The 144,179-nt window shown below is 36.3% G+C and overlaps 1 protein-coding gene across 2 annotated transcripts; it reads right to left on the minus strand.

Annotated features, from left to right (window-relative positions):
* Positions 1–5,266: 5,266 nt before the first annotated feature.
* Positions 5,267–120,863, minus strand: LOC149085143 (transcription factor LBX2-like). Of its 2 annotated transcripts, XM_089232972.1 has the most exons (3): positions 119,449–120,857; positions 109,201–109,264; positions 9,359–9,518 (listed from the first exon to the last, which is right to left on the minus strand). In XM_089232972.1, exons 1-3 carry the CDS (start codon positions 120,068–120,070, stop codon positions 9,485–9,487), a joined length of 720 nt encoding a protein of 239 aa, XP_089089098.1. In that variant the 5' UTR covers positions 120,071–120,857; the 3' UTR covers positions 9,359–9,484. The 2 variants fall into 2 exon arrangements, with proteins under 2 accessions (XP_089089097.1, XP_089089098.1); XM_089232971.1 differs by lacking the exon at positions 109,201–109,264 and having other exon boundaries at positions 5,267–9,518; positions 119,449–120,863.
* Positions 120,864–144,179: the final 23,316 nt, after the last annotated feature.

Raw genomic sequence — 144,179 nt, forward strand, 5'->3', positions numbered from 1 at the left:
GGAAGAGAAACACTTCTTGTAATCTATGAGTGAATATCTGAACTCACTGAAGCCTATTTTTAGGAGAAAATAAAACTGATTGAATATTCGTTTTTATGTAAGCCTACAACTGCATGTAAAACTGAATGAAAAATTGTATCGTTATGGAAAATTCAACCAAATAACGAAAAAAAGAAATGTATATATACAGTATATAATTGTGTAACGAAAAAAACACGACAGTGATATTGGCGGGGAAAATTTCTAGGATATCGCGCCAGAGTGTCGTTGCCGTTGCTATGGATTTTTAATAATGGTAACCAATATTTTTTATAATTTAAAAATTTTAAACAAGTAAACATCGGTTCAAAACGATGTTTTTTCAGTATTTTTTTCAAAATCAGAGAAAAAATTGAAATATTCTATATAAAGGTTCATCTTAAACCTCCGATATATGAGAACTATATTTTGCGGCGAAGGAATACACTCTCTACCTTTCTCTTCACTGCAAAGTTAACCTGAAACAGACTATAGAGGTGAAACGCTAGTGTTTTTTTATGTGCCGACCGTGATTTGATTCACTCAAGTTGCACATTCGTTTAGTGCACCTTGCTTATCTTAAAATATTATCTATCTTATCTAAAATATTTCATTGCATGAAATTTGTAGACATTGATGTGGAAGTTCGACAAGCCACTCGAATGTTATATTGATTATTTGGATTTACACTAAGTTAAACTGTCTCAACTCAACTAAATTTAGTATTCATTAGTTTAAGAGCCAAGCGGTGACCGTGAAGAGAGGGGGGGGGGGAGAATTCCGAATCAATTTCACCCAGGTTCGTCTTTATCACCAAAAATTTACCATTATCAAAATGGAAAGATTCAAGCATAAACAATGAGTCATACAAGTCAAATATTAGATTAGCATGTCATAATTTCTTATAAAATGCATGGAAAGAAAAAACAATATTATAAAACAACGGGGGAATTTAAAAAAGTCAATCACTAGCATGGAATGATAGAGCAGGTGAAGTTACATGGTAAGGAAATTATCAAACTCTTAAAATTAATCCTGAAATTAGGCTAGTATACAAACATTAAAAATTTTAAGGGATATCTCTCAATGAGTAAATATAGATGTGGGAGACGTAGTCAACATGCAATGCAAATTGGACGTGAATTCAAATCAGGTTTCAATTACGGATAGACTAGACCATCAGAAGCGGTGTTGTACGTGACGTGGACATCAGAGGCTGTGGTTTCCGACAGAGGCGGTGTTGCCTAATGAAGTGGACATGAGAGACAGAGACAACCATCTAAGGCGGCGTTGTACGATGAAGTGTACATCAGAGGTGGAGGTGGCCATCAGAGGCGAAGTGGCCGTGGGCCGATTCTGGACCTACCACCCCAAGATTCCTCCATGTTAGTTCGATGTTGGCGGTAGAGGTGAAGAGGTGAAAATGGGGAGAGGAGTTTCTTATTCAGCTTATAGGAGAATACTAGGAGAAGGGGCGGCAGGGGATGCGATAGGTTCTGCAAGACTCGTATGGACTACGTTTCATCGTTCAGTTTTTTTCCAAGTTCTAACTAATTTTTCTGATCCTTTTATTGGTCGCGGCATGGTGAAGTGCCCCCCCCACCCCCTTCAGACCGTTGATTGACAGTCCGGTGGTTTCCCGCGTCTTGCTGGACAGGAAAATTCATGTCGTGACATGTTTCGATGTGTTAGGGCCAAACTTTGAAGTTTTGCGAAATTTTGAATTTGCGCTGAAATTATTAATGTATCGCCTTCAGATTTAAGTTTTGGGTAATAAAAATGTTTTCCCATCTTTTGGTATAACTTATGGCATTGATGAACTGAATTAAGGGGCGAAACACAAAAAAACGGTAGCAAATCTCATAACGATTTTTTCATCCAACTTCAACACAATATATTCATGATTGGTATATGTGATGTACATGCGCAATATTGCGATAGCACTGGGAGTTCTAGCACCCTCTTGACGACTTTTTCCCCTCGTAAGGAAAGAAATGGAGAGCAGGAATTGGTGAAAATTCTTGAAGCGGATTTTTAACCCGCTTTTTCCATTTCCCATGTAAACTGGACTTTAATGTGGGACACAGATTTCGATAGGGAATTTAATGTGTGATATATGTGAGAGGGCGAAACATGTGAATCTATAATAAAAATAACGAAATACTTTTTCTTCAACATTATATATGGCAACAATACACCTCAATATTTCAAATTCTTAACAAATCCTTGCGTATATTCATAGGTTCACAAACTTTAATTTTTTAATTCTCCATAACACAGGCACAACACATAACAGACAGATATAGACGAGCCTTTAGAGAGTGCTTTTTCTGAAGATGGCACCAGTTTGTCGGGAAATTAAAATGTCGCAAGAGAAATATATATATATATATATATATATATATATATATATATATATATATTGGCTAAGGACTAAACAAGGCGTAAGAACTGTTGGTATACCACTTTTTCGTACTTGATAAAAATCCGGTATTTAATCTTTGTTTAACCCATATATGCTCACCCATGACCCGTGGGCCAAATATGGCCCGCGACCTCAAAGCTACATTTGTAAAAAGAACTGAGCGACACATTCCAAGTGGCCTGTGACATATTGCTAGATCGCTTAAGTTGCTCGTGGCATAGATCACTTAAGCGCCACGTAGCAGAATTTCGGATCATTTAAGTGGTCCGCGGCACATTCCTAGATCACTCGCGTGATCCCCAGTACATTTCATTTACAGATCACTTAAATAACCTAGGACAGTGTTTCTCAATCACTGGGCCCAGAAATCGTTCATACCGGGCCGCCGAGTGACTAACCTCCTCCCTCCCATTTCCTTTCAACCATTCATTTTCCATTAGTAGTGTGTTTGTTTTTCGGACCAAGCATAGGCCTTCCCGAAGGATAAAGAGATGATTATACACTGGATTTTCGTTAGGAACTATATATATATAGAAGGTAGTTTATACCTTCAGCTTTGGACGTTATTTGTGTTATTCAGAAGATATAAACTGAACATTAAATTCAGAAATATTTCAAATAGTTTCTTGTCATTGTAAACGTACGAAGAAATCCATGAGAAATTTGTCACGAAAAAATATTAATCAGTGTATTGCATTATTCTTGTCCATATTTACAATACTTTAATTATCCTAATTATTACATTGGGTGTAAGAAACTAATTTATGAGCTATGCTATATATATAACGAGGCAACGGCAACTGACAATCAAAAAATAATGTTTTTTCTATGCGAAGCATACTAAATTTCAAGTCGACAGAGAGAAAAGAGTTATAACGCACTGAATTATGATTTAAGTATCGCGCCTGAATTTAAAAAAGCAATACCTTGGACATGGTAATAATAATAATACATAGTTTGTTACGTTGCTTGCCAATAACACAGCCTAAAAACATCTGCCTGCGGGTGGTAAAAGCACGTGGCTCCAGACAGAGAGAAGGTGGTCCCTGCTGTCTGTCCATCCGTCGGCTTCTGCGTCGCAACCTGTTATTACTTCAAATTGATTTCCCGCAGGTCTGTCAGCTAGAAAGTATTAGCCAGATTGGTTTTTTCGACCGCTTGCTGCTGCTGCTGCTACTACTACTACCCAGCTATTTTGCTTTCGAGGTAGTGTTGCAATAAAGCAGTCGTAGAGACCCAAATTTCGCGCCTTTGGGTGTCAGGAGTGGGTGTGACGAAAGCTGTAGCGATTATGGTTGGTGACGGCCAACTCATTCAACTTGTCGGTTGGCACGTCAGGTGCACAATATTGTAACTGATTATTTTCACTAGACTTCCATTGTCGTTTTTCCTCCCTTGAGTTTCGAAGAAAGACCTCAGAATTCAATTAAGGCAAATGCTTTTCTATCAAACACAATACTCACCTTCACTGCTTGTGTGTGTATGTTTATGTGGACATAACTCTGTACGGGTAAAACGTTAGCCCTTTTTCTATTCCGTTATCAATCGAGTAGTTGGATTATTGACAGCCATTAGAGTATTAATTTTTTTAGGGTTTTTTATGAGAACAGGGTCATAAGCCAGGGGAATCACTAAAATGCATTTTTAATACGTCATTATATGATTCGAGGATCGTGTTAAATACATTGGCATTCTTTATAGTAGAAGTTATCATCGAAAAGAAGACATTTACTTACTTCACTGAGTTTGGGAACTTGAATGCATAAATGGAAATGACAATACGGTGTCATCCTATCGCACACCCTTATTATTACCATTTAAGGAGATCATGTAACCGATAATGTTCAGCAAGCTTTCTTCCGATATCATATAAAAGCTTCAAAAATTAACCATGTTGGATCCAATCGAATGTTTTTCTTGGAAAAACCAGATAGGAAAGCAAAAGGAGTTTGGTTACACACGACTTTCTATTCCTAGACTCACGTTGCTCTTCCGATGATAGCACATTATTAGCCTCCACCCACTTCAGCAGTTGATGTTAAATGACGATTTCCAGAGATTTTGAAATTGAGCTCGTTAAATAAACTTTACGATAGTTTGAGACGGTTTCTTCACTACTCTTTTTTGAAAATCTCAATCGCGTTAGTAAGTTCCCAATCCCGTGGTAAGATGTATTCAGCAACATTACTTCCGTAAATCTCTGACTGGCAGAAACAATTCATTAGCAAATTTCTAGGATAAGTACCATCCAGTCCTGGTGCAAAATCCAAGCTGACAATTCACTCTATTATTTTTATAATCTGATTAATTTTTTTGTTATCAAGATGATGATCCTTGACGTTATCCGTGAGCCAGAGAGGAAGTGACGATTATATACGGTTCCTTCGAACAAGATGTCGCCGTCCGCAAAACAGAGGAAAATTTTTCCTTCAATTCCAACCATTTGTACAAAAAACAATACCACTTGCCCATGCACACTACAGTAAATCCACGTAGACCAAATTGTATTTTTTCTATTCCACATGTACACAAAGATATTTTGTAAAAACACTTCATTATCGTTGGGCCAAGGTTTTTCAATTCAATACCATATGAAATGCCAACAATTACTAATCTGCCTCATTTCAAAAAAAAGCTTAAAGAATATCTTCATTCAATAAATGATATTGAAAAATTTATTTTCACATAGTTCCGTAACTGCAAATCTTATTGGTCCGGATATGAGGAATCTGGATAGTGAAAGTGTAAAATGGGTTGATTATGCAATTTATTGCACTCATTTTAATGAAATAACTATCTCAACACATATTTTACGTTCTACATTTTTTTTAATAGGATCTTTCTGAAATACGATATATTAAGTATCAACAACAATACAGCTCTGAATTGCACAAACACAATGGAATACCATTCCGCGTATCCGCTAACTATATACAATACTAATTACAAAAGAAAATCACAATGACATGCATACAATGAACGTAAGTAACTTCATGCGTGCACGATTGCCACAAACAAATAAACAAAAAAATTAAACAATGTTCAACAAATTCAGTTTCGTTTCACGACTACCTAATTTATGTTAATGCAAAAAAGAACGAATCGCTGTTTGTTTTAGAGACACCCGGAAAAAAAATGTATTTGTGTCTACAGGAATAGGTTAGCCCGGAGCAAGTTGATACAGCGAGATTCATGAGAGTATGCAAATACGCAGAAATACGTCAGTTGAGGGGGATACAGTCACCATAGGTGGTCCTTGACTGAGCGTGTTATAAGATTAAAAAAATATTTTCCCCTGCGAGGTTGTTGAAAAATCTGTTTTTATGCATGCAAGTGTTGATCATCTTAAATATTGTAAGTGAAGTATAACTTACGAGGCCTAAGTAGAGAAATTCCCTGAAATTATTTCTACGTGGCAAAACGTGTAGCTGCTAAAATGTAAAAAGTAATAATAAATAAAGATAAATAGGAAAATAATATATATATATATATATATATATCATATTAATCGAAAATTGTATCCAATATGCCCCGGTCTACCCCATTCTTTTTTTATCATTATTTATAGTAATTTCAATGCATGTACAGGGTCCGCGAGAAATAAGTTCCTCACTACAGAGAGCTCTGGATTCTCTCGTTCTACTGCTCCAAATGAGATAGAATTTGTACTGCAGAAATTTAAATGATAAGATTGTCATTTAATAAATATAAGAAATTATACAAAAAACCACCGATAGGTGGCGCTGTAGCACACATATAGATATTTAATACGTAGCACTAAAACTTCTCATTATGTCCCCCTTCATTTTCAAAAATGTGTTCTAATCGCAAAACCATATTTTCCAGAAGCTGCAAGTAGTGATCATAAAATTTATTGCACTCATTTTAATGAAATAACTATCTGAACACATATTTTATGTTCTACAATTTTTTTAATAGGATCTTTATGAAATACTCCGTGCACGGATTGCCCCCAAGACTACATCGGTCAAATCAAACACTCTCTGAAATGTAGATTAAATGAACATAAGAAGGTGCGTTGAAAATCAAGAGGTCCATAAGTCCACAATAGCTTTACACTGCTAGAATGAAGACCACAAATTCGATTTTCGCGAAGATAAAATGATCCAAAAAGTTCGATCCTAATTTCGTTTAGATTTTTTTGAGGGTACTTACGTAAAGGCTTTTCATGAACAATTAGTAAATGACACGAAATCAACGCCCTCCATTCTATTGCCCTACCACATTTTCATTTTGAAAAACATTTGATATTCGACATTATATTCGACGAGGCAATTTAACATTACCTATAGAAGAAGACCTCTACAGGAAACATGTGACGTCACTGAAGAAGGCCATCTCACCTATAACCGTTGGATATACCAGCAGTTCTCAACCGGTGCTCCGCGGAGCACTTGGGGCTCCTTGTGCGCTCTCCAGGGGCTCCGTGGAAGCTCGAGGAAAATAAAAAAAACAGTAAAATTTAAAAAGAAAACACAATTATAAATATTTTTAAATAGTAAAAATAAATCCTAAAAATTGGCCTACGGGGCTCCGCCATAGAATTTTCTTACTTGAAAGTCAAAAAAAGGTTGAGAACCGCTGGGATATACTATAAAAAACGATAAAGATGGCTCATGCGCCGCCCGGCTGTATCCAATGGCTATAGATGAGAAGGCCTTCTTTGCCTCGAGCTTCGTGCGGAGGCCTTCTTCTGTAGGTGGTGTTGGCCAAGCTGGACATATGATGTCACTAACAACAGATGAACACAACTATGATGTCTAACTTAGAATAAAATTCTGAAGTGAAGGAAACAACTTTGACTACCACAGACGCTCCCTCATTCTAATACCACGTTGTTCGTTGATAACGGCACCCATGAGTGCCGAAACATATGTAGGTGTTTTGTAAATAGTTAGTTGTCCTTATCTCAAGTTGTCAATATTTTTGGTCTTCTATGAACGCAGAATGAGTCTGCCTAAATATCCAGAACATGACGCCGAATGATGTCCTGTGCGATTAGAGAACATTCTTCCAAATGAAGGGGTGGGACACATTGAGCAGTTTTAGTGCTACATATTAAACATTCGGGACGGTTTCAGCGAGGGTGCAAAGGGTGTGGTGCACCCGGGCTGCAGCTTAGACAACAAAATTTGTAAAAATTTCCAATAGTAAAAACTCACACGACATAACGCTTTTGAGCCATACTTTGACGACGAAGATGTTGAGAAAATTTGAGGGAACAGACAGGGCCTGAAACCTTTATACCAGAAACAAAAATGTACTCTGTCACTAAAAAGGGCGCAAGTTTTAGCATCCCCCGACCAATAATTTTTCTGGAACGGTCAAATAAAGGCAAAGAGAAAATTCGGCTTCTCACTTATCCGATTGTGTGCAGCACCAGAAATTAATTTCAAATAAATTTTTCAATAAAAGTTGCCTCTTTACGCTGGATAAGTGCAAGTAATGATCATCGCCCCACAAGGGCGGGGTTACAAGGCTACAGCCCAGGACAATTCACGACATTATTTTTTTTTTCACGGTATAAATTCACTACAGAGGAGCCCGCTAAAGGTTCCCGCCTATGGGGGACTTTGCTGCAGGTTGTGGGGGGGGGGGCATGGTAATGATGTTCATGAATAAGAACTGTGATATGGATCGAGTTATCTAATGTAGTTAAGAACAATAAAATGATCTTGGACCATAATGCGAGACGCATAGTCACAGACATTCATTTTGTTGGTTAATTAATTGTGTGTGGTTTTGTATTAAAAAAAAAGGGTTTGTCCCGGGGTCACCTAGGTTGAAGCACTCTCAGTCACCTGCCAGGTCGTCTTCAAGTGCGGCGCATGGGCTTTTTGCACCCAGGCGGCAGGTAAGCTTGAGCCGCCCCTGTAAATATTTATATGTGTAAGCAAACTCGATACTTTTATGTGCTCCAGTGCTATCTATCGACAGATTTTAGTACTGTTTTTTATTTAATAAATAACAACGCATCGTTTGAGTTATCTGTAGTAAAACTTTTGACTCATTTGGAGCAGTAGAACGCCCTCTCTGAAGTGGGAAACGTATTTCTCGCTAACCCCGTATATCAAATAAATTGTTTTGAGTTTTAGAAGCCCTTGTCAAGCAAACCCAGCTAAAAAAAACAATGCGTATTCACCGAGAAATATTTACAGGACTATTTTACCCAGTCCGCATTAGCTATTTTACAATGATTTGCCGTGTATATACCAGCATCTAATTTTCACCACAAAATCTAGAAAAGGTACACCTAAGAAATATCGACTATACAGATGATGTCTTTCAGTTATATGATCGAGATATTTTGAAAATAGAAATGAGAATGCCCATTTTTCAGTAGTCGAGTTAAGCTTATATTTCGTATCTAAAAGAACAGAATACAAAGAGAATCACCGATTATATCCATTTTAATAAATTATTATCTATGTAAATTGTTTTCTGGATGTGTGTATAGATAGTATATGATGAATTTGGTGACGGATTAGGGTTCCTCTTTGCTTTACTCAATAAAAAGTTTACTCGCGCCTACTAGCTGTGTTTGGATTTTTAGACAATTTTTCACAATACCAAATTACGACAAAACATTTATCTTCGAGATATCAATATTTCTATTGGATAAAGACTAAGGCCTTGTTTTTGGTTCAAATTCATTATATGCACGCACTATCGTTCTGTGTTGTTCTGTTTACTCATTAGCAGTCGAGGGATTTTTCTGAATCCTTTTTGGCCAAACTGATGTCCTGCATAGATTCCAGTATAGGTCTTGCTGCTTGTGGCGATTGGATTTTTGCCGCATCAACGTCTTTCTTTAGCTCCTCCATGTCCCGCTTAAGCTTTGCGCGCCTATTTTGAAACCAAGTGATCACCTGGGCATTGGTCAAGCCCAACGATTGGGCGATTTCATCCCTGTCTGCCGGAGACAAATACTTCTGGTACAGGAACCTTTTCTCCAACTCGAATATTTGGTGGTTCGTAAAAGCTGTGCGGGATTTTCTCTTTTTCTTTGGCTGCTGCCTGCTACTGAATAGGTTCAAATGATCCCTTGAAGCATCTGAAAAACAAAATCATATTCATTAACAAAAACTTTGAATATTAGTCCATCTTAATTCTGAAACTAAAAAAAACTTTTTGCATAACACTTTCAGTCAAAAATACAAATATTTTTCATCTGGAAAAATATTTTTTCTCATGTATATTTAAATTTTCATCTTAAAAACTGTTTCCTATCCTTTTCATTTGAAAATGCTGCATATAAAATCTTATATTGATGCAGCTTGAAGATTACGCCTTTGGTGATGCGTGTTCACAGGTGAAACTCATTTGTTATCCCTAATACTATATTAGTTATTTTTACCAAAATCAGAACACTTTCCTTGGGTGTTTTACGCAACCCCTGATTGGAAAGATGGCCGTTAAATAAGCCAGGACTTGATCCAAAACCGTAATACCCCGAAGTTACGCGATAGTTGGGACCAACGATAACCACGTAAGTCGGAGTACGATTTTGCATACAGATACAAATGAATATCGATCAATTGGGAGCAAAATTTGGGAAAAACACCTGCCTTTTTCCTTTTTACTTTGGATGCACAACTATGGTACTTTCAACCCGTGGGACAAAATTTATTGAATTGCACATTAGATACAGTGTTGGCAACTAAAAATCAAACAATAAATAATACATTAATAATGTATAACACTAAACAAATTGTTTTCAAGACTTTGAATTCAGGTATAAAATTGCGACAAGAGTCTGCAAAAATGACAGGTACTACACAAGTCTTGGGATTCATTTTTAAATCACGGCAAAAATTTATCGCTATGTGTATTTTAGTTTCTCTAAAATTATAGTGCAGTTTCATAATATATAATATATTCTGATTCTCGAATAAAATAATTCTTGACTTGCTATCAGCTGATAATCTCTTCAATCTCATCTATAATCTCGTGATTATGGTTGAATTTCAGAAATGTACATTTTTCGCAGAAAATTGTATAACTCCGAAATCGCGCAACTCAGGTTAGCGCAAGTCGGAATAGAAGTATAAATAGCCTTCAACCATTGATATCCATTTGGATCAAAAAGTTATAATATTCACCAATGTGGATTTAATCGCTGTCTCTCCAATATTATAAAGTATGTTTGGGTCTGGTCATCCACACACCACATAGGGTCAAAATTTCCGGTTAATTCAAAAAGTTGACTTAAATATCGTCGGAAGCTAACATTCAGGAATTAGTCTTCAACTGAGCTGATAGGTAAGTGTTTAATGAAATCAAGAGATTCATGGCTAAATGCGAAATGCTCCAATATTCTTTATAGAAACGTTGATATATTGTAGTACGTAAAACCATAACATCAATGTTCAAAAAGGTTCGTTACAGTCATCATAATAATGGCAATATTGAGTTTTGAATAATACAAATACAAACACCAAGGCCACAACAGTCAAAATACACAACGAGGTGGCTGAAAAAAAGATGCTTATAAAAACATTAAAAATATGGATGTCAAAAATATAACCAAAATACATAAACATACCCAATATAAAAGCATATATTCGAAATAAAAAAACTATATACACTCATGTCCATAAATTAAGGATAATGCTAGCTCCGGAAAATAAAGGTTCAGAAACGAAACAAACGTTACTTATTCATAAAGCCCATTTATTAAGCAAAAGATAAAGAACAAAAACGATGGTGTATGTATGATACCATTCATAAAAACTACGATTTTTGCTCCCTGGAGCAATTGTAAAAAATATCTCCTTTACAAAAACTTTCTATTACATGGTTGGTATGATGGTTAATACATTGTATGTCTCCCATGCGATGAAATACAGTCCGTACAACGCCTAGGCATGCTGAGTATCAAATTATCGATCTGACCTTGAAGAAGATCACTCCACTCAGCAAGCAATGCTCTCCGAAGTTCCGGTACACATGTAGGAGGCGGTTGACGGGCTGCAACTCGTCGGCCAAGCATGTCCCACACATGCTCTATCGGATTCAAGTCAGGTGAGAATGCTGGCCATTCCATACGGGTTATATCCTCAGATTCAAGGCATTCGTTTACGATGTTTGCTCGGTGAGGACGGGCGTTGTCATCCATAAACACAAATTCTGCGCCCATGGCACCCCTAAACAAACGTACATGTTGTTCACGAATGATGTCCCGATAAATTTGGGCTTTCATGGTTCCGGTTTGAACATGCAGATCTGTTCTGGAACCCAGTATAATTCCACCCCAAACGAGCAATGCTGCACCACCGTAACGGTGTCGTTCAATGATGTTGTCTTGGTGGTAACGGGTACCTGGCGTTCCCCATATGAAAGTCCGACGTGAATCAGACTGCAAGCTAAACCTGGACTCGTCAGAAAACATCACACAAGCCCACTGTGACGATGTCCACATTGCATGTTCTCTACTCCAGGCTAATCGCTGCCGACAGTGAGTTGCCGTGAGCGGAACACATCTGACAGGCCTGCGAGCATATAGACCAATATCTCCCTCTGTACACGGTTTGCCTTGAAACTGTGGTACCCGTGGCTGCAGATAGCTGACGAGACAGGTCGGATGCTGTGCTTCGTCTGCTTCTTTTGGCAGTTACTGCCAAATACCGGTCTTCATTCGGCGTTGTAACTCGGGGGCGACCTGTACTGTAACGTCTACTGACATTTCCGTTATCTTGGAATCGTTGCCAAAGCCTAGAGATGACACTTTGGGCAATTCCAAGTTCCTCGGATACTTCCATCTAAGTACGCCCACATTCCAGGCGGCCGATAATTCTACCACGTAAAAAATCATCCACATGCGTCGTCTGTGTCATAACTATTCGCTTATGGCACTGAGCGCCTTACAGAACTCTTGTGAACAATTTCACTTCTTTGCCACCATTCCTTATATGCCCCCCTCTTACACCCTCGTCATTGTGACGTACTATCGGCATCATCTGGTGGCTTCCTGAAATTTGCATATCATTCTTGCAGATGTGTGTGATAATTCTACAGGTGAAATTTTTACTTTAGATTTCGATTTCCGTGCGATTCTGAATTATCCTTAATTTATGGACATGAGTGTATATATATACTATATATATAATAGTTCTATACAAATACCACTACCCATAAAAAGATTATGGTTGTCATAATCTAAGTATGGATAGCTTCTCGATTTATCCCGACATGTTTAACGTATTTCTTTTTGACCGTGTCAATTGTGTAAAATTCACGACACCCGGAGGTAAACTATTCCATTTATTAACAACCCTATTAAAGAAAAATTCCCTGCGACACCACAATCTTGGATTGTCTTTCACTAAATGATGCTGGTGTTCCCTTGTCGACGCAGTTGATGGACGGTGTATTAGTAATTCGTGGTCCACCCCGTTGATAATTTTAAGCACTTCGATCATATCCCTACGACATCTGCGTTCCTCCAAGGTAAACACATTCAAGAAATCGTCTTTCTGCTTAGCTCAATCCTTGTATGCCTACAAGATGATAACTTAACTGCTTCAAATTTGCCTGTTTCTAAAACTTATGTGTGGCATTATTATTATTATTTTGGAACACTTGTTTTCACCCGCTTAATATTTAGTTTGAATAAATTTTTGCGAAATTAAGTGAATGTGTTTTCATTACAAAATGAAACCTAAAAATTGTACTTTTATCCCACACACAGCATCTCTCAAGCCCCCACAGTATTTTTTTTCCGCCCAACAACAATTACTCATTCTGCCAACATGACAAGCTTTAATTTATACACCGCTACTTGGTTGGTACCTTTGCTTATCGTAATTACAACGTAGTTACGCGTTGATTAATAGCATGTTGTAGCTCGATACTGTTAATTCGCTCATTACCGTGATTAATTGCAAAGTAATTGTACTAGATCGACCTGCGATCCAGGGTCGGCCGGGAATGCAAACTTCTTCTGATATATGTCAGGGACGTGCGTAGAATCAGCCGGAGTCTAAAAAACGTGTCTCAAGTAATGGTTAACGAGATTTGCGATGGTTAATTATAGTTTTAAAAAAATGATTCGGCGATATTTTGCATTCACACACACACACACATGTTCGGCTTCAGTAAAAAACTTAATTACGTAATAAGACTCCGGCTTTAGCCGTAATATGTATGTATGGCTTCTTTAAATCACTTATTGCGTCATTTCCCCGACTTATTAAGGAATGGTGGATTTATCTTCGAAGACCTTTATTATTAGTGTTTGCTTCTTGATGTGGGCATCATCTTATTAATTATATTTCCTCTGAGGGCAAATATTTTGTTCACTAGTTCTATGTGATTATCAATATCATGATGACCTTCGCAGACTGAATTCACAATCCTTCGGATCGGTGTAAGATAACTCTGCAAGTGTGATAAACCGGTCATTTATTTAATGATTGATACAAAATCAAAATTATATCTCATATATCATGCTATTGAAGAAAATACTTAAAATTTTCTAAATTAAGCTAATTTAATGTATCGTATATAAATCAATTAAAAAAATTACATCACCGTAGTAAACACGAGCTACTTTACTACTTTAAAGCCTGCTGTGACACTTTATCCCAAAACGAAAAAATGATTGAAATATGCATGCGACAAGCTGATTCTTTCAGGTTGGCATAGTAGTTGGTGATTTTAAAAGACCGTGGCACTATTTACGCACACAAACCCATCTTCAATAGAGTTCTAATATTCGCCGCTAGGTTGCAGCAGTGCTGTTTTCATAACACTGTTTATTCACGTGTTTTGTTGTTGTCAAACTTTAGTTTTTTGCAAGGAAAATCCAGTACGTGTTTTAGTTTAGGTAAGTGCCGAATTTTAAAGCCAATGTCATCCCCTGATTAAGAATATATAAAATGCCTTTGTTGAACTGTCAAGAATTTTTGGTAAAATGCATAGATCAAAAAAATAGTACTGGTAACTCCATAAAAACGGGTTACTTTGTCCCAAAAAAAATTGGAACAAAGTAGCGGTAAATGCTTGAGCCAGCCTGGTGAGGGAAATGAGCCATTGGAATCACCTCCACCAAAAACTGTAGTAACCCAATCTCTAAAGAATACTTTGTAAGAAAATATTGTAGTATTGTAGTAGAGTTGGTTGGAAGAAAAATGTTTTTCAAGACTGCGTGTGAGTGTAACAGAAACTGGCAAGACACCTTTTTCTACAAATGGTCTAATATCACCCAAGTCATCAAGTCTTCAAAGTTATTGAAAAAAGGACTTCTTTCTGTGAATACAGTGGATCCCGCGCCTATAACGTTTATCAGAAAACCGTCATGAATAAACGTTGTAAGCGGGAAAACGCTTTAAACGGAAAATCATAATGAGAATTACTTGGGGTTGAGACCATGATATATTGAGTAGCGCTAAGCGGGAAAACGTTATAAGCAGGAACGTTGTAAACGGGATTGACTTTATTGTATAGCCAAGATTTGAAATTTTTTTTTTCTTTATTGATTTGTACACGTTTCTTTTTTTTGACAATTGAGTACCAATGTAAATTAGAAATAAATGAAGTGTATTTTTGTATTGATATGTGCGAATACTTTTTCTTCAAACCAAGTGAGTGTTTCATTGCCTCAAACATGTTCTACAGAGTTTCAAAATAGAAATGTGTGATGTGGGACATTTGTAGTTACCCGAACTTATGGGCTACTTTGGCCCAAAATAAAAGTAAATAAATTTCATAAAAATACTATAGAAAGTGGATTTGTTATATTACAGTGTTTTAGGGAAAGGATTGAACTCTAAAAATCACCTTATGTCTCACAGTATTTATTATTTGTTATTTTCTAGCATAAAATTAAACAAAAAGTTTTATAAAAGTGGGCCAAAATAAAACCCGTATTTACGGTAATTCGTTACTGTGCGTTTCCACCGGAAACTCAGATCTACAATCAATACATTCTATGTAGCAAGTTTTAATCCCAATATGCAATCGATATTTACGTACTTTCACGTGATATTTTTATGTTCATCAGTTCATAAATAATTTAAACGATTGATAAGATACATCATTAGCATATTCGACAATCGTTTTTAATTATTCGCTTTTTCTAAAATATTCGTATCGTTTACATAGAGTAGCTCGTGCATTTCGTCTGATAGATAACCATTACTGAGAATTTTTATCTCAGACCTCTCTCTCTCTCTCGCTCTTATCTAGAAAATGCAATGAATTTTCCAATTTCTCACAACGGATATAATTTCAAGAGCGATAAAATATTCATTCGTAATTATAGATTATAGTATGCTTGAAAAACATTCACAGCAACTCCATCGACAACCGATATCAGAGCTGTTCTTATGAATTTTCAAATGGTTAAGTTATAGTCTATGAGCCAAAATGTTTTTTATCTGATCCAACACCGCTGACTGATAGCAGAATTATTAGATATAAAATGCAATTATGGGATTTTTCCTAATTTTTGAATAATCATTATCTTTTTACATCAACCAATGTGACAGATGTAGATAATGTGCAGGCTTAATTACAAGATCAATGAAATTAAATATTGATTCAAAACTACAGACTTTCGTGTACGTCTCAGAAGCATTCACAACAACTCCACAATACACAAAATTATTTTTGCGAATTTTCAATTGTCCAGTAATAATATCTATTTCATACGGACTGGAGGCGTACTTCACCAAACACCAACTCCGGCCATATTGCAATATTTGCAATTATTAACGAGTAATGTTGGAAATGAAGGGACCTTCTATCGGTGGTCGATTCAAGCTCCTAGGGAAATTATCTACATTCTTCTCCCGGTTCGAACCCGGAACCTGAGGGAAACCTTCACGGTGGTAGACGAGCAACTTACCACCACGACACTCGGACTAGAGGCCTAAAGGCCTATTCCTTGTGAATGAGAATTCTGTGACGGAAAACTGACGTGGGAATTCCTACGAATCAGAATTTACAATGTCTCTGACATGACGTGAAGTCACGTCACGTCATTGTAGTGTGCTTCGGCCTTTAGAATCAATTTCAATGATTGATATTAGAATTATGAAATATAAAATTCAATGCCATTTCATTTTTTTTTCAGGATTTTCCTTAATATTTGAATCGCCATTATTTTTTTATATCAATTCATGGACCCCCCCCCCCCCCCCCCAAGGGTGAAGCTGACAGGGGGGTTCCAGACGATTCTCATCACTTTTTGTTTTTTCGCGCTATAAACTCATTTTAGAAGGGGCATTCAAAACATTTGGCCAGGGACCCGATAAATATCCCAGCCTAGGAGCCATGATGCAGGATATGGGGCCATGCACCGATCACTGTGTGACAGACGTAGGCCTGATTACAAGATCAATAAAATATTCATTCAAAACTACAAGTTATATATACCGTATATTTTAGAAACATCGACAACAACTCCATCCTGAACCAATACTAGATCTATTCTTGTGAATTTTAAATTGCTGATCCAAAAGACAAAATTTTTTGATATCATTCAGATTTCATGCAGACACGAAGCCAAAATAAATCGAGCCCACTTATTACACTATCGAAATTATCGGATATAAATGCAACAGAATTTTCTCTTATGTGTTTTATCTCAATTTTCAAATCATCATTGTTCCCTTTACAGGTCAATATTTTGAGAAGAGCGGATAACATCAATCATTTGCCATGGATGAAAAGGAACCATGGAAATGTTTTCTTTCCTAAAGTTGAGCCCACCAACGTCGTCAAGAAAAAATAGAGATGAAAAAGAACACAGTAAATGGACACTAAAGTAGAAAAAAGTGAATAGAGCAATAATCATCCCGTACAACGAAATGGTACGAATAGCTGAAGAAACACTGCCGCTTATTAATAAAGTTGTCCTTCAGAGAAGTGTTCACTTTCACTAATTTTCTTTACACTATAAGAGAGTCTGCCATTCTCACTTTATATATACAGAGTGCTTAGGTAACAGGGAGTATGGCATTTTACTGGCGAACCGTTGATTCTAGAGCAGTTGTTCTCAACCTTTTTTGACTCGCGGAGCGCTTCTTAGTGAAAAAATTCTATGGCCTATTTCTTAATTATTTATCAAAGTTAATGATTTATTTTTATTGTTTAAAAATATGTATATAATTACTTTTTTAAAATTTACTGGTTTTTTTTTTTACCCCGAGCGGTCGCGGTGCCCCTGGAGAGTGCAGACGGAAGGGCTCCGCGAAACATCAGTTGAGAACCACTGTTCTAGAGGCATACTTTCTATTGTATGAGAGGCATAATTTTAGTCATGTTGCAAGGGGTTGTATACTTATTAAAATAAAAATGTTAACTTTTTATACGGACAAGAACCCAATTACAAAGTTGTTGCCCTGTCTTTCCTGATGACAACAAAAAGAATTCCACATTTTCAAGTCCAATATTCACTTAGATATTTGATTTCAAAAATTAGAATAAAGTTGGGGAAAACAGCGTAAGGGTATGAACATAGTGCGCCCGTATTTCAGATTCTGGAATCGTTTCCGATTAGTTAAAAACCCGAATTTCAACACTTGAATTTCAAGACAAAAAAAAGTGTTTTCAACCAATCGGAGACGACGCGGGTTTCCAGAATCTGAAATACGGACGCACTATGTTCACACCCTTAAATACGAGTAAAACTGTTTACCTGTTCGCGTGACATTTACAGTTCCACGTCACTTGAGCAGCCCGCGTCATATTTCAATATCACTTCAATAACCCGCGTCTCATTTCCAGATCACTTCAGTGACCCGCGGTACATTAACACAGTGGTTCTCAACTGAGGACCATATGGTCCCCTAGTGGTACTGGGATACTTCAAGGGGGGCCACGGAAGAAAATTTAGAAAGAGACCATGACAGGTGGTTTGGAGGGCTGCAGAGAGCTAAGAAGAAAAATTAAGATATGAAGAAATAATGCTTTTATATTAGTGACTATAAACTTACAGAATCCAACAAAAAACCACCCACAAAACCTGGGCCGTCTTAGTGCATGGACCCACCCGGGCCCCACCGCCTACATTTTGCAGTAGGTTCCCTAAGGATGGGGGTTTTTCGCAGGTTCCCGGCTAGATTTTTCACAGACCCCTCCTCTATATTAAATTATAGTGTGAAAAAACAAAAAATGATGAAAACTGTATCAGGCCGTGGGCTGCAGCTCTGCCAGTCCCACTCTTGTGAGGGGTCATGCCTGGGTGAGTGGGGTCTCATGTCCATAAGTGACCCCACCTTATTATATTTTGCATAGTACAATAAATTTTGAAAATAATAATAGGAAATATGTAGGCTGTTTATTTCCGGCTAAGTATGGGATAACCATAGCATCACTTTGCCTAGGGGGCCCATGATATTGAGACGGTCCTGAACAGAATTCGGATTAGCGGGGAGCTCAATAAATTCTAAGCCAGTGGTCTGGAGGCCAATCTTATTTGCAAAATTTTCATTCATCCAGCATAAATTCACTGAAAAAAATCAATTCAATACGTATAAAGAATCTTGCTTCTAGATGAGGGTCGAAGACTGGGTAAGACAAGGGAGCCACTAGAAAAAAAAAATATGCTTCAAAGGGGGCCACGGGCAAAAAAAGGTTAAGAAACGCTGCATTAACAGATCACTTCAGGACCCTCGGTACATTCACATATCACTTAAGCAGCCCTCGATGAATTTCCAGACCCTAAGGGGCCCGCTGCACGGTTCGAGATCACTCCAGTGACCCGCGGTACATTTACAGATCACTTAAGTGGCCCGCGACACGTTCGAAAACCAAAGAAGTGACCCGAACTTCCCAAAAGGTTGAGCACCCTTGGTATACAGCAACAAGTTTTTCTTACACGAGGTCGATTCTAGAAAATAAAAATAAAACGTTCCCCCTCGAAGAGAAAGGGGCGTCAACGCACAAAAAAAAACGTACCTTTAATCGAGATCTCATCTAATGTCGAACCTGTAACGCCCCGTAGCGATGCTTATCGGAATGATGAAATAGAAGACGTCTCTCTTTTCGCTAACGATTATCACTCATCAAAAGAATGAGATGCGCCATCTTTTTGCCGCAATATATATATATTTTTTTATTTTCCACATGTAAGACATCTCTATTTCCACACCAATCGTTGACACTGATAAGTAAGGTTCGTGAAAGGCGGGAAACTAGTGATTTGAGGCAAATGTCTCTGTCATTTTGAATGTAATTTTACAGGCAGGAGAAGGGTTGACGCACAGACCAAAAATAATAATAATAAAATCACCCCTGATTGTGTTTTTGATAAATAGCGGGTATTGTAATAAATAACATTTGCGTTTTTCTTCTCTCTATTGGAGGAAAAATATAATAAAATTGTCCAGGATACTCTTGATAAAGACAATTGGCAGTATGCAATGGGGAATCCGTCTCTTTGATATGCAGCAGAGTTTCTCAACCTATGGTCCGAGAACCAGAAACTTTAAAGTTTTACTTTAAAGCACGTTTTTCTGATGGTACTTTTTTTTTTCAAATATATCACAATCAGACAAAAGTACAAAAACGCAGTGAACGTCAAAATACAAAAAAATACAATGTAGACAAAAAACAATAAAGAGAAGAAGAAGAATAAGCACACACTTTTTACCTGTAGGAATTTTACAGTAATTCCATCAAGTCTAGATGAGACATAACTTGAATACAAGATTTCTCGAAAGACTGGTTATATTTTTGGAGATGATGATTACAAGGAAGAAAACTCATCTTTGCCCGCACGGGGACTCGAACCCCGGTCTCTTGTTTGCCGGACGAGTGCTCAGAGATGAATTATCTTCCTCGTAATCATAATCTCCAAAAATATAACCAGTATTTTGTGAGGAATCTTTGTATTAACAAGTGGAGAGGACATTTCTACATACATAACTTGAAGTTGTTACAATGCAACGGCGTTGGTAATAACAACACAGATTTAGAAAAGATGTCAACAGCAGCATAAATCTGGTAGCACGTGGTAACAATGTTGCCTCTCAATATAACGATAATCTCTCTCTACAACGATACTTTTTCTTGGCCTGCAGAATATCGTTACACCGAAGTTTCACTGTATTTTTTTAGTTTACAGCTCCACATGCAACGCGAAAAATCATTTTATTTGAATATTATGTCTGTCGTTTTATATTTTGCCTTCTTTGCCCTTTCAAAGACAACCTACAGTTTGTTACTTACCTCAGATATTTAAGATACTGTACTTCTCTTTCATTTCCGAATCTTTCTCATAAATTTAAAGAAAGAGATCTTTAGACACTCGAATTCTAAAGTCTTGAGAAGTTATTACCCGGAAAAGTAGAGGAAAGAGAGATAATTTACCGGACAAATAAACTTGATCTTCATTTATTGACCTACGTTACACATGTGAAAAAAAAAAATTCATTCCAGTAAAAAAAACGTGATCGTTTGCAATCTGATTAGATATTGTTATCATTCAAAAGATTGCATTATGAATAGGATATTCAAGGGAAAAGGAATGAGAGTCTTCTTGGAATCGATTATCAAACAAGTTATTTGTAACAAAAACGAGACTATTTATGAACCGGAGAACGTATTTCAATCTATTCTCACCATACAACACTTAAATAAGGTTATTGCCCTTCCCGTATGTTGTTTGTCTACCAAGTGGGTCTATAGTCGATATTTTCGCTAGATTATACAGTTTTTAACACAAAAAATAAAGTATTGCTTCTTTTACCGATGTGAAAGGAATATAACTGAATATCACACATTTCAAGATTGAAATTAGGATTTTTAGCCTGTAATTACTTAGGTTTTCTTTTTATAACCATTCAAAAACTATTAATATTAATTAACAATTCGTGATGGCATTTAAATTATTATTTGTCAGGCTGAACGATTTCATGGTCAAATAAAACGACCAATGAAGCAGTCTAAGAGAAGATGAAAGGAAGCTTGTTAAAAGAAATTGATAAATAGAAATTGAGACTGGCCTCCTCGAAATCTGCAGAAATGCCTTTGAAGTGTTTTGACAATACATTTGCGTAATACTAAAACTAAAACAAGAGGAAGGCCAATGAAACATTGATTTGAAGATCTTGGAAAAATGTTGAGGAAGTAACTTTATTATGCAGAGTTGAGAAGATTCCATGCAAAATGAGAGGAAATGATGATACAGATAACCAGCCTCCCATCTCAGAGATGGTACTATATGATGATGTGAATGGAAATATATATAGTTTTATTAAAACTTTCTTTCATTAAGTTATATTGTGCTGGTGAGATTAATTAATTGTTAATTGGGGTTAAAAATTTTAGTCGAGTTACGAACCCGACTCAATAAATACGATTGAAATGCGATTAAAATTTTCCATTAAATTTTGCAAATTAACTTGATTTATTTTGCAAAACCGATTAGATCTCTTAAATTTTGTTTCTATGCATAACATTTCAATTAAGTAATTAATATTTATGAAAAAAACGGGATATTTTATCTATTTCATTGCTGCACAATTCACATTAAAAAAAACGAAACCACGGTGCAATTGTAAAATTATTAAATTGCATCCAGGATGGACCTACTTTCACAATTTAAATTTCTTTATTTTTTAACGTTTGGTAAATATGTTCGTGAAATGAATAAAAAAGTTCATAGCATCAATTATAGTAACTAAAGTTACCAGTACTGTATTTATAATCAATTGTAATTTTTAAATGCAATTAAATGTTAATTGCATTTTTAATTGGGTTGCTGTATTTTTGAAATATATGACATCCATATTTTTATGGGCATCTATTTATCAGCCACCTCGTTGGGCATTTTGCCTGTTGTGGCGTTGTATTTGTATTAAATGGCTATAACTGCATTTAAAAATAACCAATTAAAAGTTTGATTAATTTTTTTCGAATCACTAGTTAAAAAGTATAATTTATTCTCAGCCCTAGTTTTATTAGCTTTACATATAATTAATATCTAGTATTTTTTTTATTATGAGAAAAATAGATTAAAAAAAATTCTTTGGAGTTTTTCAGTAATAATCTCTACTCTTAATCTATTTTTAGAACATTTTCAACATATAGGAACGGATTGGTTTCAGCAGTAACGTAAAACGTAAAACTACGTAACTGTTTTCCTTTACACTGATAATTGATGTATTTTCTCCTTTTCCATGTCAAGTCCAGGCTAACCCAAAAATGTAACCTTCTAGAGTTAGCGTCTACGTCTAATTATTTCTCGTTTGCAAAACATATCAGATAGCAAAAAAAAGAAAGAGAATATATGCTAAACTGAGAAATAGCAGGAGCCAAACATCGTAAATTTTCCTCAGTTGCGAATACTTAAGATTCGAGCCTATCTGCCATTGTCAATGCGGTAAAAGAAAATTGAAAGAAACGGATATGATTTGGCTCTACATTTTCAATTAATTTAACTTCAATAGCTTCCTTAATTTATTAAATCACTGCATGAAACACAAAATTATCGGTAGATAGAAAATAGAATCGGAGTATAGGTATATAGGAGTAGTAGAATCAACATAGAAAAAGTAAGCGGATGTTACCGAAAATCTTAAAATTTTTAATAATTTATTTTGATGACGAACTAATTCAATTGACCTCTCGAAATTTAGATCTATGTGTTGACGAAATATCGGCGTTTGAATGTTTGTACAAACAAATGCAAATATAAAGGCCACAATAGGCAAATTGCCCAAAAACAAAAATTACGGTATTCTTACCTAAGTATGAATAGCTTCTCGATTCATCTTACTATGTTTGTCGTACCTCTTTTTAAGCATATCAATTCTGTTAGAATTCACGATCCCTAGAGGTAAGCTATTCCCTTTATTAATAATCCTATTAGAAAAAAAACACCCTGCGACACCACAACCTGTAATTGTCCCTCACTAATTGATACTGGTGTTCCCTTGTCGATGTAGTTGATTGACGGTATATTAATAACTCATGGTCCATCATATCTATCCCATTGAAAATTTTAAACACTAAGATCATATCCTCCGACACCGTTCCCGCAAAATGTAAACATATTCAATAAATCAAGTCTTTCTTCATAGCGCAAGCTTCGTGTAGCTCCATACTGCATCCCATCAACGAAGTTGATGTCCCTCTGCAAGTATGGTCTCTAAAACCTTACGTCATACTCCTGTCCAGGACAAACTAAGCCTCGGAAAAGCGAAAGAATGGGAAGAATGACTTCAGGAGAACGCGAAGAGATCTTTTTAAGAATGAACCCCCCCCCCCCCCCCGAGCACACTATTCACTTCTTTGACCAACGCTGAACAATATTCAGAAAACCTTAAAGTCCTCCGTCAATTAGAATTCCCAAATCTGTGACCCTAGTTGCATGTTGCATCCGGAATAGTAATACCATTCATCTCATAAGTGAAACGTGGCTTGTTCGAACCAAAATGAGAGACTACGCACTTATCAACACTAAAGGTCATGATCCATTCATTAGCCCATGCTGCAATCTTATTCAAGTTGGTCTGGTGCATCTCCCTATCGCTTTAATTCCCGACTACCCCCCTTAGCATCACGTAATTCTGCAAATTTGCTGACCCTCCCATCGATATCCTAATCGAGTTTATCGATAAAAAGTGAAAAAAAAATTATATTATAGAATTGATAATTATCATACATATGTATAATACGCAAATATGTTACGCACTTGATCTATCGAACGGTGGCGGTAAATGTCAATGTCAAGGATTAACCATTTTTGGACTTCTGGAAGGACGGTTGTCCATTGAGGGTATATAATGTATGTGCCCAATGTTCTTTTCTTGTTTTTGTTCTTTCATTGTTCGTTTAATTGTCATGTTCTATGAGAATGTTCATGCCGAATAAAAAAAGTATGGGCCTTCCTTGAGGGACCAAAATAATTTTTAATTGCAACTAGATGCGAATTTTTTTCCATGTATTCTTACGATGGAAAAATATATAAACACAGAGTATAAACACAGTCAGTTCTAAAAAATATCGGACAGAGACATACTGTTGTTTCTTCGATTAATTTGAACTTCGTTCAGTCTCCCCGTTACTTAATAAGCCGTGTGCGTTGATTAATACTTTGTGTTACCACCAATATCGACTCACAAAACTTTGAATAAAAATTAAAAATCTAAAATCTAAACAAATTATGTTTTCCTAATAAATTCAGGGTCATCCATGCACTTGTATAGCACTACTGAGATAAAAACAAAATTTTAACGAATTGGCAATCGTAAAATTTATAACATTACTTAAATAACCGGATAATCAAAAAAGTGTGATACATTGCAACAGGAAAGTCTCTCGTTAAATTTTTTTTCCGGGTTACTTGTAATTTTCATTTACAGAGAAATAAAAAACTGGATTTCTAATTCGGTTTCAAAGCAATTTTAAATGAATGTTCATTTCAAGGCATAAAATATTGCACTTTGTCAGACGGCCGAATAAATAAATCTGATGGTGTATGCATACGAGAAAAGAAGGCTAATAAATAACGTTATATATAGTGTTGTCCAGAGACAGTTATTTTTCGGCTGACCTCTAAAACCTTTCTTTCTTTGAATGATCCTTTCACGTAAATCACTCTCTTGTCTGTCGATGCAATCAACGACTTCCTTATTCTATAGATAAAGATACAACTCGCCTGAACCACAATCACGACGAGAAAAACTTCCTCAACCAATTTCTTTTGTTATTCTGGTGAGTTTTAAACGACAAAAAAAGTGATTTATTTATCATCTTCATTAGCACATTCTTTTACTTTTCCTGTTTTCAAATATATCTAGCATTCGACACACATCATATTACGAAAGTTTTTCAAAACGTTATTGCATAAATTCTGATAAGCAATTACCTCTCTTTCAATACGAGTATAAAATGCTTATCGGAGGAGTAATTAATTATTCACAAAGTATGCATTACTTGATTTCTTTTCCATTTTTTGACGCGTTTTGTATCTTAATTTTCCGTGCGGTTTCAGTATTGCGGCAACCAGCTGTGACGGCGGAAGATTTACGAGTATGCTCTCTAATCACCCGAATGTAAAACGGAGAGAATAAAAAGTATCCTTTTCCGTGTAATACATTGTAAGTAACTGCTAGACACTTCAGAGAATGGATAATACAAAAAAACAACAGAGTAAAAGAAATAACTCCGAATAACAAGCGAAAAGAGCCACTTTAGAGCGCTAAGTTCTGACTGAAGAGTCGATATTCACGAGCGGTCGTAGGTGTCGCCATTTCGAAACTCGTTTCTTTGTGTCTGATGTAGAAATCGTTAGTTGTAGTAAACAGCCGTTAGTGTCACTAGTATGAAGATATGACTGCCACGTTTGCCCTTTTTTCCGCGTTAGATAGAACTTTTTTTAAGGGCCCCACGATACACACGGGACGTGTTGAGTAGAACTTATTGCGCAGTTGACAGGTTATAAATATGAAGTGCGTGGAGCCACCTGAAGTAAATTTTTGCATGAGAAAAGAAAGGGCAGAGCTACAACGTTGTGTCACGTACTCGAGTAACTCTTTAGTGCATGCAGCTCCGTTTTCTTGGAAATTTCCACTCTATCCTAAAGGATTTTCTTTTCTCTACAGACGGCGCGAACTTCATTCTCACAATCGAAAAATTTTGTTACAGAACTTCTGTCAAACTCGGTTGTAACGACACCAAAGATACCGCAAAATTTTATCGCTATAAAAAAGGTGTGGTTACAACCATGGTTGACGTTTTCAAGACCTTTTAAATATGGAAAATGTAATCAAATGCAAGACAAAACATGTTGTTATTTCATCATAAATCGAGTGACCATATTTGAGCTTAAAAAATACAGCAAATTTGGATCATACATATATACAAGCCACATTGTCATTCCTCTCTAAAAATGTTGCTAATCGCCAGTAAAATTGCCAATTACTACTTATAAATAACCCCCCTGGCAGAAAATATGGTGCTACAGCAGATCTGCAGTGATTTAAAATGTATTTTACGAAAACAAATGAGGAATATGTAAGATGAATATTTTTATGTTTCTAGTCATATTAATTATATCGTACTCCTCGTACTATAAGTACGAATGTGCAAAACTTTTAAATTTTTTTTATCAGCTGGTTGAATACCTCATTTTGCTATCCAAGTTTTGCGTGAAACGTGAATGTGTATCCCTATTGAAACACGTGTTACAAAACGTATTGGGAAAATAACTTCCATAGAGTAACATGGGTAGAGTAAACATTCAAACGTCATTTCACACGTTCTTTTTTTTCCAAGGACATCGTGCTTCGAGCGTGAGGGTGATGTGATGTGCAATATTATTCATGAGTGATGCAAGTTATCCCCATCTCCGATTTTTTAAAGATTACGAATTAAAGTAACTTTCGTCTATAAAAAAATAAATAAAGTCGTTAAGGGCAAGATTTTACGGGAAAATAAGGGTCATATCAATGAGCAAAACGGAGTGTCAAAAACGTGTGAAAAACCTTTTTTTAAGCATTAGAGCATCAACAGAGCAACAGACAAAATTGTCTTAATTTAGTGACCTCTAGTTCTTAGAATTTCTTGAGAAAACGCTAAAGAAACGAAACAAAGGTCGAAATGGTGGTATTATCTGAGTTTTTGGAATTTTATCTACGTTATAAACAAGGTTGATAAACATTATTTTATATAGGAATCAGCTGGAAGCGCTAATTATTAACGTTGTAGCTGAGGTGGCGTCACAATGTGGGTCGTTATAACTGAATTTGACTGTACGGTAGACTCTCACTAATCCGACTAATATCAAACCAGAGGTTATGGTGCATTTGCCCAGGGCTAGATAATTTTGGGGTTATTTAACAATATACCGTTCACATAGAATTTAAACAAAATACCGTCGGCGTTTAATACCTTCTTACAAAAATATACCTTCAATAAAATCTATACCTCAACTAATCTACCCGAACCTTGGATCGATCATATAATCGATCTTGGATCTTGGATCGATAATTATCTCCCCGATATACAAAAAGGGTGATGTTAATAACCTGGAAAATTTTAGAGCAATTTCCCTCATACCAGTTATTAAAAAAATATTTACATCAATTTTAAACTCCAGACTCCATAACTGGTTAAATGTATATGACATTCTCCTTGAAGAACAAGCAGGTTTCAGAAAGGAATATGGCTGCATGGATCAAGTGTTCGTTTTGAACTACTTTATTCAAAACAAATTAAAACGGAAGAGAAGAAAGCTGTTCTCAGCTTTTTATTGACTTCAAACGCGCATTTGGCTCAGTGCACCACCAAATTCTCTGGTCAGTTCTCCAAGAGTTTGATCTTAGTGCAAAATTTGTTTCCACGTTCGCTGACATATACGAAAAAGCCGCCGCAAGGATGCGCTGCCCATTAGGATATACTGAGATGTTCAAAATTAACTCTGGTGTTCTTCAGGGAGAAATTCTGAGTCACATTTTGTTCTCACTGTTTTTGAATGACCTCATAATTCACTTAAATTCAGCAGAAATGAAAGATTTGTCTTTCCCTGAAGGAACACAACATCTTGCTGTACGCGGATGACGCAGTGTTACTGGCGGATTCCCCTATGAAATTAAGAAGAAAAATTGATATTCTAGAGCAATTTTGTAGGGACTATAAAATAACGGTAAATGTGAATAAAACGAAAGGCTTGGTCTTCCGTTAGAGGGGGAAGTCCAAAAACGATACATTCTTCTACCAAAATAAAAAATTGGATACCGTTAATTCTCATACTTACCTTGGAATTCCCTTTTCTTCCTCTGGAACATACTATCTGGCAAAAAATTATTTCCAAGTGAAGGGTATATCTACAATACATGCATTATGGCCTATTTTCTGGGTGTAGTGGCGGAATAATGTCGGTCGTGGCTCTGGGTATAAAAGAAAATATTGGGCCTCTTAGGCTCCGGGCGCGCGCCCGGTGCGCCCGTTGTCAAATTTCTCCTCTGTCTGGGAGCAAAACTCAATTCACTTTATAGCTGGTTTAAACTATTTAATGGTATGGTAACTTCTGTTTTGATTTATGGCTCACCAATTTAGTCAATACATTACCTTCACCAACTCGACAAATGCTTCTCTTTTTTTTGTTAAGAAATTATTTAATTTGTCAAAATACACTCCAAATTACATATTGCGATTGCAACTCGGATATACTTCTTTATCTATCACATTTATAAAGTTGATTTTTAAATTCTGGATACGTATTCTCAAAATGCCGGACTCTAGACTTAGTAGGAAATCATATTTACACCAATACAGCAACTCATTGAATCAAAATTTAACTGGGCTTCAGACATCAAACTGTTACTTGAAAAATCTGGTTATGGGTTTGTGTGGCTTGCTCAGGATCCCAACACAACTGTTAAGTTTCTGTTTCTGCCACAGATTCTGCAAACATGTGTAGACCAAAATCTCCAAATTAATCTGAGTGCTATGAAAAATAGTAATATAATCACCCTCATTATAAGTTTCTCAAATCGCACACATTTGTTGAGGATTACATGACATCAAAAATCGATATCACAGTGAAAAGAATCCTTTTTCAACTTAGAATAAAACATAATTCAATCTTTTTCCATGGCAAAAATTTTGCAATATCTCCCCACAATTTCTGCAATATGAATAATCTGAACGAACTCGAAACCTGGCACCATGTTTTTTTCAATTGCTCAATCTATCGCTCATATAGACGGAAATATGTCTAACCTCATAAGTCATTTTAATTTGAATGGTCTCTTAAACCTATCTCATAAACAATATCACTCAATTTTCAATTTCATTGTTGCTGCTCAAAGACTAAAAAGTTTTATTCTCGCGGAAAGCGTGTATGCGAATGAATCCTAGACATAACTATACTTTGATGCACTCTTTCACATGTGTGTGTGTGTGTAATGAATATATTTTCTTACTTTATTCAATGTATTGTTTGTAATGTATATATCACGAATGTATTTAACTCAGTGCAATCCTCCCCCCCCCTTCTCCTATCTCAAATTGATGTATTGTCTCACTCACTCTTCAGTATATAATATATATTCAATGAAACCAAACTGTAATAGGCTCGCGGTCTAACAATAAAATTTTGTCTGTCTATTTATCGAGATGGCAACAGTACTTGGCATGAATGAATCGTACAACGATTCGAAATTGATCATCTGCAAAGAAGCGAAGCAAATCTCTTCTTGGCAGCTTATCTATCTCTCTTCGTTGCACATATCATAAATAGAAGAACGATCATTTACTTTTCTAAATAGGTATAAAGTTTACTTTCGAACCCAACCGATCAAATCGATCAGATAATGATGATGAGTACTTTTTTATTCGACATCAGTTTTACTTATCAAGAAAATGTTGCTTGTAGAGTTATCGTTGATGCATGGAGAAACTTTTCTTAGTCTTGTTTAAAGTGTATCTATCACATCGGGGGATCATTATGAAAGAAATACCTCTTATCTTTTTGATTTGCTTGAATTCTTTTATTTCTTTGTCTTTGGTTGAGATGTCTACGGTTCGACAAACACATAAGAAGTCTTTCTTCTTGAATTCGAAGAGGCTACTTTTCCGATCTTCGTATCACCCGCTAGTTTTCCGGAACGCAATAAACATATGAATTGAAATAACGACTTCAGATGCGACACACCATAGATGATTCGATGGTTGCTTATGTATGTATTGTACGTATTTTTCTACAAGCAGTACCATGTTATCAGTATACCGTGTGTTGTGTGTTCGCATGACGATCTAACAAGATGAAATGTCCAGGATTATGCGTTTTTTGATCCGGCTACAGTGACAGCGGCCATTTTGAGATCATCTTCTTAACCATCAATGGAAAGTCTTCTATACGTTGTCGTTGTCGATAGTTGGAATTGCGTGAAGGAATGATTTGTTGAATATGACAGCAGAGGTTTATGCTGAATCGAAAGATCTCTAGATAGTCATCCTGTATTCGTAGTGTTTCACAAGGGAGTTCAAATATCCTTATTTCGTTTTATGGTTTACTGACCATGGAATAGTCCAAAAAAAATTTTAACCCTTTGAGCAGCACAGCAAAAATCACTAACTCCTCTTCAAAATGCATAACCCTTTTTTAACCCTTCCACGTACATGCTTTTGGCAACAAATTTTGATGACCTGTATTTGAAGTACCGGCGTTAAAACTGGTTTACTTGTTCTCATTTTAGAAATAGAAGGGGAAAAAATACAATTGCAGTAGATTTCACTTTCGCCCTTACCTTCTTTTTTGCACCCCTTCTATCTGTGTTCTTTCTCTCTCTCTCTCATAAATATGTAGTAGAAAGATACATTATATGTTGGGGGGAATCACTAAACAGGAGAATAGAAAGAACAAAGAGAAAAACAACTTTCGTTCATTGGATTACAATAAATCTTCGTGATGATGAGAGAAGAGGTAAAAAAACAGGGAGAACTGGAATGAATTTCTTCCATTCGCATTTGGACGAGATGTCTCGTCCGTGATCATTAAGGGGTTAATGATTTAGATTTTTCCAATTTTCAACAGGTGAAAAGTAAGGGGAAGAGAGAAAAGTGTTTCATTGAGAAGTGAGCTTTACAAAATACCTGGACTTCTCAATGCTAAAATACGTGGCTTTTAAGGAGGCAAGATATCTCGTCAATGCCGCATAAAGGATTAAGTTGATGTCCTTTATGGAAAATATTCATGGAAAAACTAATATGATTTGGATTTGTTGAAGTCATGGATGAAAATCTGAGTCGTGAAATCATGAAATTTAATGCATAGACGTGATTGGTGATTCATTCTAGTCATAAAAAACATTTTTCATATGAGCGCTGTTTTAATCCCCGTGAAAGTGCCTACACATTACTCTAACGTGACGTGGTACCACGTGACGTCAGAGTAGTGTGTAAGCACCTTGAGACATGGATTCACTATGTAAGTGTTCTATTTAGTTGAAATTCTTTGTGTGTGCGTGTGTGAGAGTGTGTGTGAGTGAGAGAGAGAGTGAGTGAGTAAGTGAGTGAGAGAGAGAGAGAGAGAGAGAGAGAGAGAGAGAGAGAGAGAGAGAGAGAGAAATTCTTGCGTGGGAAATGGTAGTCAAAAAAGCTAATAGAATGCTTGGTTTTATTTTTAAGAAATATTTATCCGAGTCTCCTACCTTTCCCACCCTTTTGTACTTTTAGTAAGACCAACTCTTGAATATTGGTTTCAATATTGGAGGTCGTAGAGATATTGAATCGATAGAGAAAGTTCAAAGAAGGTTTATAAAGATGGTAACTGGATTATAAGTAATTAGCTGTTGAAACTTTTCTCTCCCTGGATCGACGAAACGTTGAGGAGATATGGCAGAAGTCACAAGCAAGGCGAGCATAGCAGTGATTTTTTATGCAATATCAAGCCAGAATTTATCGTGTCAATTTCCTCTTCTAGCCCATTTGAAAACGGCCAACGGACGCGTTGGACGATGCTATTTGTATATACCGGTTCTGCTTTAAACATTGATTACGATGACATACGATATAAGCCTGCTGTATATCAATTTAAAGTTCAGGTAAGTTCAGTTCACGAGTGACTAAAATGGCTCCTACGCTTTCTCTCTACTTCTCCTATATATCAAGAACGAATGCGAGAGTATTTCTCAGAAATTGTAGGCCATTGTATCCAATAATGACACTTGTTTCAAGTCTTTTTCCAAAATAAACGTAGGAACTCCTGTGAACAAAACACGATTTCCTTCTGAAAACTTCAACTCGGTGACACCTGCAACCTTAAGAAAAGATAAATTTCGAATAAAGAGGTTATTGAATTCTCATGCATGAGTTGACAGCTTGCATATTAAAACAGATTGTTCCAGGTATTCCCGTTCCGGGAAAGCCTTTCAATGAACTCATAACTCAAATCGCCTCATTCATGGTAATTTTTCAGCGATTTTAGCAGCAATTGGTGATTTTGCCTACTTATGACAACGTTTTTGGTGCGGTGTCCCGTATTTCACCGTATTGAAGATCAGTTTTCCGTATTTCTTTTCCAATGAATTATGGTCACCTGGTCAGTTTAATGTCTTTTTCGTGAAATTTATTGTGGTTTGCTATTTGCAGCAGAGCTTTTTATTTTCTCACCCTTCAGAAATTTTAGCAGTATTTAGTAAATTCTTAAATTGCATATTTTAAATATCCCCATATTTAGAATCGCAATTTCCGGCATTTTCCTCGATGAGTTGCGGCATGAAAGTAAAATTCTTATTGCAACTTAGATGGATGTTACTAAGTATCAATTACAACGATTGAATAATTTTTAATTCGGTTAGATCAAATTACCGAGTCTGCCTGCGAACCACCTAAGTCGTCTTCGCGAACTATAGGTTGAGAAACGCTGATCTAGATAACCCACGATGGTATATTAAATTCAATTGAATAGCATTAAAAATACAATATATTTTTTCGTATTTTCTTTAACTTTTCATAATTTGGAAGATACATCTTTACTCACTTGAACTCAACCGATCAAGAAGAAAATTCCATTACGTTATTCGAAAGCAAGTGTAAAAGACCTGACAGTGTTGTAAAAAATAAATATGATGAAAAGTCAAATTTTTTTTCAGGAAGGGATTAAAGTCATTTAGCATGAGTGCGGTTCCTTTATTCAATGGTGAGTAATAATGATGTTTCTTATCGTTTTGAAACCATCTTTAACAACGTCTCCTTGTGGTCTAGACAGCAATATGGAATAAGAAAGAAAAAATATAGTAAGATATCTCTCAGAAGAAGCTGTCAAAGTAAGTTAAAGAAGCGACATTTTAAATCTTTTGCTTCAGGTTTTGTTTTCTCGGTCCTCTTTTCTCTTCGAGGAAGTGTTCTTGTTAAGTGGCTTAACGTTTAATGCTTATTTTTTCCCATTCTTTTCTCTGGCTGCCAAAACCGGATTCCCAACTCAATAGTTCTTAGGAAAAATCCCCGCCTAACTTCATTGCCAGTGGCATGATCAAATTTAAATCCTAATTTTTCCAAGTATCATTTACCTGTCTGGAAATATCTGAGTGGGGGAAAAAAAATAAATACACGGAAAGAGAAGTCAACGACTGGAACTGATTATATATCCGGATTAGATCATTCATGAAAATCTTACCAAAATAAAATTTGATGGAATTTCTCATAAAAATACAGACACTGAAGATTATAACCGTCAAAAAGTCCAGCGAGGTAGTAGATAAATAAGAATAATTATCGGGAGAAACTCCAAAGTTGCAACAAAGAGAAGAAACCACTTACGGATACGGTTGTTATTCCCCCCCCCCACTCCGTATTTTTAAGGTCCGTGAAATTGAAAAATTATGGGAAATTAAAACGTAAAAAAGCTCAACGTGAAAAATTCTCGAGGAAAAAAAAAAGCTATCTGCAAAATATGTATTTGTTGTTTACAAAGTGAAATAGAACTTCTTGAGTTTGCTTGTAGTGAGTATTATGATTATCTTCTTCGAAACACGATTACTATATTTTAGGACCAGAATTTGACTCAAGGGAACCCTGGGCAAAACAGGCAGTAAGCCCCACCCTCCCTCGAATAGGGTCAAAGATGTTTTGTCTAGCAAAGGATATGACAAAAGTGTAGAGTGAAGTTTAAATGCTCCTTTCCTGAAATGTCAACAGATGCGTACGTCTCACAGATGAACTGTAAATTGTAACCAAAAAAATACAATTTATGTCAAATTTGCTAAAATTGCTGATTAGTGTAGAAATAAAAGACTGCAGCAAATCGCAGTAAACTAAAATGTATTTCATGAAAAATAAAAACATTCATCATTACCGTATCCGGTACTACTTTATTACGCAAAACTGTGATCTGAAATATGGCAAAATAAGAGGCATTGCCAATTAATCACCAAAAACGTTGCCATAAGTCGGTAAAATCACCAATTGCTGCTGAAATCGCTGAAAATTATGAATCAATGGAAAAGTGAAGGAGTACTGGGACTCGCAGTGAATTGAAATGAAATTCACGGAAAAAACGTTGTACATGACAAAATATGTAAGGCCTAAGATGAGTATTTATATTTTGGATCATAATTATTATAGTATAATTTATATGTTATGAAAGTTATCTTCATTCACCATTTTAAGTAAAGATTAAAAAATCTGATAAGCTTCTTTGTAAAAAACGGGACAATTGTATGAAATCGGAACGGACAAAAGCACAGGAATGCCCTGTAAAATACTGGACGCATGGTCACCCTACTCATACTGTAAGTTAGAGGTTCATCGAATTGTCTCAAATATTTTACTGGTCCTTGGATTCATAAAGGTTGAGAAACGCTATTCTGTACCAATCAAAATTGGTGGCATTAATCATATTTTTCCCAGACAGTGAATTTATACCATCAGACGTGATTCATCTGAGACGGCTATCCCTTTATAAATCTCGAAGACTTATATTCCCACTAGTCAGCAATCTTTGGATGAAAACATATAAAAAGACTTCAGTCCATCCCAATAACTCTCAGACCCTGCCCATATACCACATAACATACAAATATCTGCAGCGGTAGTCTTCTCTTTACCTCATCTCTATGTCAAGTCCATATCCTTCTTTAAATGACTATCAGAGAACGAACACGGGAAAATATAACTTATGGTTATGAACATCGTTTTTCTAAATCTAAATACAAATGATAGCCATAGAACATCGTTCTCAGAAAATCTAAATCACTCATAACATTCAAAAGAGCTCATAAATTTGGAAAACAAGTTCCGTCTGGAATAATTATGCCATTAACAACTCATAAATGAAAAATTAGTTATTGAAGCTAAAATAAACAACCCCATATTCTTTTTTCGTTGATGTCGGTGCTCCATTTTTGTGTTTTGATAAAGTGTTAAGAGTCATCAACTATGCATTTTCTAGTAATATTAGAGTTGTTTTCGACGATCAAGGTAGATACAGTCGAGCTTGGTTAATTTGAAGTCCAAAGTCAAACTGGAGAAACGTTCGAGTTATCCAAAATTCAAACTACCCAATTGATCTATCCTGGATCCGTAAACACTACAAATTACAACTTAATCATCAAGATTCACATAGGATAATAATTATTATCAATTATTACAATTTTATCATCAGTTACGATACTGTTTTCTATATTTTAACGAATTGTAATTATAATATATATGCAGGGTGCATAGGTAACAGGGCGTACGGCATTTTACTGGAGAACCGTTGGTTCTAGAAGCATATATACTTCAGAGTAGAAAAGTATCTAAATAACGTGTAGTACTCAAATATGCCGTTCATGTTGCAAGGGGTTGTATAGTTATTTAAAAATTTTTTTTACCGTCCCCGTGTGCCCAAGAACCCAATTACGGATTTGTTGCCCTCTCTCTCCTAATGCCAACTGAACAGATTCTACGTTTCTAAGTGCACTGGGAAACAGTGCACTTAGAAGAGTCAGAGCACTTAGAGCAAGTCACTGAGATATTCTAATTCTAAAACGGGGAAAGTTAGGAAAAAAAACAGTATTGAATGCGGGGAAAACTCAAGTTTCCTCCTTTTTTTCGAATATCGCACTTGGAAACGTGGTGCGTGTGTGTGTGTGTGTGTGTGTGTGTGTGTGTGTGTGTGTGTGTGTTTCCATCAGACGAGACAGGGCTTTCAAATTGGGGTTTTTGGGCACACGTGGACGGCATAAAAAGGTAATTTTTTTTACTTTAATAACTGTACAAACCCTTGCAACGTGATTGACATATCTAAGTATTGCACGTTATTTGGATATTTTTCTAACTGCAAGTATGCCTCTAGGACAGCGGTTCTCAACCGGTGCTCCCCGGAGCCCTAAGAGCTCCGTGTGAACTCCCAGGGGTTCGCGACCAGTCGAGGAAAATAAAAACCAGTAAATTTGAAAAAACTAATTATTAATACAAATACAACGCCACAACAGGCAAATTGCCCAACGAGATGGCTGACTTAAGAACATCATGGATCCCCGAGCCATTTTTTGGAGTCCCTACCTACTACTGCTACACCACACATGCACCCCCCCCCCCGTGGAACCCCCCCCCCCCCCCCCCCCCCGTGGAACCCCCCAACGAACCGGTACATGCGGGAATGTGCGTGTACGTGTAGTGCAACCTGACGTAAAGTTTTTTTGTTTCTGTGTAGTGCTTGTTATGTGTAGTGCTGTCATCTGCCCCCAGTTTTCCTAACTATGAGTGAAGTGTTATGGTTGAATGATTTATCGTTGTAGGACTGTTGCTCTCTGTGGCGAGACTTTTTAACGGGGAGATCGGCTCGCATTTGCGCCTTGAAGTTGGGAACCACAGAAAACCAACTTCAGCCGACCACCACTGTGGGGTTCGAACCCGGATCCTCGCATCACGAGTCCGGCACTATAACCACTCGACCACCACAGCGGTTAATAGTTTTGAATAATAAAAATAAGTCGGTAACTTTGATGAATAAATAAAAAATAGGCTTACTGGGCTTCGCCATAGAAATTATATACCGGAAAGGGCTCAGTGGGTCAAAGAAGGTTGAGAACCGCTGCTCTAGGATCAATGGTTCACCATTAGAATGTCATACGCCCTGTTACCTATGCACCCTGTATATATAATTGATCTGAGTTGCTACATTATTCCACTGTTCTGGAATCGGCATCACTGTAGAATTTCTTGATCATGTTCAAGGCCTGATTTACGGAAATAGTTCATGATCATCAGATACGAAACCGTTTCTCAAATTTTGCTTATTCTTATGCTATTAAAGAAAGTGTAACTTTCATTAACGTATTACTTTCCGATTCTTTCCATACTCTTAATGACGATAAAACGATTCAGATTTTAAATGGTACACCTTGATCCATAGGTTGAGCAAAATAATCGGTATTAAATGATACACATTCTCGATGCAGTCCAGATCAACAATATCAAAATATAGGCATCAAATTGCCAAAGAAACAGTTGAGAAAAAAATCGAATGTGTTAAAACTTTTTCGAAAATTTGTTGTTTATAACAACTTGGTGGAATAAAACAAAGCCTGACTTGTAGAATTTTTCCAAGCGCTGCATTTGCTCCTCAAAAATAACACATTTTTTCCCTCCAATTTCGAATTATCCAAAACATTCGAAAAAATTTCGAATTAAACAAGAAATTTTAACATTGAATGCGATGGATAACTCAAGGGGAATTAGTAGAAATTCTAACTAACCACGTTCGAATTAACTAGGTTATACTGTATTTAAATTAATTGACTGATGATGCATACTCTTGCTTCTTTTATAAGTTATGCAAATTTTGAAATTTTGTTTGATTTTTTTTTGTTTTTGCACTTTCTCAAAAAAATTCAAATTATGAACTTTTCTAAATAACTCACGCGATCAAATTTGATAAACATAAAATATTCATTTTAACTGTAGAGAAGAGAAGTAACTAGTCCACACATGAAAGTAGTAGATGTCTTAAGAGATTATATAGGACTAAATAGCATTGATGTCATTCACCATGGCATCAAGATCTTGAGGATATAATCTTGAAAAGAAATTGTGATACTTGACGCTTTCCAATCATTTGCTGTAAACTGGTCACGGCTGGTTTGCAATGCGCCTTTTCCATCACAAATAAGTAAGATAATGCTCCTCTCTCAATAATATGTATGCCACAAACTTACCTTTTGTGCTGTAATATTACAGCATAAAACTGTCACTCCTTTCTGCAATGGTTCGTTAGTTACATGTAACAAGAAAAGGCATTTGACGAAGCTCTACAATAAGCTTCAAAATTTTTCTTTGGAATAAGCAGCAAGATAGGAGGAAGAACCATGTCACGCACGCGGGTCAGAGGCCAGGCAGCTAGAGGCTTTTCATAGCCATGGCATATCGAATTAGAAAATTACTTATGCTTTGATTTATTACTCTCCATTTTTTAACACAAGAAGCTCTATTTTTTTTTTTTTTTTAATCTTTCTACATAGAAAAGAGTACAAGGTTTTATGGAATAGATACAAAGGCGAAATAAATAAAACGGACTTGCTATATCTAAGTAGTTATTGGAAACTCAGACCCAGTATGTATTCACATTTGACAGATGGACTGGTTTTGCTTCTTGTAGAGAGGCAATATGGGTGTAAAGTTTCAATAGCACATTTGAATTATTAATTTAAATAAGGTATTTATATTCGTCGAGATATAGAAGTTGTCAAAAAAATACTGCTTAATGATTACCAAGGAATATGAATGTCATGAGATCTATCGGTAGAATTAGAGCATATTGTAGCCATATCAATCAGTCATACTCGATCTATACTAGTTTTTTGTAAAGGAAATTGTTCAAAAGATATGTCGGGGTTTACCGTCCTATCATCAATCATTCAAGGCAGTTAATTCATGATTCCTGAAGGTATTCAAGCAATTGATAAATAGCCTACTCTTTGCAACAACAAAAGAGTGAAACCTGTATGAACAATCATTAACGTTTACTTACAGAAAGTCTGGATTCATAGCTCTGTGGAAAATGTAAAAATGTTTAAGAATCTCAGTGCAATCTTATTTAGAAGTCATTTGTGAAAATATACACAGAGAAGCGGCGGGTTGTTTTTTTACATTATTATCATAACTATCACTGGCCCATGAGAATTATGCAATTAGCAGAGTGTAGTCATTATTTATCTCACCCCAATTGACAATTGAAACTAGGAATCAATCTTGTTGATTGCAGTCATGGAAAAGCATTCTCGTTGGAATTTTCATATTTTATCTAAGAGTATTCAGTCATTTATCCACTAACCAGTTTGAGTTTCTATGATTTCTCAGCTTTGAGGAACGAATGCCAGCTGATATGCCGTTAAAAAGTCTTTCCACAGAGATGGAAAGACTACAAAAAATAAAGCCCAACATTACATTCACTCGTAATAAATTTAGAAAATAGCACCACATATAAATACATATTATTTATAGATGAACAGCTGAAATTAGGAAAACTGAAAATAAAAACACTATTAACCACCTTTACGATCAAGGACGTAATATTGTGTCCAAACGCAGTGGAATAAATTCAAACAAGTCTATCTGTTTTCTTTCCTCTCTCTCTCTCTCCTCGCCACCACGAAACTTTGTTGCAACCCTATGGAAAAAGTAGTTATTTTTATCCCCGTGATGAGGAACTACTGTTATGAAAGGCTGTCTAACGCACGGACCTACCCGGATTGCCTACTACGGTGCATGGCCCCGCCCCCTGATAATGAGAGCTGGCACTGTATGATTTTCGAAAGTACTGTATGTAAACTGATAGGATTTTGTTTTCATTTAGGCAGGTACCCCTTAGAGCCATATACGAGTTCAAATAAAATTATACCTTCATACTTAATTTGATAATTTTTGTCGCACCACGGCCATTTTCTGCACATGAGGGCTAATTAGACCGGGACCTACAATTTATTGCCGATTCCAAATGGCAGCCTATTTTTATACTCATCGAGAGGTTGGTGCGCTAACCCCTCGCTATGAGACCCCCTGCGGTAGCAATCGTTTTTGTGGTCATGTCGAAATTTCCGTTGTACACCTGTGTCAGGAAAGTTTCTGACAAGGACGAACCGGGGATCGAACTCGCGACACCTCTAAACATCCTTTGGTAATTTAGGCGAGTATCTTATCAATCTGGGCTACCGTGCCCTACAGGGAAAGAGACAGGTAGGTGAGGGTGAAAGGAGAAATATACTTCACACCTACTATCTCTTAAGAGAGAGAGAGTATAGTAATATAACTGTTTTCCTTTCATTTGTGTTTTTTTTTTTCCTTTTTCTTTTCTACTTTTTTCCCTTCCTTTTTATTACATGTCATTACGTTAGAACAAGGTTATCGAAACTTGTGTATCGTATTTATCGCCGATGCGTCACACAGAGATCATCCGAATTTCTTGCCAATCCCTTGTGTGTGATCGGAGCGGTTAAACTATCCATTTCTACCACGAGAATAGACTGGCGTTGTGTCTAGACATGAAAGTGGTTCGGTTATAATAAATGCGTAAAATATAATCCGAACCATCCGTCTATGGGTTGTTTTATACCGGGTGGATATTAAATAACGCGAGATATCCAGAGCCCTCTACTGAGTAATGTGACGAAACGTAACAAAATTTGTTGAAGGTACACAGTGGGGGCATGTGGTTTCGATTTCTGAAGGAAAACAAATAGCGCCAAAAGTCGCCAATAGATGATATTTTGACGCTGCAAAATTGTATGTATGTGAAAAAAATGAGTCGAGACATCGTGTCTGCAACATTTGTAGAACTACCAAGTTTGTAGCATATCAAAATACTTAACAGTATTGACGGCATAAATCACTGGTTCACGAATATGAAAATCAGTGCCTTTTATGAGTAAACATTACTAAAATTTTTTATGCTGGCTAGTTTGGCAGTAATAATTTTTCTTTAGAAATTGAAACCCTGTGTTCCACTGTGTATATCTACCAACTTTTGTTACGTTCCGTTAACATTATTTTATGTTATGTTGGTGGAAGCACACTCACAAGGTCTGTAGCAAAGTGCGCGGATGCAACAGTTGTTTCTCTTTCCAAATTAAGAACACTCGTATCCCATTTAACAATATTATATCCATAATTTTATTTCATTGTATTTTGTATACTTTTTAAGTCGGAAAACTTTTCGGCAATTCAATTAGGCATCAAGTCAATTCCTCATTCATTAGAGCAGTGGTTCCCAAATACTTTTTTGTCGTTTATTCCCCCCCCCCGGGAAATCTTGGTGTCTGCTGTGGGCCCCCCCCCCCCACTATTTATACTGCAGCCATCTATCAGTGAGAATGTTCTCAAACAATGGAGGACATTTTATCCAGTATTAGTAAATGTGACGTGAGATAGAAATGCACTCTACTAGATTGCAAAAAAACTGAAGAAACATTTCATACCCCATCGAGAGCTGTCGCCACAAGTACAATTTTTGTCGAGTCATAACAATGTTAATGCTGCAGTCTACCAACATTACAGCGATTCTTTTGTTCGTTAATTATATTAGAACTTTTTATAAAGTTTACACAACACACACTTACTTCAATCTACTTAAATTATATACTTAAATGTATATTATTTTTTTGGAACTTTTTTATAATCCCACAATCAGGTCGTGAACCCCTTGGGGTCCGGGCACTCCCAATTGGGAACCACTGCATTAGAGCATTTCTACAAGCGATCATTTTCTTCAACTTATATATTGCCACTTCTTGAACTTATAATGAAAACTCACTCCTCAAAATTCAGATTCTCACACTGACGTTAGGTATTGCACAACAGCCATCGCCATGTTTCTTTTGGTGGTTGTTTTTTTTTTTTCGATTCAAATTAATGATGTTCAGCCCTAATAACATGAATTTATCGATAATGCATTTCGCTAAGTTCCCGATGATTCAATAAGGAGCGGTCGAATCCTCGCATTAGAATATTATTCTATTTTTGTCATGCCGACATGTGTATAAGGTTCGGTTGTGTTTCCCATCTGTAGTTTACGTGGGCATATATTTTGTATACGAGTGTATGTATCCATCGATATGAACTTGTCTCCAAGAGCCGCTCTGATGATGTAATTCCGTGCCTTAGGGTTGAACCTTCATCCCTCCTGTTGTTAGATAGGGTGTATCTATTGCCTAAGGTCTTTTACGCTGGGCAATCGTCTCGATTACTGTTATAAAGGAAAAGAAATGACTACCTCGAAGTCTCGTAGGCCCGCTTATTTAGGGATTCTTGGCTTGGCTGTGGGCTATTTTCACACTTAGAAGGAACACCTGTCAAGCATCGATACATAAATAAGAGCGAAAAACACTGTCCATTAGATCGAAAATTCGACGATTTCGTTTCCCGTCTAGTGCGAGACTTGCAATTTTTATTTTGTTTTTTGGCTCAGTTATTTCGCCTCAAAAACTATCGTCGTTTTTCTAAACCCCTATTTAGGGCGGTTGAGAAGATATCGGATTTGTTTTTAGACTTAATGGTCCAAATGATCTCTCAACAAATCGAAATACTTGGCTAGCTATATCATATGACGAGATGGGACAACATCAATTTGTGGTCGAGAATCCCGATCTCTTTTTTTTTTCTTCTGATAGTTCATTGAATAGGTCTTTTTGCTCTAGGTAAAATATTTTCAACCAAGATATTGAACAGAAAACAACTTATGCACGTGACGTCATGGACATTACTGTTGTTGTGTTGTTTTCTATCCTATTAGGATGAAGAGGAAAATAATAACTTAATGATTCTGGAGATATTTGAAAAATAAACTATTAAGAATGTATCCAATAAATGAATCTCAAAAATTCCGCATTCTTTTCTCAATGGTTATGGGTAATTGATGGTGTTAATTATGTACAGGTCGATCAAAGGAAACACGTTCGAGTGGATCTATAAAAATGGACGAAAACGTATATCTAATGGTTATTTATAATTAAACAAAGCAATCTGCAAGAAGCCAGAGCACACTCGCATTCATTAGATGTCACCAGGAGCATTCCCTTTCTTGAAGAGAAAACGGATACCGTTAACGAATGAAAAACGATCGGTTCACAATAGAAAAAGTTCATCAGTTCATGCCCACCCAACATGCTTTCCCATGGTGTGATTTTAATGCATGATGTGATGCTTATTCTCTTGTTGAAAAAAAATGCACTGGTTGCAGCATACCACGAAAATTTTATGAAATTGGGGGTAACAGGCCAAAGGTTGCCACACTGCCCAAACTCAAATCAGTTCATCTCCTGGTGGTTGCCTCTGGTAAGCTTGACCTTATATGTTCAGGAGAGTGGAATGTGAGGGTTCCGTTCCTGGTTGCTGACCCAGAAAACCAAGGCGGTAGTACTGGCAGGCTTGGCCTGTAGCGGGGCCCCTAGGCTGGGATCTTTTGTGGGCCCTTTGGTCAGACTTTTAACGGGCCCCTTCTGTAGTTAATTTATAGCGTGAAAAAAGCAAAAAAAAATGATGATAACCGTCCCGGGCCAAAGGGCTCAGTTCCCCTATGTGGGGTCCATGCTGGCAGATGACCACAGGATTACTCGAAAGTTTAGAATCTGTACCTAAACGGGAGAAGTCTGTGGCCCCTCCCGTTTCAAAATAAAGATACGGGCACCATATCTTTTGAAGCGGCATTACACTAATTATCGACAAGGGGTCTTGCACCCGTTCCGTCTTGTCAGTTGTGTACTGTCAGGACTGCAACGTTTAGTATTCTGTAATTTATCCTGTATGGCCTTCGGGCTGAGTCAGAAGGTACAACCCATGCCTTACCACGAAATGGTTCTGCACCACACATCCTTATACAAATACAAATACAAATACAACACCACAACAGGCAAAATGCCCAACGAGGTGGCTGATAAAAAGATGCCCATAAAAATATGGTTGTCATATGTTTCAAAATTACAGCAACCCAATTAAAAATGCAATTAACACAAATTACAAACAATATATACACATGATAAAATATTATACAATGCCCATAAAGAATACTTATGGTTGTCTTATTCTAAGAATGGATAGCTTTTCGATTTACCCCAACATGTTTATCGTACTTCTTTTTAAACGTGTCAATTGTGTTACAATTTACTACCTCCGGGGGTAAGCTATTCCATTTATTAACAACCCTATTAGAGAAAAATTCCCTGCGACACCATAGCCTTTCATTGTCCCTCACCAACCGATACTGGTGTCCCCTTGTAAAAGCAGTCGATTGGCGGTGTACTAAAAGTTCATGGTCCATCCTATCCATCCCATTGAAAATTTTGAACACTTCGATCATATCTCCTCGACACCTGCGTTCATCCAATGTAAACATATTCAAAAAATGAAGTCTTTCTTCATAACTCAAGCCCTGTGTGCCAATAAGGACACGCGTAGCTCTTCTCTGCACCCCTTCAACCAAGTCTATGTCCCTCTGTAGGTATGGTCTCCAAAACCTTACAGCATACTCCAGTCCAGGACGAACTAAGCCTCGAAAAAGCGGAAGAATGACTTTAGGAGAACGCGAAGAGACCTTTTTGAAAATGAGACCAAGCATCCTATTCGATTTTTTGACAACCGCTGAACAATGTTCAGAAAACTTAAGTCGCTCGTCAATGAGAATTGACGAGCGACCCTTGATCTCTCACCACGTGACTTTCATTCTTTCAGACTTTCAAAAAAAAACTCTGTAGCAACGTTAATTAAGACGTATGCTGGATCAAACGTAGTTGCAATGACTTCATTCAACTTGCCTAATACTCCAGGTCATTTTATACTAATACAAAGGCCACAACAGGTAAATTGCCCAACGAGGTGGCTAAAAATCAAACTAACCAAAGTTTTTATTCACGGACGGTATCTGCCTTCTCAAGACGTTTGATGCTTGTCTCAATCTCTATAGGGACTTCTAACGAACAGAAGCACATTCTCTCTTTTTTATAAATTGCTTTGTTTAATTCTGACCACTATCATACCTATACTTTTTCATATAACGTAATAAATTCACTAGTACAGATTTTATTTGATCAACCCTTCCAATTTTGTTGCCGATAATGAATGTAAAGCAGCGTAAAGAATGACGTTGTACAGTGAAACTGGGTTAATTTAAATTTTGAATAATTCGAACTTTTACGAGTTTTCCTTGAGTTTTCTATCTAGTTTAATGTTAAAATTTCTTATACAAATACAAAGGCCACAACAGACAAATTGCACACCGAGGTGGCTGAAAAAAGATGCCCATAAAAAATATGGATGTCGAATATATATTTAAACTATGTCAAAAATACAGCAACCCAATAAGAGTAATAAAGCCCCAATAATTATTATAAAATACAAATATACTGCCCATAAAAATTATGGTTGTCTCAATTCTTGTTTAATTCAAATTTTTCTTCAAATGTTTTGGATAATTCGAAGTTGAAGGGAAAAAATCGTGTTTTTGTATGAGCAAATTTGATTTGGAAAAATTCTTATAAACAGTCAGACTCTTTGTTTCTCTCAACTAAGTTCTAATACACAAATCTTTGTGAAGACCAAAGATACATAGTTTGAAAGTTCTGACGTAACTTCATCACACTGTGGATGCCGTTTTGCCATCTTGACTTCTGGTTCGAACTTCCATGCCGATAATCTGTCTGCTGAGCAACGTAAAAAAAAATGTGGAGCCAGTCCTGAAGATATACCCAGGTTTTATAACAGACTTTTTGATAAAAAAACGAATACTTCTTTCTTTGAAAACGACACCCTTTGTATGCTAAAAAAAAAACGTACGTTATAATTTAGTTAATTTTTTGCGTTAAAATTTTTTTTAGGAACTCAATTTGACAAATAAAAATTACCATTGTTGATCGGAAACCGGCATCTAATTCTATAAAAAGCCTATCCGTACTGAAAGAATCAAGCAAAATTGCTTAAATGACAAGTAAGCTATTTCAAATATGAATTGTCAGTATAGGGAAATACCAAAAATTGCAATTCGCAAATTTTAAGTGGTTTTTTTTTTCTTTGATAATTTAATGCCTGCACATTTTAACATTGTTCAGCTGAAGTGCATCGAGAATGTTTACCAATTGATACAAATTACGTTGTTCAACCTATGGAGCAAGGACTATTCAAAATCTGAAACTTTCATCGTCATTTTAAGCGTTTTAAGGGTGAGAACATAGCACGTCCGTATTTCCGATTCTGGAAAACTCGCGTCGTCTTTTAAGACGACCTTCAAGAACTCGAATTTGAAGACAAAAGTTGAAATTCGGGTTTTTAACTAATCGGAGACGACTTTCCAGAATCGGAAATACGGACGCACTCTGTTCTCACCCTAAAGAAAATATCGGAAAGCACAAAAGCAAGTTACTGTTATCAATTACTAAAATTTGTGAAAAAGTTTCACAACTGATAATGAAATCCCGAAAATTGATAATTATATTACCCCATGCGAATATTAGTGCTTAAGTTGCGATTTGTAGTCATTTTACAGATCCAAGGATAACTATATAATTCGAACTTTTTTCAGTGACTTTGGCCTTCAGTTCAACTGTACTTGAAGTTCGAATCCGATTACTGTATTAAGGCAGTTTGTCAGTAAATGAATATGCTAAAAGACAAGGAAAAGTAAAGGTCTTGTGCCACCGTAACCATTTATCGACAATTTATTCATTTTGTCACGTCTGGGGGAGCGATGAAGAGATGTTTGCTTTCGTATCATCGGTGTGACTATCACGTAAAACGAATAAATAGGAGGCAAAAAAAAAAACTTTCCTGTCAGGAAGTAAGCAAACAAATTCATGTTATATTGATTACAAGCGCATCGCAAAAACAGCGTTATATTTCGCGATATATTCTTTTCTTTAGATATCGGATTTTCTTTTTTCAGAGGCCATAATCTATCTACCGTTCGTGTTACCGAAATTTAATACGTCACGTTGCAAATTGAGCTATTTGATCATCACCATCGTGCTTGTGGGGGGGGGGGGGGGAGTAAGTTTTCATGTGTTTTTCGATTTTTCTGACTTTTATCATTTTCTTTTTAATCATAGCCGTATAAAATGCTATTTCTATAGGAATTAAAAAGGATGTATGTGAAAATAATAGTGAAGTACATATTAATCATTAGGCTTATACAATGCGGATTGAATTAGAATTTCCGAGAAATGGTGAAACAAATTATTAAGAAAATAAATAAACGTGACGAGATAAAAAGGTACCGTAATTTCCGGTAAGTAAGCCGCTTGGATGCCGCTATAAGGAGAATGATCAACATTTCGTAGAATTATTTGGTTTTTTACGCGCATCAGGTCCGTATAAGCCGCACATGCTCAACCCGTGGCCCTCGGAATCAACTGATGAGGTCCGAGACCTGAAACTTAATTTTGTGAAGATGATCCACACATTTCCGGATCACCTACGTTTACCACGATAATGTTTCATATTACTTAAGTGGCCCGCAGGATATTCCTTGATCACTATAGTGATCTGCGCCACAGTTCCAGATCACTTAAGGGGGCCCTCAGCATATTTACAGATCACTTAAGGGGGCCCTCAGCATATTTACAGATCACTTAAGGGCCCAACACATTTACAGATCACTTAAAATGACCCACGGTGTAGTTCCAGATCACTTGAATGGCCCGCGGTGCAGTTCCAGATCACCTAAGTTGACCTACGGTATATTTGTAAATCACTTGAGTAAACCGTGATACTGCTCCATATCACTTAAGCGGCCCGCAGCACAATTCTAGATCACTCAAGTACCCCGCGGCACATGTACAGATAACTTCAGTGACCCGCGGCATATTTTATAGATCACTTAAGTGATTCGCGGCTCATTCACAGATCATGTAAGTGGTCTGCGGGACAGTTCCAGATCCTCTAAGTGTTCCCGAGAGGCGCGATGGTAAAATGCTCGTCTATCATTGTTGCTGTCAAGTTCGCGGGTTCGATTCTGGGGAAGGACACAGATAACAAGCTCTTTCCCTAGAAAAACCTGTGACAACAACCGATAGATGGCAACTTATTTTCCGACCTGTTCGATCAATAGTAAATTGCTTTATGGCGATAAGACCGGAGTTGGTGTGCGGTAAAGTAGCAGTAGATCGCTTAAGTTGCTCGTACTCTCCTAAACGTTGAGTACCCTTGGTATAAGCAGTATGTAATTTTCATTCCAGAAGAAAAAAGGCACACTAACATAAAATAAGATTGCATGTTGTGCATTTAACCACTTTACGATCAAGGACGTAATATTGCGTCCAAAGCCAGCGATATAAATTCAACCAAGTTTACCCTGTTTTCTTTCCTCTCTCTCCTCATCCTCGCGAAGAGTTGTTGCAACCCTATGATTTTTTTTCCCTCTCCGGTTTTTTATATACCCTGCTAGTGATTTTTTTTTTTCACATATCATGTATCTTTCTTATAAGAGTGAAAGAGAACAAGAGAGGTATTGGAATTTTACTCTCTATACAACTCTGCTCCCCCCCCCCCCCAAGAAATAGAAAATGCGATTCTCGTTCCAACAATGAGAAGCAATACAATTTCTCGGGAGGCAGAGTTGTACCGAAAGTAAAATCCGAATATCTTCTGAATTTCTATGAAGGTGTGTACATCAACATCTTTAGGGACACGTTAGTAAACGATATGAAATCGACGCCAACAATTCCATCGCCATGGCTGGCCCAATTTTCCAGGAAATTTTTGTACCCATCGAGCTCATATTACCATATAGAGTTTACATATACAGCAATATAAGCTCGATGTTCGCACCAGCTAGGTGGTCACCAAGTGGACAGCCAAATCCAAACTGCCCAATTAGAGGATTGGGGTGACGGCCAAGAACGACGGAATACGGTGAAAGTAACGGACGTTTGGTTCTTATAGATCAACTGTTACGTCATATGGTGATACTTTTGAAAATGGAACCCAGGAGTACCGAAACGTGTGAGGATATTTAAATTATTTTATTATTTGTCTTAAAAAACGTTGTTCGAATCGTAAATTTATTAAATGTAAGCTGTAACTAAATGCGTATATTTTTGTGTGTGTATAGATCGTGTAATTCGTGCTTATAAATACGGTAAAATATCGATCGGATTATCATACTTTGTGTCTAGTTAGACCGATTAACTCACGTGAAATGAAAAGCAACACTGAATGTAATGTAATAGTCACAGAGAAGAGAGAGAGAGAGAACACACACAAAAAAAAACAGTAAAAAAAAAAACGTCGAGCCCAGCGTCAAGGAAACGCAAGGCTTGCAACAACTCACCACAACGAAAATAGAGACATCCACAACAACTGACGTGGCAACAAGGTGATTGATCCATCTATCTACCTAGTGTTACTATTCTCATTTTCAATTATCTGGTTCTTAGGAATAGCCGATCAATATTATAGCTTGGAATTGTAGCTTCTGGTGCGTGCTTTTATCTTCAAAGACGACTGACTCTAGGGGCACTTTTACTTTGAGTCATTCACTTAGCAATGATGAACTACATGTCAAATAATACTTATTACTATTAGCGAGTTTATTATTATATTTTTTATTTATTCATCATTATTGTTATTATTGGTACATCAGATAGCATGGCTTCCATTCAATTGCTCTGATGAGAGCCACCGAAATCGAAAAAGTGTCGCACTTTTTTTTTTATTTGATTATTTATTTACTTTTTTACGTCGTTAAGTCTATTTTACTGCATCCGATAAATGTCACGAAAGTCAAAGGCATTGAATGCTGTTTATTATCACCTACAATTTATGGATCGATTGGTCTGGATCGAAAACCGTTAACTTCAATTGGAAGTATCCAACGCCAAGAATATATATGAACGTTTACAAGTGAAATGACACGAGGACTTTATTCTGTTCGACATTCAGTAAGAAATACATCGTGTCGAAAAAGCTTCGTAATTGATTGATTATATGGTCACGACCTAAGGTTTATTTTTTTCGTTTGTGAAATAGGAAGATCTTATATTTTGCTTCACGATATTTCATTAAATTTTTCACACTTCTCGGTCAAACTTGCTCTTTCTACGACTTGATAATGCTTATGTCATCTAAATTAAAACATTGATTATTTAGCGTTTAATTTAACCATTACCACACAGCATATGCTCTTCCAACACTAAAGCAGGCCACGGAGTATAAAATATAATTGTCCGAAAAAGGCAATCCTCTGCCAATCAGAAGATGTCCAATCTTAACACTGGCCATGAAAACTGAATTTTGCGCAATCATTTATAACTAAATTTAGTTAATGGCACTAATGGGACACAAAAAAGCAAAGTTCGAGCAAGCAGGGATGAACATGCAAAAATGAGCTAGTTTATCTTCTCTTTCTCTTTCACAAAAATGCCATCATAGCAATCATACAGCATATTACAACCCTCGAAGCAGCCTCATGTACAGTATTGCACATGATTTCGTTGCAGTGAGCGTTTATCTTTTTCGACGCATAATAGGATTCTCTGCACTGAGATTTTGGGAAACGTCTGATAGTTTCTGACAGGGCTGAAACAATTCAGCTCGAGACAATTTAGCGCAGTGACAATTCAGCGCAGTGATTGTGTTTTGTAAATAACAATTCCCTTCCCACTTTTTCCAGACTTAGGACTGGCACACTTTCAAAATGCTTTGAAATGATTTTGAAAATAGGTGTGGTTACAATTTTTTTTTTTTTTGTGACACAAATATATCGTCGTCATGACAAATTTATTATCATGCCATAAAAAGTAGTTACGCTTGCAGCGTAACTACTTTAGTACTACTACGTAGTACTTATTACTACTTTATTAGTACTTTATTACTACTACGTAGAAATTCTTGTGATGTTCGATTCTCGTAATTTTTAACTATTTCAAAAATTCTTTTTTCAGTGTCCATAGCTCTTTTACGACGCTTCGTGGTACTCGCTATCTAACAAATCAGTAATGTGCCAGTAATTATGCCAGTCCTAACTAAGTCTGGAAAAAGTGGGAAGGGGATTTTTATTTACGAAACACAATATCACTGCGCTAAATTGTCTCGCGCTGAACTGTCGTAGATCTAGTTCCCCGATTCATTTGGACAGTGAATAGTTGTTCAACTGTTGTGCGCATGTTGGCTCTCAATCATCACTTCGCAGATAATACCACTCACACTTAGCAGTTGACACCTACGTACTCGCAGCAGCACGCGAACATTTCATAAACTGTCCAGTTTAAGATATATTGTACTGTGAGTTTTGGCTCCAAAACCAACTATCATCTCTTTTTGAAAATCCGCACTCTAAATAAATAGCTTATAAAATCAAAAAGTTCTCATACAGCAACATCATGTAGCTCTCTAAGAAGACATGAGATGAACAGAATATGTGCGTTCATGAATCTTCGACATAATCTCTCGTTTAATCAAGTTAATTGTTTCACATTCAGAGGAACCGAAACAAAACGATTCACTTGATTGGCAGATTGTATCACATCGCTTCTATGTATCGGCTCTACCAGGCTGTTTTAAACTTCAAGTGTAACTCACTTTATGGAACGGTCAGGCGTCCATCTACCTACGAGTTGTAATTTAGTAATAAGTGATATCTATCTGTTGAGAAGCGTCATTATTACAAGCTGTGCTCACGTATGTGTCAGCGATAATTGCTATCTGCAAACGTCAATTTTGACGCATCTGCCTTTTTAACGTAGAATCTCTCGTGGTTTTTTTTAGTCTCTCAAAATCCTGTTCTATTTTGAAATTAAGTAGAGAGGTGTAGTTATCCCCTCCTTCTATTTTTTTTTTTTTCATTATTTCTTGCTCATGGCATACAACGTAATGATAGCTTGTGGTTAAGGAAAATGATATTAACTACTGCACCACAAAACTTTTAAGCATTTTTTTTTTTTATTGAACGATAGAAAAAAGTAGATGCATTTACTGTATTAATGTTTGAATTTTTCGATAACCGGAATTGATTTTCCATGAATATCGACAGTAAAAAATTTCACCTTATATCAATTATTTTTCTTTCACATCAACCACTATAAGAGAGAGAGAGAGAATTAAACTACCCTAAACTGTTTTAGACTGAATTTCAAACACGCTCAGCAAAAGCACTTACTTCAATTACTAACCTTTAATACTTTAACGATCTCCGGAAATATACAGAAGTGCTTACTAAAACCAATCATCTTTGAGAATTGATGTTTGACCTTAAAATTTTGTCTACAAATAAAGGCATCCGTCCGATGTTCGATCTCGAAATTACACCATTTCTCTAGGCATTGATTACAATGCAAGGTATACATAAACAAATTGTTCGAGAAGCGCCTCTGTTCTTTTTCCTATATATATTTGTTTATCTAAGGAAAACACTGCTATTATTGTAAATACAAGTCCGAATTACCGTCCATGCGAATAGTGTTCCACACATTTTTTTTTTCAACTCGAGCACGCAATTAGATCGTTGTCGTAACATATACTAAATAATAACATCTGCGTTACTATTGAGAATCGTCTCCATTTGCTTATATAGACTCTAATTTCCCCCCCCCCCTTCCGATATTCATAAGGAAGCTTCGAAAATGCTACTGGTTAAGTGTAATTACGTCAGCTACATCTGCCTGCATATGTAAAAGAAATATTGAGTTTTTGATTAAGTTATTTATCCACTAATTCGACTAAATCGCTTTACATGGGGGTTAACAGCATTTTACTATGTTACATGAAATCTTTTTTTTTACATATTATTATTCGACATTTTCAGCTCGCAAGATGATCATTTACTCAGCGTTTTGGTCTCAAAATGAAATGGACCTGGTTAATGTAACTTTGAGCGTCTCTTCTCTTCAGGTCATTACAACTCGATTTACGCATCAATGAGCTGTTGATACCTTGCGACCTGCCGCTAGCGTTTTTCTTCTAGGAACTTGATATGCCGATACGGGCATGAAAAACATGGTCCATTTTATAAGCAAAGGGAAAACTTTTTCTAGGAAGAGAAATAAAATACGTATTTTCGCCCGTTACAGCTGTTGTATTGAAAGAATAGTCTTAGAATGAAGTGTACACCGTCTGCAACTGAAAAAAAAGTACTATTCTGTTCTTGAAAAAGCTCGGATGCTTATTGGCAGTCCTCCTCTGCTCGTACAGATTTTGGAGCATTCATGAAGTTTGTCAATGCTCTGGGAAGTTCATGTTGTACAACACTGTCTAAATATCTGGTTATGGTGATCTGGATGTCGAGCGCCCGACTGGTGGATTGGGAACATGCTCGTCTTTCACCATGAAGTTTACAGTCAGGGTTCACGGGTTCGAATCCGGGGAAACCTCTTTACCTACTGAGCCTGGGGTGACCACCGATAGATGGTGCCCTCACTTCCCACCCAACTCCACTCGTTGGATATTGCCGTATGGCGATATAAACGGTGTGCGGTAAAATAGCTATCTATATGTCAATAACACAGAGCCGCATTTATACTTCAAGTTTTGTTTTTGGCAACAAATGGTCTGCAAGAGACAAGTCTGAAGAATAAAATGCATATCACTAGAGCTGGCATTATATGCAAAAGCATATGCATTTGCATATTTTGGCCTTTTCTTACTTATATAAATGCATAAAATCAAAGAATTTTCAGAATAAGTGCATATTTTTCAATTTTTAAAAATCTCAATCACCTGTTTTTTGCAATTTTTCAAATGAACATGGCTCATACTATTTCCATAACATCGGTTTTTTTCACGGAACTCGGATTCAGTGATTCGTTTTCTCTACCATAGCGTACCGACATCAAAATTAAAATTTTGTGATTATGAGGTTGAATTATTTTAATAAGACCAAGAAATTTGATAGTTCATAACAGTTTAATGAGAAAGTTGTGAGCATTGAAAGATGACCGACTCAACCCTCAACAAGTTTTAGCTGCGATGATCTACATAACGGGAAGCCGGGGGGGCCCCTTTGTTTTTTTTTTTTTTTTTTTTTGTTTTTTTTTTGCCACATTTATTAAGTTAAATGTTAAATATGAGGTAAAAAAAAATTGACCACTTTTGTAATGTTATTTCTAGAAATACCAGTAGCATAAATTCTTTTGTTACTGGGATTTCATTATGTAGCAGCTACAAAAAAATAGAAATTAGAAATGCCTAAATAAATAATTTGCATGTATGATTACACATGTAGTGATATTTTTTGTATGTATAACGCACTACGATATAAAAAATATGAATTTTAAAAACATGTCTACTTTTTTTTCCATTGTCATTTTTTTAAACTCATATTTTCGCATTTTCGCTATATATTTTGGAATTTTCACCTTTGTCAGGATTTTTTAGTGCATATTTTTACATTTTTAAGTGTCAATTTGCTTTTTAGAGCATATTTCGCCTCTTTTTTTAGTGCATATAATTTGACAATATGCATTTGATCCTTTGACAATATGCAAGGGCGTAGCGGGGGGGGGGGACTTGGGGGTCTGGTCTCCCCCCCCCCCCCCCCGAAATGTGAGAAAATGACCGAAAAAAGGGAAAAAGATGGCCAAATCCATTGTTCTGTCACTTTGCCCCCCCCCCGAAATGAAAGTGGTCCCCCCCCCCAGAACGAAATTTCTGGCTACGCCCCTGACAATATGTGATACGAGATTCAAAGTAACGTGTACAAGTATGTATATAAGGTGTCCTGCAAGTCCTAATGCGGCCTTTATCTCATAAATCGTTCGTCGCAGAGGCATGGTTTCTTTTTAAAAAATGCATGAAATGTGTTCAGAAATCTCCCTGTTCCAGCTTTGAGAATGAAAATACAATGTGTCACAAAACAAAAAACCTAAATTTTTATATGAACACCCTGACTTAGGGCAACAATTTTCTTATTAGATTTTTCTGTCTTCTGAGGCTAACAAAAAAAATGCACGGTTCCAAGTGAAATATTCGCTGAGATATTTGAATTCAGAAATCGGAGAAAAGTTAGAAAAGAATAGCATAAAGTAACTGACAACGCTTCTTTCCCGCCGTTCTGCCCCAACTTTTCTGATATTTGAATTCAAAGATCTCAGCCAATATTGCACTTAAGAACGTGAATTTTTTTTTTTTTTTTTTTTGTTGGCCTCAGAAGAGACAGAGCAACAATTTTCTAATTGGATTTTTTAAGAAAGGGTGCCCATATATAAATTTAAATTTCTTATTTTTGTAGTACACTGTATTAACTGGAACAGAGGGGTTTTTGAACACATTCTGAGCATTTCTAAAATTGGAACCATACCTCTATGACGAACAGTTGAAGAGATAAAAGATAAAGGACACTTCAAGACTTACAGCAGGCATCTTCAACCCGTTGCTCGCGAGCACCCAGAGTGCTCGATGCTCGTGTCCGATTTCGTGCTCGCGAGCACTTGATCAACGTTCCAATTAAATGCCTTGTACAACTTGCATTCAAGGATTGAAATCATCCTGATTTCTTGCATTCTTATGCCAAATTTGCCGTAAGGCTGTTCTTCTTTTTATGATGGGTACAGGCAGTGATCACGACTAGAAAAAAGTTGAAAACCTCTGACTTACAGGATACTCTGTATATGCAAGACAGTACAAATAAAATCGTGGGGGGGGGGGAGCACCCTGACGTAAGACCTAAAAGACCACGAAACATTCATTCAGGTACAATTTCAAAAAAGCATTGCGAGGTTATTCGCATACGAAAATATATAAAAAAATTATACAGAGAAACTTGCGTATTATATAGTTTTTATAGTAATTTTTCTCTTAAAACCCAAGAATTATTTCGAATTTCCGATACAAACAACCCAAAGATATTTTTACTTGAAAATAGTGTGAAATCGGTTGCTTCCGCTATTGTGGTGATTTTGCTATAGATGACCTCTGTGTGTGTTATACCACCTGCAACGGTAATAGACTAATCGCACCCATCCCATGACCTATCCCCGAGACGATATCTAATAAAAGGTGAGGGGAAAAAAACTGAGGATGGGCGTCAGTTTTCTTAAATCATCAGTCATTGTTGAGCCGGCGGTTTTCTTTGTTAAAAGCAACACCGTGACGTGATATTAGCAGGTAGGAGCTGTCAACGAAAACATAGAGTTATCCAAATCTCTTTCTGTTGCCAAAATGAGAAGGGAAAAAAAAAACTCGAGCTATATTTTATTTCTCCTGTAAATCAATCTAAAAGCAATTAAATCATGTTGGCACGCATCTTTCGTTTTGGGAAGCTTTCACTTTCGATATCATTGCAATTTTAATCAGAAACACGTGTTTTAATTTCGTGTCGCGGTGTAAAAACAGATTTGCGACCCCCTAAAAACGTGGTTTCCCATTCCCCCAGTGTCCATCAACATCCCCGATGCACGCCAGGTTTACATTGTCATCCGAGGATGAATATCGTCCTACTACTTCATGGTCATGTCTGAGAAAAGAAACCGTTCGACGATAAATTTGAACGATAGTGTCCGCTGCCCAGCGAAAAAATTGCAAGTGTGCGCCAAGACACTTGAAAATTGGGGCTATAGATCTGATTATCTGCTCGGGGTGCAACTAGATACTCATTCAGCTGAGCAAACATTCGTTATGCCTCGTGTAATTTTGAGTAATTTTAAAAGCTGAATTTAGCGCCTCCACTGGTTCGATGCTCGTGGTAATAGTTCCATATGCATCCTTCTCGTGGCTTCGGTGGGGATTGTGTGAAAACTCTAGGCCAGAGGGTTTCATGTCTGGATTTTAGAGGTCTCTGGGACAAAATTTTAAGCTATTTGCTTCGATAACGTTACGTCAAACGTTAAGAACGTTTTCCGATGTAATAGCTTTCATGATAATAATGATCATTTGAAACATTTTATACTAGGATTGTTATTTTTATATTCGCGTCCCATGTTTCAGGGGCGAAAAAGAGTAGCGAGACTCCTTAGATCCGATTATATAAATATATTGGGGGGGGGGGGGGGGGGAACTCGACATCCAAAGATTCATTGTTCCAGAATTAATAAAAATTCAGAAATTGAATTGAAGACATTTAGAATATCTATTATTGATGAAAATTCAGAAATCAATTCCAGAATTAATGAAAATCCAGAATTCCAGAATAGATGAAAAAATTCAGAATTCCAGAATAGATGAAAAAATTCAGAATTCCCGAATAGATGAAAAAATTGAGAATTCTAAAATTTATGAAAATTGAGAATTCTAAAATTAATGAGATTTCAGAATTCCAGGATTTTTTTTGATGAAAATTCAGAATTTATGAGATAAATTTCAGAATTCCAGGATTTTGATGAAAATTCAGAATTTATGAGAAAAATTCCAAAATTCCATAGAGTTGTGAAGATCAGACACCTTGTTTACGAAAAAAATGTATTTGATATACTTAATATGTTTTTTTTTTTTTCATTTCAAAATAACCGAAAATGTAGGGCCTCCAAAAAACGCGGGGCCCGGTGTGACCGCACCTGTCGCACACCTTTAGGTACGGCTCTGCCATGTTTTTATGTTGCAGTTGTATTAGAAATAACGAAGTCCAATGCTTCTAGAAGAGAGAGATACACCTAATTCAAATGATATTCAAAAATTATTAGGAAATCAAAAAGATAATTGAAAATATCTGTCTCGAATTGGCTTTCAATCAACCAATAAAAAATTAACTAACGTATGTAATTCAACTGAAATTGATCCGGGAAAAATATTCTTAGTGAAAGTTATTTTTCATAAGCAAATGCAAAATTTCTCAATTTAAATTTTTAAATTGTTGAAAAAAGCAAACCAATGAATAGGCCAATACTAATGACAATAATCGAAAAGATAATTTTGGAAATAATTAAGTGGAATAGGCAGTACAGCGATTGCGAACTATCGTAATTGGCAGGGTAGCAAAGCGGGTGTACTCGGTTCTGTTTGAGCAATGACGTCACGCATGTCGTCAGCTGATACAGACTCCAGTGCGTTGTGAAAAAAAAAAACAGCTCTTATTATATAGCCCTGGTTGATAACACTGACTTCGTTTTACAATGAACTGTGTATCGGGTTTTATTTTGGTTTATATATTATATTTTTTATATTGCACTTTTTTTCATTAGATAATTAACCCTAATAATTAATTAATTGGCAGTTAATGGGTTAACAATTGCACGTTCGTGATCAAACTTCTCCAAAAACCATGAGTTGTAACCATGGGCGGTGATACGGGGGGGGGGGGCAGTGTCAAAGGTGGAGTCGACTGATCTAATGTATATATGTATATATGAATTGACATTCGTGCCCCCCCCCCAGCAATAATGACCGTGCCCCCCAGACTTCCAAATCTCTCTTCCGCCTATGGTTGTAACCATCTTTTAAATAAGTCTTTCAAATTTATTCACCCTACCATCCGTTCTAAGTAATTATTTTTCCTTAGCTCCCATAGAATAGCGGTCATATAGGCTATTATAGCCCATTCAAAAGGGGCGATATCACCCACTTTATGAAGCACTAATTTAAAGCATAAACTCCGGTGTGTAGGCATTTGAAATACTACAAATTCGAAGAAATCTCGTGAAACGTCTGCCTGCTTGAATAATCGTCCAGTATAACTCGTCCAGTATAAAATGTTCGCTAATCTATCTTATAGAGTCCACAAACAAAAACTGTATCAGTGACAGAATTTACACGAAACAAACTCGTAATATAGCGTTAACCTTTAGTGGCTAAGCAGTTGGCTATAGAAATATACTTTTAATTATAGAAAGTATTGAAATAACGTGCCCATCTTTGAGATATGTGTGATTTATTTCTTATACTAAGGGGCGTATGTGTACCAAGATACAAAATTTGATTTTTTTTATACGGTTTTCCTGTCCTCTAAATTCCAATTAGAAATTAGTTTTCTTGTCCCTCCTGAGCCCGACAAAAACATTCCATATTTTCAAGTGCAGTATTTGTTGATATATTTGAATTCAAAAACGCTGGAAATGAGGAAAAGAACCGCATAAACTAACGGGAAAACTCATTCCACGCTTCCCATGCTGTTCTTTTCCTCATTTTCAGCGATGTTTCAATTCAAATATTGGCATAGGTCCGCATCAGGAAGCAACGGTACTTCACTTACAACGGCCCCTTGCGATAATAGGAAGGCCCCCGTGAATTCGACTTCTTAGCAGAACCATAAGCTATTCAAAAACTGCAAAGGAACAAACATCCAGGAGCCTTTCTCATTTTGTGAGGAGGCCCTATAAAATACGAACTGTACCAACGAAGTGTAGAAATAACCTCTGGACCGCTAAGGGTTAAGCATCCTATATAGAAATTAAGTTATACGAAAAATTTGTAAGATTTGAAAAGATCTCGTGCTCAGTGACGGTAATATGCCTTAATGTTTTATATACCTTCTTTCCGTACAGGGAGACACGAAAAATATGTAGTATGAAAGGAAAAATGGTCTTTATTTGAGACTGACAAGTTGGTGGCCGGGAGTGGGATAATGTTTTGAAGCGAAAATATAAAAAAAAAGATTCGCGGTACATCCAACCACTACATAATTGTCGGGATTTATTTTCAACACAAGTATGTTCAGCACGTACTCCCGTCCATTTCATCTGTACAAAAGAGATGGCGGTCCCTTTTTTGGTAGAAACGGTGCTTCCCTGATAAAATAATAATAACATATTAAAAAAAAACTCCAGCCGAACGAACAACAACGCGGTCATATAGATGAAGCTCACTCACGTCACAAGAACTCGCCTCCCACATATACTACACAAAGGACGTTCAATCGCTGCGTAAACTCAATTTTGTGTGGTATGCGATGGAATGAACTCTTCTAAAGAAGGCGAAAGGGAGGATGGGGATGTTGGCACTAGGGCTACGTAGCGATTTGTTGTCACTTAATCTTGGGCATTTCTACAACTCCCGTACATGGAAGAGGCGAGTATTGAGCGAGAGCATGACCATGGCAAGCATACTTGCCGCTTGTGTTGTACCGTATTCATTTCGAAAGCGGAAATTTTCGCACAAATTTCTCGTCTACCGTAATAGTCCTCCTCCTCTTATACAGGAGAGAGGATGTTGTGAAACAGGAGCGGGATCATGACGTGTTGAGGGCGAAATGAGCTACATTACCCGGCAAACTATAGAATGAATAAAGCTCTTGTACGTGGGTATACGTAAGGCCCATCTTTTGTGCCGTAAATTGGTATATGCGAAGTACAATGGTGCGTCTTTTGTACCGCCCTGAAGTTAATGGAATAATTTATCGCGCTCCATCGCTTCCCGAAATCTGGATTCTTTGGCCGTAGCCGAGGAATTCTTGGAATATCAACGCGCTTCATTGTGTGTGTGGGGAGGGGGGGGGGAGAAATTAATTTACATCTCGTTTTGTTATGGAGGTTGAGGCAGAGAGCGTGGTGGCTATTTACTCGGCAGCGAGAATTTCTAGTCATTAATAACGCGGTTAAGTGCACCGAGTTGTCTTAATGCCATTGAATTCTAGGGCATCAGAGAATTGCCCTTTCTCCAGCTTTGCTCCGTTTTTCTCTTGATAGCAGCTGGAAAGATTCCATATAATGACCCAAAACATTTAGAGGCCTGTCTGGAATAATAGTCGACAGACCTTCCGGAATTATAAAAGCAGCGACAGCTTATCTCACACATCGAAACAAGATTCTTCACGCCTTTTCTCATTAATATTATTGTCATTTGTTTTTACGTTCTTTTTCTAAAACTGGTTTGGGTTTCCTACTCCGGACGTCTGAATTGCAATTCGACGACGACAACAACGTACCGGTATGTGGTTTGGGGTGATTATAGTCGGGAATTTTAACTCGTGCGTATTTAGTCCTATATTTCAAGGCATAAACACCTTAGAAAATAAATTACTTTGCTCACGAAAAATATAGATTCTCAAACATATTAGAAGGCAATTGTAAACTTCATCTACAAAAGCGCACGATGATAATACACAAAATGAATAATATTACGATGGAACCTCTTTCCACTGACAATACCAAAAAAGTGGGTGACAAATTGGACGTGGTGTGCCTTTAGCCTGGTCTCCACGCTCCTCGTAGTTTAATTCACTGGACTTTCTCCAGAAACGTATCGGTGTACCACAGTTGTGGTTTTTGTTGTTGTTGTTGTTTTTTCAGATTTATAGTATATAGTACAATAGGACCTCTGAAATACGGACTCCTCGGGACCTAAGTGATTCCGGATTATGGGTCTACTTTTGTTTATTTCCCTAATTTCTATTATTTTAAGCAGTAATATACGTTTTTGAGCACTTCGATTCATATTTTCCTTTGAAAAACAATTAATAAAGCAATATATATGCAAATATTAACAGATAATTTAATTTTGAGCCATAATTTCTCATTTACATACCGTTAATAGTTATACTGCACACAGAAAAAAAACTCTGGTTTTTTTAAACATTTTTGTAGGCGTTGCTAGAAATAAATCCGTAATTTCCTGCTGTTTCATGGACTTTAATTTTTCTTCTAGTTTTGCTTGAATTTTATAGTCATAACCTCTCCCACGATTGCGATCATTCAATGATCCAGGCCTTCTCGAGTACACGATCTAAAGAAGAAAGAACCTGATTTACTGGAACACGCTTTGCTCCTTTGTATATGTTTACCCGTATTCATCATTTTCTGAATCAGCCTCTCCTGGGGCAGTACTATCTGGTCATTCTTATTCTCATCCCATCCGAATTAAAAGCATAGGCTCATAAGTATGACTTTAGGAACAATCCGAAAAACTCTAACAGGAATGATTCTTAAGGTCACGTGACATGTTGGCGCCAACCAACAATCGCCGGAAAAACGCGTGTCAATCACGCGCATGCGTGTTCTGATAATGTTCAACATGTTCACCACTGCAGCGAGCTACTGCTGATTTTTCTCTTTGGCCGATCCACCGCTGACCAAATTAAGATTGGGATATACATTTACTTCATTTTTTGTTGAGCAACGGTGGCAACGCAAATTAATTTTTAACACATGTGCAGAAGATTTGTTTGTTTTGTTTTTTCACATTCCTTACTGTTAAAAAATGGAAGGTGTTAGTGGGGTTATTGGCTAGATATGTTTTTCCTTTTTTTGATGGGGAAGATGAAAAACAGACGTGAAATTTACGTGAAGAATTAATTTTTATAATTAAATATATATTTCAGCGTGTAAATATTATTCACTAGTACATTCCAACATAGTAATTAATTTACCGAAATCCTTCAAGTCGTACTTCCGTCCGTAAGAAACTGCCGAAATCATATCGGAATAAAAAACGTATTTTTTTCTCCCATTGAGTATCTTGATGGACTTGGGTGATTATTATTTTCTATGTATATAATATAATTTTAGAATAATATAATTATTATATCATCGAGTAATATACAGTGAAATCTCGATATAACGATACTCTGCAGGCCAAGAAAAAAATATCGTTGTATAGGGATTATCGTTATATCGAGAGGAAGCAGTTAAAGTATTAGCATTTTCAAACAAACTTGAAAAATTATAGTTGTAGAGGGATTTATCATTATATCGAGTATTTTTGTAGTGAGTTTTCACTGTATAAACTACACTTGATAATGAGTAGATTTCGAATTGAGTTTAATCAGTTGTAAAAAACCGACGAAAGTGCATCGTTTTCTTTCAAGGGAAAACATTACTTGAGTCATGGTAATAAAATTAGCAAGTCAAACAAATTCATTTTTCACTAAACCGGCGCCATTACTCTCATACGGCTGTAAGTGCAACCAGCCTTTTGTGAATGTAAATAAATAAATCCGAACTGAAGGAGAGGGTCTTTCTTATACGTGTCTTCCTCCGAATATTCGGAGAAAAACGATGCTTGTTTTTGGAGGGGGAATGCCGATAGTAGGCCAACCAAAATTTCCCTTTTATCCTTATATTGTCATAATCCTTATGTTGTCATATTCTTATATTGTCATCGGCGCGGATACGTATCTTATTCCCGATAAGCATGAGTAGATAATACTGCCCCTGGGGGCCTACCATCCCCTCATACTTGTAAAGAATAATCCGAGAGAAACTGAAGTCTTAGCGCTCTCGATTACTATAAGTGTCAATTCTGACAGCGCATACGCATTAGAGACGAACAGATGCTCGAGAATCGATACATTTAATTAGGGTCGACTAACTGGTTAGCAGTTTGTACGACGCAGAATCAAAGGCAACCCAAAGGTTCATGGTTCGAATCCCGTACCATAATACTATTTTTCCCCCTCTCTTTCTTACATCTGCAATTTTTTGAATGGTTATCGATTTTTTTTTCTTTTTCGCGCTTGCACTCAAATCTGTTATTAAACGTCCCGATATCCTCGGAGGTGCGCGAGTTCACGATGCGCTTGCTGCGGGGATGGCGCATCAGCCAGCCGCCCCACACACGTTTTATTACTTTTCGCATAATAAAATGAAAGTACCTGATGTTTTGTGATTGTATTGTAATTATTTTTTCAAAAAAAATGAATTTTTCACAAACGTAACGCTATCGCGAGTGCAAAATACCGTAATCCGAATCTCAGTTACTGATTCAGTTACTGCAAGTAGTGGAGGGAACTCCTCCGTGTGTACGGAGGGGTTGTGGACAGTTTTTGTCTGAAGTGTCCGGATAATGGATCCATCCGGAATATGGGAGTCCGGATTTGGGAGGTCCTACTGCATTCGCAACCCAACTCTCCAAATCAGTTTAGTGCACCCCCCTTAAAAACGGAATGAGTTTATGCCAGAAGTGTGCATGTGTACCTAACAGTCTTATTGAGAGTCACTGGTGTACGAGACCTATCGTGAGTCTTTCTTTTTAGTTAAAATTAGTAGATATTAGTAGACAACAATACACGTCACCTATTTACACCATTTTATTTACTGTTGGGGTGTTTAACCTTCAGACTTTTCTGGCCACATTGGAGGAAAAAAATGAACTTTTGGACATTAGCAGAAGAATTGTTTTAGGACACATTCAAAATGCAAAAGATAGCTGATGAGAACACTTTAAACTAAATCTAAAATTATAAACCGAATAACACGATTCAAACACTTACTTCTACGTATTGGAAAATTACCCGAAACAGGATAAAATATGAGTATATAAATTACTTATTCATGCTATTTTAAAGTTTCTTGGTGGACCGCATGAGACCCGCAGGCCGCCTGCTCTAATGTCATTCACATCTTTTTATAGAACCACGTTCACATTCACTTCCATCTTCAAAATTTCCATAATGAATACACGTTTCTTAGTTTTCCTGAATCGGCTACTATATATATATATATATTTCAACTTTAATACTTAATCCGCATAAAAATATATACAGTATAAAAGAAGTTTGTATAAACTGATAATTACAGTCAAAACAAATCCTCAAGTCTAGTACCGAAGAGAAGAGTTATTATACGAATCGAGATAAGAGGTGTGAGTTAAGCAATATAATAAGATTCAACGCGATGTTCATGTTTTTATATATATTTTTTTTTAAATTCAGCCGCGAACTATGCAAGAATATTAATGACTTGTGGTGGTTATTATTTTCTCTTTAATTTCCAAGGCCGAAATTTTGAGACAAACTTTACCTTGAGAGGAGTTACTGTCGGGGCACATATCAACATACGTACAAACTGAGGTATATTCTCAAAATAGGTCTGTTTCTATTGCTGATTCGACTCGCACTAAACAGTGGTTTCTTAGAACTAAGATGAAATCATCTCAATGATTTCTCAACCTTTCTGAACCCCAGGACCAGAATGTCCGAAAAAACTCAACGGACTCACAGCATGGGTAGTGCGTATGTCCCGTAAAATGCTGAAATATCCACATTTTGTATGATTTGTACTTTTGACCATCCCAACTATATTTCATACAATTGTCCTGTTTTTTTTACGGAGCCTGTTTGAGTTTGTAACCTTTACTAAAATAGGAAATAAAGATAATTTTCGTAAGTTATGAATTATATCAGCGTTTCTCAACCTATGGTTTGCGACGATGGTACAGGTGGGTTCACAGGCAGATTTAATAACTTATCGCTAACTGAATGGAAAGCTATTCAATTGTTTCAATTTATATCAGTAATATACTTATGCGGTTGAACAAAAACCAGACTCCACCTCAGATAACCGCCCCCGCCCCCCCCCCCAAAGACGCGACGACAGAGGCGCACAGTGGTCCAAATCGGGAAATTAGCTAGAAAAGGAGGATAATGACTCACTCAGATGGGGCTCTCGCCGAAATGTGATGAAAAGCTTAACTTTCTTAGGTTGTTACTCGGTTGCGTTTGAATGGAAGCATAAAATTATTTTTGCTATTCATTTTTAGTTCTCTGTCCTTTTCGGTTCGTTATTTTCCAAGCTCCGAGTAGAGGAAATAATTTTCGTAATCCGTCCTTAAAAGTTTGGCTTATTTTTGAGTAGTTTTTTTTTAGTGCAAAAAGTGAGTTATAAAAAAGTTGAACTTTGTTCAATCGTGAAATGCTTTTTCAGATGTTCCACACATTGATGATGAACGTTTTACATTATGGGTAGCCCCTCAGCCGCCTCTTTTTACGTAAGAAATTTTTGAAATGGCCTTATGTGTGACTCGTCTAGAGTTGTTTGACGTTATTCGCGCTAATGGTAGCTTGAGCTTGCCTTTTAAAAAGTCAGCAGGCCTGTTAATCCAATATATTGATGAAAAGTCAAAATTTTAGCATAGCCTAGAAGTCAAGAGTACTAAGTTTCGTCTGAAAACTAAATGTTTCGTCAGTTTCTTATCAAAAAAGTGGAGATCTAGTAACAAGAGTCTGACACGTTTCCTCTACAAAAATTCAGCATGACGATTTTAAATGTTCAATCGGTAATCAAGCCCACAAATCATAGATTTTGTTTATTTGCACTGTTTATTTTTAATGTTTTGTGTTATAAAAGAATAATTTATTATTTTTTGAGTGAAAAAATCTTGATTTTTTACATATTAAACTTCAAGTGTTCCCCCAAGTTTTCAAGCAATATTTCGTTTAGAATGTGCTTTGGGGTATTATTATAATTTTTTAAATATTATTCGTAATAAATATCAGTGATGCATTATTATTCTGGAGACAGTCAATCAGAAAAGTAGGGTACATCAGTAAAAGCTGGAAAGATTAATAAGAAATAAGTAATTATTTCATTGAAATGTGTGGAAAGAATTGCAAAAATGTAGAAAACGTAGTAATTATACCAAAGTAGTTTTAAAATTACCAAACGTTATTATTATTCAATTATGCTTCTTAGCCTGTGTGGATGTCTATTTTTGATGTGAAGCAAAACTAATTTTTCAAAAATATTCCTTAGTTTTTGAGAAAACATTTTTTTCCCTCCAAAATTCGCTATATTGACCACTGTGAGGCGTCTTAATAATTTCGGAGGCCCTTTAGTTCCGATTTCATATATTCTGTATGACCAGGGAATCGGCATCCGAAAATTCATAATTTTTTACATAATATGCAGGTGATGAAAACACTCGTACACATATATAAATATATTTTGTTAAATATAAATAGACAAAAAAATTAATGAAAATTTTGAACTAGAAAATTTTAAATGATGAAATAGATAATTCCAAAACCAATTAAAATTGGGACCAAATGAAAGAAATTGGCTGAAAATTATAAAAATTCAGAATCGATGAATGAAAAATAATTGGCAGAGATAATTCCAGTACCCGTGAAAATTAAGAATAAATAAAATTTTATTTTAAGAATTTCAGAACTGATTAAAATTCAAAATTGGTGAAAAAAATATTTTTCCACAATTGGGTTTTGATCCCACCAATCCTGAATTTATGAGTGAAATGATTCCAAAATTGATGAAAATTCAGAATTTATGGAGAAAATATTTCAGAATTGATCAAAGAAATTAGCCTGGCAGTCCAGTGGTTAGGGAACTAGCTTCTGACTTTGCAGTTCTGGGTTCGAATCCCGGCTCGGGCATAGATGTCTACTAACAAAAATTCCCTGGACGGATCATAAAGGTCTCTTGGGAATACGTGATATTCAAGTTATTATTTATTTCAAAAATCTGAAATAATTTCTTTCATAAATTCTGTTTTTTGAAATAAATTACACGGTGAGTGTGGTGCCCCCGAAAACGCACGGGGACCGGTGTGACCGCACCTGTCGCACACCCCTAAGGGTGGCTCTGCAGATAACCATAGGCTATCTTATCGAGAAAAATGCGAGAATTTGCAATTAAAATTACGAGATATCACTAAATGCAGCCAAGAAATGCAATTTAAAAATTATGGCTAAAAATCTCTGAAGAGTGGGTGAACAACGGCTGCATGAAATGGAAGTGAATAAGAATGTATTTCACGGAAAAAACATTCACCATAACACTGACTGACCATAATTCATCTGCAAAAATACTGGGAATTGGGATCTTAAGTATGGGAAAATGAGACTGTCCATTGTCACTAAAAATGTTGCCATAAGTAGGCAAAATCACCAGTTGTTTCTGAAATTGCTGAAAAGTTGCCAGAAAAAGAGAAATAGAGGGCCACTGGAGATCGCAGTGAGCTGAAATGCGTTGAAAAAAAAAAACAGTGATAACATGACAAATATATGTGAGATGAATACTTATATTTATAGCAATAAATATCGTAATATTTTTTCAGCGCTTATCAACTTAATTCAACTAATAATTCAGCGCTTATCAACTTAATTCAACTAATAATTCAGCGTTTATCAACTGTTCTGTACCCAAGGACTAATGGAGTGTCTGAAACAATTTGATGGACCACTTGTGTGCGGTATTACGGGGCATTCCTTTAATTTTGGTTTTTCCGATTTTTTTTATACAATAAAATTTAATTTGTTAAATTTATCAAGATCATGAATACACACCATTTTATAATATATAAAATATATTACGATAATTATGCAATAAGTATTCATCTCTCATATTTTTCAGGTTCAACATTTTTTTCGCAATTTTTCAGCAATTTCAACAATTGGTGATTGTGCCTCCTTCTAGCAACGTTTTTGATGACAATTGGCGATGTCCTGTATTTTAGCCTTTTAAGATCCCAGTTCAACGTATTTTTCTCAATGAAATATGGTCATCTGATCATTTGAATACTTCTTTTCCCATGAAATACATTTTTGTTCACTACGATTTGTGCCAGTCCTTCATTTCCCTCACCCTACAGCAATTTAGCAATTAGAAAATTGCATTTGAGGCCATGAATTGCATTTTTTTACTAAATTCAGTGAACCGCGTATTTATCGTAGGATCGCAATTCTCGACATTTTCCATGATGATGTATGTTGAACCCAAGTATGAAGGCGTAATTTTTATATGAACCCATACGGGAAAAAACTGTCAGTTATCAAAAGTTAATAATTATAGATTAAAACTATCAATTAACAGCAGCTAATAATAATTTATTCATTCAGTTAGAATTAAGTTTTAATAAAATTAATTTTATCAAGTCTGCTTACAGACCACCTATACCATCGCCGCGGGCCATAGTTGGAGAAACACGGTACTAGTATACAGGGCAGTAACTAGAATTTTTGCCGCCGCTCGGGCAAATATTATTTTGCTGCCCCACAACTTCAAAATTCCATAATTTTACAACGGTGTTCTTTGTTCCCACCTAAAAAATCCCTCTCCCTAAATTTTACCACCCGGGGCAGTTGCCCCCCTCTAGTTACGGCCCTGCTAGTATACATATATATATTTCCCATATTACTCATAATTTAAAATTATATCAATCAAAAAATAACACACAAAAAAATTCACTTATTTTTTCCTACAATTCTACCCATACCAAATAAATTACTTTTCTACAACAGAAATTTATGAATGAAATAACACCTCTCACAAACAGGGGAATTTGATTTATATGGTTTTCCTTTAATATTAATTTAACATCGTTTCTGCGTGAAAATAATTGAATTATAATAGTCTCTATGATTATGGTATTACTTGCACCATAGCTTAAAAGAATTGCACTTCGCGATCTTCTCTTTTAATTTGTGCATTCTATAGTTGGCTCATCAGGTATTCTTAGCTGCACTTGGATAGCGTGATGCTAATGATAAAGAGAAAAAAAAGAAAACACAAAACACTACTGCACAGGAAACGTAGCCGTCAAGGTGTTTAAGGGTGTTTTAACTGTTAACGAGCTGCATGTGATTCTCTTCTCGTATTGGACGACACAACGATAGAGTTTGTTTTTTATATATACAGTATATATCGTGAGAAACGCATAATAAGTCGAAAATATAAATCAGCTTTATAGATTCGCATCTTGAGTTCATTCGTAATTCTTGGAAGACCTTCTGATATTAAGCAGACATCTCAAGTGACCCATGCCAAAGCAAAGAAAATGGCTATCTTTACGCCTTGTTACTTGGTAATATATTTCTTTTCATCGGAATTGTATTTGCTTAATTGTCGTATTCAAATCGGGAAACAAATGCATCTGTCTAGTCCGAAAACGTAATTTATTCTTTTATTTGTTTGGAAGAAAAAAAAAAAAGCACGTATTTATTAACATGCATTAATTTGTGATTGTTTTGCTACTATTTATTTCATACATGCTCAACCCATGGCCTGCGGGCTGAGTGTGGCCCTAGAAGTCATGTGATGTGGCCATCGACTTCACACTTAATTTTGCAAAAATGAACTAAGATACATTCAAAGTTCACTCAAGTGACCAGCGGTAGATTTCCAAATCACTTAAGGGACAGATTACAGATCACTTGAGTGACCCGCGGCACATTTTCATATAATTTAAGGGACTCACGGCGTATTTAAAAATCACTTGAGTGTGACCCACGGTGCAGTTTCACATTACTTAAGGGACCCGCGAGCAGAGCCGCAACTAGATGCTTGATCACCCGGGGTAAGTGCGCATTTTGGCGCCCCCTCTGGTCCAACGCCCGGGGCATTAGACCCGCCGGCTCCTCCCTAGTTGCGGTCCTGCCCGCGCAACATATTTAAAGATCACTTCAGTGACCACTGTGTAGTTTCACATCACTTGAGGGACCCGTGGCATATTTACAGATTTGTTGATCGGCACAGTTTCACAGCAATTAAGTAACCTGCGGCACATTTATAGATCACTTAAATGACCCACGACCCATTTAAAGATCACTTAAGTGACCCACGACCCATTTAAAAATCACTCAAGTGACCAGCGGTCCAGTTCGAGACCATTTAAGCTGACCGAGGTGCAGTTCCACTTCACTCAAGTTACCCGCAGCAAAGTTCCGGACTACTCAAGCGCCCACGACACATTTCTGCATGACGTAAGTGGCTTGCGGCAGATTCTCAAATCACTCGAGTGATCCATGGCACACAATTTCAGAACACTTAAGTGACCCGGGGCACATTTACAGATCATTTCAGTGGTCCGCACTCTCCTAAAGGTTGAGCACCCTTGATTATGTTATTCTCTTGCAGTTTATTTGTTCTACGATGAAAATAGAATTCTCCAGATATTAAGACTACACCGACATTAAATTAGATTCCGTAGATGTTAATGAGGAATGTAGAAAGTCAAAAAAAAATTGATGTGGGAGATGAACGAGCCAGGGGCGCTTAACAATTTCGGGGCCGCAAAACATTTTAGGACACCTTCTGCCCTGATTACATGCAAGCTAGCAAGGAGAGTCTCTAGACCATATTTTATTGGCACACCGTTGATCCTAGAGGCATATTTCTTATTAGAAAAAGTATCCAAATAAAGTGTAGACCATAGTTTCCCAAACTTTTTGTTCCATCGCCCCCTTCTTCAAAGAAATTTTTCTCTCATCGCCTCCCAACTCAAGCGAACCCATAGAATCCTATGTTATACCCGTGGCTTCTATCCCCCCCCCTTGGACCTTTCCATCGCCCACTTTGGGAAACACTGGTGTAGACCTCGAAGAAATCATTCATAATGCAAGGAGTAGTTTAGTTATTAAAATGCACAAACTAACATTTTATGCCAATACCCTGTCTTCAAAAATCTCATTAGAAGGTTGTTGCGCTGTCTCTTCTCTGTGTGTGTGTGTGTAAGGACAACAAAACATTTTCACCTTTCTAAGTACAATATTCACTAAGATATTTGAATTCAAAAATTTGCGAAAAATTTGGAGAGAACAACATAAGTAATAAAAAGCACTGTCCGTGTATCCGTTAGCAAAAAAAAATGCAGGAAAGAAATGAATGGTATAGGTAGGCAGTACAGTATCTGATAGAGCTGTTGGGGGTGGGGTTGAATGAGAATTGGTAAACCAGGCGACCAGGCCACATGAACGTAGGAGTCGGCTACTCTGGTAAAGAAACAAAACTAAGCGTTTCATTCATCTATATCTTGGCAAGTTTGCATCCGAATATGGGATAAATTTCTCTGAGCGCAATGAAAAAAGGCGCAAATTTTACCAATTGACATTATTTTGTGAATGGGTATAGAAATGTTAACTTTTATATTTCCTTCTGTTAATATTTTACGGAGACTACTAGAATTACAAATTTTATTAGTCTTTTTTTTAATGTAATATCTCAGAATCAACCATAGATTTTTTTTAATATTTGTTTTGGATGGGTCTACACTTCATGAAACATCACCCATATAAAAATCACAGCAAGTTCAATCACAGCAAATCCTGGGTCAACTCAAATCCTACGACCACCACCAAGTCACATAATTAAAACACATATCAAAACCAAAACTTAAAATATTCAAAATATTCAGATATCAAGTATTGAAATTTTTCAGATATTTAGAATTCGTTAAGGTCATCGAACATGTGATAACTGGAAAGAAAAATCAAATGTTTCTTGCATTTTAAACAATCGCAAGATCACCATAATCACGTTAACGAAAAAAAAAAATAAAACCTTCACGCATAATATAAGTTTTCCGGGATTTTCCAATAAGAAAACGACGAGAAAGAAAGCTAGAAATTTAAGAAAGAGATACGTACGGACGGACGAAGACGGGGAGCGCGCAAAAGAAGCTGAATAAGAAAAAGTTAAGGAAAGAAATGAATGGTAGGTAGGTAGTAAAGTATCTGGATAGGGCCGTTGTGGAGAGGGAGAATAGGTAGGCCAGGCCACATGGAGGTAGGAGAAGGCTACTCAGGTAATGATAGTAGGACCCGCCGTATATGGCATCACAAAGGGAGCCGCCACTAGCCGCCAGCTAGTCGCGTTCTGCCCTGCGTGAGTCGCACTCCTAAGTACCGGCATATAATTAAAACAGCAAGAGGTGCGAATTATTTGCCGTTTCCAAGTTTGTGCTTCTCCTACCATCGCTAGAAGGTCCGTCATCCTTCAAAAGCTATTTGAGGGAAGCGCCAAAAAAGAACTCTTAGTGCCCTTCTTTTCCTTTTAGATATAATTTCTTTTTTTGGCTTGAAGAGCTATAGACAGACGCGGGTTCGGCCGAAGCGTTCAAGTCCGCATTCTCTTCACTGTCTTTTATATAAGATATGTTATTGTTATGAGTTGACGTTGTTTTTTGTTTTTTTTCTCACTTTTATTGTTTGTTGCTTTATTTCGACCGTATTGTGTCGTATGCATTGCCGCGTCAGCCCCCGGGACGGGTAATTTTTAAGGCGGCCCTAAAACTCAGTGAAATATTGTACCGTGGAATACTACTTCACCACACACCAACTCTGGCCATATCGCAATTTACTGCCATTAGTGAGATGGGTTGGAAGTGAAGGCGCTGTCTGTCGGTGGTCGCCGCGAGTTCGTTAGGGGAAAATATCTTACCTATATCCTCCCTTGGGTTCGAACCCGGGACCCTGACAACAACCTTCACGATGGTAGACGAACATCTTACCACCATGCCACTCGGGCACTACCGTGGAATACTGAATCGAATGGCCGATAACACAATAAAATGAAATTTCAATTATATATATATATATATATATATATATATATATATATATATATATATATATTATATATATATATTATATATATATATATATATATTACCGGCGATTATGCAGGGAACCAAAACGTCGTTGGTAAATTTAATAACTACTAAAAAGCTATCACTTTTACCGGGGATTATGCATAATACCCAAGCTACGCGTCGTTGGTAAACATGATAAATCGTACTATATGATATACTGTACTATACATGATAATTCATAGATGTATCATAGATTCATCCATATTTTATGGGCATCTTTTTATCAGCCACCTCTTTGGGCATTTTGCCTGTTGTGGCGTTGTATTTGTATTTGTATCGTTATATCGGGGGGACCGACTAGATTCATCGCACATACTAGTCTCACTTGGAATTTTTTTTTCATGTTTATCAAATTCACAAATTACACTAGGGTAATATGCATAGTCACAGAAAAAGGCGATAAATTTCAAGTTTTTATCACATTTGGTTATTATGCATAATCGTCGGTAAGAGGGACAATGTTTTCAGAATTTATCAAATTTACCAATGACTCTTGGGTGTTATGCATAATATCTGGTGAAAGTGATAATTTTTTAATATTTATCGAATTTACCAACGATGATTGGGTATTATGCATATTCGCCGATAAAAGTGATAAATTTATCAAATTTATCAAGACAATTCGCAAATATTCATAATAACCGATTTGTCACATTTACCCCGTAACATTATTGCATTTTACCTCAAATTTTTGAGAAATTTCAAGTTCGTGTTCAATAGCACATTAGATCTAAGTAGAAAATAACTCGTGCACTTACGCACACAAGACACCTGTGTTTTGGAGGAAAAAGTTGTTTGCTTCCCAAAACATTTACTGTATACGTACGTACCAAGGATACACAACCCCTATCCCGCGGATGAAATGCGGCCCGCCAAGGGATTCCATCTGGCCCACGAAACGTGTTCCGAAAAAATGTATCAATACACACACGTTGACTTTGGTGGACCGCGAACATCCCGCTTCACATCTCCAAGAGAAGAGTTCGAAGCGTTATCAATACATACAACACGATATTCAGCAAAAGGGTGCTCAACCTTTTTCAGAAGGCGGACCACTCTATTGGCTTCATTGATTTGAAAACGTGTCGCAGGCTACATAAGTGATCTGTAATGCTCCGTATATCACCTGAATATGTAAATATGCCGCGGGTCACTTAATTTACGAGCAAATATGCCGTAGACTGGACCACTTGAGTGATCTGTAAATGTGCCGCGGACCAATCGAGCCATCTGTAAATGTGCAGTAGGTGATCTGGAAATTTGCCGTGGGTCACTGAAGTGATCTGGAATTGTCTTGTGGGCCACTCAAGTTATTTCTTAATATGCCGCGGATCACTGAAGTGATCTGTAAATGTGCCACGGGTCACTTGAGTGATCAAGAAATGTGCCACTGGTCACTCGTGTGATCTGTAAATGTGCCGCGGGTCACTTAAGTAATCTGAATTGCGTCGCGAATCACTTAAGTGCTCTGAAACTATGTCGCGGATCACTTCGAGTGAGCGTCGAAATGAAGAAAGAAAAAAATGAACATTGAGGAGGGCTGAAAGTTGCCAGTTGTCCCGTATATGCGTGACTCAAGCCCTTACGTAAGGGGGGGGCGAGTAGTGTGTTGCATTGAATATTTGAAGAGGAAGGGGCTCAACCCTCCGAGATGCAAAGTAACGCGATGCCCCTCTCCAGCACCAATGACGGAGCTAACTGATTTACATGCATATATGTGAATTGGTATCATCATCACACACGCCCCCCCCCCCCCAGCCGTTCATGCCTACCTCCGCCTATGCCTAAACCTCAGATATAATTCATTTAACAGTAGGCAAACACATTGTCCTATCAGAAAATGAACTAACGGGGCTTGCAGCCGTTGTGCTCTTAAATGTTTCTATGCACGAACTATCTATTCATGAAACAAAATATCTCTTATGTTGGTACTGTACTAGGTGAATAATTAGATTGAGAAAAAAATCAGAGAGAGACGCCTTACCTTTTTTTTGGAAGTTCGGTAGTAAAAATTGTCAAAAATTAGAATTTATGCATTGTATATCCGTCTACCGGAATAGATGAGCGAATGATTCAGATGGTGGTGTTTGTGACTGAAAAGTACTCAAGTCTCCTCAGGGAAACATGACAGTTCAGAGGTTCCCAGGAAGGCATGCAATGCTCCGGAGGACAGTCGAAGTTGCCTCGCTCCGGGGCAATCATCATCTAGAGATGTTCATGCTACAGACCAAATGGTAACTCCAACGAGAGGGGAGGTTTTCAAGGGGGAAAAATTACTAGATTTCTTTTGTGGTGCCCCCTTTCGTATGATGCCCTAAGCATGTTCTTTTTTCTTGTTTTGTTATTCTGTAATGGCAGAAAGAGAAAGGCCGGACTTTTTTTCAGGGGTAAAGAATGCGACCCCACCTGCATACACTCTTTTCCTCTTTAAAATAAGCTAATGTCCTACCTAGTGACACTAAAAATGATATTATAAGGGCTTTAAACTTAAAGCCTCCTTTCACAATCAATAGTAGTTTAATGGGAAAAAAATTAAATTTTAATCAAAAATTTCCAAAACATCTGCTGAGAAAGAAAATGGTTTCGTTTGGAAAAATTGCTGCCCCTGAAATTTTGCGGCCCGGTGTGACCGCACTTTTCGCACCCCCCCCCCTTCCCCCACAAGTCCGGCCCTGTCTGCCCTATCAACTAAGTCTAGTTAGCTCTGTAGGTATGTAGTCTCCAAAACATTACGGCCTATTCTACTCTAGGGCGCACTAAGCCTCGAAAAAACAGAACTTTAGGAGAACGCGAAGACACCTTTTTAAGAATGAAACCGAGCATTCTATTTGCTTTCTTGACCACCGCTGAACATTGTTCAGAAAATCTAAGCCGCTCATCAATGAGAATTTCCAAATCGGTGACCCTAGCTGCATCCGGAATAGTACTACTATTCAACTCGTAAGTGTAACGTAGGTTGTTCGAACCAAAATTATTGGCCAGGCTCTTATCAATACTAGAGGTTATGCTCCATTCATTAGCCTAAGCTGCAATCATATTCAAGTTCGTCTAGATCAATTAGGTAATTACAAAATTTTAAACAGGTACAGTATTTGTAAACACGCATTTCGCAATGATAATCAGTTATAAGAGAGAGAAAATGCATAAAAAAAATTGGCACATCTAAATTAAGTCCATTTAAAAGAAACTAAAACGGTAAGCACTTAATCACATACGTTAATGCTTTTAACTTCATAACTCGACGCGTGTCATATACTACTCGTCAAGACATCTCTCATATCTAAGAAATTACTGCTGGATATCACACAAGGTAAAAAGGATAGTAATATATACACACAATACAGAGAGTATTAGCACGTACAGAAGCTCTAGTTTTCCATATTCTCTACGCAAAGCTACTCTGATTATTATTATACTGAGAAATGGCTTCGCGGCTTTTTTAGCGCACGCAATATCCTCCTGTGCTTCCACTCCTACTCTCACCTATGTTATAATTTTTTTTTTCTGTCTCTCTCTAGCGTATCTTGTACTGCGTGTGCATAGAGAAAAGGAACACAGCTAAAAAAAAGTAAAAAGAGGCAATAAAAGGCTCAGTTGTTGGTTGGTCGGGAGAAGCTGTGAGGAAGGTGTATGTCCCGGCACTTCAATAACAATCCACTGTCACGAGAAAGGGAGGGTGAATTCAGAAATAAGCTTTTAAACCAACAGTGTATGTGTGTGTTGTGCGTTTATGCCAAGAGAGAGAGAGAGCGAGAGAGTGAGTTCGTGATCTCAAACACGCAGCCTCAGGACGAAATGTTGGACTCAGAAATATTGTCCTAATCGTTGATGATTTATATCTCGCTGAATTAGGGCAATATTTGCACCACGTGGGTCATTGGATGGTAATAGTATAGTAATTGCTGCGAGAGAGGCGGTAAAAGAACCAAAATGATTTCACGCTCAATCATGTCGGCAATATAAATAATATTCGACTTCCCACCTACATAAGAATCAATTGAAATGTCTAATACAGCGTTTCTCAACCTATGGTCCGCGACGGAGGTGCCGCTAATGGGAGTATTCGTTATGGGAGGTTCCACTGTGAAGCGATCGTGTTTTTTATGTTATTCACAAGAGAGAAGTAAGGGTACCTTACTTGGCTAGGTGGAACCTTCTGGAATCAACGGGTGGTGTAGAAATGTCCAATTATTCTTTACCAGCTCTAATTTCGATCAAAAAGTAACATTTTCACTAATTTTCCTTCACAACGGAACATTTCCAAAATTTGAATGTGGATAACTCCCTGGAATGTTGATCAAGAAACAAAATATTTAAATATTCTTATACCACTCCCTTATGCTACCGTTGGGATATTTTCTACTTTTGTAAAGCAGTCCATTCTGGAGAAAAAGAGTTTTTTTTACCTCCACTATATAAATTTACCAAAAGTGGAAATGTTCCCTTTTGAAAATAAGCTCCTCATATCTGATAAACGTCTGAATGAAACCAAGCGATTATAATGCACTTATGTTAGTTAAGAAAGCATTTAAACAAGCATCCAATTAAACATGAGAAGGCCGATACCATCCATAATTAGAACTTTGGTAAGTACGCTAGAATGACACATTGGGCATGCTGCAGGTGGTCATAATGACAAAGTCGCCCAGCTTGCTTTTGTTTAGTGTAATTTCATCGCACGGTAATGCTTGAGTTCAGTCATACTCTTTTAGAGCATTTTTAAGTCTAAACCAAAGTTTCCCAAAATGGGCACTATCCCCAACTGGGGGCGATGGAAGGGTCCAAAGGGGCGGTAGAAGCTATGGATATAACATGAGATCCTATGGATTGACTTGAGTTGGGGGCGATGAGAGAAAAAATTTCTCTGAAGAAGGGGGCGATGGAACAAAAAGTTTGGGAAATATGGTTTAGACCAGTGTTTCCCAAACTTTTTGTTCCATAGCCCCCTTCTTCAGTAATTTTTTTTTTCTTATCGCCCCCAATTCAAGCCAACCCATATTATCTCATGTTATATCCATAGCTCAATATGGTCATCAGATCATTTGAATATTTTTTTTTCCTGAAATACTGTGCAATTTTGTTGACTGCGATTTGTATGTATAGCAGCCCCTTGTTTCCACACCCTTCAGCAATTTTAGCAGTAATTGGAAAATTGCATTTAAAGCAACAAATTGCAATTTCCGGCAAAATTTAGTGGGGAAAAGATCGCAAAATTTCTTGTAATAGCAATTTCCTGCATTCTCCTTGATGATGTAAAATGAACCCAAGTGTGAAGGTATACTTTTATTTGAATCCGCATATCACTAATATCAATTACAACGGATGAATAATTTTGTCAAGTTTGCCTGTGAACCACCTATGCCATCGTCGTGGACCATAGGTTCAGAAACGCTGTGCAAGATTGCACCAGGTATAAGTACGCTGAGTCTTTCATTCATGATGGCTTTACGCCGCTTGCCCAATGTGTCATTGTAGTGAATGAACCAACTAAAGTCGTCATTTACGGACAGAATCTGCCTCCTCCTCAAGAAGTTTGGTGCCTATCTGAATGCGTATGATTTAACGAACACAAATGCATTTTGGCAACGTTTTGGTACCAGCTTTTCACATTCGTCTTAATAAATCCACTCGAAAGGTTTCAATCGATTGGCCAAAATAACTGAAAAAGTCTGAAATGAATAATATTGTTATTTTTCGCATCAACGTTACATAGATATGAAATGGTTTTCATGACAACAATCAAAATTGTACTGCTAAGACCAGGGAAGAAAGAGGATATAGATACATATCATATCAACTGTCTGATTGATATGGTATATAATCTACCTTCAGTGTATAGATTAGAGATATAACAGAGGAAATATACATTTTTTTTTATTGCCAAAGCGACATCAGAAAGGCAGATAACCGTACTGATGAGGAATCAAATGGCTGAGTGAACAACTTAATGTTCTCCACCTTTCTGTATATTACCGCTCCTCCCATTCAGTCTGATATACGCTATTCTTGTTCACACAAACACTTGCGTTTCAAATGATCCACATTGACGTTAACTGTTCGTGCTTCCGTGGATTGTGCAATCGCTCCAGTGAGCTGCCAGTCACAAAAAAACTAAGTTAGCTTCGGTGGCTCTTACGAGCTATGTTGCAATGCAAAACAGTATGAATGGAGGCTGGGTTTAGTCTATTAATGCATTCGTCTTCGACAGCTCTTCGCGTGACATAAGCTGACAGGTGAAAGTTCTGAAAATATAAAATGTGTTATCCGCCTCCAAAAAAACAAAGCTATACTAAAAAAAATGGAGGCTGTACCATGTAGAGTCTCCACCCCAATTTACTAACAGTTTAGAAAATGAATGGACAATAAGAGTCGTATTTTGAATGTGGGCACGGACTTTTCCGAGCGGAAATAAATAAAATAAAACAGCCAAATATGTCACGCTAAGTATGATATTTAGTTCCTTGTCATTTTTCAAACCTAAAATCGACAAACACGTCGAAATGATTGTAATAGCTTTGGGGATACGCTCATTCACGTACCATGGTTTCTAACCCAATCTCCATAAAGAAAGAATAGAGGAAACATATTTTCCTCTGCTTTACCTCATTATATTAAAAAAATTATGCATAATTGTTCCTCCAATTCTAAATATTTTAACTCATTATTGTTTAAATATCGTATTTACTTCCCTAAAAAAAAATAAAGAAGACTAACATTTTTGGTGAAAGTCTAAACATATTACTAATGTTTAGACAGTTGAAGTATTTTACTCATGATATATAGATGAGAAAAAATAAATTATGTAATAATTTAAAAATACGAAAATATATATGCACTCATGCGTCGGTTTTATTGCATGGTAAGCTATTTAAGAAAGGTTAATATATGAAAAAAAATCTAGTGCTTTGCGTTCCAGGTGATTTTACTGTAAATTTTGGTGAAATTCTTACTGATAACGTATTTTTTTCGTAGATATTGCTGTTGATTTCTTGACCCTTTGCGATTGGTACTGGTCTTCGTTGGTACAGTTCGTACTTTATAACGCCTCCCCATACAATAAGGAAGGACCCTGGATGGTCCCTTTGCTGTTTTTGTATACATCATGAGTTCTGATGAGAAGCCGAATTCACGGGGCTTTCTTATTATCGTAACGGGCCATTGTAACAATGAAAACCGCAAAAGGTTAAAGATTATAGGCCTACTGTTTTTAGGTAATATATGTGTAATAGGCAACTTTTTTAGGTGATAGTAAGAAATAGAAGATTATTATGATCCCCAACAAGAAAGTGGCAGTTTGTTCGACTTTAAAAACTATTTTGCTATAGTAGCTGTATTTAATAGTTAGGCTGGGAACTGATTATCTATTAATGCTACAAAAATGTATTTCATTCATTTAGCTCACCATTTGCCAAATCCATTCAAATACAGCAGTAGAAAAAAAAGTGATGAAAAAACATTCGAAAATGACTAGATGACCACATTTCATTGCCAAAAGATCAGGGAAACTGGGATCTTAAATACGGTAAAATATGAGGCGTCACCAATTGTCATCAAAAGCGTTACCATAAGTCGGCAAAATTCCAAATTGTAGTAAAACATCACTGGAAAATTAAGGAAAAAACGCTGAACCTGACAAATGTGTAAGATGAATATGTACGTATATTTATTTATAGCTATAATTATTTAAGTTATGAAAACGCTGTTTATTCACGATTTTAGTAAACATTATAAATGAAAATAAGCATCGTTGAAAAAATGGGACAAACGTATAAAACAATTCGGAACAACTAAAAATACAGGAACGTCCCGGAATACAAGAGGTCCGTCGAATCCTTTCAGACATTTTACTGGTCCTCGAGTTCAGAAAGGTTGAGAAACGGTGGATTAAACCATATTAGCCGCTACATTATTTTAGATTTACATGATGAATATTATACCATCTCTCTATATTGGTTTTTATTTCTATCTTAGCCGTCCGGCACAACTCAATCGGTAGTAAATTCTCTATGGCGATAGACCGGAGTTGTGCTCGGTATTAATGAATGTCTTTGCCGTCAGCAGGTCTGAGAATTATATTTATTCTTTTTTTTTTTTTTGCCTGTCCGCAAATTGTTTCTCCAATTTGTTTATTTTTTGCCGGTCTGCAAATTGTTTCTCCCGCTTATTTATTTTCGTCAGTTTTCAAATTATTTCTTGCATTCATTTATTTTTTCCAGTCGGCATATTATCTCTCTCATTTATTTTTTTCCGGTACGAAAATTATTTCTCATATTTCCGCCGATACGCGGAATCGTTCAACTAAAAGCTGTAAAAAAGGTTGAAGAACATTGGCCTATACAGATCAGTGTTTCCCAAATTAGGCGATATCACCCCTGGGGTCGGTGGGATGGTCTGAGGCGGGGAGGTTGGTAGAAGCTGGTATAATGTAGGACTCTATGGGTTGGTTTAAGTTAGGGGACGATAAGACAAATATTTCTGAAGAAGACGACGATAGAACAAAAAGTTCGGGAAACTCTTTCTTAAATGAATTTCTTTGTTATTCTAAATAACCAGTTGTATTAATAGTTGTCAATTATATTGAAAAGGCAGAGCTTTAGGAGGGCGAATACGAAAAATTTAGACCACTTTCCACATCGATTCAAGATTGCAGTTTCATAACTTTGTAAGTAGGCTACTGGAGAGAATCTCAAGTTCTCTCTCTAATAATGAAAAAACACCTTGAGAGAGAAAACGATTTGGCAGTTAATGTACAAATTGTATGTGCTATTCATCCTGTAAATGAATCGAAAAAAAACTTTGACTAATTCGAATAAAATACAACATTTTTACTAATTAATAAACATTTATAAAAAGAGTAAATTTCTATTATAACCTGATCTTTAAATCGTATATAACAATTATACTAATGACTAAAAATATGCTCATATTCAGAACTTCCTGGTTAATTATATTATTTTGAGAAATTGGAGAGATTTAAATAACCGAATACTATATTACGATTCCAATTTAAAAAACAAGAAAAACGCATGAAATCGAGAAAACCATACAAATAATTGATCAAATGAATTGAATTTTTCTTTTCTTATCGAGTTCTTAAGTAAATAGTTATAATCATACGTTAATATAAGTAAGAATGAAATGGAAAAGAGGACAGTATTTGTGTACTCAAATACGTATCTACTGATGATTTTACTCTTATTCAATTGAAATACTTCCTTATCATTTAATAAAAGAAAAAAAAACTGGGACACACTCGAAATAAGGATAAGAAAAAGCTGGTGATTAGTTTTAATGACTTATTGCAAAGGTGTTAATGCGTAAAACTGTCAAAATACGCATTCAAACGCAAAAGAAATGTATTTGTTTATTTTCTCTGAAAAACAAGCTCTAAGTGGGCGCTCTATTTTCCTCTCTTCTTTCATCAATTCAACTTACTTTATACAACTAACATATATATCATTAAAGAATTAATCATGTAAATATGAATGAAACTTAATATTCAGTCTTGTATTCCGTACATTCAGCATTGCATAAAAAAATTGTGTTATAAAGACAACAATAGGTAATTATACTGCGTGTATCCAATACTTTTTGTACAAACACAAAAGACAAATTACCCAACGAGGCGACTGAAAAAAAAAGTCCATAAAAAAATATAGATGCAAATATAATTAAATTCAATAATTGAATTTAATTTATTTTTTAATATTCAGATCAGAAGAATTGATTATTAGAAAAAAATGGTTTTTTTTATGTGTTTGTAGTGTATTATATTTCTCTTTTTTTTCAGGTCTGAATTTACATTTTATAGTTTGGAATTTATCACGTTAAATTGTTTTTTTAGCTTCAAATTTGCCATTAAATTCTACAGAGAAAAAACAAAAAAATAATAATATTCTATAAGTGGCAAGTAATCATCGATGCCAATTTAAATGATGTAAAATGAAGTGAAATGATTGACCACACTAATGTAACTTCTTTGTTTTCCGGGTAGAAATTGTTGTTTCTGTGTTTGCTTAGCCTGAATAAATATGGAAATAATGATTAATCTCTCCTTAAACTTTGCTTTTGTAGAGTGGGGAACAATATTTGTAAATTTTTCGTTTATCATTAACTGATTGGGTGACTAGAATAATGTAACTGACAAAAAATACTTTTCACCCTAATAAAGCATTTAAAAAAATTACAAATAACTTAGACGTTTTACATAAAATTTTAGAGTTTAAAACAAATTTAAATTTTAAAAATGATGGGAAAATTTTTTCGTCTTTTCTTGAGTAGCTTATACTTCATTTATGACGAAAGACGTCACTCTCCCTTGTTAATACGACAGATAGGGATAACTGGCTGAGTGAGGAGATATCGATGTTTCAGGAAAGGAAATGGTCCTGGTGTCATTTGCGAGCTATTAGCAGAATGTTGCCGCCGTCCATTGCACGGAGTCATTCAGCATATACATGCTCTGGGGAGGGAAATTCTATCCGTCTTCATAACTTAGTTGGTAGAGCACTCGTCTGACAAACGAGAGACCGGGGTTTGTGCCCCCGTGAGGGAAAAGATTTTTCTTTTTTCCTGAAACATCGATATCTCCTCACTCAGCCAGTTTTCCGTATCTGTCGTATACTTCATTTTCCCGCATTAGTCCCCAAAAGTATTCTCGACCAGCGTTTCTCAACCTTTCTTGTCTTGATCTTGAGGACCAGTAGAATGCTGACTAGTGCCCGACTGGCGTGGTGGTAAGATGCTCGTCTACCACCGTGAAAGTTTCTGTCACGGTCCCAGGTTCAAACCCGAGGGAGGATGTAGGTAAAATATTTTCCCTAACGACTCGAGGTGACCACCGATAGATAGCGCCTCCGTTTCCAATCCACCTCATTAATGGCAGTAAATGACCAGGTTTGGTGAAGTAGTAGGAATGCTGAAAAAATTCGACGGACCACTGAATAATGGCCTAATTTTTCATTTCAACCCACTTGAATATTAATAACATTTGTGGCACATAAAGGTTTTTTTCTATTGAATTATTTAATTAAATTGTACTTCCCCGTCTGTCTGCGGACCACTTATAGTCCGCGAACCATGGGTTGAGTAACGCTGCTCTATGATATTTTCAGTGTGTTCTCCCTGGCATATACGTTTTAATTCCAGAATTTCTTGGTGAATGTGCTCTTCTGAGCATATACTGTATACAGTATAAGCACACATGCTTTATTTTTTATTTTTCCAGATAGATGGACGGACGGGATGTGAAGTTTGAAAGATTTTCCAAAAAAAGCTCTAATTTGGCAATTTCTTTTAAAACATACATGCTCGACCCATGGCCCGCAGGCCAAATGTGGCCCTCGACCTCGAAAATAATTTTGTAAAAATTAAAATAGCGGAACATTTCCAGATCACCAAAGTGACGCACGACATAATTACCGTTCACTCGAGTTACCTGGTGCACAGTTCCAGAGCACTTAAGTGGCTCGCGTCATATTTACAGATCGCTTGAGCAACCTGCGGTACTTTTACAGATCCCCTAAATGGACCGCCACACATTCCCAGATCACTTAAGTGAACCGTGGAATGTTTATATCACTTGACTGAACCGCGACGTAGTTCTAGAGCACTTAAGCATCCCGCAATACATTTATTGATCACGTAAGCGATGTGCGATATTAACAAATCACTTAAGTGACGCGCGTTGTATTAACAAATCACTTTAGTAAACCGCAATACATATACAGATCGCTTGAGTGACCCGCGGCAAAGTTCTAGAGCACCTAACAGCCCGGATTATATGCAATATATGCATATGATTATATGCATATTTTGGCCTTTTTTAGCATTAATGCATATAAATGCATAAAATCAAAGAATTTTCAGTATAAGTGCATATTTTTGAAGGTTTATTTAAGCTCATTCAAATTTTTTTATAATTTTTCAAACAAATATTGTTCATAATATGTATTTTCATAACATCGGTTTTTTCCCCGCAGGTGAAATTTAGTGAATTAATACATATATTTACAAAGTATTTTACAAATATTAACTGTTTTATTGTAAGGCTATTTCTAGAGATGTGTTAAATGTTTTTTAGAAAATAGTGTAGAAATTCTTTTGCTAATGCTATTTTCGTTATTGAGCAACTACAACAAGTTGCCTGAATAAAAATATGTAGAAGATATTTGCATATTCGATATATGTATATGAGGGGATATTTTTTTGTAAATGAAAAATACATATGCGCTAAAAAATAGAAAAGATGCATTTCACAAGCACATCTGCTTTTTTGCATGATTTATTTAATGCATATTTTCTCATTTTTTTAGTACATATTTCGGGATTTTTGACTTTTTCAAGATTTTTAAAGCATATTCTGGGGTGTTTAATGCATATTTTGGGATTTTCAGTTACATTTTTGCATTTTTAAGTGCATACTTTTGCATTTTCAAATGCATATTTTTCATTTTCAAATGCATATTTTTCATTTTCAAATGCATATTTTTTTATTTTCAAATGCATATTTTTCATTTTCAAATGCATATTTTTTTATTTTCAAATGCATATTTTTCATTTTCAAATGCATATTTTTTTATTTTCAAATGCATATTTTTTCATTTGCAAATGCATATTTTGCCACTTTTTTAGTTCATATAATCTGGGCTCTAGATATAACCATAGATCGCGCATGCAGGGTTGCTTTTTGTTTCCTACACCTAGCCACGTGACGAGTGGATACTTTCACGAGTGGTAAGAAGAAATTCCATGTTATTCCAATGGCCACTCCTTGCGTGGACACCGTGAGTGTTTAAGAAATCGCTCGATATGCCGAAATCCTGCTGTGTGCTTTTGGTTGCAATATATCATTTATTAAAGGTGACAAGATTACCTTTCACGGGCGAGTTAAAATTTCTTTTACTTTTTTTATTAATATTTATTAACTGGATATTTTGTTCCGCGAAATGTCCCACCGATAGAGGATTGACGCACAATTTCGTTTCCGATGAAACTTTTTTTTTTTGCTCTATTATGCGTTAAAATACATTATTTAGATAAATAAGAATGGTTATTGTCATTGGGTATTGATTTGAAATGAATTATTAACGATTAACACATGCAAATTAAATTTTCAGCTCTTATGGCAAACTCATAGCCGTGGCTCATCCAATTTTTTCTTCTTGATGTTCTGGCCATGGCTCCAGTTTGGGAGCCCGGAACAATTCACATTTTTTTGTTTTTATTTTTTGGTTTTTCTCACTTAAAATCACAAAACAGTGTCTCGTGAAAAATTTTGGCCTAGGGGCCAGAGACGGACGTAAGGGATGGGGAGGGGTGTCATCGGAGGCTCGTGCTCCCCTTCTCAAGCCAACTAAATATGAGAAAAAAGGAATTAATATTTCGATAAGAAATTTGAAATATCGAAAAAATATATATGTGCAATTATAATAAATTTCTGTTAATTTAAATGCATTTTGAAAGGTGGTAATTCTCTCAAAATTTCTAGGGAAGAAAGTTTTTGTGTCCTTTCCAAAGGTCGATCCTGGGTACACCCTGTGTATTATGAACCACGAAAAAAATGAAAAATAAGAGGGAAAAAAGAAATTTATATTACAAAAATAGAATTACCGCACTAATTTTGATCAGGAATTTCATCTGTGAAAGTTAGATACTGTATACTTATTGCTCTTGTATATTAAATTGCGCTTTTTATTTCCATTTTTAAATAAAAAAAAGCCACGAATAACACAAATCTAAATTTTCTTCACTCATTACAAGTAATGTGTTGCCAAGGACGAGATAATCTGTTATTCAACTCGTCACGTGGAGGGTGCTTGCTTCAAAAAAAGAGGGAACCGGACAATAGGATGCGCAGTCTAGTTAATCTTTTATCTATGGCACCTAAGCATCTCGCGGGACATTTACAGATCACTTGAGTGACCCACGGCACATTTACAGACGATTTGAGTCACCCGCGGCACATTCCCAGATCATTTGAGTTACCCGCGGCATGTTTACGGATTACCTAAAGCAGCGGTTCTCAACCTTTTTTGACTCGCGGATCCCTTTCTGGTAATTTCTATGGCGGAACCCCGTAGGCCTATTTTTTATTTACTCACACACACATCTCAAAAGTTACTATAATTTATTTATATTATTTAAAATATTTATTTTTTTTTTTTTTCTCGAGCTGCCGCGGAGCCCCTGGGGAGTGCCCAAGGAGCTCTAGGGCTCCGCGGAGCACCGGTTAAGAACCACTGACTTAAAGGAACAGGAACATATTTACAGATCACCCTTGAGGAAACCGCGACATAGAGATCACTCACACGGAGATTTCGACACATTTACAGATCAATTAAGTAATCAGCGGCACTGTTCCACATCACTTAAGTGGCCCGCGACACATTTTTAAACCACTGAAGTGGCCCGCACTCTCCTAAATGTTGAGCACCCTTGTTTTTAAAGGCATTTTCAAATAAATTTAACAGCCGTTTAGATTTGAATGTCAGTCGTTTGAATAACGTAAATTCGAGTGAATATTTTTAGATTTTTCAAGAATGAAACAGTTTTTTCGTGAGCTTTTTTGTTGCTATCTTAACTTGAAAATTTTGAACCAATTTCAAAGAAATTATTTCTGAAATCCGGGGAAATGTTTTATAAAAATAATAAGAACAAAACTGGCATTTTATCATTTTGGTACATCATCGGTAACATTGATATAAATGGCTGACAAAGTCTAGTTGTCGCGATTTTTGAGCAAATTACAACTCTAGGAAGTTTGTATGATATTCATTTTCGCAACACCGAAAAAGAACGTGAGAGAAATTACATTAAGGAAATGGACTTGACAGATATTGAGTGCCTTACTGCTGTAATTAGCTAGTGCTGCTGCAGTTCAAAAAGAGGGAACTGAAAATACTTCAGATCGCTATCTCTTCAGGTCTGAAAAGGAATAACTCCGTCCGTTTTCCTTTTCAACTTTTTATTCTCTTTCACCGTTTCTTGAAATTTTTAGCTACAGCGTTGTACGAATGCGTGTGTATGTGAGCATATGCCTTTACATATACTAGTAAGATCTTTCACCCCCTTAACCTTTCGTTTAGTCGGCAAGCACGTTTAATTAGCCCACTACTTCCAGCTAGACCTTGAACAAGAAAGGAAGATCTGTCATGCGATACTTCAGCTTGCTGTACTACCAATGCTGGGAATCCAAGTTATTTGTGTCATCAGCGTAAATGATTTCGTTCTCTTTCGTTCTGTAGTAAATAACGTACATGGCTTCCAATCTTAGGTATAGTAGGCTATACTCTCAATGCATCGACTCCATCAATCCGATTGTAACTTAATTAAAATTTCTATCAAAAGTCGACGAAATCGATTAGATGTCTAAATGTGATGTTCCTCTTCATAACATTTTTTAGATAAATAAAATAACCATAGGCCTATATATTTGAATATTCGTGAATGAATAATTTTATCAAATTTTTTGGGATTGGAAAATACTAGTCAATTCAACGAAGACTGGGGGGGGGGGGAATTTCAGTTCCAAATTCAGTTTGATTGGAGTTTTAAAAGAAAAGCTCAAAATATATCGTCTTCACTTTCAAAATTCATCAATTTTGGCGTTCAGGAAACATGTACCATTTGGTAGCGAAACCCCCTCTTGGATATTACTTACAGTTTCTGAAGGAAACAAGCAGCAGTATGAAGATCAAAATTTTTTTCGAAATCACTGACTGACCTAAAATAATCAATTTTCTATAAAAAAAAAAACGATCCGAGTCAAGAAATTCTCCAGGATATGACAAAATGTTTTATTACCACGTCTGTGTTATGAATGGCTAGCGTTCAAAAATATTCAAGTAATCAGTCGATTAATCGATTAAAACTTTTTGATTAACTAGTTAAAAATTTTAATCGATTCCCAGCCCTAGTACTTATGCTATCAGAATTGCGACTTCATGCTTGCCGAGTTCGGGACTGCTTTAAAAGTGTGTGTGATGCAACAACTCCATGTAGCGTCACCAGATTCGGGCAGTCTTAAGAGCATTATTAGCCCCCGGGCAAAGTGAGTTTCCTGAGGCCCCCTTATACCTGGTTATAAATTCCTGCCTTCCAATTTGCATGCTTACTGACGAAGTTTTTAATCTGATCTCATTTTCACGAGACCCTCTCTGCGCTTGAGGCCCCCGGGTGGTGCCCCGGTGGCTCCCATGCGTTAAGACGGCGCTGCTCCGGATGGCGTTTGCGCATCTATGTGATTTTGAATTGTTATCGTATGCCTGAATTGCCTTTTAAGCTTGGCGATATTTTTTAAATCACCTTGTATAGGTGTGAATGATTTATGAAGTTTTAAGCGAGAAATGGAAAAGAAGAAAGATTGGTTCTTTGAGAGATGGTTCATAGAAAGGTTTTAAATAAGAGGAGGAAAGTTATATATATATATATATTGTAAAATTGCACTGCTCACACACACACACATTTACAAATAACTTTCTCCCCCTAATTAGAGATTATTCTCAATACGAAAATTTGAATAGAAAATTGCAGATCAAATTGAGTTCAACAATATACAGGCACATATACATACATGAACAATTCTTGAAAACTGTTTAATGTGGAATGAAATAAAGCCTCTCTAACTTGATATCCGCTTAAGGGCCGTATTCACCGACATGGTTTAAACTATATGGTCACAATTTTTTGATAAGAGATCGACACGGATATATATATATTATATATATATATATATATATTAGTTAAATTCAGGTTTTTCACCTATCTATGTCAGTGGATCTCAACCTTTGGAAGCCCGCGGCCCGGTTGATTTATTTTATGTGAGTGGAAGGTACGGTCATACGCACGCCTCATGGGGTATAAATGAGTAAAAATGGATCTGTGAGCTATTCACTGCCCGGTTTGACTGAGGTCAGGGCCCGACGGTTGAGAAACGATGATCTATGTTGATCTCTTGTCCAAAAATTGTGACTACAGTTTAAATCATGTCGGTGAATACGGCCCTTAAGTCGATATGTTTTCCGATCCCCTTGGCATGTCGAATTATCTAGAGTAGTGTTTCTCAACCGCTGGGCCCTGACATTAGTCATACCGAGCAGTGAGTTTTTCGCCTTTTCATTTTTAAACATTCATTTCCCGTTAGTCGTGTGTATGACCGGGCCTACTCACAAAAAAGAAATCAACCTGGCCGTGGGCTTCCGAAGGTTGAGAACCATTGATCTAGAGGTTCCATTGTACCATGGGTTTGTAGCAACAGAGCTTTCAAGTTACAATTTATCAAAGATTTCCATACGCCACACATGCTACCGCTGGGGTTCTTAACCTTTTTCAGCCACGACCCAAAATCAACAACAACATCGTGACCCATAGGTGTTTTTAATTTAAAAATTCTTGTTAAATATTTCTGACTAACAAAATGTGTTTAGTTTTCGAACCCAGTAAAGCACCCAGTTCATGGTGTCTTAACAAATGAGCCAACAGGGCCCAAATCAGAGCTAAAGCCAGAGGGTGTCGGGCTATTCAAAGAATTCAATAATTCTCAAATTATTTCTTTTTAATTTCCAGTTATTCTTCATTAATTGCAGAATTATTTTTCATTAACTCTCGAGTTATTTTTCATCATTTCCACAGAACTATTTCTTTCAATTACCTTTTATTGCATTCAAGCGAACGTAACCAATAAGCCTATCGGTTTTTTTTTTTTTTTGCATTTTGCATTTTGTAAAAGATCTTTTATATAAAACTTTTATAGTGCAATCCTGGCCTAATTTATACTATCGTCATATCTGAAATATAGGATTCTTTGCATGTAAGTTGATGAATAAGTGTTATGATTGAAGATGTACCATGATATAGTATCTCAATGACACTACGTATAAAGTTTACTCACACTATCAGAGCGTAAACAGCGGTGCATCAAGCACTTCAAGTAACGAGCAACAAGAAGCCAAAATTTGTCAGCATCCAAAGGTAGAACTGTTCACATTTTTTTCCTTTAAAAAATTTTTTAATTAAAATCTTCCGCACACACACAATGATTTATATTTTTCCCTCCCAGATTTATTTTATATTTATTATTTACTTCTCGTCAAGTTTCTTTCGGTTTGAAGCATCATACATCTCCTCGGGCTGAGTATTTTATTTTATTTCTTATTGGACTTAACTCTTCCAGTGATCTCAGTTCAGATCCACAGGTGACGAGAAAGCGCAACTGTCGTCGACACAAATAGATGAGGTCCGTAAGCGCACTTCGATTCGACTCGGCAGAGAGCAACTTTATTTATAAGCGCCATCCATTTTCCGTTGAACCAGACAGAACTGCTGCGGGTTGCTTGATCCGTAATTAGCCCCAACTGACATCTTGAGAGATGAGTCGAAACACAACCCCTGCCAGGATCCTGACTTTACTTCCCAAAAGACTAAACGAGTGGGCTGGCACCCGACAAATAATGTGGGATGGACTACAAGTATGAGCGAGGGACTACGCGCCTGTCAAGCTCTTACAAGAATGATAAAGGTTCGCTCTCTCTCTCTGTTAGATGAAGAGTAAACTTCATTAGCTTCACGGTAAAGCCTACATCGTAGAATGAGAACACACTTCTCATCTGAGATTATTTATACAAATTATTATGCACATATTATTGATGTCATATTTAATTGCATGGAACTTGAAAAGCAACTATAGCTGCGTTTCTCAACCTTTATAAGCCCAAGGACCAGTAAAATATCTGAAACAACGGACCACTCGACGGACCAATTGTGTCCCGTATTACGGGACATTAAAGTATTTTCACCTGTGCCGAATTGTTTTATATATTTGTCCAGTTCTTTCAACGATGCTTATTTAAATTTGTAATGTTTACTGAAATAGTGAATAAACAGCGTTTTCATATTTATCATGATAATTATGGCTATAAATACAAATATTCATCTTACGTATTTGTCAGGATCAACGTTTCCTCTCTCTCTCGCGTCAATTTTTCAGTGATTTTAACTACAATTAGGGATTTTGCCGAATTGTGGCAACGTTTCTGATGACAATTGGCGACTCGTCCCGTATTTTATCTTATTTAAATTCCACGTTCCCCTTATTTTTCTCAATGAAATATGAGAAAAATATTAAAGCTAAAATACATCGTTTGGCTATAATCAGTGATATCTCGTATTTAGGATCCTAATTTCCCTCATTTTCCTTGATGAGGTATGGTGAGCCTAAGTATGAAGGTACAATTTTAAGATATGTATTTGAACCCATATGGATATTAATAATATAAATTGCAATAAATTAAATAATTTTTCATTTAGTTAGAATTGAATTATCAAGTCTGCCTGCGGACTACCTATGCCATCGTCGTGGACCACCTCTGATCCGTGGATCATAGGTTGTGAAACGCTGAACTATAGTAATACCCCGGCATTACGCGATAAATTACACTAAGCGCATAAGTTGAATTCGCTTAAGTTGGGGTGAAATTTTGCATACAAATACAAATAGTGGTAAATTGGAACCAATATTTCTGGAAAACACTAGTCTGAAATTGTGATTACAAAATGCAGCTTTTCCTATATGTAATTAAAAATTCTCGTTAATATTTTTAAATTGCTCCAAAATATATATAAACGGAAGTCATGGGTAGTGCAATATTTTGGTAACACTTTGGTTCATCGAAATAAATAAGCTTCTTTCTTTAAAACAAGGTAATTTTGTTATTAGTTCTTGTTTCTGTGTCTGAAGTCAAAGTAATGTGTCGCGAAATTAATTGAATTCGCAGTTGAGTGATCTTTGCACATTGTGAATAAGTTTTAAATAGAATCATTTTGAATTTTCAACTATTAAATGGTGACCAAACCATTCTTCAAAAATAGAAGAGTTTTTCCAGATGGTTCTAAGATCCAAACTGATGTTCAGAATGTCTGGCGAAGTTGAGATCTTGAGCTGTTTCTCCAGTTGCTACTTCAAGTACGTTAAAAATCATCTCAGCTCGGCTACGTGTGGTGTTCTGAATGAACTTATACAATATATTTTTACTTGATTATAACAACATAATTAAAATATTGTCTCCATCCAACCTTTTTTTCCTATAACGCTTACAAAATGTAATAAATTCAAGAACCAAGCATTTTTCACAGAAAATCACGCAACTCTGAAATCGCGTAAATCGGGGTAGCATGAGTCCGTAATTACTGTATATCTTTTTCTCTAGTTGAGCATTGGCATTAAATGCTTTCCCTGTTACCCGAATCTATACTCTCGAGTGGTCTTCGAAACTATTAATAGACTTTTTGCGATTATATGCGAACAATTTGTGTCTCGATAAAGCAATAATGTTATGAAGAAACAGGATGGTCATAAAATAATTTCCCCACGTATGGGAATGAAATTGCATCTATGTAAATTAGGAATTGGTTCTCTGCTAGCTGTCTTAAACTATAAATGTTACTAAAACGAAATTCATTAATTTTTCCTTGCGATCCGATCTCTTCAACAAAATATTATCTTTCACAAGTTTGACTGCTCCGGTGCTCCCTGTAACTGCGCTCATCTCGAACAGATTAATACCATCAAATACCTAGGAGTTTTAATGATTCGAATCTAAAATAGAAATCACATGTAAACCATATTCATTCTAAACTGCGGTATATAATTTACAGACTTTACTATCTCAAACCATATACCAGCTCATCGTTTCTGTGGTTGTATTACTCATTTTTTCATTCCCATCTGCTGCATGGATTATCAGTTTGGGGATCCAACTACATTGCAAATTTATACCCATTGATTTGCCATCAAAAGAGAATAACCAGATTAATCACAAATATGATATTAAGTGAACGGTAAAGCTCATAAATTTATGATCTATAACCAGATTAATCACAAATATGACTATAGATCATAAATTTATGAGCTTTACCGTTCACTTAATATCCATCCATTGCGGCACCTTTACTTTTTCGAGTCTATCCTTATTTTGAGAGAGAAAAAAATAACAATTTTACTTAGGTTTTTATTTTTTTATTTTACAATTTTACAATTTTACCTACCTATTAACACCTTTAGATCAATCCCAAAATATAATAAAATTTACCTCTAATTATCCCCAAAAATTAATAAAATAATCGGAAAAACACTTCACCCCTATCTCGTTTTAAAATTCTATAATAATTTACCCAATGAAATGAATCAGAACTCAGCTTCTATACCAACCTTTAAGAAAATCTTTAAAAAATACCTCTTTAGTATCACTGACATACAATTCTATTAGAATATATTCACCTCATCACCCCATCTTTATTTGAATTTTTTTTTCTTTGTCTGAAATTCACAGGCCCTTCTTTGTCAAGTTAATTTCAATCACCTTCATAATAAATTCGTTTTTAATTTCTTCAAGTTTTTTCTTAATTATTACATTTTTTCCATTCCAGCAAAATTTCATGTTAAGAATAAATGTAATCCATTGATATTGTTCGCACCGCAACTGTCACCGTCAACTGCATGTACATCAAAAAACATTGACAAAAAGTAGGCACAATCACCGAACGTAATCAAAATTTCTGAAAAATTGAGGAAAAAACTGTAAACCTGACAAATATGTGAGATGAATATTTATAATTTTTGTCATAATTATCATAATATAACATATCATGAAAACCCTGTGTATTTCGACTTTGGTAATTGTTATAAATTCGAATAAGTATCGTTGAAAAAACAGCACAAATGTATAAAATAAAATCGGAAAAAAGGTATGTCCCGAAATACGGGACAAACGTGGTACATCAAATTGTTTCAAACATTTTACTGGTCCTTGTTTTCAGAAAGGTTGAGTAACACTGATCTATCTGATTTGGTAATCATAGAAAATATATCTCTTTCGCCGAACAAATAACACATTTATTTTTTAGGACAAAATTTCGACATCGACCAATGGTTTTAGAATGTATTAAAGCCTCTTTTTTTGGGGTGTGTATATTTGATGGTAGAGGGAACTTATGAGAAAAAAACATATATATTAATGGGAACTTTGGAAAAAGGGCAGGAAAGAAACCGACGATCAATAATACATTACTGAAAAAAATGTTGGGAGTAGAAACATCTTTTGTGGCGGACGTACCGACAAAAGAGCCGCGTAATAACTTGGTCATAACGCCTTACGACCTTCACTTTTTTTACACTCTCTCTTTCATTTCACATTTTTATAGTATGGGAGGGGGAGGAATTTTTCGGAATTTACTAGAATTGATCCAAGTCACTCATTATCGCTCACAAGTGACGCTTCATTTCATTCGGAACTTGAACAGCCCCCTTCGCTTTAACAATCATAGGACACTGTGCCGCTTTTGTTATTGGAATGCGGACGAGAAATACAGTAAAACTTTGGTAAGTCGTCACTGAAATTATCGAGGAATTATGACAGCGTAAGCGGAGTTGCGACTTAAACAAAGTGCCGTCAGTTTCAATGTTTATAAATTTAAAATAATACACCATTTATCAAAATATGAATTAAAGCTAGAACATATTAATAAAATTTATAGATAATAAAAAAAAACGAATTTTTTGAACTTTTTAAGCGTTTAGTATTCAACTTACTATATTTTGCTGAAATACACTGGTAAAATAACGATTTATACCAGTATTTTTTTTAATTTACACTAATCAGAGCAAATGTTAGAATAGTTAGCATTTCTCTACCGCACAATTTAATGCACATTAATTTTATATGTGCATGACATATTTAATTTTAATTATTTGAATTTTTTATCAGTAGTTCATGGTATACATATGAAGTAATCTCGAACACAGGGTAAATTTTGACTTGGAGGGAGGGTCCCTGTGCAGGGAAAAACAGATATTATATAGAAAGCCTTCTCAACTGGGAAAAAATGTCTAGTTTATCAACGAAGATATTTTGTTTAAATTGTAGCCCCCAAATTAATTGGGGCCTTTTTAGTCGGAAAATTAACTTCCACGGTGTTCTTTTTTATTTTGGAGCTGTTCCGTTTTGGTATATAAGGCTTTTATGGTCACTTTTGAACATCAGCAGTGTTGCTATCAAGCTTTTTCTTCAAAAGAAGCCATAGAAATCATCTGTTTCTCTCGCAAACTTTCCCGTAGTGACGAGTTAACCTAAATTAGTGACCAGTAACCGAGGGTTTAATAACATTGTTATCTATGGAAGTCAGAGACGAGACCAAACAAAAATGACGACTCAACTGAAGTGGCGACTTATTAGGGTGACGATATACAGTTTTTCTCGAAAATATTCACAATTGTGCTGCATAATTTATTCAAGGTAGAATAGTTGTTCTTTATTTTGAGGCCCATGGCCCCTTTGGAGCACATTTCCTTCTCGTGGATACCCCGTTTAGCAGGGGCGGCTCAAGCTTACCTGCCGGAAGGGGCAAAGCCTTCTGTGCTGGCCCTAAAGACGACCCTTGTGGGACGTTGAATGGGCTTTAGCCTAGGTGACTCTAGGATAAACCTGATTTTTTTATACGTTCAAAGCCACAAAATATTGTTCACCCAAAAAAGTGCTCTTGACCATACGACCCGCTTTTGAAGAAACGCTCTTCTTTTCTTTGGTTGAAAGTTACAGCTCTTAATTATGCCAGACAACTTTTTCCGCAAGCTCTTATTGATGAGCCATCATATTTTGCTTACTTTTGGGGTTGAATTTTCAAGTTAATCTTGAATCCCCAACATAGAATTGAGCCTTGTTAACGCCAAAATACCTACTCCAAGGTTCTCAGGAGGAGCCTGTCCCACTCCAACTAGGGGAGTGGGACAGGCGTTATGGTGCTCCAGGCCCTGGACAACTGAGAACCTGTATTCATTCCTTACCTTTATTTGACCGCTCAAATGAAAACTCAAAAAAATTACTGGTTGAATCACCAAAATGCACACGTGCCTCATGTGATAGAGTTCATTCTTGTTTCTGGTATTAGGGCCCCAGGCCCTGTCCTGAAGGTTTCAACAGCTGACTGATGCGAAGATGAATTCACGAATGAAAATTCAACTGCCTCTGCAGGGAATCTAACCCACTTCCTCTCACTTGCCGGGTGACCGTGCTAGACCACTACTCTACAAAGGCAACAAACCTCTTTCCTTAGTGCTCGTGTGTGCTGAACGGGACCATATATGGACACAGTCAGTTCTAATTCAAAGCAAAGCTCACAATTGCTGACACTGCCACAAGATGGCGACTTATCCGAAGATGTGTATGATGCCACTCTGCTATTCATATGAAGATCTTATATCATTCAGATAAGATCATAGAATCAGATCTCGTCATGTAGGCCTTATATGGGCATGAGGCTTCCGGGTCATGCCCAGACGGGCCCATACACTAAGATGGCCCAGGTTTTATGGACAGATCTACTAGATTCTGAGTAAGCAGTCACATTTTTTTCCTCACTATATTTCATTGAAGGGCTTCAGGTCTTCACAGTTGATTTTTTTTTTCAAGTTCTCTGTGACTCCTCTTAGCCACATGTGTGGCTCTCCTTTCAATTTATTTTCACCCATGGTTCCCCCTTTGAATATCCCAGAACAACAAGAGGGCCATATGGCCTTAGGATGAGAACCACTGATATAATGTAGAATGCCCTGTATAAGGCTTATCATTTCCATCGCTTGGTGACATACTCTCTAACATTCACGTGGAAATGAATCATGTCGATAATCAATAAGAAAATTTTAGATTTTTTTTTACACTTTGGCGTACTCATAGACCAAACACTAATTGGTTACAAGTGATCTTCGTTGCGTGTAATTTTTTTTTCTCAATTAGCTCCCTCCATCTCGTTATCCTTAATGCGAAACCAGAAAATTCCACTCTCTTCCTTCTCCAGAGGGTCTTTTTTTGCCTTACTTCGATGTACAGCCCATGACTGTTTTGGCATCACCACTACCACAGTTCGTTAATCTGCGCTAATTGCAACAGAATATGTTGGCTTCAAATGGCAGCTGCTGATGTCAAAAAAGAGATTCCTTCCTCTTGCTTTTCTTGAAACCTTCTTCCCCTTCCTAATCTCAGTCGATACTATTTTTATGTGTGAGCTGCTGCCTAATCTGACTTCAAGATCCCCCCTTAGTGAGTGCGACTCTAAGCACTTTTCTTACGTTAAACCATCCGTTGAGACCCCGTACGGTGTTTTTAAAGCAAAAATGAAGGGGAGGGGTTCTCTAATACACAATGTACACTTTCTGTAGCAAACCATTCTGTCACTCTCCCCACTATCAGTTAAGCCACGGTAGACATAGCTAAGAACTAACAAAACATGTATAAGGCGTAAAGGAAACCCAAGAGATTTATTTGAGATCAGCCAAAGTTGTTTTTACTTCATTTCCAGAACTTTCATCTTGAGTTTTGTTGAACATAAATCACAATCCAGTGATGACAGACCTAAAAACTTCATTCAAACAAGTTACTACTGTATTTTAACTCTCTGTGTATCGTCTGTTGGGAATTTTTAATTTTTTTTTCTAGTTTCGGAATCAAAAATCATTTCATTCTTCATTTCATTCTTAAGAGTAAGGTTATTTATCTTATTACAGTAGACTCGATAATACGGCAGTTCGCTAGTCCGGTAATCTGGCACACACTGGTCTGATATGTGCCGGATTAGCGAGTCTGCTGTATTACATTAATTATAGAAAAAATGCATAATCGTGTTTTTACACAATGATTTTCTCCATCGAAGTAGGGTTAGGTGAGTAACTGAAAAATGTCGTTTAAGAAAAACAATTTGTGGTTGTTATTCCTGAACTGTATGGGATAGTTAATGAGCACACCACCAGATAATTTGGGCATAAAATTACTGAAAGCAGAATAGAAGGGCTGCAATTCCCAACCATTTTGTCACCGCATTTCATAATTGGCAAATCATATCAAGAAATACAGTATTTAAAATTCCAATTCCAAGAGGCTTGTGAACGTAAAAGAAAATTTCAATGTCTAGGCAAAGAGTCTTTTGAAGAATAGCCTACTTGTACAATATGAATATTCTTATTCATTTTTTTTAACATCGGCCTACTGTATTAGTTTCTGGATTTATTTTCAAAATGCAGTTGATATTAAAACCATATTATAGAAGTAAAAAGCTTTGAGATGTATTCTTCTGTTAAACCTAAATACATATAATTATGCTAAATTTGGAGTAGAATAAATACGAAAGACTGATTTAAGCAATCAAGATAACCTAATTTGATCACGTTTCGATACTTTCTTTATTAATGAGTAAACTTTTTGGCATTAAGTAATTACATGAAAAATATTTAATAATACTGCTATGTAGGGTAATTAAATAACCGTTTTCACATTTGTAAAAGAAATAGCTCAAATCATTTGAAAATAAAAAATTTATAATGAGATGATTAAAGTAATTATTGGAGCTCAAAATATACGCATGTGTATCATGGAGAATGAGTCATAGGAGCACTTAATGTTTGCTTAATATAAATTACTCTTCAGCAGGTAGTTCGAGCCACGAAAATATTTCAAGTGTTCTGACGTCGACAGAAAATTACATCATCAATGAAGTTCTTTCGTACTCTCATGCCATCAATTTGGCAAGACTTCACCATGCGACGTTTTTTTTTTCTTCTCATGTCTAACATAAGGATAACATCGGAATGCCAGAAAGAACTATGATAACTACTTCTGAAGGACTTAATGCTGAGTCTGACGATTGAGAGGTTTCCATGGAAGTAAAAATAGAACGCAACTCTCTTAATGATTGAGCTATGCTTCCGTGAAAGATAACAATGAAAGTGGAATTCTCCGAGGGCAAATAACGAGTCATGAGTTTGGTGAAAAGAAAGAAACCATCTAAGAAAAGAGTTGTACAGGTATTATTCGAACGAATTACCGGATAGAATAAAACAAAACTGCTCTACTTACAAAACGTATTACTGCAATATGACTTTTCTGTTTTCTCCCTTAAGATCTGTGATCAAAATTAACTAGATACATCGGATTAGAAAAGACTATTTTGACTCTTATAGATAATTCGTGGTCATCTTATGGAAGATTAGAAATAAGAGATTAATACGGTATTTATGCATTATATAATCTCATATCGAATATTGTAGAGCAGAATTTCTTTCTTGGGTTTGTTCGAGAGGAACCCTTCGAACGTGGAATTCTCCGTGGAACAAGACTGTTCCACGGGACCCAAACAAACATGAATACAATATGCAAGTTTTTATTTCACCACCAATGAAAACTATATAGCTTTTGATACTGGAAACCCAAGAAAAGCTCTCACCACTTGGAACTCTATGTTGTGGATTAAAATATTCAATAGTGGGAAATGCATCTTAAGCTGTTATTAATACAGCTTCGTTATGTTTTACGAGCTATTAGACCGAGAAATTAATATGTTATAGTTGAGCTTTTTGATACGTATTTGATTCAGCTTTCGTAATGCGGCCGGCCTACAGGGAAACATGGGAACACGTGTTTTTTCGAGTGCCCAACTCACACAGATCATTTCGGGATATTTACTTGTTCAGGAATGGTATTTCCAATTTTAACCAAGTACCAAGTGTGATTAACTTCAATATTTAAAAAAATTATTTTTTTTTCATAACTGCTGTTTAAGACATCGTCTTCTCTATACCGATCCATCTGAAAATTAAAACCAATTTATCAGTCCAATTTATCCAGTGTTGTGTAAATGTGGTTTATTATTATTATTTCCCTTTGCATAATTATTCATTGAGTGTTTCTGCTTAAGTATATGCTTATCTGTATGATTGTCGTTATATATATAATTTTTTTCCCCGCAATGCTGTCCCACTAATTTTTTGTTCATGTGCGTATCCCGTTCTTTTAAAATTGTTTGCGCCAAATTAAATAAATTCTGATTCCGATTTATTTTTTTTATAAAAAAAAACTCTCCGAAATTTCGCTAAAAATGTTTTCAATGTATTTGAATGTTTCCAAAATGTTTTGCTAGTTAAAAAAGCAATAAAAATATACAGGGTGTCCACTCTGATCATTGTCTAATTTCCTGAACCGTTGGTTTTAGAGACAACTTTCAATAACAAAAAATGTTTCAAATGACGTCACCCATCATCTTAAATTCCGTTCAAATGAAAAAAAATTATTAATAGAAAAGTAACAAAATTTAAATTTTTATACGGTCCCACTATCCTCTAACTTTCAATTAAAAAGTTGTTGCCCTGTCTCTCCTGAGGGCAACAAAAAAAATTTCCATGTTTCTATACAATACTCGCATAGATATTTGAATTCAAATATAGGAGAACAGTTGGAAAAGAACAATATAAATGAGAGAAAGGAGCGTTGTCCGTTATATAGTTTATACTTTTCCTTCCCCTTTTTTCTCTAATTTTGAATTCTAATATCTCAGTGAATATTGCAATTGAAAACATAGAAAAATTTTATTGACCTCAGGTGAGACAGGGCAACAACTTTCTATTTAGAAGTTAGTGGACAGGGGACCGTATAAAATTTTAAATTTTGTAACTTTTTTATTCATAACTTTTTCATTTAAAATGATGGACAACATCATTTGAAACATTTTTTTTCTATTTGAAAGTTGTCTCTAAAACAAACTGTCCAGGGAATAGGCATTGGACAACGATAAGAGTAGACACTCCGTATAATCGTCCGGAAACAATGTAATAATAATTTTTTTTTTAATTAGGGAAATGAGCTATGAGTTAGTAATTAAGATAGCCGTGCTAATTAAGATCGCTGTATACTAATCGACCTTAAAAAAAGTGTCCTGTCTGATTATTCAGTACTTCACGGACTGATTGATGATATTATACGGCGATTAATTACAACATGGGCGTTGATAACTTCAACCGGTAGCGAAGTAACATAGGGCTAGTCGCAGTTTAAACAGTTTCAAATCACGCATGAAATTCCGGACGGTGATGAATGCGGCATCGGAGAAAGGAAACTCTTTCCGAAAGAGAAAAAAAGAAATGAATATATCTACTAAGTGATTTAATAAGTGTGTTCGAATCCTTGTGTGTGGCAAATCGTTGCCACCCTTCCGGCTACGAACACTCTGAATTAAAAATATATAACCATTAGAAATGATGGCAACTAGAAAAGAAAAGCTGACCGACAGCTTTCGTAACGAAGTCACACATATAGCTTTGCTATCTGCGTCATTTGTCGAGCTTCATTTCAGAATCAGAAAGATATATACAGTGAAACCTCGTTTATACGTCGCTCGGTTATACGACTTTCACGTTTATACGACGTTTGGCTTCGTTGGCAAATTGGTTTCAATACATTTTAATGTTAAAATAACCCATTTATTCGACGAAAAAACCTCAATTATTCGACGTTTTCCCTCCTACTCGAACTCCGAATCATTTGAAAAAAGGTCTATCAAACGCGCACAATTTTTTTATGCAGTGGAAACGCGTTGCTGGAACAGTTCTTGCATATTGTTGCACCGCAAAAGCCTCAAACTTTAGGGTGATTACTGACGTATACGAAAATAGCCAGTGAGTCGGCTGATGGCCATTCGGAGTGGACACTTAAGTGATTTGTTTATTGCTTGTTTGTGAGATGACACCCAGATGCGACGAGCCCCAAAGAAACGGGTTTCAATTGTTTTAACGGCCATATGTTCTTTCTCCCAACGTTTTCAGCGTTATCTCCAAAGGGTACGAAAGTCCACATTGTAAGCATTTGGAGAGTACAGGTCAGCCGGTAAGAGACAAGTATGCATACACAGTAAGTTCTTTCAGTCATTTCCTGTAGAATTTTCTCCCGTTGTGATGCTTCACTGGCTGGCTGTATCAAATCCACCGTTCGTAATGTAGAGAAAACGAAAAGCGCTTTCTGTAAAAAAAAAAAGTGGAAATTTTGGAAGAATTCGACAATAATTTTTTAAATTAATGACGAAATGTTGATCTTGCAAAACAGTTAAATATCCCTATGTCTACTTCGAAAGCGATAATAAAGCAGAGAAACAAAATCAAAGACCAAGCTACTGGTTGCAAATCAGCTAAAAGTATAAGTCCAAGATGGGAAATTTTCCCAAGTCGAGAAGATTTTGTAGGAATTTCTTTAAGTGATTTGAAATACAAATACAAATACAACGCCACAACAGGCAAAATGCCCAACGAGGAGGCTGAGAAAAAGATGCCCATAATAAATATGGATGTCATATATTTCAAAAATACAGCAACCAAATTGAAAATCCAATTCCAACCAAATAATATACATGATGAAATGAGCGACTAAATTTTTTCCCCTCAAGTATGATTGAAATGATAATTTTTGTTTATGATAATATTTAGTTTTTATAATATTTTGTATGTCCGTGGGAAAGGGGAGGGGGGTGAAGTAATTTTTTTTTAAAGTCTCGGTTTTTTTAGTCTTTTTTAAATTCTCGGACTTACACATATATACAACGTTTTGACTCGGCCTCTTGAACGTCGTATAAACGAGGTTCCACTGTATATAAAAAAAAAATAACCTACTAAAAACGAAAAACACGCGTTAGTATACGCTTAGCTAACCAACGAAACGAACAATCAAGTGTGTTTAATATTTATTACGCGATGATTTATTTTTGAACATTTTCTGGCCGCTCGCTATAGCTTCGGGCTATAGCCCGAGCCGACGTATTTAAGTAATCTGATGACAAATGATGATGCATGACAGCGTACACCAAAAGTATAGAAAAACTCAATTTGTCCTGAAGGTGTCGTAGGCGTCCTTTCTAAACCTGTTTTTATTCATATACAGTAGGTATATATAATCATAAAAAAAATAAAAACGATAAAAAATAGTTTCTATAAATTTATAGTTTTTCTCGACTTCATCTTTTATTTTTACTGTGAATTGACTTGTAGTGAAAGAATTTCGTTATTAATTCTTCTTATGTGAAAACAAAACGAAATTTCGAAACGAGAAGTTCGAAACACATAAGTTTTTGATATTTTATATCAGTGCTTCTCAACTTATGGTCCGCAGACTAAGCGTGGTCCCTGAAGATGAGACAGGTGGTCCACAGGCAGTCTTAAAAACTTCATTCGAAATAAATGAAAACTACCCAATTGTATGTAACACTAGTAGCCTACTGTTTTTATTATATTTTCACATAGGTTCAAATAAAAAATTAGGTCCACATAACTGGAAATTAGTGGGTCTGACGAAATTTTTTTTCAGATAGTTTAGTGGTCTTTATGATCAGAAAGAATGAGAAACGATGTTTTATATATGAAAGCTACACAAATATTAATTTCTATTAGAAAAATTCCAAATGGCGGGGTTTTTTGATGGTTCTAACGACTAATGAAGCATTAGTGATGGCAGTAATTGTAACTCAGAGCTTTTTTACGGTAGACGATCTAAAATATCGCTATGATTATCGCTATCCAGCCGAACTTTTGATGCATATGTAATGACGTTCGTGCACAATTGTGCTTTTCTTACTGTATCCATTGAAGATTTAACGCAAATTATTATTTCAAATTACTAAAAGAAACGTGCATTTTAATCAATTACACTGCAATGAAAAAAAAAAAATACGAAATCTTAATTCACTTAACATGGCTTTGAAACTGTAACTATTCAATCAGGCATACAAATATTAAGTTGAAGAATATTTGAAAAATGATCTTCGACCCGTGACCCGACGGCGACATTTTGGTGGCCCGCCAAGACACTGATTAGTGAAAAATGAAATCAGCATTCCACTATCTGAAATGATTATCGTAATTCTAATTCATTTCATAGAATTTTCATATCTACAGAAATATCAAATCTTGACCAGAATTCTTACTGACCAGTTTTACCACTTTTTATGAATAAAAGAACAATTTATTAAAATTTTCTGGATTTCATGAGAAAATTTTTCAATCAACAGTGGGGTCGAGGAGAAAAACCTTGGAATAAATTTTGTTCAGGAAGAGAGAGAGAGAGAGAGAGAGAGTTACTATTTCAAGATGAAAGGGTTTTTTTTTTTTCAACATCAAACTGATAGTCGTGGGTATTATTGTGTAAAACTATCGCAGTGAACGAGCTCTAAATTTGTCAAATTAATTGATAATTACTTGATAATTAATGATTGTTTATCAGTTAATTATTGATAATTATACAGGTTCTAAAGTTACAGGGCGTAATGGCATTCTACTGGTGAATCGTTGATACTAGAGGCATACTCCCAATTAGAAAAAGTACCCAAATAACGTGCAGTACCAACACACCCCCTAAAAAAGACCGCGGGTAAACCGTTTTATCCTCATTTAATGCTGTTTTTTTTTCCAACATTCCTCCGTTTTTCGAATTCAAATACTTCAGTGAATACTGCACTTAGAAACATGGAAATTTTTTGTTAGTATCAAGAGAGACAGGGCAATAACTTTGTAATTGGGTTCTTGAGCACAGGGTGTTCGTATAAAAAGTTAACATTTTTATTTTGGTAACTATTCACCCCTTACAACATAAATTACATATCTGAGTACTATACATTATTTGATTACTTTCTCTAATTTGGAGTATGCCTCTAGGATCAATGGCTTACCAGTAAAATTCCATACGCCCTGTTACCTATGCACCAAAGGGTCCATAGGTAACAACCGGAAAAACCGTTTTGCCTACATTTAATGCTGTTCTTTCCCAAATTTCCTCCGTTTTTTAACTCGAATATATCTGTGAATATTGCACTTAGAAACATGGATCTTTTTGTTGGCATCAGGAGTGACAGGGCAACAACTTTCTACTTGGAAGTTGGAGCACAGCGGGACCATATAAAAATTTAATTTTTTTTATTTTGTTACACATTGTATTTTCACTCTCAAAACTAGTACAGGGTAACTTTTGAACGCCTGTTGGGAAAAACTTTAAGAGGTGGTAGTATACACAAAGAAAATAAAATAAATAAAATAAAAATTAAAAAAATAATTAAAAATTTATATATATATATATTTATTTATTTATTTTATTTTTTTAATTATTTTAAAAGTATTGGTCTATTTAGTCTATATATATATATATATATATATATATATATATATATATATATATATATATATAAAACCTATTTTTTTTTTTTTTTTTTTTTCGTATACTACCACCTCTTAAAGTTTTTCCCATCTTTTCTGAATCACCCTGTACATACAGTGTATATATACATAATTTATTTACTGTACATCTTTTTTTATTTTTCGCAAAATAAATTCAAATTTTGCCATAATAACTCATTGTACAGTCACCACGGGGGGGGGGGGGGGCTGTCCAACCCATGTAATTTACCTCTGTCATTAAATGTGTCCCGCGTAACTTCACGGAAATATTGATGTGGCCCAGAGATGCAAAACGTTGTAGATCCCTAGTCTAAAGTGAAAAATGGTCTGAAATGACTAAGTCTATTGCAAGGCCATAGACACAACGAAGTAATGTGTTTTCCAACCCGAAAGAGAATTTCATATTTTGTTATAGCTTAAATAATGAGCTTGAAATGTGGCTTAAAATCCACAAATCCCCCAAAAAACGCTCAAGGTTGTAGTATTCTTGTTTTTTCGAACCTCCATCCCTGAACGTACTCGCATCCGGGGTCTTCCGACGTTTTCATGGTCGCTCGCATCTGTCATTAACCTGAACGGCGACAGCACGACATCCCTTTAGACACCATTTTGACAGGAAACAATGTCTAATAATAACCGGCCTTGCCAGTGAATCGTCATGAATAATACTCTCTAACCAATCATTATAACATTGACTGATTAGGTACCACAATCCTATCCCAAACACGTGATACAAAGAAAAATGGCAATCAAAAAGTACTCGTTTCCACTGAAAGATGATTCGTGTGGACCTCTTTTATATTTTGTATATGTGTGTGTCGATGCGTATTGTGTGCGATTCACACTACATAAAGAAAAGAATACTCATTCTATTAAAACGAGCATTTTATGCTGAACGTGTACGACAGAATCAATGCTTGCATTTTTTTTATGGCACCGCATCACTTTATTTCTCGCATTTCTCCAGGATACATTTGTTTTCTTCACATGCTGACATTTATGTATCAATTACCTTCTACACACCAAAGAGCCGCGCACCTCTATGGTGTTGCAATTTTATTTCCATTTTTATTGATGTTAATTCGCAGCCATAAATCATCTTGATGCACGGTTCGCCGGTCTCGAGTCATGCAAAAGAAGCCGGTCCATGATGAATTCACGTTAAGATATAAGAAAAGCATATGACGTAAAATATTAATGGAGTCTTGATCTTGTTCTATTGCACGTTTGCGGCAAATAAATAGCTTCTTTGATAAAAGCGCGAGGCACTAAAATTCATGAAAATATTAGTATGATTCAAATGTGCGAATTCGCCATTAACATTCTGAGCCACAGATGAGATTGTGAGATGGTGATGCATTGAATTACCATTCCACCCTTACAGCTCGAAAGATGGAAAGATAAATAAGCTGTAAGACTTCAAGGATCATAATGTCTTTGGATTGATAACTAGTGTTATCCGTAGCTTCTCTGCTAGGACACTGAATTATACTCTTGCTTTTTATTCAATCTTTATGTATATGGAGGGAAGTTATACACAACAAGAGCATTTTCTTTCCCTCTTTCTAATAAGGAACAGGATTTTTAAGGAAATGAAAGACGTAATGATTATGATGGATCACTAGTTATAAAACACAATCAGCATCTGACAGCTTCTAATACTTTTTGACAATAAAAAAGTGTGTATTTACTTTTTTTTAGCATCGATGAAAGTAATTCAGCAAAATAATTACCGAATTAGGTATTTTTACATTAAGACCACCAACATTAGTAATTACTAAAAAAATATTTGAATATATGTTAGGCCTATATAACTCGAATAGAAAAATAATTGTCTTATTGTATTAGTTTATTATAGTAGTTAATTATTAGTAGCCAAACATTTTTTAATCGAATTCCCTTATTTTCAGAAATGATAATTCTTCTTAAGGACATGTACTGTGTATAAGGCCGATATTACACTATAAAAGTTTGATAAAATCCCTTTTATAAAACTTGAATAATCTAACCAATAAAGTTATTGGTTACATTCTAGAAAATGCAACCGTTGACCTTATTGGCTGCATTTTTCAGGTTTTATAATAGCACTTTTATCAAACTTTTATAGTGTAATACCGGCCTAAGAGGTGCGAGGATTATGGAATAGTCGGGTAATCTGGAATCCCGAGTTTTTTCCGCCTTCAGTTTTGGCCCCCGCCAAGTGGAACCAAAAACCACCTCGGAATGCCTTCATGATGCTATACAGCAGGGCCGTAACTAGGATATTTTGCCTCCCGGGACAAACATTATTTTGCCCCCCCCCCCAAAAAAACTTTAAAATTCGATAATTTTGGTACGGTGTTTTTTGTTCCCACCTAAAACTGTCATCCCCTAAATTTTTCCGCCTTTGGCAGTTGCCCCTCCGCCTCCTCTAGTTCCGGTCCTGCTATAGGGTCAGTGTCGCTCGGTTGTCACTATCATGACGTGTACTATAGAAGATTTGTTTTTCTATTTAGAGAAATTTACTCAAGCAAGTTTTGAAAAGTGTTTATTAACTATATATATTCAAGCATAATTTTATTGTTCTCTGCTCATTTTTTAGCTGGCGATTCTTACCGGCTAGATTTAACGCTATTTTTTTTTTTAAGGTGATAATAATACGGGATATTTTAAGTATCATCGGCGAGTTGGGCTAGAATAGGCCTATATCTTCAAGACGAAAGGTTTAGGAAAATGAAAGTAGAGAGGTCTGGGAATAATGCGTGTGCGGTTCTTTGTGAGCCCATCTTGACTGTTTTAGGACAGAGAATGAAAATTGCATCTATGACTTGTGAACAGACCATGACACCACCACATCATTAACTACAAATATGAATGATTAAAATTTTCATTTTTGTCATAGACTCATTAAATCTTATTTTTGATCGATTCGGATTAGTTTTCTTCATTTTGAACCCCTATTCAATATCACCCCTCCTCCAAAAAAATATCATTTTTTATAAATACCTTTTATCTCGGACATAATATTCATTTTTAAATACCACACATTTGTCATATTAATGACAAGAATCCAAATTTTATAAAAATACAGATTCCAGGTTCCTAGTTTCTGAATTGATAGGATAGAAATTTCAATAAGTAGGGATAATAAAAAAAATAAAAATGATATTCTACAATATATATACCCGCACTTCCTATGCATAGAATTCTACTATTTAAATAACTCGAGAGAAAACACGTGTGAGTAAATCATGTATAACAAATAATGAAAACAGCATAAAGGTTTGCCAAATACTGTGATAACAAAAAAAGATGTAATATTTTATCGGAGAAAAAACCACTGGCAGCAACTATTGAATCATTAGAAGACTAACTTCACCACTGTCAGAGTATTACATATTTGTAGGAAATATACCTGTTTCGGATGATATAGAAAAGTCTCTTCCACAATTCGATCTTGAATAATGCCTTCCTGAAACCTGAAAAATATCCACTATTCAGTTTTCCTAAAACATTATTAAATGTTATTCAAACAACTTCAGATGAATCTTATTTTAATTTTTAGTTTTAAACTTATTTCATGAAATATAGTGGAACTAATATTTGTACACTAATCGTAGCTTCTGATTAACTCAATACTTAAAAGAAATTATGTATGAATTTTTTAAATATCTATATATACTGTATATATATAAATATCATTCATGGAAACAGTATGTTTTTGAGAGACTTGCATTACACTTACCTTTGAGCTTCCATACTACACACAGGCATAGAAAAGCCTAAATACTTATGATACTTACTATTTTTGTTGCGCATCACGAGGATTTATTTAACTATCGTAATGAATTTGAGCAAATCTTAAATTTCACAAAACTCACCGTCGAATCATTGAATTTCGGACTATGTGGTACGTTATCTAAATATTTAATTGTCTTCTCAAAAGTATCAGCATAATTTTTATCATCAATAAAGCATTTATTCGTCTTTGTTTCTTTCACAAAATTTTGTAACCACTTGTCTAATCCAACTTGAAAACCCGTCTTACTTCGTTTATTGAATTTTATAGAATACCCATTCTACTTTACATAAAACTGGATTTTTTTTTAGGACTGCATAGGCCTACGTGATATTTTTAAGATACTTTTTATACATTTTTATTTACCTATATCCATACTTATCTACTTAATCTATCCATAAATCTACTAAAAATCATATAAATCAGCCATAAGAACTAATGTAAAAATAAGCTCTACAGAAAAAACGCATAATTTAATATCCACTAGAGAGAATTCAGTTTAATTATGTAAAATGACTAGTGGCATATTTCGAGTATAGTTAATTGCTAAATTTTTTTTTTTGGCTCTCTTTTTCTATATGCAGCTAAATTAATGTAACCGATAATGTAATCGATAAAGAAATGAAAGAAAAGAAAACCACATGTATCAAAAAAAAGTCATGCAAATAAATAAAATAAACTTACCTTCTTTTTAATTTTTCCAATTCCATTTCTTGACCGTGGCGATATTTCACGTTTCTTGTCCTGTTATTTTTTAACAGCTCTAATACTTTTATAAAGGAAAGAATAAAATGAGAGAGAAATACGTATTTTTTTCATACAGTGAAGCAGTTACCAGTGATCCAAAGATTGCTGCCAGTGGTTTCGGATTTGCACTAACGCTAAACGATACAATGATCTGCAATATTTGAATGCAAATGGAAGCTACGGTGACCCACAAACATTTAAAAAAAATATTTTTCTAAAAACAATTTTTTCAAATATGAAATGTATGATGAAAAAGTAAACTTAGTCAAAATGCCTCTACAATAAGCATAGCCAGTCATTTAAAAATTCTCGATAGAAAAATTTCATTTTACGTGTAATATTTTGATTACTTATGCCATTAACATGAAATCTTCAAATCAATATGAATAAGCACGAAAACATGTACTCAGTAGGCTAATGATGAAATAATAGTTAATTATATGACGTTTCACTGACGTATATAATTTGACTCATACTAAGTATTAAAATTACAGGGCCTGTTTAATCATACAAATATTTCTATATTTCAAATTCAATTTCCATCACAGATAGTAGTTTTACAATAAAATCACCGGAACCTTCTGATACCAAAAAAAAAAAATTTATTCTTCTCTTACAGCTATGCATGCTACGAAATGGATTTTTCTATCCTGTGGACATTTATTCATTTAAAATTACGCTGATAACAATTAGCAGGAATTAATTTAATTTGTGTATCACACAAGAGTTCAGAGACGTACCCAGAGGTGGGCATAGGATGCTCGCGTCCCCTCCCTTCCCAAAAACTACCAAAAATTAAATTTTTTTGCAATATTTCCGTAAAAAAGTAAAATACCGAAAGAAAATATTTTTACATACTACAGTCGACTCTCGGTACAACGACCCCCCCCCCCCCATCGTTCCACGTAAAACTGACGTTACATTGAGAGCTCGAAAATGCTTTTCTATCGAAAAGAAAACATATATATATATGTCATTATATGAAGACATTTGGGACTTTCCCTGCTGGTCGTTGTAATGGAATGGTCACTATAACGTTAGGCCGTTATAACGAGCGTCGACTGTATTTTAATCAATTTCTGTTAATTAAAACGCTTTTGGAAGATTGGTTACTCGAAATTTCTCTGGAAAAATTTCCTTGTGCCATCCCTGAACCTTTTGTGCCCTCCTTTAAAGGTCGATCCTACTTACGCCCCTAAATATGTTCCCAAAAGACGTTGATTTATAATGTGCCGTGATAAAACACATACAGCACTAAGGCACACGTATCGCTATTGTTTCGTACCGTCATCCTCACGAAATTTTTTAAACTTAGATTCATTTGGAAAAAAAGATAGATAGATATATATACACTTAGATTCTTCGATGGAAAAACAGTATTATTTTTCCCTTTTTAAAATAGCTCTTAATCAATTTCTGTTAATTAAAACGCTTTTGGAAGATTGGTTACTCGAAATTTCTCTGGAAAAATTTCCTTGTGCCATCCCTGAACCTTTTGTGCCCTCCTTTAAAGGTCGATCCTACTTACGCCCCTAAATATGTTCCCAAAAGACGTTGATTTATAATGTGCCGTGATAAAACACATACAGCACTAAGGCACACGTATCGCTATTGTTTCGTACCGTCATCCTCACGAAATTTTTTAAACTTAGATTCATTTGGAAAAAAAGATAGATAGATATATATACACTTAGATTCTTCGATGGAAAAACAGTATTATTTTTCCCTTTTTAAAATAGCTCTTAATCAATTTCTGTTAATTAAAACGCTTTTGGAAGATTGGTTACTCGAAATTTCTCTGGAAAAATTTCCTTGTGCCATCCCTGAACCTTTTGTGCCCTCCTTTAAAGGTCGATCCTACTTACGCCCCTAAATATGTTCCCAAAAGACGTTGATTTATAATGTGCCGTGATAAAACACATACAGCACTAAGGCACACGTATCGCTATTGTTTCGTACCGTCATCCTCACGAAATTTTTTAAACTTAGATTCATTTGGAAAAAAAGATAGATAGATATATATACACTTAGATTCTTCGATGGAAAAACAGTATTATTTTTCCCTTTTTAAAATAGCTCTTGAAATTTGGGCATCTTTTCTCCCAAATATTTAATAATTTTAAATTCTTTTGCCCCCAAACAGGGCTGCAATTCAAGCCGGTTGAAACCAATTTCGGCCAGGACAAGCCAATTCAGCCAAGAACCCCAAGCCAGAAATGGTTCTAACCGGTCAAAATTGTTCAAAACTTTGCTAAAACTGTTGCAACACCTCGAAATGGTCATAAAACTTATGTAGTAATATAGTTTTAACTCTTTTTCTCATATTAAATTTTAATTTAAAATCAATTTTTATTTTTAACAAGCATCAGAATATTTTTGTTAGAAAACAGGGTTGCATTCATTTCGATCAAGGATGGTTTTAGCCATGCATAAAACCTGTTTCCACCTCCCTGGGTGATATCAGTTTTGGCCATTTTGACTGATTTGCCATAAGTGTTCAAGTTCAAATGTGGTCGAAACACACAGCAATCAATTTTTCTATTTTATTCACCTTTCCTTTTTTTTTAAATTTCACAGTGTTTTTTTATCTGATCATAGATATCTTAACTTCATACCATATTATCATTATGTTATAAATGGTAATAAGGACAATAGGATAAAAACATGGTCAATACTCTCGTTTTTACTACGATGTCCAAAACATTTACAGCTTTACAACCCTGATTCGTATCGATTACACTTTCATTTTTGACATGTTTTTATTTTGACTCTAATTCAATTAAAATTCAAGTTAACAGTAAATATTTACTTAAATACAATTAATTAACTAATCTATATTTAAGTACTCATATTTTATTTCTTCAGTCATTAATTAAGTTGGGTTATTTTAAGACAGTCTCATGAAAAATTTGATGAAGTTTGAGTTTTGACCACGAAACTGATCAAAACTGATACAACCCTGCCTATAAACCAACTCAAAAGTAAATGGTTTGTGACTAAAAATGACTACACAATCGGTAATATTTATTTTTTTTACGTTTTTTTCCACGTATAGCGTCGCGTACGTTATTAACAACGTGACCACATAATTGCTGAAATGTTTTATGACACGAATATTCAACTACCGAGTTACATGTTAGAATTTCTTATTAACCAAGCTAAAATTAGTACAGACTAATTAGCATGGACAAGTTAAACTTTCAGTAAGGCAAAAATAATTCTAACCAAATTACTCCAAACACGCAGCAAGCTATTTATATAAACAAATACCGAAACCTCTCTGAAAACGACCTGTAACGACAGGAATTTCATGTGGTATTGGAATTTTCTTCTTGTGTGTGTGGAAATTCCATTGTTAATTTCCTCTCATCATCGACCACACAGACACAATGGCACTCCTTCCATGAGCAAAAGAAATGGAAAAACCAGCGAGATGCTATTTTCTCCGGCCGTTTTACAATACACAGTAAAAGTCGTTTACTATACCATTATTTATAACCACGTCTCAAATACAACATTCCCGTAGAGCTAGTAGTTTTGGCTTTTTTTTAAATTGAAATAAGTTTATTTCTTTGGAATTTCTAATTATATGCTAATATTTTTTAGAAAGCGTTCTCGTGAAGTTAAACAGATTGATCGTAGTGTGAATGAAAAAAATCTAAAAAAACGATAGGAGGAGCAATATTTGGTCTTGGTAAAGTGCAAATAAAAACATCCTTTCTAAGTATTTCGAACCGGTTTTTTCAATTCTGTCCATTGTATCTGAGAACATTAAAAACGGCCATTTGCTCTCTGAAATATCGCAATGAAAAAATATCATGAGCCTAATTGATGGACAAAAAAAAAAATAGCGAAAAAAAATTAGTTAAAATAATTATACACTCGTTGTTCGATAATCAGAGAAATCAAAGGATCTATACCTGTGTGGAATAATCGATTGCAAAATTATATTATCTTTGCTCCCGTGTACCTCATTTTTAACGGTTTTAAATGGTTTTTGATGATTATTTTTTTCAAGTTAAGACCTGAGGTCCCCCTACACATATTTGTACCTTACTCAAATGGTCTTAGTAAAGATATCAACCCAAATTAATTTAATTTGGGTTTCTTTTAAAGATTTCTTTTTAAAGGGCATTTTGACATACAATAAACACAAATGAATCAAAAAAAAAATTAACAGTCAGTTTTGACTCAGGTGTGAAGAAGATATATAAAAAATAATTACAGTCGATCCCGCTAATAACGTTCCCATTCATAACGTTTTCCCGCTTAGTGGGATTTATTTTCGTCGCCTAAACTCTTAAGTATATATATATAACTCTCATTAAGATTTCCCATTTAAAGCGTTTTCCCGCTTACAATGATTTTTCATGACAGTTTTTTGAAAAACTTCATAAGCGGTATCCACTGTATTGTGCTTCGTTTTTATCATTTTCAGCGTTTATGGTTTCATTTAACTGAACGTTTCATTACGTAACCACCTCCCCAGGTATATATATACTGAATTTATCTTTTTTCTTTAATCAGACATTTTCCTTCCAAAAGTTTTATGTGTGGAAAATAACCGTCCTATATACACACACAGCTTTACTTGCTAAAAATATCGAATCAAAATTGTCAGGCTAAACTCTATAGCCACTAACTGGATAGCAAAAAAAGTTTTTTTGAAGAAATCAATGCATCAATAAAAGCTCTTGTATCCCCAGACCCAGTGCATAATAACCCCAGACATAATAAACCTGGGGTTGTTTTTTTCTCGCTGTAAATATTCCTTTTCAACCCGAGGGAGTTCAGCCTGACTTCAACAATAAAATAGCCATAATCCTTGAAGTCGGAGCTGAACTCTCTGATGTTTAAAAAAAGAATATCTACAGCGAGAGGAAAAGCATCCCCCCTCCCGTTTGTGAATGCAGGATCTGAAAGGGGTATGTGCAGTATAATACAGTACTGGTACTAATGTTTGGTGAGAAACTTGGCAACAATTTATGGATTGCGTAAGCGTTAATGGATATGTATACTATATATAGCAGTGTTTCTCAACCTTACTGAAAACAAAGACCAGTAAAATGTCTGAAATAATTTGACGGACCACTTGTGTCCCGTATTACGGGACATTCCTGTAATTTTCGTTGTTCCGATTATTTTAAAACATTTATCCCGTTTTTTCAACGATACTTATTTGAATTTGTAATATTTACCAAAGTCGTGAATACAAACGCACAGCGTTTTCTTAATATAAATTGTTTTGATAATAATTATGGAAAAAATTATAAATATTTATCTCACATATTTGTCTGGTTTAACACATTTTGTCCTCAATTTTTTTGAAATTTCAATAATGATTGGTGATTGTGCCTACTTCTGACAATGTTTTTGATGACAATTGGTTATACCCCGTGTTTTCCGGATTATTATTTAAGATCCCCCCTACTTTACCGAATTTTATTTTTCTCAATGAAAAAGTCATCAGATCATTTGAATATTTTTTTCGTGAAATACATTTTTATCTATTGTGATCTGTAGCAGCCCTGTATTTGCATCCTTCAGCAATTTTAGCAGTAGGCCTAGTCAGGAAGTTGCATTTAAGTCAATAAATTTCAATTTTTCACAAAATTTAGTGACATTCCGTATTTAGGATCGCAATTTTCTGCATTCTCCTCATCAGGTGAATCTAAGTATGAAGTTTTTCATTTGAACCCATATGGATATTACTGATATCAATTACAACGAGTGAATAATTTTATCGAATCTGCCTGCGGACCACGTCTGGTCCGTGGACTATAGGTTGAGAAACGTTGCTAAATAGTAGGCCTATAGATTCGTAGCATGATTTTTAATAAGACAAATCTAATGGTACCAGTGATTCCCCGCACCGAGAAAGATTGTCTGACAATATTCAAGGTATCACTGAAGAGGTCTAACAGTACTACCGTACCTTTAGTGTTGCCTGACTTTATGTTCACGGATTATGTGCACTGAGAAGACTTCTCATGTCCAAACTGTGCCACCCCACCTACCCATTACTAGATCCATCTATCTAGTAATCATACGGCTATCGGCTTTATTTCGTTACACGCTTTGATATTCTCTATCTCTCTCTTCAAATCAAATACCACTGATATGTTCATAAGTTTCTGAATTACTACCTGAATTTTACTTGACACTTTTTACACACAATTTTACTTGACTGAATGAATTAACTAGACACACTAGACACTTTTATTCTTACTACGAACTGTGATTGCATCATCCCTCCTCGATGATCACGAGATTGTATCCTCTTCGGGTTCATTTCTTTAGGCCGGGATTACACTGTAAAAGTTTCATAAAAGTTCATTAATAAAACTTGAAAAATGCAACCAATAAGGGCATCGACTGCATTTGCTAGAATGTAAGCGATAAACCTTATTGGTTGAATTTTTTTAAGTTTTATAAATGAAATTTTATGAAATTTTTAAAGTGTAATCCCGGTCTTAGGCCGGTATTACACTATAAAAGTTTGATAAAAGTCCTATTATAAAACTTGAAAAATGCAGCCAATAAGGTCAACGGTTACATTTTCTGTATGTAACAAATGTAACAAATAACCTTATTGGTTCAATTTTTCAAGTTTTATAAAAGGGATTTTATCAAACTTTTATAGTGTAATACCGGCCTTAGACTCTTTCTTTCTTGTTCTTTTAGAATGATTGATTACTTTCGTGATATGTTCATTAGTTATGGAGTAATATGTAAGATATACCATAAAACACTGGTAGGCGATGGAATGGTCCGGGGGGCGATGGAAGCTACGGGTATAACATAGGATCCTATGGGTTCGCTTGAGTTGAGAGCGATGAGAGAAAAAATTTTCCGAAGAAGGGGGCGATGAAACAAAAAGTTTGGGAAACTGGTTATGCTGAACAGGAACGTGAAATGGAGAGTCTGGACCCGACTAGTTTACTATATATACATGGCATGATGTTGCTCTCCACTTGTTTATGCAAAATATACAGAATGTGCGTGTATAGAGCCATCTGGTGGCCTTTGTCATCTTCGAGCTATTAGCTGGTCGGATCAGACTGTCCATTGCACGGTCCCATTTAGTAGGCCTATATATACGCTCAAAGGAAGAAATTTTCTACCTCCTCTGTAGCTTAGTGGTAAGAGCACCCGTCTGGCACACGAAGATATTACCGATTTCCGTTAAAGACAGGTGAATTTTTCTTTCCACAAAAAAAAATCAGCATCTTCACACAGCATCCAGTTTGCTGCAGCCTATATCTTGCATAAACAAACGACATCGTCTCATGTATGGAGTAATAGCATGATTTTTTTTGGTCACCCCGAACCATAACTTTTGCCGGCTGATCACGTGATCACATGGCTTTCGATCTCATTTCGTTAGACTCTTCAATTCCTGCTTATTTCACGCCATTTATTCAATTTTTTTTTTTTTTCTGTTTATTGATTTTTCAGCACGATATTTACTTAACACTTCTTGTGGTGCCCATAGGCAAAAGAGTATGAGTGTAACGATGGGGCGTTTCTACTGCAGACGAAGTTATGAGACGATTCGTGAAAAAATTTGGGCTTCTTATTTACACACAAAACAACATGAATCACCGTGAATCGTTTGGTGGTGGATGGATGTCACAAATCATGGGGCAATGGCCCTATTGATAGTGTGGGCAGATCGTATTTTTGACGGGGTTTTTTTTCAATCATTTATGCACCTTCAATGCCATGCAGTTATCTGATTTTAATCGAATTTTCTCCAGATTCTGGGAATAATGGTTTTCTTTCTGACATTAGGAAAAAATGCTCAACAAATGACTCGTGAAAGAAAAAATCTTCTGGAGTCGCACAAGTAGAAACATCTCCGTGAGAAAGTCGAGTGAGACTTGGAACCTGTTCTTGTATAGGCTATGCTGCCGCTCTTTCACTTCTTACTTTTATTATACTTCTGTTTGTATACGACTTTAGGGTTGTTTAGATTCCTGACTACGTTTTTGTCAGGTCTACTATAAATCACACGTTCTCGTGTATTTTAACCTTTGCGGTTAATTTACCTGCACCTATTTTTCTTTCGTCATCTATTACTAGACTGTTGAGGGATCACCGGACTTCGATTCTATTTTTCTATAGCGAAGAAAGAGAGAAGACGGTGGTGGGAAGGGGGGTTCACCGGATACTTCTTGGACAGCCTTAGTACAATATGGGAACTGAATCTGTAGATTTTGGAAAATCCGAAAATGACACTTTACAAATTGGAACGATGATTCTCAAGACTTTTTTGGAGTCAGTAAAAAGCCGAACTAAACGAAAAACGAGGTTTTTTTTTTCAATGTTTATGTTTCGACATATGGACATTTATTTTCAACCATTTGTTCCAAAGGACGCGTCAGAATCTATGAGGCTCAACTCGGGCCATCATCTAACGATCAATTTCAAAATCTACAAAAGTTTTAATGGAGAAAGACAAAAATATAACCTGTTGTGGCATGTTTGATGTCATTGAGGTAAATTGCAAAAAATCAGTAAGAACAAATAATTGATTATTATCCCGAAAGAGACACTAATAAATAAATTTTACTATTTGCAAATTACACCATTCGCATAGTAAAAATATCAACTGTACGTGCGTATTTCATTATTATACGAGCATATATATGCAAATTATTTTCTTCATTTCCCTCATATGCAAAGAAGTTGATTTTTATGTAATGCTATGGAGTCCAAGGAATTTAATCCAGTCAACATAGAATTTTTATTTGCAAGTCATAATTTCAGCAACATAATGTCTAGAAAAATTCTTGAAATATTCAATATTTGTCGCTTTGATTACTTTTAATGAGCCCAAAAATTTGGTTTGGTAGGCCCCGCGTTCAAAGCCCGTTTGGTAATTAGTTTTCGAAATCAGTTTGCAAGGTCTTGTCTCGGTTTAAGTAACTCTGAAATGCATGTAGAAATTTTTTTTTTAATTTAGATTTCCTTGGATTTAAGATCTATTTACTGTCCTAAGATCTAACTAGTATGTATACACATTCACATCTGTGTTTATTCAATTATACATGTATGGCCGCAGCCAGAGCAATAGCCTATATAAAACTATATGATCAGCACTTGAAGACTTACCTGTGGCCTTTTCATCAGCGTCCAGACCCTCGAAAGCCTTGCTGGTCATCTCAAACAAGGCATCCAAGGGCGAGGCATTAACTGCAACACCAGCTGGACTTTCGGATGAGTCGCTGACATCGGACTTGTCGGACCGAGAATCGTCATCTGCAGAGCGGGGTCTCCTCCTTGACCCAGCCGCAGAAGAATGACAAGTCGTTGCCGCTCCAAAGTCCCAGGGTCGAACGATTCCCCTCTCGGTGGCTATCGAATTTCTTCGGGGTGCACTGGGTGTATGGTTAAGAATGTCTCTGATGAAAAACGAAGTCAGAGGTTTCTGGGCTGGGCTCGGGGCAATGTTTGGCCTTACATCGACCATTCTCAGTTTTTTTATGGGCCTGAAATAGTCGTCGTCAGCAGATGATTTATCGTTGTGCCTTTCTTGTTCTTCGCAACGAACCAAACACTTGACAATGGGTCCACTATGGCCTCTGCCACTCTCCTCTTCCTCGTCTTCTTCGTGGTGTGTGCTACTCCTGGATTCTTCATCCCTCTCGGAGGTGCTACAACACGCGTCAGACGGTGAAGACAACGACAGGCTTTTGTCTGGATAAGACAACCTTTCCTCCGAACAGCTGGACATTATGCAATTTTCATCTCATCCAGAGTATTTTTAAAAAATGAATTTTTCATCATCTTTGCCTATTATTTACTTCCAGTCTCTCATATATAAAATAAAACCTCTATTCTAACACCACCTGTATTGCATAGGCTGCAGTTCTTCTTGATAGGATAACGACTTGTCAAATCAGAAGCAATCACTTTCCCATCAACAGCACATCTTTCACTAAGTTTTCGGGCGATTTCTACCTATTCAAACTCACTGCTGCACTGATGTCTTACAAGATCCTCTCTTTCATAAATAAAAGCTGTTTCCGTGAAGAATGAGAAAGCACTATGCTCACTCTTACACATGCACATTTTAGAGCTATTGTGGTGTTTCCATAAATACCCATTCTAGTTTAGTGCATTAATAATCTTGCCAGTCCTTGAACGAGTTAGTTTCCTTGAATTTTTTTTTTTTTCAATCACAATAATTTAGAAACTAAATTATTCCAGTAATTTCTCCACGCTTGTTCATCTGTCCGTACATACCGATCTCTTAGGCCAGTTCATGAATGATGATAAAATATTCGACGTCAGTCACTAGTACTCTCGCACATCAAATCGACTGGGTGTCCAGATAACGGTCACTTGGACAAATCACGCATATTTTTCTCAAAAATTCATTTTGATATTTTTTATAGAATTTCAGATACAAACTATTGGCAGAATAAACTTGAATGACACTTTTTAAACCCGTACAGTAACTGCAGAGAACTTGCACGCTTCCTGACAGCGATCGGCGATACTTGGTTTGTTATGTCTAATCTCTGTGTATGACGCTTCTCTTCTCACTCATTCTGCTTTAGTCACATACACGCTTCTTCACGGAAGGTGGTCCTACAAGGTTTCAGGCTCTCGAGAATCCTCCAATCACGTTCGAGAAATTTCGCGCTCCTTTTTCTCATTGGCTACTGATATCCAGAAGGAGGGGTTGAGCGTTTCGATCGCTATTGGCCTATATCGATCGGACAATTCTCTTTTTGTCAACGCCTACATAGTTTTTGTTTATACGAATAAAGAATACTTCTTGAAAATTATGTCTAAATGTGTCAGTGGACCTCTAAATTACTTATTTCGGTAACAAGCATGAGAAACACAATTCATTTTACATATTTTTCTTAGTCCTTTTGAAATTAACAAATTATCTTCGTGATGAACGAAGATAATTTGTCACTTCGTAATTTTTTCAAATAATTACGTCAAGCTAATAAAACTATACGCAAAATTTTTTTGGAATTTTATGTATATATTCTAGGTAAACTCTATTAGTAATATTTTTAACCACATGGAGAATGTTATATCATAATGTAAATCAGAATATGCACAGCCTATTTATTATAGCTGATCCCTCTTATAAAGTTCCCACTTGTAACATTTTCACACTTAGTAGCCCTACGACTTATTTTCGTGGTCTCAACTCCAAATAATCATCATTAAGATTTCCCGTTTGAAGCGTTTCCCTCTATAAATGTTTTTTTTTCGTTGACGGTTATTTGAAAAACGTTATAAGCAGGATCCATTGTATTTTATTCCTTATATATAATTTTAAAATGTGTCAAAGTGGTGATTTTGAAATCAAGATAATGCATGATTTTATTTTTATAATCTCTATATTTAAAAAAATCTAATTTCTATCCAAACACATTGAAAAATCTAAAAAAAAAAATTCGCATTTTAAAAGTTATACATGGACGTACTAGAACTCCAATTGTAACGTATGGTTGAAAGCTATTTTTACTGAAATCATAAGTTAGTTAGAGCGTAGGTATTGAATAAATTTCGAATTTTATCGTAAACATCAGACTGCACAATGTATGGAAATACATTACACAGGATTCCTGTGCGTTCTTTGAATATTCTGCGTTTTTCAGATGATAAGAAAAAGACCAAATTTATTTTTGAAGTGAATTTTCTTTTATGTAGGCCTACTTTTTTCTTCAGTTTAAGGATTGATGAAAAAAACTGAGTTGGGACAACGGGTAAGGCTCATGCGAAAGCCAGGTTAAGAAAATAGACTAATTTCATAATGCAAGGCCATAACTAGGATTTTTGCCGACCCCACAACCATAAATTTCAATAATTTTGTAATTGGGTTCTTCGTTCCCACCTAAAACAGCCGCGCCCTAAATTTTGCATACAAATACAAATACAAAGCCACAACAGGCAAATTGCCCAACGAGGTGGCTGACTTAAGAACATCATGGATCCCCGAGCCATTTTTTGGGGGCCCTACCTACTACTGCTACACCACACATGCACCCCGCCCACCCCCCCCCCCCCCGCGGAACCCCCAACGAATCGGTGCATGCGGGAATGTGCGTGTACGTGTAGTGAAACCTGACGTGAAGTTTTTGTTTCTCTGTAATGCTTGCCCCGCCCCTCTAGTTCCGGCCCTGAATAATGGGATTCCACAAGAAATAACGATTGCATATTGAAGATTTTTACCGAGTCTTTAAATGAAACACCAAAAATCTAAAACCAATGTGTACATAGCTACCACGCTATACAACCATAATCCACAGCTCTTACAGCAGCAATGCTTCAACTGATGATAGGTGGAGATTCTCCCTGAAATAATGTGTTTATAAAAATATGTTTGTCTAAAGTCGGAATTACACTGTAAAAGTTTTGTAAAAACTATTTTATAAAAGTTGAAAAATGCAACCAATAAGTTTATTGGTTACATTTGCTCGAATGCAACCGATGCGCATTGGTTGCATTTTTCAAGTTTTATAAAATAATTTTTACAAAACTTTTATAGTGTAATACTGGCCCAAGGCCGGGATTGGTATTTTGGTTGGATTTTTTAAGTTTTATAAAAGGGATTTTATCAAACTTGAAAAACGCAACCAATAAGTGTATTGATTACATTCTTTTATCAAACTTTTATAGTGTTTGAAAGCTGAACCACATGTTTGAAAGCTGAAACACATGTTTGAAAGCTGAAACTTTGTGCTCTTGCTTGTCTATCACTATTTTTTCTACATTATTTTGCATATGGAATTATTCTACTGCTCATGAAAAACATAGATTTGATTTCATTTCCTCAGTACGCCTATACCATACATGCTGAACCCATGGCCAAATGTAGCCCGTGACCTCAAACTTAATTTTGTGAAACTTACTGTTAGCAGCACATTTACAGATTACTTAAGTGACCTTCGGCGCATTTACAGACCACTTAAGTGATCTTGGACGCAGTTTCAGATCACTTACTTAAGGAGCCAGCGGCTCATTCCCAGATCACTAGGGTAGCCTGCAGCACATTTCAAAATCACTTGAGTGACCAGCGGCGCATTCCAAAATCACTTTAGTGGCCTGTGGCACATTTGCAGATCACTTGAGTGGCTTGCGGCTAATTAACAGATCAATCAAGTGGCCCAATCGGTCTGAGCACGTGTGTAGTGTTGTCTTTGATTTTTCAGTGTCGCCATCTATATCTCAGAAGTGAAGTGAGTGATGTGTTATGATTGAATTACATTTGTACTGTTTGTAGGTCTGTTGCTCACTGCGGCGAGACTTTTTAAAGGGGAGATCGGCTCGTATTCGAGCCTTGAAGTTGGGAACCACAGAAAACCAACTTCAGCCAACCACCACTGTGGGGTTCGAAATCGGGACCTCGCGACGCGAGTCCGTCACTATGACCACTCGACCACCACAGCGGGTGCTATAAATTAACTTTCTTTCTTTTATTTTCTTTATAAATTAACTACAGAAGGGCCCGTGAAAATTCTGACTCGGGGGCCCGCAAAAGATCCCAGCCTAGGGGCTCTGCTCCAGAATTGTTATGGGAAACTTAAAAATTTTTTTAACGCAAATAGAGGCCAAAAATGTATTTAAAATCCCGGAACCCTAGAGTATTGGGGACGTCATCCATACAACACATCATCAGGTACAACGCAGATAGAAAAGAAACAGAGAAATAACTAATTATAATAGTTATAGATATAGAGAAATAACTAATAACTATATATATATATTTATTTATTTATTTATTTATTTATTTTTATTTATTTTTATTTTTTTTCATTATCTGCTGTAGAGAAAAGGAAGGAAAAGAAAATGAGAAAAACAAGTTTACTATAGATATCGCCAAAGCGCGAGAGGTGATGAGTAGCCAACTCTTGTCATTTTGAATAATTTTTACGCCTTTAATAATGGCACTCAGCAGCTTTATTGCTTTTATGTGTTTCTCGGTGAGATGAATGCACTTGAATTTTTTCATAATTTTTTGACGACAGCTTGGGACCATTTCAAATATAAATACAAATAAATACAAATACAAATAGAAATAAATACAAATACAACGCCACAATAGGCAAAATGCCCAACGAGGTGGCTGAGAAAAAGATGCCCATAACAAATATGGATGTCAAAACTTCCTCGTTAGTAATATTCTGTATATGAACTTGACAACTTTAAATGTTAAATTTTAACGCGGGATGTGACGAATATTCCTTACATTCGGTAGTGACGAATGTTTCACGCAGGATGCAATCTTGGTCAGCAACAGCTAATGGATACCAACAGGACGTCTTAGCAAACCCATTAGCGACCCCACATCCCCCCCCCCCCAATATTTTCCCAGTATCAGCGCTTCTGCTTCGAAGCCTAAGTGTTTGTTGGAAAATACTGCTTTAGAGATCTAGTATATAAATTACTTTTTCTACAGCATCGAAGCTCAAAGTTTTCAATAAAGTAATTCAAAACCATGGTTCGCTTGCCAAATGAGGCCCTTGGAGTCATCTGATGTGGCCCGCAACCTCAAACCTAATTTTGTAAAAATGAACTAAAATGAACTAAGTGACACATTTCCAGATCACTCAGTGAAATACGATGAAATTTCACGTCACTTAGGTGGCCCGTAGCACATTTTCAGATCACCGCGGTACACTTCCATAGCACTTGAGCGACCCACGGTACATTTTCAGATCACTTAAGTGTTCCACGGCACACCTACAGAGCACTTAAGTGACACACGGCATATTTGCAGATCACCTCGGTACACTTCCAGAGCACTTAAGCGATTCACAGCACATTTTCAGATTACTTAGGTGGCCCACGACACGTTTTCAAACCTGTCCTAAAGGTTGAGACAACACCCTCTATAGATAAGACATATCTATAGAGGGTGTTGGTTGAGCACCCTTGATTTAAAGAGATTAATTATACATCGTGCAAAAAAGAAAGTCCTTTGCTCGAATGCAACCGATACGCTTATTTGGTTGCATTTTTCATGTTTTATAAAATAACTTTTATCAAACTTTATAGTTTAATCCCGGCCTTATCCAGATTTTTTCCTTCTCAACCGTTGGTTGCAGAAACATACTCAATTTGAAAAGTATCTAAATACCGTGTCAATTTCAGATATTTTAGAGAGATATTCCATTTCTTTTAATAAGGTCCGTATATGTGTAGGCTACTGAGATGATAATTTTTTTTACACGGTATACCTACGTCTTATAAATTCAATAAAAGTTCAAAAATTATAAAAAATGTTATTGCCCTGTTTCTTTTGAGCCGAACAAAATAAATCCATGTTGTTAGCCATGCTATATTAGCCGAGATATTAGATATTATAAATTTTAAACATTCGAACTTGCTGAATTGGATAGAATCGTGATTGAGAGCATAGGCGTACGCAGAATTTTCTCAAGGGGGGGGGGCGATTAAATTTTTTTTTCCTAAGTGGGGGTTTACGTTTTTTCCTGCAAAATAACACTATAATCTCGGCTCGAGGGGGTTTAGAACCCCAAAAAAACCCCTTTGCGTACGCCAATGGTTGAGAGATAGGTCAGAACGGGTTATGGGGAACGGGGAATTTTCTGATTGGACGGGTGTCAAAAGTGGAGTCCCTCAAGGAAATGTCCTTGGCCCCATACGTTTTTCACTTTTTATTGATAAAATCGATCAGGGTATCGATGGGATTGTTAACAAATTCGTAGATGACGTGAAGCTAATAGGGGTAGTCGGAAATCAACGCGATAGGGAGCTTCTCCACAGACCAACTTTCACAGGATTGCATCAGAAATGGTCGAAATCGGCAGGCAAAAAGGCACTAAAAATGCCAAAAATAAGCACTAAAAAAAGCATTTATAATTTATGAAAGGAAGGAAATATAACTAAAAACTAAAGTATTGAGGGGGGTCCAAAAACTTGCTGAAAAATTGGTTTTGATCCAATGGATCCACTGTTTCAATTGGAGTCTATAATAACTGCATTATTATCCAGGTAAAATTGAATTCAAGCCAAAAATAAAGTATATGAGGTCCCTCAGGTCAATTCCAGGGCCACCATTAACAGACGCGAAGCCCGAAGAGAAAATGATCAGTGTTGCTACTTCGAATTACGAATAATCCTCGTTTATTTGTTGCATTGTTATGAATAATCATTATAATTTCTATAGTTGAAACATAGCTATATCTTGTTCTATTTTTGCATTTAAAAAACAATTTTTTTTATATTACCACGTATGCGGGACTCCTTCAAGCGCGGGGCCCTATGTGGCCGCATCTGTCACACGCCGCTGAGGGCGACTCTGGTCAATTTCATTGAATACTAAACATGTTTGTTTAATAAATAGCCATGGTTGTTTGCAGTGCATTTATGGTGCAAAAATAAAATCAAAACAACATGAGCCCAGAGCCCTGTCTGCTCGTACCCCGCCTTGTGTGAGCCATGACGTCAATTCATGACTTCTTGAGACAGTCATCGGTCAGCTACACATATACAATGCAATCCAATGCCTTTTATAGATGATTTCCTCCGAAATTCACTAATAAACTTAAAACTGTGTTGAAATAGGCATTTATGGCACGAAAATTTAAAAAAAAAAACATTTTTACCAAAAAAAAAGTTTGAAAATAGGCAGAAAAAGACATTTATGGCATTTTGCCTAAACTTCCGGGCTCTAGTTATTACTGTCTCTGATGGAACTAGGGTCACCGATTTGGGAGTTTTCATTGGCGAGCAGTTTAGGTTTTCTGAACATTGTTCAGCGGCGGTCAAAAAATCGAATAGAATGCTCAGTTTCATTTTCAAAAGGTCTCTTCGCGCTCTCCAAGAATGATTATTAAACTTTTCAGGGGCTTAGTTCGTTCTAGATTCGAATATGTCGTCAGGTTTTGGAGACCATACCTACAGAGAGGGACATTGACTATGTAGAAGGGGTGTGCCCGAGTGGCGTGGTGGTAAGATGCTGCCACGGTCCCGGGTTCGAACGCGAAAGAGGATAGATAAGATATGTTCCCTAACGAACTTGAGGCGACCACCGATAGACAGCGCCTTCACTTCCAACCCATCTCATTAATGGCAGTAAATTGCAATATAGTGATGTGGCAAGAGTTGGTCATCAGAGAGAAAATATTTACATTGGAAGAGCGCACGTGTCGAGGGGGATATGATTGAAGTGTTTAAAAATTACAATGGGTTGGATAAAATGGGCCATGAATTATTAATACGCCGTCAGTCGACTGCTTTGACCAGGGGGCATCAGTATTTATAGGTAAGGGACAATACTAAGTTGTGGTGTAGCAGAGAGTTTTTAACTAATACGGTTGTGAATAAACGGAATAGCTTACCTCCGGGAGTCACGAATTCTAAAGAATTAAAAGAAGTTTAAAAAGAAATAAGATAAACATGTTGGGATAAATTGAGAAGCTATCAATATACTTAGATGAAACAACCATAATTTTTATGGGCAGTATTTATATTTTATCATAATTATTCGTTTTTATTGCTCTTATTGGGTTACTGTATTTTGTATATAATTTAGATATGTATTAGACATCCATATTTTTATGGGCATCTTTTTTCAACCACCTCGTTAGGCATTTTGTCTGTTATGGCTTTTGTATTTGTATTTGTATTAGAGTTCAAAATCACTGAAAATGAGGGAAAGAACATATAGAGCAGAGGTTCTCAATTTTTTTTTGACTCGCGGAACCTTTTCGGGTGTATAATTTCTATGGAGGAGCCCCCCCCCCCCCCACCCCGTGTGTAGGCCTATTTTTTATTCATTCATTGATTTATGATTCATAATTATTATTCAAAAATACTTATAATTATTTTTTCCCAAATTTACTGTGTTTTTTTTTTTTTTTGTATTTTTCTCGAGCTGTCGCGGAGCCCCTGGGAAGTTCACACGGAGCCCCGGTTGAAAACCGCTGATATAGAGGGTCAAACTCAAGAAAGAATTCAAAACTTTCTTTTGCAGTCGCAGTTTATTAAAATTTTCTAAATTCCTCTAAACGTTTCCGTAACTTTCAATCAGCAATATCTCAGCGAAAAACATCTCTTGAACTTGGAAACACGGGATATTATTTGTTGGACTCAACAACAATTTTCCAATTTAAAGAGGGCAGAGGGACCATTTAAAAAAGAAAATTTTGTATTTCGGTACGTATAGGCCCTTGATGAAATAAATGGTATATCTAAAATGGGCACGTATTTGGATACTTCTTCAAGTATGTTTCTATAATCAACGGTTGAGAAGAAAAAGCCCCGGGTAAGGACTTTCTGGGCACGTTTGTATATACAGGGTGTCCTGTAAGTCCTAATTCAGTCTATCCCATCAATCGTCCGACGTAGAAGTATGATTACAATCATAAAAAAATCCTCAAAAGGCGTCACTCTATACCAGTTTCGAGAGGGCAAATACAGTGCATTATAAAATAAAGAATCTCTAAACTTTTATACGGTCCCCCGTCCTCTAACTTCCAATTAAAAAATAATTGCCCTTTCTCTCCTGAGACCAACAAGAAAAATTCCATGTTTCCAAGTGAAATATTCGCTGAGATATTTGAATTCAAAATCAGAGAAAAGAGGGGAAAGCAACATAAAAAATGAGCTTGATGGTTAGTTTATATGCTGCTATATCCCCTTTTCTCTCTGATTTTGAATTAAAATATCTCAGCGAATATTGCACTTGGAAACATGGAGTTTTTTCCTTAAGAGAGACAGAACAGCAACTTTCCAATCGGAAGTTACAAGACGGGGACCGTATAAAAATTTCGATTCTTTTGTTACTTGAGCAAGATTAATGTATTTCCACCTCAGAATCGGTTCCCAGATATATACCTATATTTCTCTTTCAAAAAGATTTTAAGCCATTTCATGTAAAATGAATGATTAAGCTAAGATAAAATGCATTTAAAAAGATAAACCTCAGATTTGAATGGTTTCACTGGATGCGGTAAAACTCTTAATACCAAATTGAATAGTTTGGATAGTTTGGGAATTTGCATGTGAGTGAGAAAGAAATGAGCATACTATATCACACGCAATTTCGACTAACGAACGGCATTCCGGAACGAATTATCTTCGTTAGCCGAGGTATCACCGTATAAGACAACATTTTCATTTCATGTGTAAAAATATGGTAATGAAAATGGTTTGCATTGGTTGTTACGGGATAATTTTTAAACATTTATAGGTGCAATGGGCCTAATGGAAGCTGTAAAATAATATACTAGTGTCACACTTCATGAGGCAAGTTTCCTGAACTTGGCTTCGCGATGCTCTTGTACCACTTGTGGAAGAACGTAATAATATCCTCCAGTATTAGTTGGTACAAACAGAGAAAGAAAACACAGGCGGATATTGCAGCCGGTTAATCACTCGACTTTGGTAGTTTTCTTCTGATGCCCACGTGACCTAGGCTGAAAAGAAAAAAAAAAAGGCGGGAGAGAGGGTTCCCCTAAGGCCTTTTGATAAAGAGATTTCTGGGCCTATTCGGATTGTGGCCCGTCTTTAGATTGTACAACTGAGGCTCTCTCGACTAGTATTCTCTCTCTCTCACTCACTCACGAGTTTCCAACAGCGCGTTAACGGTTATTGCCGACCTTTAGTGTTCCCGGGGGTTGGTCGCTTTGGTCAATAGACGGGATGCTAAACGCTCTCGCGGGAACTCTGGACTTGTGATTAATTTGAACGATTTTCACCCGAACCAGAGACCGTAAGTGCCCATTGTCCAGGTGTCGTATGATCTCTAAATCGGACGCAAGAGTTGATTTAGTGCTACGAAAAGCGTGCAACCTCGCATTAGTCACAAGCTACCGTTTATAGTGGCGTAATCATTTATCATTAGTAGTGTGGATAATGACCACTATTCTTTACTCGTTTCAAGCAGCAGATTTATGATGATTTATTACCAGTTCGCGTATCCGATTTACGATTTGTCTGCGTATTACTTGGATATCACCGTTTCGTGTGATGCTGATATAAATGTTGTGTCGCACGAATTCTTACGAAATTATTTCGTCCATCTAGCAGGGTTTGTTCCTTGTATTGGAACGGGTCATGGACAAATATATATCTTTGGGGCCCTTTACATATATTTTTATTTGAGGCAGAGGGGCCGTTCAAGTATTACGTCAGCAGATTTTTAGTCGTTTTTGACCCCCTTCCCCCCTTTCTCAGCAGAATTTTGTCAGCTCTGCTCCCTACCTCCTAACGCATATTGGGATCAGACACGTACCTGGAAGGGGGGCCATGGAGAGGGCTCGTGCTCCCCACCCCCGTCAGACAATCAAAAAAGATTTTTTTGCTGCAAAGAATATTTTAAAAAAATTTCGGAAGAAAAATACCTTTATATGTTTTTATAATCAATTTCTGTTCATTTCAATGGTATTTGAAGGTTAAGAACTCATAATTTATTTTTAAAAAATTCATTGCGTCCCACTCTCTGAGCCATATATGCTAAACCCATTATCCGCGGACCAAATATGGCCCTCGAGGATATCTGGTGTGGCCCGCCACCTCAAACATAATTTTGTAAAAATGAACTAAGCTGCATACTCTTACAGATCTCTCAAGTGTTCTGTGGCACAATTCCAGAGCATTTAAGTGGCCCGTGGCGCATTCACAGATCACTTAAGTGACCCGCGACACAGTTCCAGAACAATTAAGTGGTCCGTGACACATTTAGAGATCCCTTGAGTGATATGTGGCACAGTTTTAGAGCACTTAAACGGCCCTCAGTGCAGTTCTACATCACCCAAGTTACACGCGGCACATTCTCAGATTACTTAAGTGATATGCGGCATAACTACAGATCACTTGAATGACGCGCGGCACAGTTAAAGAGCACATATGCTGCTTGCGACACATTCCGAGATCACTTGAATGATCTGCGGAACATTTAGAGGTCACCAAAGTGGCTCTGTAGAGGACTTATCAATAGGGTTCAGGAGCCCGCAAACCAGAGAAAGGTTTTTCTCGTTTTTGGCAGGCACACCTAGTAAGATGTCATCAAGAATATTTCGTATTTTTATAAAGGGTGATTCATCTCTCTCCTATTCATGCATCATTCAAACCCCCTCCCCCGTCATGAAAAGTCAGCAAACCCAGAACCCCTCCCCATTGCCGGAACGAGAGTAAAAATTTAGGGGGCGGCAGTTTTAGATGGGAACAAAGAACACCGTTACCAAATTATCCAATTTTAAAGTTGTGGGGGCGGCTGAATCATGATGCCCCGGGTGGCAAAAATTCTAGTTACGGCCCTGCCCCTCCCCTCCATCGATGCTGACGTAATACTTGAATGACCCCAGAGGCATATGCAGGAGACGGGGGGAGGAATGTGGGCCGTGGCCAAAATACAAAAGGCAGCCAATTTTGGGGTCCTGGGCACGTGCCCTGTTTACCCATTCGAGAAACAGGCTCTTGCCATCCAGATACAAAAGTATAACTTCCTATGCAGCAGGCCTGCACATATACAGGGTGCAGAGTACAAAAGCATACTTCCAACTAAAAAATCTTATACTGTGTGGTTATAAATAAATTGACACTACTCAGACGTATGTAACGCCCATTATGATGGAGCTATTTCGATGAAACTTCGTTTTTGATGAAATTGGATATATGAACTATGGGGAAAAGAAAAATTCAATAAAAAAAATTAGTTCAATTTTTGACCACCGGGTGAAAAAAGTGGCACTTCTTTTTATCGCAGTTACCTTTTTCCCTTGACCATATAAAAAAATTAAATTCGATGTTTCGATAATTACACATACACACACACACAGCCCTTTCAAAATACATAACATTTGATACGTTGTTTGAAAACTTTTTCTAATTGTAAAGATGCATGGGTGGTGATACGGGAAGGGGGGTATGGAGGCATCGTGTCCCCTCCCCAGATGTTCGCGTCTATCTCCGCCTATGGAAATATGTCTAATAAATGGTCTCCAATCAACGGTATGAAAGTTAAAGGGTTTACAAGAACTTTACTTTGTACTCTATGCACAAAATTTTCACGTATATTTGAATTTTGGCACGTTTATGGGTAATGTATGAGCTACGACAGGGCCGTAACTAGGATTTGTGCCACCTGGGGCACAAACTTACTCCTTACTAAATGGGCTAACTTACTGGGCTCCTCAACTTTAAATTCTATAATTTTATAACTGTGTTCTTTGTTGCCACCTAAAACTGCCACCCTCTAAATTTTGCTGCCAGGGGCAGTTGCCCCCTTGAACCCCTTCTAGTTCCGGCCCTGAGCTATGACCATGGATACTCAAGCAAAGTGCAACTACGATGTAACCTCGGTAACTCGACTTCTCAAGGGGATCGAAAAACATGCCGACTTGAGTGGATGTCAAGTTAGCGAGTGGTTTTATTTTATTTCACGTTTAAAAATTTCTAAAAATCATTTACGTATGTATTATTGAACAATCTATGTATATAAAATTGATTTTCTGTCTGTGTGTTTGTGTGTGCATGTTCTCTATATAAATTTGCAATTTTAGATCTATCGTCGCCAAATTTTGCATATATATACCAAACGGGACCGACTTGAATGATAGACTTCTTTAAAAGTTCGTCAGAGCTAGGCAAATGTCCGAAATGGGCAAAAAAAACTGTCGGGCAACAATGGTTCCTCGGCCTAAAAAATCACTTTTGGATTGTTTACTTTGGTTACCGTGATTCCCTACCAATGCGTTTCAGACATGTACAGTATATGCCTTTTTACAATGGTTTGTCCATTTCTTTAATCCTGTCAGTACATCTATAATAATAGTTTATATGCCTTTATAATGGTTTGTCACTTTCTCAATCCTCCCAGCAATTGAAGAAAACCCAAGCAGCGCCGGGTATTATAGATAGTCCTTTATATTCTATCATCGGCAAATTCATAGAATATTTTGATCCGCAATTTTCTGGGCAAAGTTTTCGTATTGAGAATAATCCCGAATCAAGTGGGAAAAGCATATTTTGATTGCCGGAAAATCTATGGTTTGTGAATGAACACTGCAATTGTCCAAAAAACAATAACTTTCCTCCTTTCACTTGAAATATTTCGATTTAGCTTTTCAACCATGTCTCGCTCAAAATTTTCGGACACCGTTCACATCTATCTGTGAATTTCGTTGTCCACAGCAGAGAGCGCTGACATAAAGAAAGCATTAGGGGGGGGGGGAGGGGCTGTAAGTTGCTGGTCGTTCCGTATATACGGGACTCAACCCCATACGCAGGAGAGAAACCATTGCATTGTTTTTTTAGAAATTATTTGACGGGGAGGGGCTCAAATGGCCTCAGCCCTTAGGTTCTGGCACCTATGGTCCGCAGGTTGAGCTTTCAAGTTCCAAACAGAGGAACAACGGGAAGTAACCTTACCTGAAGGTGAGGGGGGAAATCTTCGACTCATATCAATCAACAAACAAACGACAGAAACAATGAAACATGGAATTTTCGAAACACAAACAGAGCGTAGTGTAAAATTTTTCGAACTGATGAACACATGGGCGATTTTTGAAAATGAGGTGGAACGCATTATAAATCCTAGTCAACTTAACCCTTCGCGTACAAGCTGTGGGCGATAAATGTGGTAACCTTGTTCCAATGGAAAAGGAAAAAAATGGAAAGGAAGAAAGGGAAAGAAAGAAAAAAGAATGTATAAGGGTGTGAACAAACACACAAACAAACAACAGTACAGAGATAATTGGACAAGAGATTATTAATACAGTGACTTGCCTTTTCGCCCTCACCTACAAACTTGTTTTGTAGTTTTTTTTTACTTGTTCGCTTTCTCACTTCTATCTACAGTATATACAGTAATAGAAGGATTAGTTCTGCGGAAGATATATTATATGTGGGTGGGGGAAGAGAGAGAGCTGAGGAGAACCACCGTCATCGTTATCTCGTTGAGATATCATAATGGTGGTGGGAGAACAGTGGGGGAATACACACAACTGTGTTTTAAAGCAGGCATCTTCAACCCGTTGCTCGTGAACACCACGGTGCTCCCTGAAACACTCAGAGTGCTCAATGCTCGTGTCCGCTCGCGAGCACTTGATTAACGTTCCAATTGACTACCTTGTACTAATTGCATTCAAGGTCTAAAATCATCCTGATTTCATTCATTCGGATGTCAAACTTGCCGTAAGGGTGTCCTTCTTTTGATGATGATACCAGTCAGTGCTCGCGGCTGGAAAAAGGTTGAAGATCTCAGTTTTATAGAGTTACAATGAACCTTCGCGATGAGCAAAAAATACAAATACAAATACAACGTCACAACAGGCAAAATGCCCAACGAGGTGGCTGAGAAAAAGATGCCCATAAAAATATGGATGTCATATATTTCAAAAATATAGCAACCCAATTAAAAATGCAATTACAAAAATTATAAACAAATATATACACATGACAAAATATTATACAATGCCCATAAAGAATACTTATGGTTGTCTGATTCTAAGTATGGATAGCTTCTCGATTTACCCCAACATGTTTATCGTATTTCTTTTTGAATGTGTCAATTGTGTTACAATTTACTACCTCCGGGGGTAAGCTATTCCATTTATTAACAACCCTATTAGAGAAAAATTCCCTGCGACACCATAACCTTGCATTGTCCCTCACCAATCGATACTGGTGTCCCCTTGTAACAGCAGTCGATTGGCGGTGTACTAAAAGTTCATGGTCCATCCTATCCATCCCACTGAAAATTTTGAACACTTCGATCATATCTCCTCGACACCTGCGTTCATCCAATGTGAACATATTCAAAAAATGAAGTCTCTCTTCATAACTCAAGCCCTGTGTGCCAATAAGGACACGCGTAGCTCTTCTCTGCACCCCTTCAACCAAGTCTATGTCCCTCTGTAGGTATGGTCTCCAAAACCTTACAGCATACTCCAGTCCTGAACGAACTAAGCCTCGAAAAAGCAGAAGAATGACTTTAGGAGAACGCGAAGAGACTTTTTGAAAATGAGACCAAGCATTCTATTCGCTTTTTTGACCACCGCTGAACAATGTTTAGAAAACCTAAGTCGCTCGTCAATGAGAATTCCCAAATCGGTGACCCTAGTTGCATCCGGGATAGTTACACCATTCAACTCGTAAGAGAGAAAAAAGAGGTTGAAGAAACAGTCAGCTGAATTGAATTTATTCCACTGGTATTTGGACGCAATATTACGTCCCTGATTGTAAAGGTGTTAAGCGGGATCTGGAAATCACGTGTCGAGTTATAGATGTTTCACTGTATTTATATGCACTGTATGAAGAAGGTATTGTGCAAAATATTATGTCTATCTACACGATATTAATATTCATTTTCCAGTTGAATGAGAATTTGATAGAATCAAATAAATAAAAGTTCAAGCTCCAAAATGGTGATAATGATGTGTCAGATTCATTTTCGGATAACCGCAAAATAATACGACAAAATTGAGATGTCAACGTCACCGTAAATGTCAATACAATGAGCAATGCAAACAAATCTGAATTGCGTGTTATTCTTTCGGTTGCTGGCCTATAGAGTCATTTTGTTTCGCTTTGTTATTTATGAAACGCAGAGATTTTTGCAACTGAAATCGATCGTCCGAATCAGCCAGCCCTAGAAATGATTAAACAGTGGAAATCGATCACTTACCCCATGATTTGGCCAAGCTAATGATAAGTGGCAGACGATCTCTCGCTCTGAAAAAATAAATATTTCCGTTCGAAAATAGCAATAATTAACTTCCACCGTCAAGACACAACACACACACCAGGTTTGTTATTCTCGTGAACTTCAATCAACGACAGTCGATACTTCAATATTTTAATTCAGAGACATAGTCTTTGAAAACCGCATTAAAGTGATAAGTCACACACAATTTTGATCGAAGGTGGCTCAGATTATTTCCTGCGTGTCATACCATCTTTCGCTACCAGCAGGGCCGTAACTAGAGGGGGGAGGAAACTTGGCAACTTCCCGGGCAGCAAAATTTAGGGGGCGACAGTTTTAGGTGGGAACAAAGAACACAGTTACATAATTATATAATTTTAAAGGTGTAGGGGAGGCAAAATAATGTTTGCCCCGGGCGGCAAAAATCCTAGTTACGGCACTGGATACCAGAACCTATTAAATCGTGATCTTTACGGTTAAGAATCGACTTCAAACGATTAGACCAACTTCTTTCTATTCGCGTACAATGTAACGGAAACAAAAATTTTCAAACTTCCTGTTAAATAAAATAAACATAATTAAAAATTCAAGCATCTGTTGAGACCAATATGAACCAGCATTCATATCTCCTTTTTGTAATATTTATAAACAATTGCTTTTAATTTTCGGAAATTTATCATAAAGTTGTATACCATTCTCCTCGTGCACAATCAATGTGATTATGCTTTTCCTTTACTTTTTTATTTTACTTATCGCTGATCCAAGCAGTGTATCAAACTTCGAGAAAACAAAATTCCACTATTTGGCTAATTTCTCTTTTATCCGTTTCACAGTAACATCTCTGCCATACGATTTGGAAATTTACTCGTGCAATGGATTTCTATTAAACATCGACAGTTATAAAGGAAACCGAAAAATTCAGGATTTTACAATAACCTACAAAAAATCATAGATAGATCAAGACCAAAAATGTGACAAAATTATTGAGGAGCGTCATGACCCTTGAGGCTTAGAAAACCAATTTTTCAGAAATAACTTCAAATATAGGCTGCTTCAGGTCATTGGAAATCGAATACAAAAAATTACGTATCAATCAGTCAAGTCGGAATGAAAATATGAATAAAAATATTTAAGCAATAAACTTTCTATAAAATTTTTTCAGACTGTAATTTTTGTAGCTTGTTCTAATAGGTTAAAAAAATACCTGCTTCACCAAAATTGCAAAATTTTTGTAGAAATTTTTATACGACATGTATTAAATTATGCGAGAAATTCCGTTTCTGATGTCTGACAATTTGTTAAAATTTTTTAAATTTGAAAATTCTAGAAAAAAAAATTCTAAAATGAAAATATTGGAATTCAAAATATATAAAGGCCTATACATTTTTACATATCGTACGTCCCTTTGGTCAATTGCTAAAGTGGAGGTCTATTATATTAAACATTATCTTAATTTATTTTATATTTTATTTTTTGACTAATGTTACAAATATAAAAATCCTCAGCGTGAAATTTCAGGTAGAGTAATCATTTTTTTTTTGCAATCATAATAATAGAAATTAAAAACTAAAATTACTTTTGAACACCTTACCCAAATTATTGCCCAAATTGATTTAATGTGGAAAAATAAATGTCAATATGGCTAGGGAGTCGCGTAAGACCCCTGAAATAAAGAAATAGGATCAACTTAGTAGTAAATAAAACGTCAGCTCACTAGGTTTAATACCTAATCAAGAATGATGTGGAAAACTTTTTCCTCAATTGATATTTTCTATTAAAATACGCAAAAAAAAACTATTTGATTTTGTTGGATAGGTAGCCTACAAGTAATTTTGAAAGTTATTTCTAAATCGTTGCATATCGAACATAAATTGGTGATTCTCACGGAATTGGCCTAAATTTTGTCCCGGCAGTTTACACATTTAATATTATCTGACACAGAACATTTTTTGTTCCTTTCTATTTACATTCCAGTTTCTGAAAAGTGGCCACTTTGTCTTTAATTTTTTCCATCAATAATATATTTTTAAAATTTGCTTGAACAAATTTTTATCTGTTAAGGAAATGTTCTCTTAGCTGTCCCCAGCCCATTTTTAAAATTTTAAAATTATAACTTTCTATCTTAAAACAAAAATATGTTCTTTTTTTCACTAATGTATATTTTTAGGACCAGTAGACTTCCATATTACATCTTTTTTTATAATTTTAAATATCTTTAATATCTATTAAAAGTCGATTAAAATTTGCGTAAAAAGTTTGTAATATTTAACTTAATTTTTTTCACGAAAACGATAAGATTTCTTATAAATTATGTACCTATATATAACATTTTGGATAAGTGAGCAAATGAAAATTTAATGATCCAAACATTAAAAATGTCTAATTGATCAATATTTTGATCAAATTTTTCGGCATCAGAAAATACAAGTTTCAATGAAAACTAATAATTCCAGTTTCAAATTGGTAGGAATTTCATAACACAAGAGAAAACAAAATTTATTGTCTACACAGTGAATAGCATTTTTTCGTATTTTCTTGGAAGTATCAGCTTCTCTCTTCGCAAGCACCATTTGGGAGAAGTTTCTAGGACAACAAGCAACAGTCCGTGCAGTCTTAAGAGCATCATGGGTACCCGGGCAAATCGATTTTGCTGAGGACCCCTATATCTGACTAGAAATGCCTGCCTGCCAAGTCACGTGCTTAATCTCGAAAATCTTTACCAGATCTCATTATCATGAGGCCCCTCTGCACTTGAGGCCCCGAGTGGGCCCATGCGTTAAGACGGCACTGGCGACAATATGATCGAAAGTAGTTTCGAAATCACAGTGACTAACCTAAAATAACAGATTTTTAAAAAAGCGTCAAGATCCAAGTGAGGATATTCTAGGATTTGACAAATATGTTCAGCATATCAAATTGCTTCAAGCGGATAGCCCTAATTACTTAATCTATATTTCTATACTTGTTTACATCCAGAGAGAATAGGTGCGTGAGAGAGAAATGATTAAAATATATTTTTTGTAGCATAAATTTAATATTGTATAGTTACGAAAAATATTCGATTAAAATTCGATTAACCAGTCAATTAATCGATTAAAATCTTTTTGATTAAGCAGTTACAAATTTTAATCGATTCCAATCCCTAATAAATATGAAGTTAAGTGCTTAAACAAGCAAAATATCTCGTCCGATTCGCCTATCTCTTAACATGGTTAAATTTGAATAAAGTTTTTTCACCGTGAATTTTTAACAAACTTCATTGCCGAAAATATTTCATTTATTAGCAGGTATAAAACAGTGTCCCTAAGAATTTTTGATACAGCATTTTTTTTTTTTTTTCATTTTTTGTCCAATTTCGTGAGAATGACCCAAATACGAAATAAAGGGGGGGGGGAAAAAAAGACTTTTATGGGTTTTACTAACTCCTAATTATCATAATTATCATTGTTAGCATTGTTAAGAGTTATCAAAAAACAGGGATAAATGTAAGGGTATCTCCACCCCAAGTTAACAACGCCCGCCTCCACCGTTCCGCCTTATCCACAATTGGCCTGCGGAGCCGCCAATCAAACAGTGCTTCCTGAAGCATGCGCGATCAAGTGAAACACGTGTTCGAACTATAGTCATATCGCCATACCACTTGACCTTGTTACCCTTGTTCCTGTGGAGGGAGACGCAAAAATAAGGGGTTCCTTTTAGCAAAGATTCACCTTCCCCCCACGAACGACGCGCCTACGTAAAATACGCGCAGCCCCTGTTTGCAGTTTACACCGCCGAGCAGTACGAGTACAAACCGTTTTATATTTAAGCTCCGAAACTTTCTCGTTTTGGTAAAAACTATGGAAGAAGACAAGAACACACATATTTTTGTGAAAAACGAGTTTGTGTGTGTAAAAAAAGGTTGTGTGCTTGCTGGGTGCTAACGTCGCCAGAGCGAAGAAAAAGCAATTACTGTCAAGAGAGAAAGCGTAGAAGAGAGGAGCCCCTTTACACTAGCATAAAGATGTCTTTATTTAGATGGCAGTCTCGAGTGCTGGTTAGGCAAACTTACAACTTCAATGATTGATTGCCTTCATGAGACGGCAACTGGCATTTCAGAGCATTTCTCTCTCTAAATACAACTAAAAAGGCGCAGGCGCAGATTTTAATCTATATTTCCCCGACTTGCCTTCAGAGTGGATATTTGTGTGCAAGGCACTAACTGCGGTCTGAAATTCTGAACATAGGTCTCGTTGTAATTGACCAACAAGCAAAACGAGATTTGTATGATACTTCGAGGAATTCGAACTCGTCTTGTAGTTTGGTATGCACGCAAAAACTAAAAGAACAAGAATTAAGGTTGGGTTTTTTTTTTTTGTGAAGAATAAGGCAGATTGTACCCTACTATCGCTATCTATGACGTTAATGCTCGACTGACTGAAAACCCTCTAATTAAAAAATGATTAAAGCACTATTTTAAGTTATTTATTTATGCATAGAGTGGATTTTTAATGACTTCTGTGAGAAGACTTTGGGGCATTTATTTTTTATTGTATGAGATTTTTATTCTTTCTTAATTAAAATGCAAAATACTGAGGGTTATTCATTATTTAGTTCGTTTCGCATCATGGGATGCACCATCAAGCATCAGCTCTGTAAGATCGTTCTAAAGTAGAAAATATAAACTTTCTAGAATATGTACAGTAGCCTATGTTACTGCCAAAAAACGAAATTGGCCAGTTCGCGGACTGGCACGGACCAGTTGACCCAGCCAATGTCTGAAAAAAAAAAAATTCGGGCTTTCGTCTGTCCCTATATATTGATCCCAAAACAGTCGATCCCGCTTATAACGTTCCCACTTATAACGTTTTCCCGCTTAGTACGACTTATTTTCGCGGTCTCAACTCTAACAAATTCTCGTTAAGATTTCCCGTTTAAAACGTTTCCCCGCTTACATGACGGTTTTTTGGAAACGTTATAAGCGGGATCGACTGTATATCGATCTCTATGATTCGGGGTCATCACGTTGGTGTATTTTTTGTGATAATTGTAGCAATTTATAATTGTAATTATATTACCATAAATAATTATGATTATTTATGATATCCCTAACCCTAGGGGCCGGACAAAGCCCAGCGAAAGCCCGAATTGGCCGAATCAATTGGGCAGGACAGTTTCGCGAACTGGCTAACTTCGGGCTTTGGCAGTAACATATACACTCACAAATTAGTTTCGCAATATAACTTTAAAAAAATTCCGAATTTCCTCCATGACTACCAACCAGGGACGTAAGCAGGATCGACCTTTTGAGAGAGCAGCACAAAAGGGTTGGGGGTGAAGCAAAAATATTTTTCACCAGAAACTTCGAATTATCACCCTTCAAAAAGCATTTGAATTAACAGAAATTGGTTGAAATACTATATGAAAGGTATTTTCTTTCGATATTATAATTTTATAATTGTGTTTCACAGAAATTTAAATTTTTTTTTTACTAATTTTTGGTCGGCTTGGGAGGGGGTACGAGTCCCTCATGCCCCCGCCCCCCTCTGCGTACGCCGCTGCTGCCTAGACTCCAACATGAACTAACAGAGAATGTTGCTTTCAATGTTGCGAATACAGTGAAACATTATAGTCTACGCTCTACACATTAATTAAAATATATAAAAAAATCTATAACACAACAATTGAATCCTCAAACCTAGCGATGGACTGAAAGTTTAGGACTTCCCCTCTATTCTTCGAAATTTCCATCATTTTTTGGGCACTCTCAACGCTCCAGCCTCGCAAAACTTAGCTGGTTTGGAGGCAAAAAGCCGTTTTTGTGGCTTTTGACAGGGGCAAACGATCGCCGCTGTGGTGGTCGAATGGTCATAGTGACGGACTAACATCATGAGGAGCTGGGTTCAATCCCCCACCGACGCCACAATGGTGGTCGGCTGAAGTTGGTTTTCGGTGGTTCCCAACTCTAGGCACGAATGTGAGCTGTGTGATCTCTGTCAAAAAATCTCGTCATACAGAGCAACAGGCCTACAACGGCACAAATATTCAATCTCATCGCACTTCACTCACAATTTGAAATAGAGTGATACCTCAGCTAACGAAAATATTTTATCGTGATTTTTCTGCCTCGGCTAACGCACATTTTCTTTGATATACTGTAGATGCACGCGCTAACATAAAATAGCCACGTCATGAGCTGACTTTAGCGCCAATCGTCATCAGAATTACTGTGTTACTCGAGCCCAATTAACTTCTTTCCACCAAAGTTTGACTTTCAGCAGAATTACTTTCATTAAAAATAATAATATATCAAATTATCTTATAGGCTATTGAACATCCCGTAAAAATTTAGAAGTACCGCAATTGCGGTTAAAGCCAGGCTGAACATCTTAGTAGACTTTGAACTTCCCTTTTGCGTTGCTACAAAATCATATTTCAATGCGATAAAATTCAACAATAGCAGCTGAAACACGCATGAAAATTATTAACACTTTCAGGAAGACCAAATACCGTATATACTCGTGTATAAGCCGAGTTTTTTTGTGGAAAAATTCGTTCCTCAAGTGGGGGAGTCGGCTTATACTCGGGTCAGTTTTTTATGAGAAAATATCGAGCCCCGTATTATTGGTATGGGATATGTTCAAACCCCACAGAACCGATAATGTCAAAGCTAAGGCAAAGAAATCGAAAACATCATTGGCTTTGATTTCAGGTGGGCTAACGTCGTTTGCACAGCCTTTAGATGTGAGCATCAACAAGCCTCTCAAAGACTATTTGAGGAATTTGTGGATTGAATGGATGATCAAGAAACTACAAACAGTGGTGCCTTGAAGAAACCGGACATTGGCCTAGTGTGCCAATGGGTACATGAGGCGTGGAATTCTGTTTCCGCCGATCCTTCAAAAAGTGTTGCATCAGCAATGCGATGGACGGAACTGAAGATGATATCCTCTTTGAAAATGACAATAGCAATGACAGCCCAGATGAGGATAAAAACGAAGATGCCGCACCCTGTGAGGATCTGATGAATTACGATGAGTTTGGAGATTCAGAAGAAACGTCTTAAAAAGTTTGAATCACTTTCTGTCATAAATTTCCGCAAGCTATTCATTTTCTATGAAAATATAAGAATTTTTTTTCTCTAAAATGCACGGACTTTTTGGGGTCGGCTTATACACGGGTTTTCAATTTATTGCGGTTTTGGTGGTCCTGAAGTGGGGGGGTCGGCTTATATACGAGTCGGCTTATACACGAGTATATACGGTAATATAATAGGCTATTAACCCATTTACGATCAAGGACGTAATGTCACGTCCAAATGCCAGTAGAATAAATTCAATCCAGCTGACTGTTTCTTCAACCTCTTCTTTCCTTATCAAGAAGCTTCATTGTAGCCCTATGAAAAAAAGTTGTGTGTGTGTGTGTGTGTGTGTGTTTCTCCCCTCTGTTCTCCTAAGCTTTTCCCTCTCCTCGTTCTCCACAGCATTCCCCACCACATATAATATATATCTTTCTCTGAACTAATCCCTCTATTATATAGGCCTACTGTACATAGAAGTGAGAAAGAGAACACGTTGGTGAGAGAGAAAAAGCAAGGTACTGTACATCTCATACCTCTCTGTAACACTCTTATCTAATTATCTACGGTCTGTACTGTTCCTCCCCCCCCCTTATTGCTTTTTTTTTTCTTTCCTTCCCTTTCTTCTTTTTTTTAATGTGCGAACAAGGCTACCATATTTATTGCCCATACGTGTAATACAGGTAATTCAAATTTATCGCCAACAGCTTGTACGCGAAGGGGTTAAATTTTGTTTGTTTATGACATTCCTTACATTAACGCTGGAGCTAAAAAAAATCAATCTTCTCGGAATTTAATTCTCACGATTAACGCTATTTTTAGATATTAGACTCGTTTTGTACCGCTGTCTCATTTTTAGTATAATCACGTAAGGACAAGAATACATCAAGAGAACCGACTTTTCATTACTGGAGAGATATGGATCGGAATCTTATATTAATTGTGAATCTTTCATATATAAGCACTGTGGATATTTCCGAGAAACGATGGTGACGTAGTCAAGTGCATCAATGAGTTTATTTTTTTTTTTAATTATTTTCATTTCTTCATCCGTTATTAATCGCTTTCTCGGAACACGGTTTTTCATCTAAGTAGTTGAAACTGGATCTATGCCGGACGGACGTTGTCTGAGATAAGTAT

The sequence above is a fragment of the Pholcus phalangioides genome, unplaced genomic scaffold, assembly GCF_987345545.1.
Source record: "Pholcus phalangioides strain wild (caught in Gottingen) unplaced genomic scaffold, Ppha-v1.0 ptg000007l_1, whole genome shotgun sequence".
In the NCBI taxonomy this organism is placed as follows: Eukaryota; Metazoa; Arthropoda; class Arachnida; order Araneae; family Pholcidae; genus Pholcus; species Pholcus phalangioides.

Coding starts and splice junctions, on each gene's coding strand:
- LOC149085143 (XM_089232971.1), bottom strand. CDS start 120,070: ATGTCCAGCTGTTCGGAGGAAAGGTTGTCTTATCCAGACAAAAGCCTG. Junction 9,519..119,448: donor CGCTGATGAAAAGGCCACAG/GTAAGTCTTCAA, acceptor TTTGTTTTTCAG/ATGCTTCAAGGGATCATTTG.